The sequence below is a fragment of the Phymastichus coffea genome, unplaced genomic scaffold, assembly GCF_024137745.1.
Source record: "Phymastichus coffea isolate CEN01 unplaced genomic scaffold, Cenicafe_Pcof_1.1 PCOF00017, whole genome shotgun sequence".
NCBI lineage: Eukaryota > Metazoa > Arthropoda > Insecta > Hymenoptera > Eulophidae > Phymastichus > Phymastichus coffea.
The window spans coordinates 4,017,520-4,161,698 of record NW_026706828.1 but is presented as its reverse complement, the minus strand read 5'-3'; the positions used below and the strand labels follow the sequence as shown (position 1 = coordinate 4,161,698).

Genomic DNA, 144,179 nt, shown 5'->3' with positions numbered 1-144,179 from the left:
ACGTTAAAATTAGAGATGAGTTAACTTATAAAAATATAGATAAAAATCACGAGTTGTATAAAAATGTAAATGTAGAGGAAAATTTAAACGAAAAAAATGTAGTAGACTTGTATGATGACGGTAATGGTGTCAATAATGAGATAGAAAACGTAAGATAAGCAAGTGAAATTATTAAAGAAATAATAGTAAAGTTAGAAATAAAAGTAAGAAAAAAAAATTAGATAATAGGTTAGAGCAGGGTAATGTAGAGACTCAAGTTAGGAAACAGCCTAAGAGAAATGTCAAGAGGCCTAAGGACAATAAAGCCATGTCATCAGATAAAGTTAACGTCGTACATACAAGTTTTACATATTTAGCTAATTTAGTTGACATCGATGAAATTAATGAAGATGAACAAATTTTTATTTCATTAGCAGTATTTAATTTAGATCCTAAAAATTATTTAGAAATGATAAATACAAAAGAAAAATTAGAATAGCAAAAAGCTGTTGGAGAAAAATTAAATGCAATTAGAGAAAATGAAGTTTGGAGTCTGATAGATAGATTCACCATAATGCCTAATGGCAAAAGGGCCGATATAATAGATAGAAGATAAGTTTTTAAACGAAGACCAGTTCTGACGATAATCAAATATTTAAAGCTAGACTAGTAGTTAGAGGCTTCAAAGATAAAAACGATTATTAACTTCGAGAGATTTAATCACCTGTTTCTAGACTTCCGGTGATTAAAGCAGATATTTCTATAATAAATAAATTAGACCTTGAAGTTTCACAGCTAGATATTAAGACCGTTTTCTTATATGGTATATTAGAGGAAAAAGTCTCTTTAGAAATTCCAGGTAGATTAGAGATAGATAAAATTATTAGAAAAACTAAAATATGTGAACTACACAAATCTCTATATGGGTAATTCTAGACTATTTCGATTGACTTGTAACCCTTAGGTTACGGATTTTTTTTAATTTGGCACAATTATTGTACACATAAAACTGAGATTTTTCCCAAATTTTGGAGACGATACATTAATTATATCAAAAGTTATTAACAATTAAAGAAAAATGATAAAAAATTTTCAAACAACTATATTTTAAAAACTAATAAAGATATCGAAGTCGGATTATTTTCAAAATACTTATAATGCCTTAAAATTTCGAAATAATTACAACAATAAACAATAAAAATTTTTTTTCGAAAGTTATTAACTTTTTGTTTAAACAATTGCTAATATCTCAAAAAGTATATTTTTTTTTTGAAAAATTCTTGCTCCTACGTATTCCTAAGGATTTTTGCTATCGAAATCAATCATAAAATTCAAGGGCCCGACATATCGGAAAGCGTAGCCCTAATCAAAAGAAGACGCCTCGGCGTAAGGCTGCGGTAGCGCTCCAGCGGACTCACGATCGAAAGGTACTTTAGCTTTAATCTAAAAAACTAATAAAGATACCGAATCGGATTTTTTCCAAATTACTTATAATACCTTGAACTTTCGAAATAATTACAACAATAAACAATAAAAATTTTTTTTCGAAAGTTATTAACTTTTTGTTTAAACAATTGCTAATATCTCGAAAAGTATTTTTTTTTTTGAAAAATTCTTGCTTCTACGTATTCCTGAGGATTTTTGCTATCGAAATCAATCATAAAATTCAAGGGCCCGATATATCGGAAAGCGTAGCCCTAATTAAAAGAAGATGCCTCGGTGTCCGGACATGACTCGCTTTGACAGATGACTCGCTTTCCGATATGTCGGGCCCTTGAATTTTATGATTGATTTCGATAGCAAAAATCCTCAGGAATACGTAGGAGCAAGAATTTTTCAAAAAAAAAAATACTTTTCGAGATATTAGCAATTGTTTAAACAAAAAGTTAATAACTTTCGAAAAAAAATTTTTATTGTTTATTGTTGTAATTATTTCGAAAGTTCAAGGTATTATAAGTAATTTGGAAAAAATCCGATTCGGTATCTTTATTAGTTTTTTAGATTAAAGCTAAAGTACCTTTCGACCGTGAGCCGCTGGAGCGCTACCGCAGCCTTACGCCGAGGCGTCTTCTTTTGATTAGGGCTACGCTTTCCGATATGTCGGGCCCATGAATTTTATGATTGATTTCGATAGCAAAAATCCTCAGGAATACGTAGGAGCAAGAATTTTTCAAAAAAAAAATACTTTTCGAGATATTAGCAATTGTTTAAACAAAAAGTTAATGACTTTCGAAAAAAAATTTTTATTGTTTATTGTTGTAATTATTTCGAAAGTTCAAGGTATTATAAGTAATTTGGAAAAAATCTGATTCGGTATCTTTATTAGTTTTTTAGATTAAAGCTAAAGTACCTTTCGACCGTGAGTCCGCTGGAGCGCTACCTCAGCGACCGGACACCGAGGCATCTTCTTTTGATTAGGGCTACGCTTTCCGATATGTCGGGTCCTTGAATTTTATGATTCATTTCGATAGCAAAAATCCTCAGGAATACGTAGGAGCAAGAATTTTTCAAAAAAAAAAAATACTTTTTGAGATATTAGCAATTGTTTAAACAAAAAGTTAATAACTATCGAAAAAAAATTTTTATTGTTTATTGTTGTAATTATTTCGAAATTTTAAGGCATTATAAGTATTTTGAAAAAAATCCGACTTTGATATCTTTATTAGTTTTTAAAATATAGCTGTTTGAAAATTTTTTATCATTTTTCTTTAATTGTTAATAACTTTTGATATAATTAATGTATCGTCTCCAAAATTTGGGAAAAATCTCAGTTTTATGTGTACAACAATTGTGCCAAATTAAAAAAAAATTCGTAACCTAAGGGTTACAAGTCAATCGAAATAGCCTAGAATTACCCATATGGTCTAAAAGTCAGCCCTAAAAGATAAAATTTAAGATTCTCTGGGGAAGTAGAAAAGCTCGGTTTGCAAAGAAATATAAATGAGCCGTGCTTATTTACTTATAGAAAGAAAGGAGTTGTGATTGGTCTCATATTGTGTGTAGATGATATTCTCTTGGCTGGCAATAATTTGCAAAAATTAGATAAAATTAAAATACATTTAAGCTCAGTTTTTTAAATAAAACATATATGAGAACCTAAAGAATATTCAGATATTAGAATAAATAAAGGTAGAGTAAATAAAATCATGACTTTAAGTCAAGCTCACTACACAGAAAAAGTTTTGGAAAAATTCAATATGAAAGAAAATAAACCTCAAGATCTCAAGATACACCTATGGTCACAAGACAAGTTGAAAATCGAATAACATTAACAGTAAGCAAAATAGATTAGAAGGTCGTGACAGGGCGAATTCGCAGGCCCTATGTGTGGCACTCTCCTCTCGCGAGCGCAGTGACCGAGTGCGTTTGGTGACAAGGCTTACATGCTCATGCTGTTGCACGGCCGAAGGAGGGGAGAGTAGCAGTCGACTGTGAGCGAGAGAGAGATGGCGACGAAGAAGTTATGGTCTAGGAAGAGTAGCGACAGGAACGACGTGCATGGCGACAAAAAGAAAAGGCCATAAATCAGACAGTTAGGCGCAAGCTGAAAGAGAGAGAAAGGCGCCTAAAAATGATCATGGGATATAGCTGACGAGCCTATACCATCTTTGGGGCACTGACAAGCTAACCACCTTTGGTAGGAAAATGAACGTCAGAGATTGATCCATTGCCTAATCACAAAGCAGTCCAACTTTTCGCCAAGGCCAAGGAATTCCGGCACCAGAATTCCGCGCTCAAGGAGTATGGGCCACCTAGTGGCTGCATCGAAGCCAGTACCAACCACCACCAGGACTCCACTGCCGGACGGTCTCCGCTTCCGTCGACGCCGTCTCTCCGATGACGGACTATTGATGCCTCTTTTAAGCATCTAATTTCTGTCTCGTGCCAGTTCTCGTTCGATACAACTATCGCAGACTGTCGTGTGATAAACGCGTACACTGAGCAAACTTGTAAAAATAAGTTTTTACAAGTGTCTGCATCGCGAGACGTAGAAACTTAGATATAAGTATAATATGTAAGTTAAGTAGATAAACAATGTATGTTCTGGGACACAAAGGAGCCGCCCGATGAAGGTGTCGCGGTAGTGATACCTTTTAATTTATGGTCAGATCCCATGCTGAGTGTCTAAAAGGTATTTGATGTACCTTTGACACCACCCGCGTACCAGTGGGCCCCATGCTGAGTGTTTAAAGGGCATTTGATGTTCGTTTGACATCTCCCGCGTGCCGCCAATGTATAAGGGATATGTGTATGTTCTGTGACACAAAGAGGCCGCCCGATGAAGGTGTCGCTGTAGTGATACTTTTTAATTTTGTGACGAGAGCAGGCCGTGTGCCGGTCTCTCGTCTGCGTTCTCGATTATGCGCCTAACACTTGGTCTTTTTGTTTCAGCGCCAAGGACGGGCCAGAGCAGTTGAGCGCAAGAAAAAGTTGAAGAGCGCGGAGAGAGAGTGAGAAAGAGAGAGAGAAAGAGAGAGTATTAGGCCCATGCAGGGATTGGCAGGCGCGCAACGCGTGACCGATAAGCGGCGCGTCGCGTGCCGCCCAACTAATAGGTCAAGGTAGGGAGAGGAGCGAGCGCCGCTGAGCGGCTGCAAGACGAGCGCTAGAATTAGTGCGTGAGAGAGTCGAAGCCTAGTCCTATTAGAGAGGAGAGTCGAAGCCCAGTCCTGCTAGAGTGCAGTAGTCCTACAGAGAGTGCAGTTTGGGATAGCTGGAAGATCAACCCTACCGGTAACGGCTTTGTCCGCGACTGCAGCCAACCCACCTGCTAGGAGAGTCAACGTCGCCTACGGATATCTGGTCAGCGATAGCAGCCAGCAGCTACCAGCGATCTGACCAGCGACGACGCCCGGTACTTCCTGCGGCAGCGCATCGCTCAGGATTCTCGACGTTGCGAGGAACAGGAGATAAAAGGTCAAGCCTTCCTTTTCTTCTTTCTCCCTACACTCTCTCTCTGTTGATGCGACGGCCGGTGCGCGTTGAAAAAGATAGCCTGGCACTCACGTGCCGGCTATCTGAAGGTTCGCGCTAAGTTTAATTTAAAGTGATGTAAGTTGCGACCGGTGAATTGTCCAGGCGCCCACGTGCCGGGCAATTTACCCGGTATTAGTTCGCGTAGTTTTTAAGTAAGTTTGTAATAGGTTAAGTACGCGATTAGGTATTAGGATGAAATGCGAAATGTTCACTTGTGACTATCTTAAGTAGTTTATTGTTCTATTTGTAGTTTTTTGGTCGGTAATTTAGATTATGTTATGCGCGCGTATGTTTAGTGTGAATAATTATTAATAATAATAGGTTGTAAGTGAGATTTGATTCCTGTCTTTCTATAATTCATTTATCAGCCTCTCCTCGTTTTCTCCCTCAATTGCCTTGAGCGAAAGTGCCTCACTTACCCCGCAAAGAATTGGTAACAAAGGAACGAGTTTTGTTCCATAGCATCCCTTGTGAGTTTGGTAATTGAGAGATAAATGAGAGAAATGGTTTGATAATGAAATTTAGACATAACGATTAACTGATTTTCTTTGTGAACTAAGGGCAAAAGAGTGCGCGTAAAAGAATTTCGAGTTTTCGGTATTTTGAATTCTTTGTTAGTGCTTGCCAGTGACCTTTCTTAGTAGCGGTGTAGAATGACAACGGTGCGTCATTGAGTCGCTTTGACGCTAGACGACTGCGTTCTTTCCTCGCTTTAGTTTTTCTTTGTTTTAAGAATTTTACTAAACTGCCTATTCAAAAATTACGGTAAGTAAATTTTGATAAATTATATTTTCTTTCGATAGACGTAAGCAAGGCGATTTCTTGCCGGCTTATAGTTCGGAAAGAAATTAGTCAGTAAGGTATCAGGTTACACGGACCGGTCGAGACTTGCATAGCCCCATAAACTCGCGTCCTAGTCAAGTTACGGATTTTCACTTTTAGAAATAACAACGTCGCTAGCGTGTAGAGATAAAATAGTCTTGCGCAGAATATTACGCGATGCGCATGCGAAAAAATTAAAACGCAAAATTGATTCCACAGAACCGGCTGTTCTGTTGGAATTAATGCGCTATCGCGAACTTAGCTTACACGGCGACCTTGAAGAGTTACAAACCCGGTATTTTCGATATATGCTGTTAAGAGAGCGGCCAGATTTGCAGCCACCGTTGCGCTCGAGCGATTTTGCGTCAGGCCGAATCCCGGAAAAGCTGTACGACGAACAGCAAGAAACAACGGTAAGCAGTGCGCGGAACGTGAACCTGGGCGATGAATTCGCGGTAGCTGCAGCACCTTTGGCGGCCGAATTATCATGTGAACAAGAGCAGGCGAAACAGGCTAAAGCAAGTGTTGCCGCTTCTTGTGAAGACTGGGAGCGCGAGGTACGGGTAGCTACTAGAGAGGAAGTGGAAATACCAGCTCCATTAGGTGAAGGTTCGATTATTAGCGAGAAAAGCGTAATGAGCATAAGGCGACCTAAACAAAAGCAGGTGAAACAGGTAGAAAATATCAGTGGAAGCGACAGTAGCTCGAGTCTATCGGATACTGATAGCTGCAACACCTATAAAGTTAAATCGCCACGGAAAACTAAGCAAGCAAGAGCGGAAAGACCAAGCAAAAAGAGTGCTCCTCCAAGAATCAAGTATATAAATGGTATACCTGCGGATGGAGTAAGCGCGCTCAATGCCTGGTCTCTCCGTTTTTCCGGTAAGGATAGTACAAACGCACTAAGTTTTCTATCAGGTTTGAGTGATTGCCAGCGCTATTATGGCATCTCGGATGAAGAGAAGCTGATAGCAATAGGCACTGCATTCCGCGATAAGGCGCGTCCGTGGTGCGAGGTTAATCGCGGTATGTGAAGGACGCTGAAAGACTTTAAAAAGAGTTTTTCTAGCGAATTTGTCGACGACTGAACAGAGAACAACTTTACGGTGAATTGCGTCAAAGAACACAGGGCGAGAATGAGAACATTACGGACTATATCGCGGCTTTTCAGACGATTTTACGCAGTTTTGTTCCGCCCGTTTCCGTGAGACGCCAGTTAGCTATAATTATAAAGGGTCTACATCCAAGTTATAAGCGATATCTTGAAACCAAGACCTTCTCGGATCTAAATAATTTTAAAGAAGCGGGTATGGCACTCGAAGATCGCATGGCCGGTTGGAAAAGGTGGCAAAAGCCGCCCACGGCTGACGTAACGCTAATTCCGGAATCCGCGTACACAGAGACGAAGAAGTCACCCGGTAAGCAAAAATCGGTCGAAACTATTGACGGTTTAAACGACGCGATTGACGAGGTCTTAATAGTCGAATCTCCTAAAAAGAAAGCGCAGCAGCAGAACAAAAAACTAGGTAAAAAGGGCAAGAAGCAGAACGGTGAAATTGCCGTGGCTATTGCCGATAGGCAACAGCCACAGGCAAGAAATCAGCCTGCGAACGAAGCCGCGCCTGCTCGTCTGAGCGCGCAGGTTTCGTTGGCCCCGGCTGCAGGTGTAGCCCCTAGTCTGGTCCCGCAGCAGCGCAATCAGGGAGGTAGTAACTTAAATAGGCCATTCACGGGGGCTTGCCTCAATTGTTACGCGGTGGGACATAGGAGGGCGCAATGCCCGATAGCTCAGGTTAATCCGCGGATAGTTTGTTATAAATGCCGACAACCTGGGCATTACGCTAATAACTGTCCAACGCGAACTTCAGAGCCGACATTATATTGTCAGGTTTGTGGGACAATCGGCTACGTTTATAGAGATTGCCCCACTTGTAATTAAGTGAAGCAGGGAAACCTCAGGGCGGGAGCCGTCGACCGCTCGACGACTCCTGCCTAAGATGGATTGAGCGGGCCATTGAGGTAGAGAAAGTGCTTCGCGCAAAGAGCGAAGACATCGTAGAAGAAAGAAATAGAGTTGAGGCAAAATGGGAAGGCGAGAACAAGGCAGAAACTGCCAGTTCTGCGCCTCCTTTCGTGAATTTGGTAAAAGAGGAAGGCGAGAACAAGGCAGGAACTGCCAGTTCTGCGCCACCTCTCTTAGACGAGGTAATAGGAGAATATTTGAAAGTCAAGGCTAAGGTCAAGCGTGCAGTATTTGTAGAATATGAGGATCCGGAAAAAGGGAGTAAGGAAATCGTTGAGTTTAAAAACGTGTTTAAAGGCGAGTTTAGTCGTTCGACATTGAAAGAAGTTCAGGCGCAGAGTGACGAGGGCGTAAGTTTCCCTAGTAGGATCAGCAATGAACCCGAAGAGGCAAATAAACGTAACTCGTTACAGCAGGACGCGGAAAGTCTTCAAATAGGTCGACACACTATCACGCGAAAAACTTTGCCCGATAAGGATATGCATGATCCGATAGGGTTTAATAAATTTTGCGCGATAGTTAGCTCACCTGAGAAGTGCCCAGTGAGGCAAAATGAGTTGCCATCGTTGCGCACGAACACGAATGAGGCAGGTTCGAGTATTTCGCCCACGGTTGGGCAGGCTTCGGAAAAGGCCGTTGCTTTAGGAAATCAGGGTGAACCTGTGAAAAAATCTGTTTGTAAGGAAACGAGCTCAGGCGCTGCGCTCCCGTCGGAGCGGGCTGCGACAAAGGTCATGGTCACGCGCGATAGAAGTGGGCTTGTTGATAGCAGGGTTTTGTTGTTTGGACGTTCGGTCGTCGGTGCCGACGCACCTTCCGTTTTAGTGATGGGAGGGTCTGAGTGGAACTCAGAAATCCCGAAGAAAACGGATGAATTAGATGCAGCGTTAGTCGCAGTAGTAGAGAATAGGTTCTTTATTAAGGTCGACATAGGCGAGCAAGTCTATACAGCGCTACTAGATTCAGGTGCTCAGGTATCGGTAGTAGGACCGAATCTTGGTTTACGTTTCAAGGACCGGTTAAAGCCGCCTACGATTTTTGTACAGGGCATCTCAGGCGAGAAGCCGCAAACGTGGGGCGACTTGAGGTTAAGTGTTGAAATTGGCGGTAGGACGAATTGATTAATTGCGACGGTAGTATCTACGCTTAAGCACGACTTGATTTTAGGAGCCGACTTTTGGATAGCGTGGAATATAAATATTAGCTACGGTAATCGCGCTTGGCGGGCAGGTGACCAAGGCGATTGGTATCCGTTAGCAGAGCAGAATAGTAACGAGATAGTTGTTTTTGCGGAATGCGCAGGTTTAAGCAGCTACGAGGAGGCTCAACGAGAGACAATCTTGACGCTCGTTCGACGGATTGTCCCGGAGCCTGGTGAATCTCCGGCGGTTACAAAAGTTATCGAGCACGTCATAGATGTAGGCGATGCGCGCCCGATAAAAACGCCGTTGCGCCGAATGTCACCTCCTATATTAGCATTCACGCAGGAAGAAACCATGCGGCTATGGAAGGCGAAAATAATTAGGCCATCGAACAGTCAGTGGAGTAGTGCGCCGGTAATCGTACGTAAACAGGACGGCGGCTATAGGTTCTGTCTCGATTTTAGACCAGTAAATAAGGTGACGAAAGTAGACGTGTATCCGATGCCTAGCATTGACGCTATTTTAAATAGGTTGCGCGGAGCAGTCTACCTGTCAAAAATAGATCTGCGAGCGGCGTTTTGGCAAATTCCGCTTTCAGAGAAAAGCAAACAATATACGGCGTTCGCGGTCCCAGGTCTTGGTTTATGGGAGTTTGAGCGAATGCCGTTTGGTTTGGTAAATGCGCCGGCTACTTTCACGCGCCTCATGGACGCACTCTTCGGTCCAGAGTATGAGCCGCACGTTTTCTGATATCTTGACGATCTGCTAGTAGTTAGCGCAGATTTTAACAGCCATGTGATCTGGCTAGAGAAAGATTTGAAGCGTTTAGTAAGCGTTGGCTTAGAAATCAACTTAGAAAAGTCCGATTTCTTCTGTACCGAGGTAACTTACTTAGGGTACAGGTTAGATAGTGAGGGTCTGCGTCCAGACGACGACAAGGTGAAGCCGATAGTAGATTATCCTGCGCCGAATAACGTAGCTCAATTACGCCGATTCCTAGGTATGGTAGGGTGGTATGCGCGTTTTATCGAACACGAGAGTGAGATAAAGGTCCCGTTGACCAAACTCATCCGAAAGGACCAGCCATGGGAATGGAAGGAAGAACAGCAAGTTGCATTTGAGAGGCTAAAGCGCGCATTAACGGAGGTGCCGGTACTCGCGAGCCCTGATTTTACGCGCCCCTTTCACTTGCACTGCGATGGCTCTTCCTTCGCGGTTGGCGCGTGTTTGGTCCAGGTATTCGACGACGGCGAGCATCCCATATGCTACGCCAGTCGGATGCTGAACGCGTACGAGCGAAATTATACGGTGAGCGAAATCGAGTTTTTGGCAGTACTTTTTGCGGTAAAAAAGTTTAGGCCTTATATAGAAGGCTCACACTGTGTCATCGTTACGGATCATAGTGCGCTCACTAGGATTCTTAATAAACGCGAACTTACGGGTCGATTGGAAAGATGGGTACTAGAATTTCAGCAGTTAGATTGTGAAATAGTACATAGAAAGGGAGCGCTGCACCATGTGCCGGACGCACTTTCGCGAGAATTTGAGGACGAACTAGAGATTTGCGCATTTGATAAGATATAGGATACTTGGTATCTACAACGCGTGAAAGACGTTCTTCAAAGACCGAAGAAATTCGAGAATTGGAGAGTAGAGAATAACGTCCTGTATCGGTTCATGCGCGATCACCTGCTCGATCCGATAACTAATCGCGAGGAATGTTGGCGCATGGTGGTGCTGCTGGAGTACCGAGAAAGGGTGTTGAGAGACGCTCATTGCGAGCCATTCTCTGGACATTTCGGGCGTGAAAAGACTTACGATCGAATTGCTCGTGAGTATTACTGGCCAGGAGTATGGTATGATGTGAGGACGTTCGTAAGTGAGTGCTCTCAATGTCAGAAGTACAAGGTAGTCCAGCAGGCACCCCAAGGTCTAATGGGTAAACGCGTGGTAGAAAGACCATGGGCCGTAGTAGCGACTGACGTCGTAGAGCTGCCCCGTAGCAAAAATAGGTTTAAATACCTGGTGGTTTTTCAAGACTTATTTACCAAGTGGGTCGAGCTAAAACCACTACGATCGGCGGACGGCCCTGCTCTTGTTGCCGCGCTTGAGGAGTTAATCCTGTTCAGGTGGGAAACTCCGGAATATATCATTAGTGATAATGCGAAGGCATATAGGAGCAAAGTATTTCAAGACAGGTTGCGAGAATATGGTATCGAACATATATTTTGTCCTGCGTATCATCAGCAAAGTGACCCGGTTGAGCGCGTAAATCGTACGCTAAATACGATGATAGCGATGTTTGTAGATGCCGATCACAGGAGCTGGGATAGGTACTTGCATGAACTTCGTCGTGCTATCAATACGGCGACTCAGGCGTCTACAAAAGTATCGCCGGCGTTTCTAAACTTTGGTAGGGATCCGCGTCCGGTAAAGAGTTTAAGGCGCGAGATCGAGGCAAAGGCCCCTATTGTTAAGATAGATGCGAAGGCGTGGGAAAATAGGCTATCACGTTTAAATGCATTACGCGACTTGGTAGCTAGGCAATTGACGAAGCTCAGGAAAAGCAAAAGAAACACTACGATAAGGGTAGGCGTCAGGTACTTTTTCAGGTAGGTGATTTGGTTTTGCGCAAAGTGCATACGCTTTCGAGCGCAGCGGATGGTAAAAACGCGAAACTTGATCCGAAATTTGACGGACCGTTTGAAATTATTTCAGTAATTTCACCCGAGATCTATGAGCTAACGACGAACAATAAGCATCGTACAGCTAGGGTACACGTCTCGGAAATTAAGCGATATATACGACCGCGTAAGGTAAATAAATAGTTTGGGAAGTAGGACAGATGTAATAACTGAATTGTTCTGTTTTAAGGTACAAGAGGGTCATAGACGTCAGGTAATGATGGCTGAAACCGAGAAGTCGGGCCGCATCGCTCAAGTCGCCGAGGCCCAAACACCTATAGGCGACGTGACTGTATCGGTGAACTCGGCGGGAATTACTGGGGCGATGGAGGTAGACCGAGCGTCGGAGTCTGCCGCCCTGTTCTCGGGCCTTGGGCAGGCGACCTCCTTTGACGTCGAGGTCGCCTCCTGTGTTTCACAGTTGGCACAGGCGTCGGTTGGCGGGGACAGTGACGGGCAGGCGAAGGGGTTCCCTTTGCCGCCGCCCTTGCCTTCGACCCCGACGCCGTTCGTGAGGGGTCCGTCTATTAACGGGAAACCGCCGTGCGGGTTCGATAATTCGTCTGGCTGCGCCCACGCGTACCTGGGACGAGGCAGTGCATCGTAGCGCAGCGTTTCGGCTCACAACGCTTTGTATACGCGAAGCGTCGGAGAAGTCGAGAGTGATCGCCGCAAAAGAGGGAATTCTCTTCTCGCAGGCGGGCACGAGTTGCCAAGGCGAGAAATCGCCGGGTTCTCGAGCTGCCGCGGGAGGATATCTCGCGGGTAGGGCGGCAAATCGGAGCCGTACCGCGAGGGCTTCTATTGGAAGGGGAAGCTGGAGTCTCACAAAGCGAGGCGCCACCAACGGTATACTGGAGGTGGTGCTAAGCTCGAGCGACTCCGAGGATGAGGCGATGCCGGTGCAGGTGCTGCCTCGGGTGGCTCCACAACCACACGTCCATCCTAATCTCCCTTTCAAACCGCTCGCGTTACAGAGGCTAGACCCCGCGTACCAATTCGTTCGTAGGGGCGGGCCCGCGCAATTCTACCCAGCGGGGTATTTGGAGGACGAGAGAAGGAAGGAGGCTGAGGCTCGCCAGAATTTGGGTAGGAGGAAGCGCACAATGCGTTTCAACCTATCCGCGTGTAATTTTAAGAGGCCATCCTCCAGTTCGACACCAACTCTACCCAAGATGGCGGATGGAGCCGTTGCTGAGGCAACAGTCGCCCTCCAGCTACCGGTTTCGTTGGCTGTTGGCAAAGGGAGAGCCTCGGGAGTTAGTGCGAGCACAGTCACCAAGAAGACGGGAGAGATAGGCACAAGGATGGGAGTGGTGGTGCCGCCGTCCCCACGAAAAGTGGAGCCGGTTGTGCCGGAGCGACCAACCCTTAGGCCGGTACGACCTGTCCCGACTCCTCAGGTGGCGAGCCCGGCCTCGTCCTCTGCGTCGCCGTGTTGGATCGACGAAACAGGGTTTCGGTTGTTAAGAGGTAACTTCCTACAAAACCTGGCTCCGGTCCCTTGGGATGAGGAATTGGACGTGCCCTCCTTCCGCTGTTTTAATTGCAGAACGGGGTCACATCCCAGGTCAACCTGCAGGAATCCGCCTCTCTCGCGTTCGGTCTGTAGAAACTGTGGGCGACTTGATGTCTGTGTGCAAGACTGTCCGCGACGCCTTCATGGCAGACCAGGCGAGCGCTCGATCGGTGGAAGAGGTAAGGGTTCGGGCTCGCCCGGGCGAACCAGTAGAGCTCCCGGCGACGCAGGCAAAGACTGTAGAGCCGGAGCTCGAAGTTTCTAGGTCAATGCCCGAAGTAGCCAGCCCTGAATCCTCCGTCGGGGAGCCCAAGGCGAAAAAGCCCAGGCACCGATGTGGCAAGCGTTTTCGCGCTAAGCTCGCGCGTAGGTTACAGGCGCTTGCGGCAGAGGGAGCCGGGATTGAAGTCGGTTCGGCTGAAAATACGGGGATGGAAGTCGCGCCGCGGACGGAGCAGGCGTCGGTCCCCGCGAGTGAGCCGAGCGATCGGAGCGCCGAGGTGATTGGGTCCGAGGCGACTGATGATGCCGGCCAAAGACTATCCGGGGCAAGTGCCTCGTTTCCTTCGGCGGAGGAGCTTCGAACGCTCAGGCTCCGGTATTTGGAGTCGTTGGAGCGGCAGTAAATGGTAAGATTCTTGGTTTAATTGAGTACTGAGATAGTCGCGATCTTGGCGCAGTGGATTAGTCGGCTTGCTATGACGAAAGGTTAGGCATATCACTCGGATTAGACTATTGGGTTTGTTAGATTTTGCTCTTAGTTGATATGGTTGTTACCAACTTAGAATTAATTATGATTTAAGCTAAGTCTAAGATATTATTATATAATTTATCGTCTTTCGTTGGTTGCCACTGCCGGTCGACAGGGAAAGAGAGAGGGAGAAACGGAGTCAGGCCGTTCGCGGGTGCGAACTTTGGCCTTGGAAGGGGGTGTGACGAGAGCAGGCCGTGTGCCGGTCTCTCGTCTGCGTGCTCCCTCCTCCACTCGGCAAGGCATGTTGGCCAACGTTAGGCGCATACTTTAATGCGCCTAACACTTGGTCTTTTTGTTTCAGCGCCAAGGACGGGCCAGCGCAGTTGAGCGCAAGAAAAAGTTGAAGAGCGCGGAGAGAGAGTGAGAAAGAGAGAGAGAGAAAGAGAGTATTAGGCCCATGCAGGGATTGGCAGGCGCGCAACACGTGACCGATAAGCGGCGCGTCGCGTGCCGCCTAACTAATAGGTCAAGGTAGGGAGAGGAGCGAGCGCCGCTGAGCGGCTGCAAGACGAGCGCTAGAATTAGTGCGTGAGAGAGTCGAAGCCTAGTCCTATTAGAGAGGAGAGTCGAAGCCCAGTCCTGCTAGAGTGCAGTAGTCCTACAGAGAGTGCAGTTTGGGATAGCTGGAAGATCAACCCTACCGGCAACGGCTTTGTCCGCGACTGCAGCTAACCCACCTGCTAGGAGAGTCAACATCGCCTGCGGATACCTGGTCAGCGATAGCAGCCAGCAGCTACCAGCGATCTGACCAGCGACGACGCCCGGTACTTCCTGCGGCAGCGTATCGCTCAGGATTCTCGACGTTGCGAGGAACAGGAGATAAAAGGTCAAGCCTTCCTTTTCTTCTTTCTCTCTACACTCTCTCTCTCTGTTGATGCGACGGCCGGTGCGCGTTGAAAAAGATAGCCTGGCACTCACGTGCCGGCTATCTGAAGGTTTGCGCTAAGTTTAATTTATAGTGATGTAAGTTGCGACCGGTGAATTGTCCAGATGCCCACGTGCCGGGCAATTTACCCGGTATTAGTTCGCGTAGTTTTTAAGTAAGTTTGTAATAGGTTAAGTACGCGATTAGGTATTAGGATGAAATGCGAAATGTTCACTTGTAACTATCTTAAGTAGTTTATTGTTCTATTTGTAGTTTGTTGGTCGGTAATTTAGATTATGTTATGCGCGCGTATGTTTAGTGTGAATAATTATTAATAATAATAGGTTGTAAGTGAGATTTGATTCCTGTCTTTCTATAATTCATTTATCAGCCTCTCCTCGTTTTCTCCCTCAATTGCCTTGAGCGAAAGTGCCTCACTTACCCCGCAAAGAATTGGTAACAAAGGAACGAGTTTTGTTCCAATTTAAGGCGAGACTCCATGCTGAGTGTTTAAAAGGCATTTGTTTTTCGTTTGACACCTCCCGAGTGCCAGTGGGCCCCTTCGACAGAGTGCCCCCCGCACCCACCTACAGAGGTTGTTAAGGTGGGATGCTGTAGGAGTCAGTAGGGTGTTTGGTAATCTATATGATGGTTTCACTCTCTCTCTCTCTCTCTATCCCTCTCTCTCGCTCTCCTTCGATAGTAGGGCGCTTATGCTGGCCGAGTGTGGGCCCTCGGAGAGGAGGTAGCGACTCTAGCTTACCAGGCGCGTACGCCGTATAGTGTGGATGCTATTCTCTCTCTCTCTCTCTCTCTCTCTCTCTCGCTCTCCTTAGTAAGCTTATGCTGGTTGAGTCTAGGATCTCGGAAAGAGGGTAGCGTCTTTAGCTTGCTAGGTGCGTAGGCCGTATAGTGCGGATGCTGTTCTCTCTCTCTCTCGCTCTCCTTCGATAGTAGGGCGCTTAGTAAGCTTATGCTAGCTAAGTGTGGGTGCTCGGCGAGGGGGTAGCGTCTCTAGCTTGCTAGGCGCAGCCACCACCCACCCACCCACCTCCCACCTTTCGTCTGACTACCCCCTCTTCAACCTACAGCGCCGAAACCGCTGCTTTCAGCGCCACCATAGTGCTTAAAAGCCGTGCTCGATTGGAAAAGTCCGCAGTCTTTCGAGACAGCCCGCTTCACTAGCTTTCTTAGCAGCGACCAACAGTAGTAGTAGTACTAGTAGTAGTAGTACTAGTAGTAGTAGTAGTAGTAGTAGTAGTAGTAGTAGTAGTAGTAGTAGTAGTAGTACTAGTAGTAGTAGTACTAGTAGTAGTAGTAGTAGTAGTACTAGTAGTAGTAGTAGTAGTAGTAGTAGTACTAGTAGTAGTAGTAGTAGTAGTAGTACTAGTAGTAGTAGTAGTAGTAGTAGTAGTAGTACTAGTAGTAGTACTAGTAGTAGTAGTAGTAGTAGTAGTATTACTAGTTATCCTACGCGCATTTTCATTACAATGGCTTCTATTTCTTATTTTGAAAACACAGTACGCGATTTATGGAAAGCCTATAACAACTCAGACGCTAATAAGGATGATTTTATTAGATGGAAAAATATAATAATTACCGCTTTGAATTCTCTTGAAGAATATATGTTACAGCTATAACTTAAGTAAAGCAATAGGACAGAGATGTCAAATATGCGCTACTCATTTGAATTCCATCGAAATTAATTTTAATAATTCCATAAAAGTCGGAAGAAATGATAATTCATTAAGAGTCATTCCAAACCAAATTGAAGGGGACGGAGTTATTTGGCGTGAAATAAATTCAGCATTTGAAAAACGTATCATTACTGCATTCATAACCAACCAAGAACATATAGATATAAAGTCATTCTTAAAAGCAGCAAATAAACTATTACAATTACAAATACCAAAATATTGTAACGGTCCTATTTATGAGCTATTTATTAAATCACTGAATGACTGCAACTAGTCTAACGTAATCTATCTGTTTATTCAAAACAATACATTAAGCGGCGCTACCTCACTGTTTACTCAGTTGTATTCATATAAGAGTCGAATCAAAATAAACAGCGTGACGTCACAAAGTAATATATATAGAAATAATGATTTTGGATATTAAGAAAAATATGTTAATTAGAGATAATTTTAACATAACAAAATATTGATTATATAGATTTAGAATATAATAATAAAAATTGCATTTAATTATGAAATAATAATAAATATTAATATGCAATGTGGATTTATTTATTACGTTAACAATATGAAATATTATAAAAATATAAATAATCTATATGCAAAATGAATAAGTATAAAACATGAGTAAGAATTAGTTTTATTAATAACAGATGAATAATAACTGTTATTAGTAAATAAACAATTAATAATTTATTTAAACAATAAGTTATATATAGAACGAAAATATTAAGTTTATACTTGATAATGATAACTTATGATTTAGAAATCTTATATAATTAATCTAATAATTGCATATTAAGATTAAAAAAAACCGTTACAAATATGAAAAATTAGTCATAATTCAAATGTTATTAATTAATTTAAATAATTAATTTTGGAGAATACTTCCAAAATTAATCAACTATAAAGTTATATGAAAATTTAATAATTTCCTATTGTAAATATTGTAATATCACGTTAATTAACTTTATTAGTTAATAACTTTTGACGACACTATTGGCGATAATTGTATATTGTATAAAATCAACAAATAACAAATTCTGTAAAGTTTACATGTGTTAAAAACTTAATATTAATGGTTATTTAATTGTAAATTAAGAAAACTCATTTCTCAAAATTCGCGAATGTCTCTCGAATTTTCGATGAAATCTCTCCTGCAAAAATAAGCGGGAAAATCTGTGTATAAATAGGCCCACCTTTGCACAGGCTAGCATTCACTTCTAGGCTTGCAAGGTGAGCGCATGAGTCTGAATAAACTTGGATTAAATCTAAGTTCTTTCTCTCATTGTGATTAACTAAACAAGACTGTCCTTTCCTTATAATTTGAGCTCGACTTATAGAACATCTCGCGCTATAAGAAACTTGGGCCGAATTATATCCTATCAAAGAAAGACTTTAGCTCTGCTTATGGGACAATTCGCACCATAAGAAACTAGGGCATTGTCTGACTTTCCTCGAAACATTATACCTATTTATGTATATTCGAATTACTTACATTTGATTTACTTATTTATTTGATTAACAATTAGAGTAAAATCATTGGAAACAAATTCTTACTCATTAGCTATATTACGAGAGTTCGAATTATTTTATTTATAAGTGATACGAACATCACAATATCTTTCAATTTATAATGCTCTAAAAATAAATATAGAAATGTCAGCTTAATTTACCGTAATAAAAGATAATGTAGAGGACATTCAAGTAAAGTATTTCAACACCGAAAATGTTTCTATTTATAGAACGGTAGATCTTGTGACGAGAGCAAGCAGTACGCTTGCTCCTCGTCTGCCCTACTTCTCTCTCTCCCTCTTATCGCTCGGCATGGCGACGTGGTCAGCGTTCGGCGCATATATTTATTGCGCCTAACCACTGGCCTTTATGTTTTTCCAGCCGCCGAAGATTGCCGAGCAAGATTGAGAGCGCCCGAAGAAGCAAGAGCGCAGCGACTATGAGGTAGAGAGAGATAAAGAGAGACAGAGAGAGAGAGAGAGAGAGTTAGCGAGCATGCTAGAGTGCGCGTCTATGCACGCACTATGCAGGTTTGGGCCGGCGTGTGACGCGCGACCAATTAGCGCTTCTGTCGCACGCCTAATGAGTGGGCTTGGTGGGAGAGCCCGGCCAGAGCGCGAATGCTGACCATGCGTCAAGTCGCGTGAGGCAGTCCCCGAAAGAAAGTTAAGGAAAGAAGTTGGAAGTAGCAGCGCAAAGAGAGAAGAAGAAGTACACGTGCAGGAGTGACCAGACCAGGGCGAGCCGAGGCAACGTGTGGCGGCAACACCTGCAGCAGGGCATTCAGTGTCGCCCTCGCCGCCATGCACGGCATGACTTCCAGTGGGTTCACCACGGGCTACGCCGAGGAAGACGTCCAGCCAGCGGCCAGGTCAACTCCCCGTTGCCGGCTCATCGCCAAGGACAAAGGTCAGGTTATCTCTCTCTCCCGGTATTTCTCTCTCTCATGGTGATGCGCGGCCGCGTAGGAACGATAGGTAGCCAGGCGATCACTTGCCGGCTACGCTCATCGTAATGCGTTAGAGAGGTTTCGACGTATTCTTTCCTTTGTGAGGAGGCAAATGGCCAACGCGATTTAGTCGCCGGGCCATTCGTCCTCCCGCGTTAGTTTAAGTTGTTCTGTATATGTGCGCGTGATGTAAACTTTATTGTAACCGATTTTGTATTTGTTTGTCTGAATAGATTTAAGTTGTATGTTCCAAGTAAGGAAAATTATTTATTCGTTCGACCTATCCTCTCGTTCCCCGATTGTTAAAGAGCGAAAGTGACTCTCTTACTCTCCCCTTAATAAATTAGTGACGTCAGTGCCGAATAAGGCGCTGTCCCCGTTACAATCTTAAATTATGGTTTATAGAAAATATTGAAGATGTTATACTTAAAAATTTAGAAGAATTTCAAGAAAAAGATTACGGTTGGACATTAAAAACTATCATCGGTATTACTGTTAATATAAATGAATTTAATCCTTTCAAACCTGGCTCATATATTCAACTACCAAAACAAATATCAGATAAAAAAGCAATTATCAACGTTCAAAATATAGATAATGAATGTTTTAGATGGGCTGTGCTTGCCTGTCTTCATCTAGCTAGATTTCATAGCGAAAGAGTTCAACATTATATGCCCTGTGACGGTAAACGTCGAATTAGCGCTAATAATATGACCTAATTGCTGCCTGTGGGGGCAGCACCGACAGGGGAGACGAAAAATGAAACGAAGGAATTCGGCGCGCGAACAGACGGAACGCGCGCGATTGAAAACGAACCAGTGAGGGTTCATCCATCATCACGCTCGTCCGCTTATTCGCTAACAACTACCGATTCGCGAGCCGCTAAGACTGAAAAACAAGAAAAGATCGTCTGTGCCAGGGATAACCAGGAGTGATCGCTGTTGCCAAGGTGCCGTACAGCTGCCGAACGGACAGACCTGAGCCGACGAAGAAGCGTCGCCCTCTACGAGATCGACAGAGTGTGTGTAAGGTTTTGCCATCGAGGGCGAAACCACGTGTGCGCGAATTCGCGATCCGCGACACAAACACAAACAGTTTTCTCGCAGTGCGACTCGCTATCGTCCACTTCGAACGTCTGCAATATAAAGGTAAGCTGGCCAGCTTAATTTCGCGGTCGCGATACGATCATTGCTCGGTTAATTATTCGTCCGAAGCGTGCATGCAGTAGCTCTACGAACAAAGAGCAGCGAGCGTCCCGACATTGCATGTTGTCGTTGAGCGAGCGTCGATGTCAACATAAACACGCGGGCCGGTCTAATGTAGCATTTGATAGAAAATAAAAGGTTCTGTTCGTGATATTAACAAATGCTCTCAGAGTGTTTAATCCGTAATAACTCCACTCCTCATAGATTCATAGATTTATTGGTTGACTGACACCCGTTTCCTTTTGCTCTACGATTTTCTTATTTGATACAGGTGATAGCGAACGCGTTTACGCGATCACCGTAATTAAGATAATTAATCGGTAAGCAACCCCGTTACAGCCCTTTGCGAATAAATTGAAATTCGATGATATAAACTTTCCTGTTGAGGTAAAGAATATTCCTAAATTTGAAAAATTAAATAGTATTTCAATAAATCTATACATACTAACAAAATACGGTTTTAAATTCGAAGTCTCACCATATTATACATCAACTTTAAAACAAGATAAGCATGAAAATCTTTTGTTACTACAAAGCGATTATATTGATGAAAATGAAACAGAAAAATCTAATAGATCAAATAACAATGATAATTTTAAATTAAAATTCCACTATGTATGGATTTAAAATTTATCTGCTCTTGTTAGAAGTCAAGTAACGAAACATACTGCACAAATTTATCTATGTGAATGCTGTCCTCACTATTTTAATCATAAAGAAAAATTGAATATTCAAAATTAAATAAATATAGTGTTAATCTACCTAATTTTTCTCTTCTGAAATTTAATCATTTGCAAGAGTGGTCAGCCTCCGTGCGCCATGGGCTGGTCTCTGCTAATTTTTCTGGGTTCTATCTCGGTAAAGAAAGCCGGCGCTGACTTTCACAGGCCGAAGTTCGAGCTGGCTGGGAAAGGTTGATACAAAGAAACGGACACTCTACTTCAATGACATTACATATGGCGATCTCATTTATTGACGCCTATTCAGAAATATCGCTACAAAATTAACTTCGCCGCGGCGAGCGCGCTCGCTCAGCCTTTCCGCGACAAGAGTTCGCGAGATCACGCGAGCGAGATCGCTCAGCGTGCGCGATAAAATCAAAACACGCTAATGTCCGAAATCGAGCGAGAGCTGGCGCGAGAGAGATAAACAGGCTTTCGACCCACCGGATGCCGACGGTCCGTCGGCAGAGAGACGACGCCGGCGAAAGCGCAGGCCCGCTGGAAGCGGCGCCCTGGCGATGGCTGGGACTGCTGCAGAAGAGGCCGCAGCACGGCCTTTGCCCCGGGGACGGCGAATGGTCGCTGCGTGTCCGGGCTCGGCTTGGACCTTCTGGCTCTCATGCCAAATGGCAGTCGCACTTCTGGCAGTCGTTCCTCTCTGGCCGAAATGTCCTCTCGTTCAGACTCTTCTTAGGCGGCCCTAATTACTCGAGAGCTCGCGCCTAACTGCCCTTCTTCTCTCTTAATTTTCCAAGCCTCGCGCCGCCGCGCTCCCACTTCTCTCGCCGTCAAAAATCAGTCAAAATCGCTCTCCCTCTCTCTCGCTCTTCTCGCTCTCACTCGCACTCACGGCGACACCTCGCCGATCGTCGCGCTCCTCCCTCCAGATCCTGCAACGACACAAGTATGTAGTCGCTATATAGCGTACACTTGGTCGCTGCGTTCATGCGAGGAGAGTGCCGAACACAGGGCTAGCGAGCATCGCTATAGCCCTGTCACAACCCCCGCTAAGCCGCGGAAGCCGCAGGCACCCGTGGGTTACCCAACGCAACCCTCCTCGCTCGAACACAGGACCAGCGAGAAAACGACTTAAAACTATATTACAAAATCAAAATCATAAAAACTTCAATAAGTCAGCTCGCCAAAACCTTCAAAATCAATAAAAATAAAATAAATAAACAAACAGAAATAAACATGCCATACACAGACAAAATAAAAATAAAATAAAACAAATCAAAACAACATAAAACCCTTTTAAAGTGAACAGATTTGGTACCTCAGCCTTCTCATGCTTTATCTGGGGCTGCGCCCTTGCCAATCGCCCTGGCAGCGAGTTCACATGCCTGGCGTTGGATCCTGGTCACTTCTTCCCGTTGTTCTGGCGTTAAACGTGCTAACTCTAACAATATTGCTGCTACCGGATCGCGGCTCATACCTTCCCCCGCTACAATCTGCTGCTGCGAATGCGCTACCCCGAGCTGACTCTGGTCTGCGATTTGAGGCTGTGGCTGCGATCTCGCTACCTCGGCCTCCGCAACTCTCGCCTGCTGGTTTTCTCTACGGCGACGAACCTTCACCCCCGCTCTTGGTGCTGGAATGCGTATCCCATCGGGGAACACACGATACCTATCCCTTCCACTACCTACGTTATACGGTTTAGCTGGTCTATCAGCAGCTTGATGCGATACCGTCACATCAGCCCCGCTTTCTCCTAACTGTCGCGTCGGTTCCGATTCGTCAGCCCCAGTCAAAACAGCCATCCGAGCATCCACGCTTTCCGCCTCAACATCCATAGCTACCGGTGCTTCCTGCGTCGCAAGCGCCGAATCTAGCGAACTCGCCATGATCGGTGGCTCTGCGGCAGGTAGAGCACGCTGCGTTTCTCGCTGCGGCTCCTCTCGCGCCTCCTCAAGTCCGACCTGAACCGTTCTATTGTCTTGTGCTGTCAGCGCAGCACCCGCAAACGACGGCTCGTAGTCATTGAAGTTCGGCGTTTTCCGGTTCTTACGGCGTCTTCTCGACGTTCCATATCTAGCCGCGTCTTCCTCTTCTCGAAGTTCTCTTAGGTATTCCGGTGGAACTCCATCCGTACTCGCGCGCCACGTCGCGCTTACCGGCAGTAACCTACGAGGTCGCGGACGCTCCGATGCAGCTGATGGATCCGGTGCGCTAAAGCGCAAAGGACACTCCGGCAGCAGGTCCTCCGGCCTAATTAATTCATCCACGATCGGGCTAAACCTCCCAATCAATTCCTGCCTTCGCTCCGGAGTCCGCACGCCTCGACGAAGCTCAGCTATCAACAACGGTGAGACAGCCCTGCTGTTGTCCCATTCGTCCGACAAGCTTGCCCACGAAGTGGATGGTTGTACCTCCACTGGCAGCCAACTCCCAGTAGGCTCAGCCATCGCCACCTGATTCTTGAATCCTCGTCTCGGTGACGGTTTCACGGCGCCCACCGGCAGATCGTGTGGCCATTCGGCGACCCTCGCCCTCGCTTCAGCAGCCGCAGCAGCAGCGGCAACCACCGCGCTCCGACCAGATGGGCGAGTAGCAACACGAAGCGTACCTCGCTCCGTGTGCCTCTCAAATGGTCTCGCTACCGCTACCTCTAAGACCCTGCCCGCGATTACCTCACCTTCGGCGCCCCCCTCGAAAACAGAACCAGTGTTTTCGCCTTGGCTCTGCCCCGTAGCTGCGCCCACATCAACAAGGTCACACGCGCCCCGCGGTACGATAGGCAGCTCTAACGCCGAATGCCCCTGCTGGCTTTCCTCCACCACTCCTGGCATCTCGGCGTACTCGCCAGAGAAGCCTGGCGTTTCTTCCAGCATAACTACTTCTCCTGTAATAAACCATGCATGTATTAGCCTTGCTACCTCATCTGACATCCAGTCCGCTGACCAGATAATCACGGTTCTGTGCTCTCCTAACTCGTCCGAAAAAAATAAAAGAAATAAAATAGACAATACAAACATCACACTCACACAAACATCACACAACAAACAAATCACTCTCGGCTGTTACCTTTCCTCGTACCTCGAGGAGGCACGTATCTTTTAAGCTCAGATACATGAGCCATTGGTACCTGCTTGTTGTTATTCGTGGTTAGCACATAAATTCCCGGAGAAACTACTCGCAAAATCTTATACGGACCGGTATATCGCGGATCCAGTTTTGCGTTTTTCCCCGCACTCGCGCTTGACAGAGTGTGTGCTCGCCTCAGGACTAGATCACCAACCGAAAACTCTACGTCTCGACGTTTTCTATCATAATGTTTCTTCTGACGGTTCTGTGCTTCTTCGATATGTCTAATCACAAGGTCGCGTAACGCATCAAGTCTCGCCATACGCTCGCTCCAATCCTCGATCGACGAGCAGATGATCGGCGTTCGCGCTTCTACCTCACGACGCAGGCTTTTAGCCTGCTGCGGTTCGCGGCCAAAATTCAAGAATGCCGGCGAGACCTTTGTGCTCGCCTGTATCGTCGTATTCAGCGCCTGCCTGAATTCATGCAAATACTTATCCCAATTCCTGTGATCCTGATCGACGAACATCGCCACCATCAGCTTCAGCGTCTTAATCGCTCGCTCGGCGAAATTCGCCTACTGATGGTACGGCGGACAAAGTACGTGCTCAATCTTGTACTCGTCTAGCGTCGCTCGAAACTCATTCCCACAGAAATTCTTACCATTGTCCGTGACAATATACCCAGGTATCTCCCATCGATACAAAATAAGCTCTTCAAGAGCCTGCGCGAGAGCCTTCCCCGTAGCTGACACCAGAGGTTTAAACTCCACGTATTTCGTGAACAAGTCCTGAAACACGACTAAGTATCTAAACCTATTCTTACTCCGCGGAAGTTCAATCACGTCTGCCGCTATCACCAACCACGGTTGCTCAACTACGCGCTTGCTCATGAGGCCCATCGGAAATTGTTGTTCTATTTTATACCGTTGGCATTTCTCGCACGATTGCACGAATTCCGTGATGTCATAATACATTCCAGGCCAAGAATACTCCCTCGCGACTCTATCGTAGGTCTTATCCCTTCCGAAATGTCCTGCCGAGGGCTCGCAGTGTGCGTCTCGCATCACTCGAGCTCGGTGTTCTATCGGTACCACCAAGCGCCAACACTGCTCACGGTTTGTAACCGGATCGAGTAACCTATCAGACGAGAATCTATACAGCATTCCGTCTTCCACTCGCCAATTCCGAAATTTATCCGGTCTCGCAAGCACGTCCTTCATGCGCTGCAGGTATTCAGGGTCCTTGATCGTCGCGAAAGCTGCTACTTCCTCGCCGTCCTCATACGCGCGCGATAACGCGTCCGGCGTATGATGCAGGCGACCTTTCCTGTACACGATTTCAAAATCGTACTGTTGGAGTTCTAGAACCTATCGCGCCAACCGACCCGTAGGTTCCTTCTTATTGCGTAGCCAAGTAAGTGCCGTATGATCCGTGACTACCACGAAATGCACTCCCTCGATGTAAGGACGGAACTTTTTAATCCCCATTATCACAGCCGCGCATTCCAACTCCGACACAGTATATTTACGCTCGTGCACATTCAACATTCTACTCGCGTAGCATATAGGATGTTCAAACCCATCCTCATCCTTCTGAATTAGACACGCACCTAACGCATACGACGATGCGTCGCAATGAATAAAGAAAGTCCTCGCAAAATCGGGTCTCGCCAAAACCGGCGCCTCCGTCAGCGCTTTCTTTAGTTTTTCGAAAGCTTCGGCTTGCTCCTGCTCCCAGTGCCAACGTTCGCTCTTGCGCGTAAGCTTCGTGAGCGGTACTTTCATCTCGCTCTCATGCTCAATAAATCGCGCATACCAACCGCACATACCGAGGAAACGTCGCAACTGCTTAACGTTTCGGGGCTGCGGAAAGTCAATCACCGGTTTAATCCGGTCCGGATCAGGTCGCAGTCCTTGACTATCCAATCGGTATCCCAAGAACGTCACCTCGGAGCACCCGAATTCACACTTCGTCACGTTTACTTCGAGTCCCGCATTTACTAGCTTCTGCAAAGCCCGCTCAAGCCAAGTCAAATGCTCGTCGAAAGTTCCGGTTACCACGATTACATCGTCTAAATATTTGAAAACATATGGCTCAAATTCCGGTCCGAAAAGCGTATCCATCAGTCGCATGAACGTCGCCGGAGCATTTACTAATCCGAAGATCATGTAATTACATTCGAATAACCCTAATCCCGGCACCGCGAATGCCGTATATCTCTTGCTCTCCTCGCTCAGCGGTACTTGTAAGTACGCATTTTTCAAGTCGATCTTAGAAATATAACGCGCCCCACGCAGTCGATCCAGAACTGAGTCAATGCTCGGCATCGGATATGCATCTGTTTTCGTTGCCTTGTTCACTGACCTTAAATCTATACACATTCGATTTGTGCCATCCTGTTTTCTGACTATAACCGGCGCGCTACTCCAATCGCTTGTCGATTTTCTGATTAGCCCCGATTCCAGCCATTTCCTTGTTTCGCTTCGCATGAACTCCATCACCTGTGGCGAATATCGCCTTAAGGGAGTTTTTACTGGTCGTGCACCCTGCACGTCGATCTCATGCTTAATTAAATGCGTACGCGCAGGCGACTTCTCGGGTACCACCCGACGCACCAGACGTTCCACTAATTCGCGCTGCGAAGATCGCAACTCGGAGAGCCCCGCGACCTCAGCTCTAACGCGAACACGCGCGAGTCCAGGCTCACTCGGGAACTCCACTCTTTCGCGCTTCAGCTCCGCGAACCAGTGCCAAGGGCCATCCTCTATATGCCATTTCCCATTCGCATGATTCGTGCCAATGCCGAACTCCTGAATGAAGTCCATCCCGATTATCATGTCGTATTGCACTGGCACATCCACGACTCGCGCTTCGATTATTCGTGATACTCCGTCGATCTCAACCCTGAGCCGAAGTTTTCCCACGATCTCGGTTCCCACGCTCCTGAAAATCCGAACAACGCGAAGTCGCATGGCTCAATCTTGTCCGCAAAGTCGCCGCGTATCCGTGGACCCACAATAGTCACCATCGCACCCGAGTTGTACAGCGCACTGTAAGGCTTCCCCGCGATATAGACTACTAGCAACTCGCGATTTTCCACCGCGTCCACTTTTAGTTCGCCCACGCAAAACCGAACACAGAGGCGCGAGAGACCTACACCGGTTCTCGATGACTCGCCTCGCTTCTCGTTCGCCCGACTATCCGTCAAATTTTAGCGTGTCGACTCGCATCCTGCGCCATCCGACGCTTCCAAACCCGATGCGATCGGTGTCGCCCAAACTGCTACCTCTCCACTCAGAACCATAAACTCCCTGAACGAGGTGACGGATCGCGACGACGTCTCGTCTACACCGTCAAGGTCGTCAGTTTTCGAGTTTCTAGCCTGCTGAGGCGATCTCTCAGTCCGAGTTTGTTCCGGAACCGGCCGCACACGCGCCGTTTTCCCCTCTGGACCTCTCGAAGACTGCGCGATCTCTGCAGTTTCCATCGAGTTCATGCCCGGCTGATCCACCCCGGGCGTTCTCGTCGATTTACCTCTCGACCCACGCCCGAGCATCGGACTCCCTTGGCCACCTACTCGATTTCGCTCTGGTTCGCGTGCATCCAGCATTTCTCCCGACTCCAACGCTCGCTTTCCTCGCTCGCGCTCGGGCCCTGCTTCACGCATTCTTTTCCATCGTTCGTTGAATTCGATCCAGTCGAACTCTTTCCTCGAACTCTCCTTGATTCTATCTTTCGCGCCCTCGCGTTGCATAGAAGCCTCTGTTTTCGCGTTATTCGCGCCCAAACTAGCTTCATTTCGCTCCACCTGCTGTTGAAACTCTGCGAACTTGCTATAAAACAGCCTCATGAACGCGACTTTTGCTCCGTTGGGTGCCCTATTACGCACAACTACGCGGAATCCGTCGGGCAACTGGGTCCTGCTTTTAAGTTTTCCAGGGCTTTGAGCCACACCTGGCATTGCGGACATGTTTCCAACGTCTTATTTTCCTTACCGCAGCCTTGGCACGCTAGCCCCGTTCTACTTCCTTGTGAACACCGGTTCGCGTAATGTCCCAGCTGTTGGCATTTGTAGCAGCGCACTGGGCTCTTTCCCCGATGGCGACTCGCACTTCAGTCAGAAACCCCTCTGCCACTCGTTCCTTCAGCTCCCAACGGTTCCGAATTTGATCGCGTCGATTTCAAGTTCTCTGGGCTTGGGCACTCGGCCTTCCGATGTCCCAGCCCCCTGCATTTGTGGCATACGCCCTCAAAGGTCACGCGCCCTGCCGCGTTCCTCGCAGCAGGCCTCGCATTTCCCCTGGACGGGCCCCTCTGCGAATGAGCTAACTGGGATAACACGGCCACTACATCTCTCGGCAACTCTTTTGACAAATCCGCATCCTTCCGTTGAGCTACACCTTCACTATCCGAATTGCAGCTTCTGCCTACGGGTTTTGTTGCCGACTTATTTTTCTTTCCTTGGTGGTCCTTACTATTCTCGTTCCCGACCGCATAAACTCGTTCGCCCAACGCAAAGTTCGCACCACTGCCAGTCTTCGCGGTTCTTTTTGACGAATCTCCGCGGTAAGCGACTTCTGGCATCAACGACTCCTGCGGCGCTGGCGGCGGGCGATAGCGATTCTCGATGTCCTGTCTGCGTTCAAATCTCTCCCCGTACACGCGAAGATCTCTGAGCGTTTGAACCTTCTTCGCCCTGATATAATTGCGAAGTTTCGGGTATAAGTTGTTTTTAATCAACTCAAGCTGTCTACGTTCCGAAAGCTTCGGTTCTAACCTACTCGCAATATACAGGAAGGCCGTGAGAAATTCACCTAATGGCTCATCTTCGCCTTGGGTTCGGCGGCGTAGCGCGTCGTAAACATCCTCGCGCGATCGCCGCGGACAAAACTGGCGCTGGAATTCATCTTTAAAATCCTGCAATGTTTCCCAGCCCGGGCGATTCGTTTCCCACCATAAAGCCATTTCCGCGCTCGTAAACGACAACATTAACGCCGGCAATATCTCCGCGTCCTTGAATCTGTAAAATGATTGCATTTCATGCAATCGCCTCAGAAATTGCTCCGCTGACAGTCCGCCCTTCTTTGAGAATGCTAAAGACGAACTTCTCACCGCCGTGACCGCGTCTGCTTGTTGCCCATAAAGAAATCGGCCCCTCGGTTTGCTCGCGCGCTCTTTCTCTGACGCGCTCTCTAGCCACGTTTCGTCGTCATCGAGCGCCGAATCGTAGTCCGTGTCCTCTGTTTCATCAGGCTCTCTACCGGCCTCATGCTTGCCTAACCGCGCACCCGCGGTGTCATTCACGCGCTTCTGATCGTAATTCGTCTCACAAGGTCGGTACCTAGCCCCCTGCTGCGCGCCATCACGCACCGGCGTGCTCGTACTTCCCGGGCCACGCGTTTCTACCTGCGATATGCCCTCGCGTTCTCCCCGGCTCTCAGCATTATTTACTCTAGATGCTGCCGAAGTCAACCACGCCATCCAAAACGTTTTTACTGCGCGCTGCCACATCGATGGCTCCCGACCATGGAAACTCTCCGGTCGCCGCTCCGCGCGCGCTCGCACAATCTCTGTTTGCGTGTTCGCAATACCCAGAGCTGGCGCGAAATCCGTCGGCACCGAACGATGCAAGCCCGCTCTTTCTTTCCTTCCGCGCACTTCCTCACGTGCAATCGCACCATCTGTGGCGCGAACTCGCGTCTCCGATGGCAACGCACGTGTCTCCCGCGTGACGTCACTCCGCTCTTGTCGAGCGCTTACCGCTGCATTCACCTCCGCCTTTAAAATTTCCAGCAGTCCGACCCGCGCCGATGATGCGCTTCTCGCATCAACGACAGTCGGTATCTCGCCTGATAGAAAATCGTCGGCGCTCACAGGCGGTGCCGGTTCATGACGCACGCTATATAAAAATGCGCGAAATGCCCTGTCTTGCACGATCGCGGTCGTGCCGTCCGTAACTAATCCGTTCAACGTCATCCATGTCAGCAATTCCTGAATTTGCATTGCCTGAATGTGCTCCCATATTGACTTTACTACAGGCATTCTCATGACCCGCCTTCTAACGCTTCTGGCCGCGGCCGCGATTCCGCAGCTCTCCGATGCTTGGGCGATCTCGTCACCGGCATCGTATTTCACGCGACCTCGCGCGGTAAACAAACAGGCACCAAAACAGACTCAAGCTTTCCTAGGCTTATCTCGCCTTCACTAGGCCTAAGCGCGTTTGTCCTCTTTGTTTTCGAGAACAGCTCAACGTGCACAAGCCGGCATGCCTATGATGCGAGTACGCAACACAAAGACTTTACTCAGCCTGTAAACACGTCTAACCTTGAGCTCGCGCTCAGCAACAATCCAAACAGCCGAGAGTGATCGTTGCGATTTTCGCAACTTTCAAATTCAGAAACACACATTCAAACGTACAAATTTTACTAGCCAAAACACCCGGCTCGAGCAATCGCAATCTGCGCAATAACAGCACACAAATTTACAGCGTAATCACTTAATCACAACAACGCGATACTCGCCTCAGCCCGTTTCACTAGCTCCGGGCTTCCGCGTAACTCGTGCCAAATGTGTTGACGACACAATGATGACGAAACTCAAATATGTCCCATGCAACTAAAATTTTCCCTTTTTCAGCTTTTTCCACGGCTCTCGCTCGCTACTCCGCGAATTCGCCGAAAAGCGCTGATCGGCCGAGACACCACACTGTTCAAAACTTAACACAAAGGGAATTATCGCGATCACCTCTTTCCAACCAGAACAAAGCGATGCGAACAACGAAAACCTGCCGAGATTAAACAAGGGATGCCATGCAAGAGTAGTCAGCCTCCGTGCGCCATGGGCTGGTCTCTGCTAATTTTTCTAGGTTCTATCTCGGTAAAGAAAGCCGGCGCTGACTTTCACAGGCCGAAGTTCGCGCTGGCTGGGAAAGGTTGATACGAAGAAACGGACACTCTACTTCAATGACATTACATATGGCGATCTCATTTATTGACGCCTTTTCAGAAATATCGCTACAAAATTAACTTCGCCGCGGCGAGCGCGCTCGCTCAGCCTTTCCGCGACAAGAGTTCGCGAGATCACGCGAGCGAGATCGCTCAGCGTGCGCGATAAAATCAAAACACGCTAATGTCCGAAATCGAGCGAGAGCTGGCGCGAGAGAGATAAACAGGCTTTCGACCCACCGGATGCCGACGGTCCGTCGGCAGAGAGACGACGCCGGCGAAAGCGCAGGCCCGCTGGAAGCGGCGCCCTGGCGATGGCTGGGACTGCTGCAGAAGAGGCCGCAGCACGGCCTTTGCCCCGGGGACGGCGAATGGTCGCTGCGTGTCCGGGCTCGGCTTGGACCTTCTGGCTCTCATGCCAAATGGCAGTCGCACTTCTGGCAGTCGTTCCTCTCTGGCCGAAATGTCCTCTCGTTCAGACTCTCCTTAGGCGGCCCTAATTACTCGAGAGCTCGCGCCTAACTGCCCTTCTTCTCTCTTAATTTTCCAAGCCTCGCGCCGCCGCGCTCCCACTTCTCTCGCCGTCAAAAATCAGTCAAAATCACTCTCCCTCTCTCTCGCTCTTCTCGCTCTCACTCGCACTCACGGCGACACCTCGCCGATCGTCGCGCTCCTCCCTCCAGATCCTGCAACGACACAAGTATGTAGTCGCTATATAGCGTACACTTGGTCGCTGCGTTCATGCGAGGAGAGTGCCGCACACAGGGCCAGCGAGCATCGCTATAGCCCTGTCACACATTATGATCGAAAAGAAATGGTTCCGTTTATTATATATGCTGATTTAGAGTGCTTATTGAAACCAGTAAATAATGGACGATCCTTCCAAGATCATAAAGCCTTTAGTATAGGGCTTTATATAAAATGTAGTTATGATGATTCCAAATCAGTCTTTAAGATGTATAGAAAAAAACTGAATGAAGAACAATCACCCGCACAATAGATTATCAAACAATTTTAGATTTTGTTAGATGAAATGCATCAAATATATAAGAATGCTGTAGAAATGAATCTTTTATGGCGTAATCAAATGGATTTCAAGATGAGCAAAGTGTATCATATTTGTAGAAAATATTTTCAAAGTGATGAAACAAGAGTTAGAGATCATTGTCATTTGACGGGCCGATTTAGAGGTGCTGCTCAGGCATCCTGTAATTTAAATTATAAGAATCCTTATTTTATACCAGTCGTCTTCCATAACCTTACTGGATATGTTTCTCATTTTATAATAAAAGAAATAACTACTAGCTCTGATCTTAAGAAAATGTGACTGTTTTAGATGAAAACAAGGAAAGATATATAGCTTTCACAAAACACGTGGACGGTAGTACTATAAATTTTTGATTTATTGATTCGTTTCGTTTTATGCCATCATCTCTCGAAAAACTGGCTTCATACTTAACCAAACTAAATATCGTAGAGCATGAATTCAAGATAGATAAATATACAAAAACATAAATAGAATTATTGAAGAGAAAAGGCGTTTTTCCATATGAGTATGTTAAAAGTTTTGAAAGATTAAATTACCACCTATCGAACATTTTCATAGTTAATTGATAGATAGCAACATCTCTGAACTTGTATGGATACGTATCAACTCGACCCAGCACACTAATATACTACTCCTGGATTAACATGGGATGCTATGTTAAAGTGTACAAAAATTGAGCTAGAACTTCTAACCGATATAGACATGGTTTTATTCATCCAAAAAGGTGTTCGAGGAGGTATTAGTCAATGCTGTAATAGATATTCAAAAGCTAATAATCGATATATGAGCTCAGAATATAATGGAAAAGAACCTAGCAAGACTTTGATGTACTTTGATGTTAACAATTTATATGGATGGGCGATGACGCAATCATTACCATATAAAAATTTTAAATGGGTCTCTAACATCGATGAGCCTCATTTTTTCAATGTTTCCGATAATAATGAGGTTGGATATATTTTAGAAGTTGATCTAGAGTATCCAACAGAACTACACGAAGAACATAAGGACCTTCCACTTTGTCCTGAAAATAACACACCACCCGGATCAAGACAAAAAAAACTTTTAACAACACTGTATATTAAAGAACGGTATGTCATTCATTATAGAGCGCTAACGCAGGCTATTTAATACGGACTCAAAATAAAACAAATACACAGAGCACTTCAGTTTAATCAAAAGCCTTGGCTTAAAACTTATGTAGATTTGAATACGGAAAAAAGAAAACAAGCTAAAAATGAATTTGAAAAGTTATTCTTTAAACTCATGAGTAATGCAGTATACGGAAATACTATGGAGGATGAAAGGAAACGAAAAGACGTAAAATTAATTAGTGCATGAAGAGCGAGGTATGGAGCAGAAGCACGGATCGCCCAACCCAACTTTCATAGTAGTTCAATCTTTGATGAAAATTTAGTAGCAATACAGTTATCATGGACGTCTATTAGTATTAAAAAACCAATATATATTGGACTTTGTGTGCTAAATATCTCAAAAACATTAGTATATGACTTCCACTATGGCTACATAAAAGAAAGATTACCTCATAAAGCAAAATTACTTTATACTGATACGGATAGCCTCGTATATGAATTTCAAGATGTTGATATATATGAAATAATGAAAGAAGATTTCAATAAATTTAATACATCAGATTACTCAGAAAATAATCAGTTTAATATGCCGTTAGTTAATAAAAAAGTTCTCGGTATTATGAAAGATGAATGCAATGGTATTTAATATTATGAGAGAATTCATTGGGTTTCGAAGTAAAATGTATAGTATACTAACAGAAAACCATCAAGCAATAAAGAAAGCAAAAGGCGTAGAAACACATACTGTCATAAAAACAATAGATCATGAAGATTTTCGAAACTGTTTATTGGATTTAGAAATTATTAGGCGTGAGCAATGCAATATACGAAGTGTATTGCACCAAGTAAGAACAGAAAGAGTGCAGAAAGTAGCACTAAGTCCATATGATGATAAACGATGTATATTCGATAAAGATCCTGATACACTTCCGTGGGGTCATTACAAAACTATTGAAACGTCATAGCTTAAAATCAAGAGTGCGGAACAACGAAGGAAAAGAAAGATCATAGAAATGGAAGAAAATCCTCAAGAAAGTTGTAAGCTTCTGCCTATGCTCTCATGTTGTCCTGTTTTTCAGTGGCTATATCGTCAAAAATCATGATGGAATTTGGATTAGCTTTATCCGGTGAAACAACTACCTCATGCTCGCTGAATGCATAATACTGTATACCATCAATCGGTTCAAATAAATCTTTTAAAATCTTATACTTTGGTTGATTGAGGGACTTTGAATAAACATAAACGTTTTCGAATCTAAGTCCATTAGGATGTATGATTAGTGTTAGCAAACAGTTAGTTTTCCCACAGTTACTAGGACCACAGAAAACTGCTCGTATACTGTCAGGCAGGAGTTCACCATGTCTTTTTTCTCGTTTTTCCGTCTCAACCACATTATCAAAATTTATGACTTGCAACTTAAGTGGTTGCTCTTTGAAGTCCATATTGTTTTCTAGTCACCGATCGAACGACGAATGAGACTACTAACTACAAAGACTATTTATATATTTTTTAGTTTCATTAAGACTGTCTTCTGATGAGGTATGATCATTTGTCACAAAAGAAAGACTGATGGTGCTGGCTTAGTGAATAAGATCATTAATAACTTACCATTCGAAGCTAATTTGCCTGGTTATCAGTATTGCGGGCCGGGAACTAAATTGAAAAAACGACTTGCTCGTGGTGATCCTGGAAAAAGTCCGCTAGACGCTGCTTGTAGAGAACACGATATTGCTTATTCTCAGAATCGAGAGAACATTGAGGCGAGAAACGAAGCCGACAAAATTCTAGCTAAACAGGCCTGGGATAGAGTGCAAGCGAAAGAAAGTAGTTTTGGTGAGAAAGTTTCTCTGTTTGCTGTAGCCAACATAATGAAAGTTAAAAGTAAACTTGGTATGTGTGTTAAAATTTTAAAACGAGGAAAGAAACGAGGTAAGGGATTAAAAAATCGTCAACAACAACGACATCGACGAAAGACACATGTAAAAAGTAAAAATCTATCAATTACATTGAAAAAAATTATTAACGCTGCCTCGTGAAATGTTGTACCTAGTAATAAAGCACTCTTTGTCATTCGTTTGGCTATAAAAGGCGCTAAAGAAGCTGTGAAGAAGACTAGAGAAAGAAGAAAAATAAATATGCCTCGTATTCTACCAATTCCCAGTAAAGTGGGTGGAGCTCGTCCTTTTTTAATTCCATTATTTGCCACTTTGAACGCCACTGGAACTTTAGCTGGAGGAGCTGCTTCAATAGCAAAAGCCGTTAACATTGCTAAGGCCGCTCAAAATTAATTGAAAGAAGCTCATAGACACAATAAAACTATGGAAGCTATTGTTATTGGTAAATGACTTTATTTGAAACCACTTCGTAAAGGTTGTGGTCATCATCTGAAACTATATTCAAGTGGAAAAGGTTTAAAAAAAAAGCTCGAAGTAACTTTACCTAATCGAGCATTGACAGATCATGATATAAGAAAATATGCTAAAATACTGAAAAATTGCAAATTTTCGAGGTGTTTTCATGCGTGATGCTCTACCGACCGATGGACCTCGATATTAAGAGACAGCTATTGTAAATTTAGATAATAAACGTGACCAGGTACTCATTGGGTAGCATATAAAAAGAAAGGTGATGAGGTTATGTATTTTGATAGTTTTGGTAATCTACAGCCGCCTATAGATCTATTGCTTTATCTCAAAGTTAATAGAATCATGTATAATTATATTAGATAGCAAGATTTTAATACATATAATTGCGGCCATCTTTGTCTCAAATTTCTTTTAAACAAACTATGGAAAAGACAACTAGTATAAAAAATACTCATTCGACGAATAACTATCATTTGATAGGAATCTGTCATGGAGAATACACTGACATTGAGTCTCTTGAGAACATCATCGGTACTCGAATTATATTATTTTTCAGCGATCGAATTGATACCAAACAAAAAATACGTTCTTGGTCTAGTTGAACTATTAACAATTAATTCAATACCAAACATTGACGTTGGTTATAATAACTTTTACATTGAAGGTCAAGAAGCAATCACTTTACCGACTGGTAGCTACGAAATAGAAGATATTGAAAGCTTTCTCAAAGAAGCATTAGCACCAACAGGTATATCGTTTAGTCTGAAACCAAATAATAATACTTTACGTAGTGTCATTCAGTGCAGTCAAAAAATACATTTTTAACCAGAAGATTCTATTGGATCAATTGTAGGCTTCACTAAACGCACGCTCGTTGAAAAACATAGTTAGACTTACCCGTCACTATACTCAAAGTCAACGCTTTACGTGTATAGTGTAATATTACTACAGGCTCTTACATAAACGATCGCAAAGTACATACTATACATAAATTTTTCCCAGCAGTCTCACCTAGATATAAGATTATAGAAGTTCCCTCTCACGTCATTTACCTTCCAGTCGCTGTGAGGAGCATTGATCATTTTCAAATTCGTATAGTTCATCAAGACGGAAACCTAGTTAACTTTCGAGGAGAAGTCATCACAGTGCGAGTACATATAAAGACCATATCTTACTAATGGGTATCATTTACAATATAAAGAGCGGCCGAGGCTATATTAAAAGACAAAAATGTCAAACAGCAGCCAGTCGACAGCGAGCTATCAGACCGCTCACACCTCAGAACATTCAATTCCTGAAAAGCTTGAGACTAAAAGTCGTCGAAAATCGTGGAAGAAAATATTGTGCATATAAGTGTGTTGTATAAAACAACAACAACAACAACAACAATATGGAGGGAATTCTAGACATTCATTCAGCTGTCGCTTTCGATGAGTCTATAGCTCATTGTGAAGTTCATGCGCATCAGCCTTATTCATTATCATATTTCAATAATAATGATGAAATCCATATAGCAATTCAACATCAAGATTTATCTCTGTTTCCATCACGCAGTATGATTCATGTTTGTGGTAGGTTGACCAAGCCAGACGGTACTACGTCAGTGGAGAACACTTTATTAGTCAACAACGCCATCTGTCATTTGTTCGAGGAAACACGATACGCAATAAATGCTATTGAAATTGATAAAGTGAAAAATGTAGGCTTAACAACCCTCATGAAAAATTGGCTTTCAATCAATCCATGTCAGAGCTCTATCGCTGAAAATGCCGGATGGAATGGTTATAACAATGAAGTTTTAATATGTAATGCTCTAGGTTTTTTTTATGTGACTATCCCTCTCAGTATGTTGATGGGCTTTGCTGAAGATTATCGGAAAATTGTAGTCAATGTCAAGCATGAACTTATTCTCACAAGATCAAGAGATGATTTGAATGCTATTTTAAGTATTCTAGTAAGGAATCCTGATGCTTCAGAAAAATCAAAAATTACTTTAACTAAGGTTGAATGGTTGATGCCATATGTGATGGTTGCAGACAAAGAAAAAATCAAATTACTCAATCAGATTGGACGAGATTGTGCAATTACAATGAGTTATCGTACTTGGAAAATGTATGAGTATCCAAAATTACCACGTACATCAAATCATATTTGTAGCGTTAAAACTTTCAATCAATTGGAGAAGCCTCGCTTTGTTATTGTTTTTTTAGCTTTTCAAACTAAACGTAAAAGTTCAGCGAGTGTTAATTCAAGTAATTTTGATCATTGTAATATTAGTAATGTGAAGCTATTCCTCAATTCACAATGCTATCCGTATGAAGATTTCAATTTAATTATCAATCAAAATCAGTACGCTGTTATCTGCGATATGTATACTAATTTTCAAAACGCTTATTATGGTAAAGAAAACGAGCCGTTACTCAATAAAAAAGATTTAATTAATAAAATGCCGCTATTAGTTATAGACTGCTCCAAACAAAATGAAACATTAAAAAGCACGCCAGTCGTTGTTCGCCTAGAATTTAAAACTCAGACTGATTTTCCTGAAGATACTGCAGCCTACTGCTTAATATTACACGATCGTATTGTACATTATATCCAATTAGTAGTGATGTTAAAAAATTAGTTTGAAATTAACAAGACATGTAATCAATTTATACAATGCTTTTCAATAAAAAAGAAAATAAAATATATATATTGTTGGAATTTAATAAAAACTACCTATAATCATACTATATAGTGACTATGACGCCCTATACTTTCGAATGGTGAGGTATGGTGACTATGACGCCCTCTACTTTCGAATAGTGAGGTATAGGCTTTATATAGAACAAACACGTGCCGCTACTCTCATAACTGTTTTAGGAACTAGTAGAGTTCACGTTAACTTCAACATCTTTTCAAATGGATTTCGTAATAGATTTTCAAGGCTTTCAAAGTTTTAAGGAGACTTTTGTCTGTAAAGAACTCGCATATCTACCATTAGATATAGATACTGTTCCAATTGTGTTTTTCTTCGAACCACCATATCATTGGTTTCAACTTCCTTTCAAGTGTCGAAAAGTGAATCATTTCTTAGAAACGTGTCATCATGGTTTATTATGGAGATCCGGTCTTATTCCATATAAAAATTTAGCACGTGTACTAAACAATCATTTAAATAATTCTAGAAATATTTATGTAAAAGGACTAAAAAAGAAACAATGGTTACAAAAAATTTTACTTGAAAAATAAGTATTTTTGTTTTTTTTTGTTAGAAATTAAAATCATTATTAATTAAAAATTTTTTTCCTTTTTTAGAAAAATTTTAGAACTTGAAAGCGAGATGAGATGTCCACCAATGAGCGCACTACCTTACCCATTAGAAACAATATGTACATATCATTACAATAAACCAGCTAACTTTGTATGTGCCGTTACAGATGCACAAGATTGTTTTTATGGATAAAAGCTAGACGGAAGCAATCTCAAATGGAAGGTATGGATGAAGTTGATAATATTACATATAAATATTCAACTCAATATTTCAATATAGCGATGTCAACTACTGAAAATAAAGATTATAGACATACTGTATTATATTTAATGTATAGTTGAATGAACAATAAATTAATAATTAAACGAAAATTCTATAAGTTTTATTAATTAATATTCAAATAAAATCAACTGTGAGGTTGAAAGGTTCCCGAAATCTAATGAAACTACTATAGCGCTTGCTTAGAGAAAGAGAGAGAGAGAGAGAGAGCAGCATATAGCTTACCAAGCTATATGCTATCCTCTCTCCAAGGGCCCACATGCCCTCCTATCGAAGGAGAGCGAGAGAGAGATAGAGAGAGCGAGAGAGAGATAGAGAGAGAGAGAGAGAGAGAGAGAGAGAGAGAGAGAGAGCAGCATCCTCACTAAACAGCGTATGCGCCTAGCAAGCTAGAGACGCTACCCCCTCTCCAAGGGCTATACTGTGCACGCTCCTAGTAAGCAGCTAAAGACGGTACCCTCTCTCCAAGGTCTATACGGCGTACGCACCTAGCAAGCTAGAGACGCTACCCCCTCTCCGAGGGCCCACACTCAGCCAGCTTAAGCGCCCTACTATCGAAGGAGAGCGAGAGAGAGGGATAGAGAGAGAGAGAGAGAGAGAGACAATCATATAGTTTACCAAACACTCTACCGACTTCTACAGTATCGTACCTTAACAACCTCTGTAGGTGGGTGGGTGGGTGAGTGGGAGGAGGGGGGACACTGTGGAAGGAGCCCACTGGCACGCAGGAGGTGTCAAACGAAAAACAAATGCCTTTTAAACACTCAGCATGGGGTCTGACCATATATTAAAAGGTGTCACTACCGTGACACCTTCATAGGGCGGCTCCTTTGTGTCCCAGAACATACACATATCCCTTATACATTAGCGGCATCTTTTGTCGGCTCCTTTGTGTCCCAGAACATACACATATCCCTTTTATACATTAGCGGCATCTTTTGTCGGCTCCTTTGTGTCCCAGAACATACATTGCTTATCTACTAAGTTAACATAGAATAAAATTATAATGATGCGCAATAAAGAGTTCTAATTAATGCGTACTGTGGTGGCCGTGTTCTGGTTAAGACATCAGATTTATAGTTTTGAGGCCGCAAATTCGAGTACCGTTTAAGAGCGAGGTCACATAATTGGGCGGATCTCGCGCGATATGAAATATTTTGATTGAAACAAATAATAAATTCTGTACTCACCGTTTTTCATTTTTATAACCGATTGATTTAAAAAATTTTCCAGCTCTTTCATGTGCGATTATGCTGGGACCGCGATTGGGTAGATATGACCATGGAACAGACCCATTACCACTTGGTTGCCCAGTTAACGCTATAATGGGCTTATTTGTGTTATGGTAATAGTTTACATTTCTTTCTTTTCTTACGGTAATTAACTAATAATCACTCTTATATTTTTTATCAGGTGGGGTTGGTTAGCATTTAATAGCGGCAGCACATACGGGGTAAGTGGCATGCGATGGAAGTATGCAGCTAGAGCGGCTCTCACCACAATGCTTGGTAGTATAGGAGGGGGTTTGGTAGGTTTAGCATTCAGCTTGAGTAATCCCAAAGGCATTGATATTCTCAGTCAAATAAATGGTATTTTGGGTGCTTTGGTTGCCATTACTGGTACGTATAATGTGCTAATACTAATTTGAATTTTGAATGCAACTATTATTTTGGAAAATTAGAATTTATTAAATTATAAATTCATTATTTTCATATACACTATATGTTAACCTTCAAATACGATCAGTAATAACACAGACCGACAATTTTCAGGTTGAAAAACTAAACCTCGTGTATCCGAAGAAATTTGAAGTGCTTAATCTAAATCTGGCTTCTGAAATACTTTATAATCCTATGTTTTCGTGATATTCTTACATAAAAGTGCAAAAATAATGTTTTCTGCTTTTTCTGAGCTTTTCTTATATCATGAATTTTTATTTTTTTGAAAATCTAAACAAAGCATTGGAAAGAAGAAGTTGTCTATTTTTAAAAGCACTACCAATTTTTTGAAACAGATTTTTGAAAGCTGAAATACCGTAGTTCAAATAGCAAAACTTTAAGTTTTCAATGGTATCGTAATACTCATGATAAATGTTCCACGATGTGTAATGATAGATTATGTTGCTTCATTTTCGATTAGCGATTATATTTCCTAAGTGCTTTATTTCTGATTAAACCGATCTTTACATTAGGGAAGTCGTTCGGCACGATGTAAAATTCTAAATGAAATATATAAAATTGTAGTGACACTTTCCTTAAAGTATATACACTCTTGGGCGATATATTTCAGTTCAAACAGTTATAGGTTACAATAATTGCATTTTTTGGTTTCTTTGCTGGTTTTAATAACGAAACGTATGTACCTGTATTTATAAAGAAACCAAGTGTTTTCTTATAATTGGATATCACCAAGATAGCTAGGAATCGATTGTTGACCACTAAAAGTATAGTTCTTAGTATTGGATTATTTATTACTTGCCCTTGATTTTATTGTGATTTTCGGGTAGCGCCATTAACCTAAAAACCTATCTCTTTCCCTGACTGCTGTAGGTTTTCGTTTCTTGCAAGGACTTGACATTCTTTGTGAGGAATGGGGGTCGCGCTCGCGTAGAGAATAGGCGTTTTCTTTGTTCTTTCTTGTGAAGGAATTTGGTAATTTGTCGTGATCGGTGAGAGAGGTTTCGAAAATAAGTTTGACTGTTAAAAGTCGAGTGAAGCTGACTCGACTCAGAGTAGAGAATAGGTAGCGGAAAAGCAAGTGTTTGTTATTATTTTGGGTCATTAGGCATCGGCTCGTAGGGCGTACATCGGTGTTTATACAGACTGTCTAGCTTGCCATTTTCTTTTTTCTTTCTGGAAAATTTTGTTGCTGACGCGTCGGATATTTGTGTGCATCTAAAGTGATGAGTGTTAAGAGTCGTACAGACGTGGGATCAATGCGTGCTTGCTTAAGGTTTGTTTTGTTTTGGGTAATGTACGCGAGCTGTAACTGTGCGTTCGTGCATGAGGCTATAAGAAAGAATTTTTATTTCTCTTCTATATCTTAATCTGTCTCTCGTGATCATCGCTGCACGGTGTTGCCGGCACGAGTCTCGCACTGAAAGCTTTGTTTTGAGTTGAGTCGTCACAAATGGACTCGAGCTCATTGCAGCACGAATTTCGCATCGGGGGCCATGTGGGGCGGTGGAAGAGAAAGCGTGGATGGGGTTTCGTGGGACGAACGGTGTGAAAAAATATTTTTTTTAGTTATCTATTACGATTTAAAAGTGATTTTCACAATAAAGCTTAGTGCACTGTCAGAAATCTTTTTTAAATTTATAATAAGAGAAGCGTGCTCACAATCGATCATAAGCGATTATACCTACTCAAATTTTCAAAGCATAGAAATAAGAAGTCAAATGAAAAGAACATAAATCGGTTAAGTATGACGATGTATATGTTTTAGTCATTGAAAAATAACTTTCTTCATTTTAAATGAAATTGAAATAATATAAATTAAACAGAAAGAATGGATGCAAAATATAGATATATATGTGAATGACTTACATAGTTTTGATTATTAGATTTTTCATATGGATTTTTCATATTTTAAAAAATGGGAAATTTATTTAGAAACAAACTCCCACGGTGAAGAGCTAACCGCCACTCCGTTAAACACGTATGATTGTACGTATATTCGCCTTTACGTCAGATGATTTCGCTTAATTATCTTCTATCGAACGGAGTTGAACTCACCTTAAGTCGCGTGCCTTATGACCCTCGATGAATCTTAGGTGTGGGCGACTTTACGCCTAATCCACTTAATCCCCTAGATGTAATCGGATTAAAACCTAAGTCTTTTAAAAATCGCTTAAGCTACTGGGAAAATTAAATGACGTAATCGGCGAATAAATTTGACTAACTTTAATTAATAAAAATAACTACAGTCTTTATTGGGCCGAAAGACTAACGCTCGCGAACAGGATTTTACAATGAATACTATTCGGTGAGAGAGAGACAGAGAGATAAGATTCGAATTTTACCGCAAACTAACGCTCGGAGCGAATACAAAAAAAATCGCTATCACGATTGACAAAATACTGAATGTATTTTGTCACGCAATAATGACGGGAGGTGCACCTACCCTGCGGTGCAATTACGGCGATCAGCCGTAATTGTTGATGAAATATATCAACTGCCGCTACCCTCCTGTTTATCAGCTGCACTGCCTCACTCTGCCTTTACTCTGCTGCAATACTGCTTCTGGACTGCTGCTACTTGCTACTGCAATACTGTCGTTGCACTCACGCACGTAATTGTCCCAGAAAATCTTTAATAACGGCGAAACACGGTGCAAAACAATATCGGCAGTAAATTCGCGTAAACAGCTGAGGCGTAACTGTTTATTCATATGATCGCGCGCCCCCTTTCTCTTAATTATTCGTACTAACGCGCGAGAAGCAGAATCGCGAACGGATCGATTAATTGAATCGACTACCGTTGCAGTTGAAATAAAGTATGTGTAAAAGGGATTATTAATTCTTATAGGTATTTAATATGTTTGACGAATGGCATTACAGACACTTATTTATTTTATTTATTTATTTATTACTAGAGTATACATTCATTAATTACATAGCCAAAATAAACATACATTATACAATTAATAAATTGTGTAATCCAGCAGAGGAAATAGTATTTCTGTTTGCCGGTCTGGATATACTTAAACTTAAAACTAATAAAACAAAATAGAAGTAATGAAACAAGAAATATATATTTGTACAGTCCGCTTAAAATTTTATAATCAAAAACTATCAAGTCATGCAAACTATTATAATTCAGTTAATATTATACATTTATCACCAAAATTGAATGAGCATTGTTCTGGCTGTAGTTCTATTGCTGTAAGTTGATTTTCTGTCACTTGCGTAGCAGATTTTCTCTATGTGATTAAATCTGGCCGGGCATGTAAGTCTTACTGTATATGTGACCTTATAATGGGGAAACATGCTTTGATGTTGTTGAGAAGAGTAGCATTTACAGTTTGATGTGAAGACTATGTCATCAACAACTATCGTATCTTTATGCTTAGATTGGAATTTTAGTCCTTAAACGGAATTGGTATAAATTTGAGTACCTTGTATTCCTCTACAGAAGTAAAGAGTAGCTTTATTATTGCTTAGATAACACAGGTCTGCAAAATCAGAATTTTGATTGTTATAGAAAAGCCATAGGTCATTTCTGAAGTAATTTTTGGCGTAGAAAACGAATCCGGAGTCCAAATTGCTCCATCACGTCAGGATTTTGAGATATCCTAACCTAAAAATGCGAAAATAGTGGTTTTTTGCTATTTTTGAGGCTATGTAGCACCGCGGCATTCTCATTAATCAGAAAAAGACCAACGACACTTTAAAGTATAAGTCTGACACTTTCAAATACCGTTGAGTTTGCTCAAATAGCTCATTTCTGCATCAAAATATTCCATCTTGAATTTTTCAAGTTTCATGAATTTAGTTGTTTACTTCGTTGGTAAACTCACATAGTTCTGGAGAAAAAGTGTTTGACTAATCGCCTTTCTTTTAAAAAATAAACAACTTAACCTCAGATAGGCTAACATGACTTAACCCTCAAGTATTTTATCCAAATACATCTTATGAACCCTCATAAACCACCCCTACAAACCCCCAAGCAAGCTAACCCACCTAACCCTGGGTAGAGCGAGTTTTATCGACTGGTTTCCTTGAAAAAGTTGATACCACAATCGCAAATAAAATGAGCAGACTCAATTCTGATGGATCGTATCTCCACATACCTTCACACACCCTCACTACCCCTATAAACCACCCCTACCAACCCCCAAGCAGACTAACCCACCTAACCCTGGGTAGAGCGAGTTCAATCAACATTTTCCATTTAAGCAAACTAAAATATTAATCATATGTAGACTAACACTGTTTAACGTCTTCATAAAGGGATGCAGGATTAACGTGAGTCCCCTCGTCTCTCACGAATCGGGGTGCTGGATTTACGTGAGTCTGGATTTACGGGGCGCTGGATTTACGTGAGAACTGGTATCTTAGATTTTTGTTTGCTTTTTTGTTGCTTACGAATCGGAATCTTTGATATTTGTGTGGCCTTTTGCTGATCGCTGTCGTCATCTTTGTGAAACCGTTTTTTCTTTTCTTCTAGTGTTCTTGTATTGGATCGTCTTTTGTGTTTGGCATTTGGCTCATCACGTTGAAGACACCAGCAATAGTCTGCCAACATAGATGGAGACCATTTTCCCTGATAGCGACGTTTCATTTCTTTTATATCTTGATGAAAACGTTCTCCTTGTTCTTCACTTTCATCACCTAAATTCTTTGGGAACCAGTTCAAATGAGAATGCAAAAAGTGTAATTTAATACTCATGTTGCAACCTAGTTTATTATAGTTAACTAGCATGTCTTTTACTAAATTTTCATAATCATTTTCTTTGTTATTTCCTAAAAATCCTTTAACAACTTTTTTGAAGCTGGTCCAAGCATTTTTTTCAACGGAGGTCATCACATTTTCAAATTCAATTGTTTTCATCAGTTGACGTATTTGGGGCCCAACAAAAATACCTTCTTTTATTTTTGCATCACTTAAACCGGGAAATGTGTGTACAAGATACTTAAAACAAGCACCATCTTTATCAAGAGCCTTCACGAATTGCTTCATGAGTCCTAGTTTAATATGAAGGGGGGGGGGTTAGTAAAATTTGTTTGCTATCAACTAAAGGGTTTTCAAGAACGTTTGGATCTCCAGCTTTAAGAGAGTTACGTCTAGGCCAACTGTTTTGGATATAATGCTGATCCTTATCTCTGCTATCCCATAAACAAATAAAGCACGGATATTTTGTATATCCTGATTGAAGTCCAAGTATCATCGATATGATTTTCAAATCCCCACAGATCTTCCATTTATGCTGTTTGTAATCAATTGCATTCAGGATAGTTTTTACATTATCATAAGATTCTTTCAAATATACGGAATGAGCAATAGGTATAGAAGCATATTTATTTGTGTTATGCAACAAAACTGCTTTTAAACTCCTCTTAGATGAGTCAATAAATAATCTCCAATCTTCAGGATTATAAGTTAGTTTAAAGTTTTGCATTAAGCCTTTAATATTACTGCAATAGACGTAGTTATCGCCTTGAGAAAAAAATTCTATTAAAGATTTTTCTCGATGTCTATACCACGCAAAAGTTGTTCCAGAAGTTAAAAGATTTCTTTCCTTCAGTCGTGAACCAAGTAGCTCGGACTTATCTTTAGGTAAATCCAAATCTCTAACTAAATCATTTAGTGCAGCTTGATCAAAGAGAATAGGATCAGAGTCACAAAAATCTGCATCATATAAATCACTTTTATCGAGGATTTCATCATCTTTAACTTTTTGCTGTAAGAGAGGAGGAATCGGAGGTTTATCATGAGAATCATAAGAAATGGTTTTTGTTACACTCAAGACATTGGGGTATTCTATTTTATGTACATTTTTACTGTTAAATCCAATAGTTTTAGTCAAGCAGAAATAACATTCATCATGATTAGATTGTTCTCGCCAAATCATAGGTGTTTTGAAAGGCATTGGTGTCGTCGTGCTCGTAGCATTATTCCAACGATTTAAAGATGCAACGCATGACTTACATGCAACATGTGGAGCCCACGGCTTATCTTGATGAGAAATTGGCATATTAAAGTAAGTTTCATATTGAGTTTTAATAGATTCATTGATACCTACTTTTTTGTTCTCAAACGTAAAACGGCCACAAATATAGCAAAATTGATCAGGGTCATTAGAACACTTACGAGATCCCATTGTGTAAATAAAGTAGCCGTTATAACGGCTGATTTGTGGACAAGCAACCAAATTATTATCAAAATTTATTAAATTACGATAGAAGTATATAGCTTCACAAGTTGTTAGCACCAGGTTAAGGTGACTCTATCAATAAAAATAAAAAAATAACAATATTGATTACTGCATAAATTTTTTTTACTCATTTAAGAATTTAAGCTTGATAGGTATTATCAAAAAAGTTAGTTATAGCAGTTCACGTTGTAGTTTTTATAAAGGTTAAAATAAAGTACTTAACACTCGTCATTTACATTAATCATAAATTGTATGAACTTGAATACGAATTTTGTTTAATAATCCCATGAAAATACGGTTACGAAAGAATTTGGAAACGAAGATTTAGTAATGAAAATACAAAAGTTTACAGAAATACACAGACACATAAACTGAATAACAATATATCACTAATTTCACTAATTTAGGATACTCAAAGGTATTTTAGGATGTTGAACTTTGAGTCATTTTGGCTTTTAAAAACTTTTGAATAAAAAAAAAAGTCGATTCAAGATTTAAAACTAGAATCACATCTTAAGTATAAATCTACAACTAGATAAACTGCAAAATATCGGATTTGCTAAATAACAAAATTAGGTTTTTTTTTGAAAAAAAAAAATTTACCAACTTGTTTTACCTAGGGTAGGTGGGTTCACCTATTTGAGTATAGAAGTATAAGTATAGCAGTTACAAGGGTTTTAAGGGTATGTGATAATGAAGTCTATAAAGCTTAAAATAGGGTAGTCCATCAGTGATGGAGAATTCGGTTTGCTTAAAGAAAAGTAGTTGGTGTACCCAGGGTTAGGTGGGCTAGTCTGTTTGATGTGCTAGGGTGGTTTATGAGGGTTCATAAGATGTATTTGGATAAAATACTTGAGGGTTAAGTCATGTTAGCCTATCTGAGGTTAAGTTGTTTATTTTTTAAAAGAAAGGCGATTAGTCAAACACTTTTTCTCCAGAACTATGTGAGTTTACCAACGAAGTAAACAACTAAATTCATGAAACTTGAAAAATTCAAGATGGAATATTTTGATGCAGAAATGAGCTATTTGAGCAAACTCAACGGTATTTGAAAGTGTCAGACTTATACTTTAAGGTGTCGTTGGTCTTTTTCTGATTAATGAGAATGCCGCGGTGCTACATAGCCTCAAAAATAGCAAAAAACCTGATATCTCAAAATCCTGACGTGATCGAGCAATTTGGACTCCGGATTCGTTTTCTACGCCAAAAATTACTTCGAAAATGACCTATGGCTTTTCTATAACAAAATCTTGCAGACCTGTGTAATTGATGTCACCATAGGTCATTCTAATACAATTTGGTTGTTCTATTGCCTTTTCTGGGACTGACTCAACTTTGTTTGTTATTGCTCTAATGTTGTTAACTTCAGCCATTTGGTCTGAAACCGTTATATCAAAAACCGTTATAACGGGGATTTAATCTGGTTTACCCCGTGCATATAAAAAGTAATGAATGGGAAATGGTCGAGTAAACGAAATCTGAAATTTCTGGACGTGGTAGTCCTCCCAGGTTCGATGTTCATTGCGTCGGTGACAGGACGACTGAATCAGCAGATTCGTCGTGTTGGCTAAGGAGCGCGAAAGTCGGTGATTCGAAAGCGGCTGCCAGCGTGAGAAGGTAGGGTGTTCAAATAAAGTAGTAGGATATACTCGTAAATATGTTAGAACGTTTACAAAAATCTTTAATTGTAAATAATTAACAAAAACAGCCGGAGAGAGAGAGAGAGAGCACGCTGAGCGAATGAATAGAGAGAGAGCAAACCATCAAGCCAATACTTACAAGATAGATGCCTAAACTCTAAGTTAGTCGACGGTTTCTATGCAGGTTTGCGTTGACGCGCGCACACAATAGATGAATCGCCACGTGCACCACACAGCTCTAGCTCCTTCGACAGAAACAGTCCCTCGTGCTCCGGCAGACTTATCCTTTACACCAGCGGCCGCAGCTCATGTGTCCAATCTGTCCGAGGAGTTAGGCAACGTCGCAATCTGCTCCCCTAGTAGAGATACTCACAACGAGAGAAAGCTCTTGCTAGGTTGAACACCAAACGTCTTTTACGTAACTCCAGAGGCGAAGAAAAAGGGCAGAAGGACAAAGCTAAAGTTCGTCAGAAGAAAACTGTCGATGGGACTCCATCCGCTCACTAGTGTGTCGAAACAGCTACTCCTTGCGCCACGGGCTCAACTACGCGATTCAGTATCAGTAAGCCAATCAGTGCGCGCGGTCACTCGCTAAGGCGTGAGTATATCTGTCTCTCTCTCTCTCTCTCCGCGCCTTGCTGTCGCGCACGGAAGTGTCCTTGCGTATTCGCATCTCTCTCCCACCTCACTTACCTTGTATTAGAACAGGAGTGCACTTACATATGTAAATATACAATAAATAAACATAAATACAATTCGTGAATACATAGGATAGGTTCGGAGAAATAGGTTACATTTTCTTATCGCTACTAGGGAGAGAGAGACATAACAAGTCACAATTTCACTCGTTATACCGTTTCTATAGGATTATATTTTGTAATGTTATCATAAGTCCTTACTATTATTGTATCATCAATAGAAGGTCGGGTTATGGAGTTGTATCCTCGGCAGTAACCGTTTTCTAATAAGTTGTAGAAATTCTTGGTCTAGTAATTCTTGACTTAGTATGTCACAAATGACATCTCCAACTAATATACAATTCTTCTTATTTTTATGTATTAGCAAAAGGTTTTTTATGCTTGTTAGAAATTCTGTTTTGCGTATGTCGTGTAATCTGTAGATAGCTAATAATACTAGTTCTTTTTTATTTCCAAGCTTAATTGTATTATTTACAATTTTTAGCTTATTGATTTGGATGGTTTCAGTGGTTTCTGTAATTTCATTGTTTATATAGACTACAACACCATCTGATTTATTAAGTTTACTATTATTATAGTGCATAACATAACCATTTATATTGAAAAACTGATGATAATCAAGATTCCATGATTCTGTACTACTATAATATTCGGTTTTTTTTCTAAGCTATTAATGAAAGTTAATAGTTTATTGTAATTAGCATTTAAGCTAGGTATATTTTCACAAAGTATTACATCATTTTCTTTTTTTAACAATTTATTTAAAGTGACTGCGCTGTTAGCATTTATTTCATTCGTGATAAATACATTGTCGGACTCAATTATTTTGTTTTGACTATTTTATTGTAACCTGTTGAGTTTGGTGTAGATAAAGAGGCGATGGTCGCTCTGCTGTTAATTCTGAATCGCATATTCGTTACCTCGCATTATGAATTATTGCGTTCTACTTTGTGACGGGGCCCTGGCTAGAATAATCGGCCATGTTTGGCTCGCTTTCTCTCTCGCAGCCTCGCTCTTTCGCTGTTGCCCTGGCGAGCGTTGGAAAATTACGAACCGATACCGATGCTCGCACCGCTTTATTTCAGGACCAATATCTGAGCCGAGCATCGTCATTAGGAGCCAATTGGGAGCGAGAGCGGCTGCGGCAAGAAGAAGAAAGAGAGACTGACGCGTCGCGAGTAGAGAGTAAGCGAGCGCGAGTGACCCGCGGCGATCCGCTTGCGAGAGCGAAACCGCCGGCGTTGCTCAAGCCGACGCGCGAACGATTAGAAGAGGGAGTTCGAGCCGAGATTCAGAGTTAGACGGATCGTTTGACGGCCGAGCGTGCGCACGTGAAAAAGAGCTAAATTAGATAAAGAAGTAGAGGACGACGAGCAGATTGTAGCAAGGAAAGAGGACTTCCAACGACTTTAGCATCGAGGAATCCACATCCGAGCCTGCCACGAGCCTGCCAGCAGTCCCGCAGTATTTCCGGCCTGTAGCGGAATTATCAACAACAGTTCCTGCCCGCAGCATCAACAGCGATTCCTGCCAGTAGCCTTCGCCAGGTCAGGTCGTCTCTCTTTCTCTCTCTTTCTCTCTATATTAGCGAGTGCACGACGCGTCGGCGAAGTGATCGCGATCTTCTGCGAACAGGGCGAATTCCACAATTATAACGAGTCCCTCCTTTGTACTCTCTCAAATCTTTGTACTGTACCCCCGTGCGATTGTTCGCACGAGCGCAGGCACGCGGCGTTGAGGACGACGCGTGAACTCGCGTCGTCGCACTTTATTGGTAAATGTCGAGAATAAATATTGTTAACGGTTATCGTGAGTAATCATTGTGTGCGCCTGTCATTCCTTTCCTCTCAAACCGAAGCCCAAAATGCTAATTTAGTGACGAGGCCCATCGTCATCGTTCAGAGGAGCGAAAGAGCCTTCCTTACCTTCCCCTTTAAAAATAATTTGTGATACAACGCTTGGGCAAGGGCTCTTGCATGGCTCGTGGAAATTTCTATTCCCCATAACGCGTTAGATTTTTAATCATCAGTGTCACATAGCATTCCTTGTGGGGAAAGCTAAAAAAATTGGCAATTTATGGGCTAAGAGGAAGGGAGTGCGGATGGAAACGCACTTGTAAATTTTAAAATCGTGGAATTTGAGAGGACAAAAGCTGGGTAGAAAGCGCGCGTCGAACTCGCGCGAAGGTCGAACAGCGTGAGTCGTCGCTTGTTGTTGTCGGCCGCGAGCGGTCTAATAGTGCCGGTTAGTAATCCGAGCGATCTGTTTACATTCACGCATGCCGGCTGCACCTTCGAAGCGAGACAAGTTAGGAGCTGTGCGGGCCGTCGAAATACCGAGTTTGAATGTGAACGATTTTTGTCTTTCATTTTACTTTGATAGCAAACATCACCGCTTACTGTCGTCGCTGCGCTTGGACCTGGACGGGTGTGCTTTCGGACTAGTTTTCCAAAGGTCACCAATTGTCGTTAATTGTTTTTGTTGTGAGGCACAAAGTCGAGTCGAGTAGTATTGTTGTTAAGCGGATTATCGCTGAACAGTTGACACGTCTTTGCCCGAGAGCCCGGTTAATGTGCATGTTACGAAATTTGACTTTGTCGTGTAGTGTTTGTTGCAAGAAAGAGGGAACTGTAGGACGCAGGGTAAATATTTGGCGTAAATTCGCTGAGTGTACCTAGTGTGAGAAGGAATTGCGTTAATCCGCAACCTTCTCGAATAGAGTTTTACATAGCCCGACAAAAGGTGCGTAAAGTCGCACCTGAGTAATTGTAGAAAGCGTTTTGTTATGTAGGGTCAGCGTATCTGTACCGAGAGGTTTTAGTCGCATTATTGCAGGTGTAGGTCACGGATCTTGCCGGTGACTGGCATCAGGGACGGATCATTTGCGCCGAGAGGTGTCGTAGCACGGTGACGTCACGATGCCGCCCCCACGACCGATACATTCTCTATACTGACGGCAGTATAGAGGTGTTAGAAAGAGAGAGAGAGAGAGAGAGATAGGTGGGGGCGTGCGTGCCCTATGCAAGATTAGGTAGGCGTGCGTCGCGAACCAATTAGCCCATTGGTCGCGCGCCGCCTAATAAGTAGGTCAAGTGGGGAGAGAAAAAGAACGACGAAGAAGCTGTAGATTGCGGAAGAAAAAACGAGCGACATAGATGGTAGTAAGTCGAGAGCAGAGTCAGAAGGTTTTCTAGCCGATCGGAAGACAGACGACGGTAGACGGTCAGCGGTGCGAAGTTAAAGTGCAGCTGAGGACAAAGGGGCCAGCCAAACGCACACACCGCCAAGGGCCGAAGAGAACCGAGAGGACAGAGGACGACTGCCTTGTTCCGGCATCTGCTCGGAACACTACTGGGAGAAGCCGGCAGGAGTTGTCCAGCGACGACCAGCAACATCGTGCGCAGGGCGCAGCCAGGCCTCCCGTTCCAGTATCAAGGTCAAGTACGCAAATTAATTTCTCTCTCTCTCTCTCTCTCTCTCTCTATCTTTCTTCGAGGATGGCACAGAGCGTAATTGTAAACGTTAGGTTACGTCCCTAATTACGATCGGTGTCATAAATCGCTCAAATAAAATCGTCCAGGCGATAACTAGCCAGGCGACTTTCTCTTTTAGCTAAGTAGCCTAAGTCGGTTTGTCGTCAAGGCGGTATCTGCCGGGCGACACGCGTTGTGTTTCGTATAGATTTGTAAGTGCGATTAGTTAGTTAACTTGTTCTCCATTGTTCTTTAGTTTTAAGACGTGTTTGCAACACCGTTGTGTTTATTAGATTAAAAGTTTGTAAAAGCTGATTTTAAGAGTTTATTTTGTAATGCGGTTGTTTGTACAGTTTTGAAATATAAGTATAAATTGATTTTGAGTTGATTAGAATTAGATTTGTTTAAATGCGAATTTATGTTTTGCATATAATTCCCTAACCACTTTCATTTCTTTGCCTTCTCCCCTTGCCGCCTCAATTGCTATAAGCGAATGCACTTCACTTGCCCACCTTAAAACAATGGTTAACGAACGAGCTTTCGTTACAAAGTTTAGGCCGTATATCGAGGGGTTTCATTTTGTGGTGGTAACGGATCACAACGTATTGACTAGATTGTTGAGTAGACGAGACTTCGTGGGGTGACTCGAGCAGTGGGCGCTGGAGTTCCAACAGCTCGATTGCGAGATCGTGCGCAGGAAAGGTGCTTGTCCCAGATGCACTCTCGCGCGAGTTGGAGGACGCGTCGGAGGTTTGCGAGTTCTCGGCTATCGAGGATACTTGGTATCTTCAAAGGCGCCAGGAGGTTCTCGAACGGCCTGAGAATTACAGAAATTGGAAAGTAGAGGATAATTTACTGTACAGGTACATGACAAACCATCTGCTCGACCCAGTTACTAATCGCGAAGAGTGTTAGCGACTCGTAGTTCCGTTGAAGTATAGGGAAAGGGTGTTGCGAGATGCTCACTGTGCGCCGTCCTCAGGACATTTTGGGCAGGAAAGGACTTACGATTGCGTAGTTCGCGAGTACTACTGGCGAGGTGTCTGGTATGATGTGAAGCGAGGAAGTAGCTAATCGAAAGACTGAAGAGGAGCGGACTGCTGCGCGCAACACTGAACTGGAGCTTGCGCTGCGTGGAGGACACTGGGTGCGTCCCACTGATGAAGCAAAGCCAACACTGGGAATTTTTCTATTTCACACCCAGCTTGAATGGAACCAGCCACGCACGATTACTCCGCCCCAAGAGTCTGTCCGACGTTCAAGTAAACTAGCTTCGGAACCAGCCCCGGCGAAAATCCCGGAGATTGAAAGACCTATGTAGTAAACCCCGGCGAGAAATCGAGAGCAGACCGTGTGCATCTGTGCGTGCCAGGCGAGCGGGATTTCGCGGGCTTCCATGCCCAATCCTCACTTCGTACTGTAGCACCGCAGGGGCCGCAGCCGTGGATAAATGCGAAGGGTAACAGGCTCTCAGGCACCTTTCTGCGTGGTTTGGCCTCGGTACCGTTTGACGCAAAGAGGGATGTGGTGCCGTATCTCTACGGTCACGGTGTCTAAAAGTGGCCAACCCGCGGATATTTTGCCGCAATTGTGGACGATATGATGTATCCGTGAACAATTGCAAGCGATGTGCAATTGCATTCCGAGCGCATATTATGACTCGAGTGTAGGCGGCCCGTAGTTCAGGCATTCCGCCAGTACATTTGCCTGGTATACCCAACGCTCTCCCACCTCGAGCGATTTTAGAATCGCTGGCGAATGCGGAACCGGCGAACTTAACTTAAGGGACGGCCGTAACCGACGCGGCGCCTGAATGGCGAAAGAAGGTACGTCGGGGAGGTAAAAAGAAGCTGCTCGAGCGTTAGCCGCTCGGCATAAAGAAGAGGCTGAAGGCGACCCTCTTGTGGAGCGGATGAGGAACGATGCTCGACAAGAGTATCGAGCCTCTAGTTCTAACCGCAGGGATGAGGAGGTGGCTCGCCGCCGTACTTCTCCCGTGTTGGAATCACAGGAGATGGTGGTCGATCCGCCTTCCGCCGAGTTGGCCCCGAGCTCTGGTGTAGCAGGGCCCTCCCAGGATCAGGTGTAGTTTGACGTTTGTGAGTAGAGTGTTGTTTGTTAGACTTTTATTTATGTTATTGTTTTGATTATTCTCGTGTTGTATGCATGTAATATGCATGTAAGGGTTGAATGGGGACCGAGGTGCACGTAACTTCGACGCGTACATATGATATGTAGAACCCTTTCGCTCCTATTATCTTGTCCTTTTTATGAGCGAACGTCGCTTTGGGCACTCGCGGAGAGGAGCGAAATGATCGTCAGTCGATCGTAGGAGAGAGATCGATGACTTGGGGGGGGGGGGGGGGGGGGGGGCTGTGACGGGGCCCTGGCTAGAATAGCCGGCCCTGTCTGGCTCGCTCCCTCTCTCTCTCTCTCTCTCTCTAGTAGGCATCACAGCATCTTTTCAACGACTCTTCAATAAATATAGTTTATCTAACCATTTGGCATCACACTTTCGAGCAAACTCTTCCAGGTAGTACATCTTCCACGGGGCTAACAAGTGTAAGCTGTTTCATGCATAATTATTTGCATTTTGCCCTGGAATTTGCATTACTTGTGCAACCAGCATCTTAACCTCCTTCACCTGAATCAACACCACATACGTCACTCTACTAACTGGATCAATTGCTGTACCACAACTGCACCAGGACATCTCATCATCAACCTGGCCGTCTTACCTCTACCAACGACGAATATCATCGCTAGAACAACTATTTTTTCTTGTCGGTTGAGTGAGGAATATTTTGTCTTGTCTACATCTTGTCACTACTCTGTATTGTTCATTTTCTCTATTATTTGTTATTACTGTTGCGAACCTGTAATCGATGATCTTTAATTTTAAGACTACATCTCACTACGATTCATTTAGCATAATCCACATTTTCATCTTTATTATCATTTTCATAATTATTCATTTTAATCTTAAGTTGTAACGTAAATTTAAGTCGAGTTACGTCATCTTGTGAATTTTCAGTGCCAAATTTCCCCTTAATCTCTATTTCGCATTCCTAATTATTGCGAGCATCACTTTCGTGCGCATTTTGATTTTCCCGCCACACCCTCTATGATAATTCGCTTTTTCTCGGTAGAGGTCACTTTACCGAGTTTATCATAGTAGGTTAGTTGCGCGCGCCACTGTGTCATTTGAATTTGCGCGCGTTCCTGGTTCACTTGAATTTGCGCGCGAACATTCAAATTATTATAGGCATTTCTATTCTTTTCTAAACTTAGCTTGCCTATTTATGTTAAGCCGCGTGTGTGTCAAGTGCGGATTGATCGTGCGACGACCTGATCAACTCCTCCTCTGCAACTTCTGTAATTCCCTTTACTATAACCTCTGTATATCACCCGATTCAAACCAGCAAATCATAATTCTGCCGAATTTAACTGCTGCCTCAACCGCTCGCCGAACGACGATACAACTCTAGCCAATACTGCCTTGGATATCTTCGCTACGCCCACAGGACACTCCCCCTCTATTATTGCACTCACCAAGAAACGTCCTGCCTCACCAACTCAGCCATCACTGCTGCCGATCACCAATGCTTATAGATCTGAGCTGTCTCCGACTACAGGTCGGAACACCGATTACTCGGCAATGTCTAAGGCACCTGAGTGGTTCCGCAGGGAGTCGCAGCTTAACGCGAAGCGGCATGCGAAGGAAGCGCAACTCAATTCTGAGCGCTTTGAGAAGCTTTGCAGACTCTGGACTAAAACGCAGGAGGAATTTCGCGAGTGTGACGTCCACTTTGCAATAGTTGATGAGTCTGAAATTTTGATCCATGGGTTGCCTGCTGAATTTCAAGGTTCCCTCTTTCAAGCCGCTACTCTGTCCTCATTGCGCTGGGTTTTGGTGGAGAGCACAACCTGCCTGCGATTATTGCGACGAAGGAGTGGAATCCCACTGCCACTGCTCACTCTACTGCGCCCACAAATCAGCCGCAATCATCCTCTCACGTGAGCCAAGGTGCTCGACGGAAGTCGTTCACCTTCCTGCTGGATTCACCCTCCTCTCGTGATAGAATCATCAAGTATTCGTTGATTCATTCAAGTATTCAAGTATGTTCTGAGACACAAAGGAGCCGCCCGATGAATGTGTCACGGTGGTGACACCTTTTAATTTATGGTCAGACCCCATGCTGAGTGTCTAAAAGTCATTTGATGTACCTTTGACATCACCCGCGTGCCAGTTGGCCCCATGCTGAGTGTTTAAAGGGCATTTGATGTTCGTTTGACACCTCCTGCGTGCCGCCAATGTATAAGGGATATGTGTATGTTCTGGGACACAAGCCAATGTATAAGGGATATGCGTATGTTCTGGGACACAAAGAGGCCGCCCGATGAAGGTGTCGCGGTAGTGATACCTTTTAATTTAAGGTGAGACCCCATGCGGGGTGTTTAAAAGACATTTCTTTTTCGTTTGACACCTCCCGCGTGCCAGTGGGCCCCTTCGACAGAGTGCCCCCCCCCCCTCACCTTTTTCTTTTTGTTTTTTGTTTTTCAGAGTCGCATGCTTATGTGTTTTCTCAGAATGCACTCTATGACGACGTTTTACCTCATGCTGAGGGTTTAAGACATAATCGTTATACCTTTTTCTTTTGAAGTTACCTTGTATCTTAATTACGAATCGCATACTGAGCAACTAAAACTAAATTTATTACCTCTTCCATTAAAAAACAATACTTTCGCTATTTTTGAATGGAGTTTCGAGAGTAGGAAACTTTTGGGAGGAACGAAATAAAAACGTCTTCATTTTCAGAAAATCTTTGATTAGTAGACTAGGTCTCCAAGAGAAGACTTCATAAAAAGTGTGTAAAGTGATTAAAAAAAAAAGTGTATCATGAATCCAATCAAAATTATAAGAACAATAAATGCCATGATCGTATTCATGGCGAATGTAAGTAAAAAAAAGCAATCTTTTTATTAATATTATAATTTAATTTATATATCTTTTTTTTTTGACTCCTCCAAACCTGCTGGCGGGCATTCCAACAACATCATTTTATCATTTACTACTAGCAATTTTATCAGTCGTAAGTAATTTTATTATACATTTATTTTTAATTATTATAATCTTATATATTTTTTTTCAGCTTCATTCAATCATGGTCGATCCTGCTCAAAAACTGAGGATTGGCCAGCTGCTGCAGGGGGTGATCGAGGTAAGAAATTTTACTTTTTTATAATTTGCTTCATATAAATATATAAATATTTGTTTGTTTTTTAGTTGCAGCAGATATTGAAGTTTGTTGAGCGCTCAGCAAGACAGTGGGCTGATGCCCAAAGAGCCGCTGTTCAAAGGGCTGCAGTCGAAAGGGCTGTAGCCGAAAAAGCTGTAGCTGAAAGGGCTGCAACCAAAAAAGCTGCGGCTGAAAGGGCTGCAGTCAAGAAAGCTGCAGCCGAAAAGCCTGCAGCCGAAAAGCCTGCAGCTGAAAAGCCTATAGCTGAAAAGACTGCATCCGAAAAGGTGTTGATGGAAACAGCGAGGAAGAGGAGAAATCGTTACCACCAAAAAAAAATTTTTTAAGATATATTTTTTTAATAATCATATCATTAATTATAAAATTAAAATTTAAAAAATAATTTTTTTTTTTCAGATAAACGATGTTGCTCGAGAGCCCTTATGCAGTATTGAAAATGCCCTTCTAAGGGAAAAGTCTACTGCCGCTGACACCACCACAACCACTACTACCACCACTACTACCACTGATGCCATCGCTACCACTAACATCACCATAACCACCACCACTACTGCCACCGCCACCGCCACCACCACCACCACCACTACCACCGTCACTAACAAGCGGAAAATAAAACTTAAGAAAATAGAAACCGTGAATATGATGTATCCAGGAATGGTTCGAAGGCCAACACAACCTTCCAAACCATACGGTAAAAAAAATTAAAAAAACATTATATATGTTACGTCTTACGACGCATCCTTTTTGTAACAACTGCACACTCGTGAAATTCAAAGCTTCTAAAACTATTCGCACGTCAGCAGAAAGCTGACGAAACGCGAGGTAAATGACACTCCGAAATAAAGTTGTTACACCTTGCGACACATCCTCTTTTGTAACAAATGCATATTCAGGAAATTCAAAACTGCTAAAATATTCACACGTCAGCAGAAAGCTGACAAAACGCAAAACAAATAGCACTCCGAAATAAAGCCACCGAGTACAAGAATGTATATTCAGCAAAAAACAAAATGTCACAATTCAATACTGACCTGAAAATTAACATATAAAAAGCAATGAACATCATTACGAGTCAGTTGATCAGTAGTCAGTCAGTCAATAAGTACCTGTAAGACTCAACTCCGTACACACTGGTCCGACAATTGGTGATCATTTTACTTAATAAACTCACGACTGTTACAAAGTAATATCGTGCAAGTATTATTCAACAACCTATCCTATTCAATTCAACAAGCAGTTAGAGCCTGCTACACTCATACAATCCAACAAGCAGTTAGAGCCTGCTACATTTTATCCACAATTAAAAGCTACAATTATCAAGGTAGTACAATCATCAGACATAAATTTCTACATATATTTATTATAAGTGAGACATATCCGACCACTAGTCAACATATTGGAACGTCTCATTCATTAGCTATTCGTAGTTGATGCACGAGACGTAACAAATGGTTTCGGTACGAAAAATACATTCGATTGAGATAAAGGAAATTATTTTTATACATATTAAAACTTAGTTCTTATTAATGAATTAACGCATCAAACATAAAAGAAAGAGTTCGAAAACCGCGGATATACGAGTAGGCGTCGTATTACAGAAGTAAGCAGCACACGTCACTTTCTTTCATAGTAACCGAATTTCAAAATTGCAATTTTGCAAAATTATGAAACTAAGACAACAGCAGAAACAAGTGACCGAAAAATAATTTTCAGACAGTAGGTCAAATACCATACGTAGATAGAATTTCCTTTTTTCTTTTTCCCCTTTTATTTTTGTCATCTCAATAAGAAATTGTGTTTCCATATACTTCTACCATAATTTTTTGCTAACAATAATTTACCTTATTTTATATATTTTTCCTACTTCATCTATTTTGATTTTGTCGAATTCCCTTTGTTTATCCCGTTTATTACGAAAGTGCAATAAATGAGCAAGAAGTCCAGCACAACGAAGGACACATCATCCATAATTAGGAAACTTACGCGATCACAAATCGACAAGAATCCAAAATTAGAAGACCTTTTAGAAAAAGGACTGGATGAGATAGCTTTCAAAAAGAGTAACAAGCTGCAAAGATCGCCTATTAAGACCAAGACCCAAGAAGAAATCGTAAGAAAAGAGAAAAACACAGGAGCAATAAAGAAAATCATACCAACAGTTGACCAATTAGTTGATTTAACAGAAAAACAAACAAATAAAACCGACTACACTGATTCAGACAAATATTCACTATTAAACCAGACGTTTGACACATTTGACTCAGAAAAACACGATAGATATTCAGACATTGGAGGATTTTTAGGTGAACAAAGCCTAATATTAGGGACACCAAAAGATATATTATTCAGCATAAACACAAACGAAGAATCTGTCTACACAAAATACTCATTACCAAAAAACTCTGACGAACCTATTAACCAACAACAGAACATCGAAAATTCAAAAAAAGACATTAGAAAAACAAACAAAACACAATACATAAACGAAAAGGAGAGTGAAAGAAACACTCAGCAAATTCAAAGACAAATTCAAGAAAACCAACGTATCACAAGTCCAGCAACAAACCCAATAAACATGGCAAATTCACACCCAATCAAATTATCACTTAAAGAATTGGTAAATTATGTTCCGGACTTCGATGGCAAAAATATGCCACCCGCAAAGTACATCAGAAGATTACGACGAGTAAAAAATTTAGTAGAAGACCAAGATGAACATAATGTAGTAGAACTATTGAAAGTGAGAATGAAGGGAGAGGCAGAAGAAGCTTTAGGAAACAGCTGTGTAGAAACAATAGACGAATTAATTACAGCAATACGAAGTCTATACCCAATTCAAGAAGACATACACGAACTGCGTGCTAGGATACGCAAAATAACACAAGGAACTACAGAATCAATTATCCAATACACAAATAGATTATGTCAATTGGTATTAGAAATAAAAGAAATATATAAAATACAAGAAACAAATGAAATAGCCAGGAAGAATTTCTACGAAGAATTAGATGCGGACGCAGCAAAATGTTTCAAAAAAGGAATGCGAACGGAAATAAAATACGAACTGGGTAATGAGACAACATTACAAGAAATGTCCAAAAAAGCCATAGAAATTGAAAATGACATAAATATTAGAAAAACAACAGATAGTATAACAATTAATAACACATATGCAGAATACAATGATTATTATAGACCTGAATTACCAAAAAAAATTATGATATGTCAAATTTGCCATGACCCCCAACACGAAGCACTATTTTGCCATTCTGCAGCATGCGTCTATTGTAAGGGATCAGATCACTTTTCTAATAATTGTAAAAATTCATTAGACAAAAACTTTGATATGCAAATACTGCAGCCAAAAAGGACACTCAATAAGCGCTTGCCCACTGAATAAACGAAGAAATATCCATTGCCAATACTGTCAAGAATTAGGACATGAGGTAGGTCAATGCCCCTACATTGCCGACTACATAAAATGCTGGAAATGTGGAGAAACAGGACATGAAGCCATTAAGTGTAAAAATAAGATCACACAAAAGGTAAATAAATGCGATATTTGTGACGAAGGAAGTCATTCAACGCAAGAATGCCCTGAGGTCTTTTGTAAAAAATGCAATAAAAAAGGTCACTCTATCAAATTTTGCACAACAGGTAAAAATAGATCACCTTATAGAATATGCACCCTATGCCAAGAACAGGGACACAAAGAACAAGATTGTGAAGAAGCGCGAATATATTTCACAGAACAAAGAAATAAATCAAGTTACAAATGCCAATTATGTGATCAATTAGGTCACACAGCAAAGTACTGCAGACAAATCGCGAATACACAACAATCTGCAAACCCTCAGCAAAATCAGCAAAACTATAACACTTACATAGAAACCACAACAACGGATACAGAAACAATTTTAACAATGATCAAAGAAAAAAATTCTGCGCTTATTACAAAAATATAGGTCACATAGCAAGTGAATGTAGGAAATTACAAGCACTAAAAAATTATCCAACTCAAAATATTTCAATCACATGCGAAGGTTGCAACGAAACTGGACATAACATAGATAACTGTGAAAAAATTAAAAGATTACAAGAAGAAAGAATATTTTGCAGAATCTGTAAAGGTGTCGGTCATACAACAGAACAATGTCGCAAACATGGAACAAACTCGGAAAACTCTGGAGCTCCTTTGGGAAGGAACGCCTAAAGAATGAGCAGACAATAAAAACGTTCCAGGACAAAACACTCACTCTCCCAACACAAACAAAACATCACATAGATACATACAGCAAATTCAAAGAAAATATAAAGGAAATAGAGAGTACCATGCTACAGACAGATATAGCTAAAAATAGCACTGATATTAACCAACAAATTACAAATGACTGTACCAAAATATACATTATTAAACTAAAAAACCTGCTCAAGTACATAGAAATAGCCGAACCAAATTCGAATAATAAACTGCAACTACTAGTAAACAGTGGAGCACAACTAAATATTATCAAAAATAGCAGCATTCCACAAAAGCAGTTAAACAGAAATGAACAAATATCTATATCAGGAATCACAGAAAACGCAATAAGAACAATAGGTTCAACACAAATGTATATTGCAGATGAACCATTTGATTTCCATGTAGCACCGGATAACTTCTCTATTCCTTACGATGGAATAATAGGAATAAATGCCTTATCCAAACACAAATTAAGATTAGACAGAGGATACTTAGAAATAAATAATCAAAAAGTGCCATTAAAAGAAATCACTAGCAGAAATCAAACAAACACATTTACAGTACAAACCTCAAAAGAAATTAATGAACATCATGACACATGGAAACCCATAGCATTTGATAAAAGATACATAGTAAGCAAAAATGATATTGAAATAAATACGATTACACACAGCAAAGAAGTATCAATACATAAAGATGTAATTCAAATCCTAAATATAATAAGCGACATACAAGAAGAAACGAAAAATAGTACGAATGATCAAATATATGGGAACCCAGAAACAAAAATATCTCAACCTAACTATAACTCAAGCGTAACACAATTTATTGGAAACATTAATAAAGCCCTAGAAGACGAATCCAATGAAACCAAGGAGAACTATACTATTAATGATTATTGAAATTTTTGCGACACATTGAGAGATAACGTTACAGGAGAGATCGATAGAAAATATGACAAAATGACGAACCTTCACATTATAAATGATATAGAAAATAACTTCAAAAACATCAATGAAAAATTCACACCTAAAGAAACTAATTTAAAACCAGCACATATATTTACAACTACGCACAACGAAATTACACAAAAAGAGACACAAGAACATGAAATAACAATACGACGAAAGCAACTGATAGATACAATAAATTTAGAACACCTGACTCAACGAAAAAAAGAAAACATAAAAAATTTAATACTGTCATTTGAAGACATATGCTGGTTAGAAGGAGATAAACTTGGCCAATGCAACATAGAAGAACACGAAATTAATTTAACTGATGATAAACCAGTATATGTTAAACAATTTCCTCTGCCATATACACTCAAGCAAATCGCATGTGATGAGACAAAAAAACTAATTACAAATAACTTAATTAGACCTTCAACAAGTGCATTTAACGCGCCAGTATGGATTGTGCCAAAAAAGGGATTAACAAAAGACGGAAAGAAAAAATGGAGAATGGTGATAGATTATCGAAAATTGAATGCAAAAACTATTCCAGATCCATATCTTATACCCAATATATTGGAAATTTTCGACTGCATAGGAAAAAACAAAGTTTTTACCACTATCGATATGGTTTCCGGATTTCATCAACTAAAAATGAAAGAGTCAGATATACATAAAACGGCATTTAGTATCCCTGGCATGGAACGTTTTGAATTCAAAGTATTACCTTTCGGACTAATAAATTCACCTAGAGTCTTCCAAAGAGCACTAACAAAAGTACTCGGAGACCTATTGGAAAAAGGGTTCTGCTACCTATACATCGATGATATAATTATCGTTGCAAATACGGTTGAAGAACATAATGAAAGATTCAAACTCATAGCAGAAAAATTAAGAATAGCAGGATTAAAAATTGAAACGAGTAAATGCAAATTTTTCCAAAAGGAAGTAGAATTCTTAGGCCACATTATAAGTGAAGAAGGTATCAAAACAGACCCAAAGAAAATAGAAGCAATAAAGAAATTTCCTATCCCGAAAACTATCAAAAATATCAGAGAATTTTTAGGCCTAACAAGCTATTATAGACGCTTTATTGGACAATTTTCACAAATAGCAAAACCTATCATAGATTTACTACAAAAAGAACAACCATTTATTTGGACCGAAGAAAGACAAGAAGCTTTTGAAAAATTAAAAAACGCCCTATGCACAACTCCAGTTCTTCAATACCCAGATATGGAAAAACCATTCATCATTACAACAGACGCTTCAAACTACGCGCTGGGTTGTGTACTCTCTCAAGGAGAGATCGGTGACGACAAACCAATAGCATTCGCATCAAGAATCTTAAAATCAGCAGAGAAAAAATACCATACATACGAAAAAGAAGCACTTGGCATAGTATTCGCAATAAAAACATTTAAGAATTACATATATGGAAACAAATTTACCGTCGTTAGTGATCATAAACCATTGTTATCCTTTAAATCAGCAGACAACAATTCAAGAGTACAAAAATGGAGACTAAAACTGGCAGATTATGATTATGACATTATCTACAAACCTGGCAAAATAAATACAAATGCCGATGCACTCTCACGAAATCCGATAGAAAATATAAAAATAAACGCAGTTACCAGAGCACAAAAAGCAAAACAAGAATCAAAAGAAATAGTAACAAATAAACAAGAAAAGCAAGAGGAACAAATCAAAATAATAAGAAAACAAGACAAAGAAAAAAGAAATAGAAATAAAAATATTACACAAACACAAGTACATATAGATGACGAAAATACAACACGGAAACAACATAACATAAGATTTACGAAAAAACCCATCGAATCAAGAAAAGACAACATCATACATTTTATCGATTACAAACATCAATCATTAGATAACACAACAGAAAGTCTAATGAAAATCAAACATATACAACCAGACAAAAATCTACAGCCCCAAGAAATTGAAATAAAACAGTCAAGAACAAAAAACATCTTCATAGCCTGTCTTGACACAAGACAGTCGGCTATGAGAATAAAGGAAACTCTCAAAAGTCTCTTCAAATTATTAAGAACATTAATAATTCGCAAGAGAATAAAGACATTCAGCATCTCAAAAGACCTACAATTAAAAAACATACACTGGACTGAAATAGAAAACATTCTAGCGACAACATTCGAAAACTCTAAAACTAAAATTATCATTTGCCTAAATTACATCGACTACGTAAAACTCACAGACCGAGACAATATATTCGACCAATATCACTCAAGCGCACTAGGAGGACATTCGGGAATCAACAGAACATGGAATAGAATAAAGAACAAATACTATTGGGAAAATCTGAAAACTGATATAGAGAACCGTATTAAAAATTGTGAAATTTGTCAAAGAAACAAACTAAAAAGAATAAAAACTAGACAACCAATGATAATAACGGATACTCCCATGAAAACATTCGACAAAATCGCAATGGACATAGTAGGACCTCTAAACGTTACTAATAATCAAAATAAATACATTCTTTCTATCCAAGACCTCCTCTCAAAATTCATAATAGTTGTTCCACTCAGTGATCAAACGGCAGAAACAATTGCAGATGCCCTAATTAAAAGATTTATATGTATTTTCAGTTCACCAAAAGTAGTCCTCACCGACAGAGGAGCAAACTTTACAAGTAAAATTTTAAAAGCCATTGCTCGTAGATTTAAATTTGCAAAAATAGAAACCACCGCATTTTCACCACAATCAAACGGCTCCCTAGAAAGAGCACATCACCCCCTTTGTGAATATTTAAAAAATTTTTCTAGTAAAAAAATTGAATGGGATAATTTATTAGAATTAGCCCAATTTCATTACAATACAAGCATTCACAACGCACATAGATTTACTCTGCATGAACTGGTCTTCGCTTATTCACCACGATTACCATCTAGTGAACCATTAAAAACTTCAGAACAATGGCCAACATTTAATAATTATCTATCCACACTTATACAAAACATGCAGGATATTGCATGCTTAGCGCGGGAAAACCTCATAATAGCTAAAGAAAGATCAAAAAAATATTATGATTGCCACATAAACCCTTGCAATTTCAAAATAGGAGATCAAGTGTGGCTCATTAAAGAACCTAAACCGGGAAAATTAGAAAAGAATCAAAACCTGGGTCCTTTTGAAATATTAAATATCACAGACAAACATAATGTAACAATAAATAAGGGTGGAAAACCGAATACAGTTCATGCAAATAAATTAATATTACACAAAAGTATATAAAATGATAAACCTTTCTCTGTTTTAGGACAAACAAATCATGTATTCAAAAATAACGTTATTCATTACATTTTTTCAAATTACTTATGCATACATTGGATATCACTGCGGCACCACAAACACAAACATCACAACATTCTCTCTACTGGACGCTGACGAATGCGACTTTAAAACCGAAACAATAAACTCAACAATAGCAAATATAGAACTTATCCAAGCAGCCGAATTTAGAAATATTCCAGTACATCAATGCAAAATTGAAATCCATCGGACAGTATACCAATGCGGACTATTCGGACGCCTCGAACCTGAACAAAATGGAGAACAGGAATACTTGTATGAATTGAGCCATGAACAATGCCAAACTATCCATGAAACGAGAATTTTTAAGTATGACAATTTTCATACGATTGCTGATTTAAAAATAAACGCCACAACAACCAAAGGCATAGACTTCGCTGGCGATGCAGAAAGCTGCAGCGGCGTAGCCTACGCAGATAGGTTCGGATCATGGAGTAAGGTACTTGTTCAAGGCACAATTAAAATCACATTAATACAAGCCTATGCGAAAATTAGTCTGAATAATGATAAATTACATTTAAGCTCAGGAACGATATGTAAATTTTCAGACACAACTTGTGCAGTTATTTTCTAATTGCAACATTGTTTTTCTAGGTAAGAATGCCGATTTGGCTATTTTGTTGATTGATGAAAAATCCATTCTACAATAAAAAATAATCAATCAATAATTAATACTACTAAGACATAGTTAGAGAGCTACTCATATATAAGAAACTTACTTTTAAGAGAAAATCTAGAAGTCGAATAGGAGAACTAGGAAGAGAGACTACTGCTGTTGTTTCAACCTACTGCTGAATAACTGCAACGGACTGAGGTGCGTTCTCAGTTTTGTACCATGCGTCCCCTCTCTGAGAACTCGAGCAGCCGTAATTTTCCTCTCTTTTCGCTTTATCCTCACTTGAGTAATTTCTCATATGATTCCATTGCCCATACTCCTCCGACTTCAGTCGCCATGTCTGCCGTTGTCCCCCACTCTACCGTTATCTCTCATAATATTACCATTGCATTAATCTTTCATAATATCGAGAAATTTTTTATTAACTAACGGTATATTAAACTGATTATTTTCTGAGTAATCTGATGTATTAAATTTATTGAAATCTTCTTTCATTATTTCATATATATCAACATCTTGAAATTCATATACGAGGCTATCCGTATCAGTATAAAGTAATTTTGCTTTATGAGGTAATCTTTCTTTTATGTAGCCATAGTGGAAGTCATATACTAATGTTTTTGAGATATTTAGCTCACAAAGTCCAATATATATTGGTTTTTTAATACTAATAAACGTCCATGATAACTGTATTGCTACTAAATTTTCATCAAAGATTGAACTATTATGAAAGTTGGGTTGGGCGATCCGTTCTTCTGCTTCATACCTCGCTCTCCATGCACTAATTAATTTAACGTCTTTTCGTTTCCTTTCATCCTCCATAGTCTTTCCGTATACTGCATTAATCATGAGTTTAAAGAATAACTTTTCAAATTCATTTTTAGCTTGTTTTCTTTTTTCCGTATTCAAATCTACATATGTTTTAAGCCAAGGCTTTTGATTAAACTGAAGTGCTCTATGTATTTGTTTTATTTTGAGTCCGTATTTAATAGCCCTCTTTAGCGCACTATAATGAATGACATACCGTTCTTTATTATACAGTGTTGTTAAAAGTTTTTTTTGTCTTGATCCATGTGGTGTGTTATGTTCAGAACAAAGTGGAAGGTCCTTATGTTCGTCGTGTAGTTCTTTTGGATACTCTAGATCAACTTCTAAAATATATTCAACCTCATTATTATCGGAAACATTGAAAAAATAAGGCTAATCGATGTTAGAGACCCATTTAAAATTTTTATATGGTAATGATTGCGTCATCGCCCATCCATATAAATTGTTAACATCAAAGTACATCAAAGTCTTGCTAGGTTCTTTTCCATTATATTCTGAGCTCATATATCGATTATTAGCTTTTGAATATCTATTACAGCATTGACTAATACCTCCTCGAACACCTTTTTGGATGAATAAAACCATGTCTATATCGGTTAGAAGTTCTAGCTCAATTTTTGTACACTTTAACATAGCATCCCATGTTAATCCAGGAGTAGTATATTAGTGTGCTGGGTCGAGTTGATACGCATCCATACAAGTTCAGAGATGTTGCTATCTATCAATTAACTATGAAAATGTTCGATAGGTGGTAATTTAATCTTTCAAAACTTTTAACATACTCATATGGAAAAACGCCTTTTCTCTTCAATAATTCTATTTATGTTTTTGTATATTTATCTATCTTGAATTCATGCTCTACGATATTTAGTTTGGTTAAGTATGAAGCCAGTTTTTCGAGAGATGATGGCATAAAACGAAACGAATCAATAAATCAAAAATTTATAGTACTACCGTCCACGTGTTTTGTGAAAGCTATATATCTTTCCTTGTTTTCATCTAAAACAGTCACATTTTCTTAAGATCAGAGCTAGTAGCTATTTCTTTTATTATAAAATGAGAAACATATCCAGTAAGGTTATGGAAGACGACTGGTATAAAATAAGGATTCTTATAATTTAAATTACAGGATGCCTGAGCAGCACCTCTAAATCGGCCTGTCAAATGACAATGATCTCTAACTCTTGTTTCATCACTTTGAAAATATTTTGTACAAATATGATACACTTTGCTCATCTTGAAATCCATTTGATTACGCCATAAAAGATTCATTTCTACAGCATTCTTATATATTTGATGCATTTCATCTAACAAAATCTAAAATTGTTTGATAATCCATTGTGCGGGTGATTGTTCTTCATTCAGTTTTTTTCTATACATCTTAAAGACTGATTTGGAATCATCATAACTACATTTTATATAAAGCCCCATACTAAAGGCTTTATGATCTTGGAAGGATCGTCCATTATTTACTGGTTTCAATAAGCACTCAAAATCAGCATATATAATAAACGGAACCATTTCTTTTCGATCATAATGATTAAATTTCAGAAGAGAAAAATTAGATAGATTAACACTATATTTATTTAATTTTGAATATTCAATTTTTCTTTATGATTAAAATAGTGAGGACAGCATTCACATAGATAAATTTGTGCAGTATGTTTCGTTACTTGACTTCTAACAAGAGCAGATAAATTTTAAACCCATACATAGTGGAATTTTCATTTGAAATTATCATTGTTATTTGATCTATTAGATTTTTCTGTTTCATTCTCATCAATATAATCGCTTTGTAGTAACAAAAGATATTCATGCTTATCTTGTTTTAAAGTTGATGTATAATATGGTGAGACTTCGAATTTAAAACCGTATTTTATTAGTATGTATAGATTTATTGAAATACTATTTAATTTTTCAAATTTAGGAATATTCTTTACCTCAACAGGAAAGTTTATATCATCGAATTTCAATTCATTTGCAAAGGGCATATAATTTTGAAATCTTTCGCTATGAAATCTAGCTGGATGAAGATAGGCAAGCACAGCCCATTTCAAACATTCATTATCTGTATTTTTAACGTTGATAATTACTTTTTTATCTGATATTTGTTTTGGTACTTGAATATATGAGCCAGGTTTGAAAGGATTAAATTTATTTGTATTAACAGTAATACCGATGATAGTTTTTAATGTCCAACTGGAATCTTTTTCTTGAAATTCTTCTAAATTTTTATGTATAACATCTTCAATATTTTCTATAAACCATAATTTAAGATCTGTCATTCTATAAATAGAAACATTTTCGGTGTTAAAATACTTTACTTGAATGTCCTCTACATTATCTTTTATTATGGTAAATTAAGCTGACATTTCTATATTTATTTAGTGGGTAGTGGCTGCGCCTAGCAAGTTAGAGACGCTACCCCCTCTCCGAGGGCCCACACTCAACTAGCATAAGCTTACTAAGCACTCTACTATCGTAGGAGAGTGAGATAGACCATCATATAGCTTATCAAACCCCCGGATCACCGGGGTGATTTTCTTCGTCGAGACACTACCTTAGTCGACCAACTCGAGCAAGCTTTCACCCTGGCGGTTTGTGGTGCTTTTGACGAGCTTGCTCCTTCTCGTCTGGTTACCATCCTCGCGAAAAAAAAGCAGTGAGTAACTGATAAGCTGCATGCCCAAATGCGAATCCGTGACGCAGCCTACAAACGCTTTCGAGCCTCCAACTTATCCTTGGCCCTTCAACAATATCGTTCCCTAAGAACTGCGATTTCAAACGAGCTTGATACAGAGAAAAATACTCATATCTGTAATAACATTGAGCATACCAATAGCTCAAAATCCAAGTGGAGGACTCTCCATGATATCGGCTTAACCAATCGGCTTTTGCCTTCACCACTGCTCTTTTTCTCAGCTGACGAACTCAATAAACACTTTGCCACAGTTGTCAACAGATCTCCAGCCCTAACCCTTACTACATTTGACAATATCTACAGTTTTCCTTGCATATCACCTTTACTTTTCCTCCTTTTGTCATTTCGAAAATTATACAATCTAATGTTGAGAGCGAGATCAGGGTGTTGCGTTCTAGAGGCAAAGGTTGTGATGGACTTACGGAAGGGATGCTTCTCCTTGGACTCAACACCGTAGCCTGCAACCTTACCGAAATATATAACAAGTCCATTGAAAAATCCACTTTCCCAGCCACGTGGAAGCGCACCCTTATTCATCCTCTTTCCAAGGTCAGTTCACTCCAGTCTCCTTCTGATACTAGGCCCATTGCACATTTGTCTGAGCCCTCAAAAATCTTCGAACGAATATTGCACCGGCAATTCTCTGATCATTTAGAAGCTAATGATCTTCTGGATCCTAGACAGGCTGGTTTCCGTAGGGGTCACTCTACTGAGACCGCCTTGGTGGATGTCCTTGATGACATGAGGCTTGCCATTGATAGGAGATAAATTACCATCCTTGTCCTTTTTGATTTTTCAAAGGCCTTCGATGGAATTCCTCATGACTTGCTTATTGATAAGATCAGAGCTTGTCACGTTGGTGACTCCGTCCTACGATGGTTCTTCAGCTACCTAGTTGACAGGGTGCAGGTTGTCATTGACCTTGAGGACTCTGTTTCTCAGTGGGAGCGTGCTCGGACGGTTGTCCTGCAAGGAAGCGTCCTTGGTCCGCTACTGTTTGCCATCTTCATTAATGACCTCCCACGAGTGCTTTTTTTCTGCAAGCACCTACTTTATGCCGATGATACCCAGATTTACCATCACTGCGTTCCTTCCCAGATTGTTGAGGGGCTTGCGAAGGTCCAATTGGATGCACAGACGGTGGCGGATTGGGCGCGAGCAAACGGTCTCCAACTCAACGTCGCCAAAATAAAGGTCATGATCGTTGGTAGCGAACTTTACGTCCTCGCTTGGACTTACTATCACCTCAACTCTTCAATGGAAACCTCACATCTCCGACATTGTTAAGAGAGTTCACCTTAGCCTAAATTCCCTGAAATTTTATAGAAGGTCACTCACCATTGAGACAAAAAAATACCTGGTACAAACGTTGATCTTTCCCCATTTTACTTATGCCTCCATAGCCTTCATGCAAATCTATAAATCCAGAACCCTAGCCCTTCAAACAATTTTCAATGCTTGTGTCCGATTCATCACAGGCTTTATACCATTCTTTCCCACACCAAGCATTGACTCCCATGTCTCCTTCCATAGATTGTGTCTGGGCTGACTATCTCTTGAGAGTCAGCGCAACATCTCTCTCACCCTTCGTACATACAAAACTGTATGCTGTCAATACCCCAGCTACCTTACAACATATATCAAAATCCCAAATCCTTTCAATCTTAAGCACTCCTCCCGTAATCCCCCGATGGTCTTCTCCTATCCCGCTCCAAGAACTAAGGCTTGGAGGTTCTCGGCGGCGGCCTACGGCATGTATCTCCTCAACCAGCTGGCCATCACCGAGTTTGACATTTCTCGCTATGCTGAGCTCAAGCGCTGGCTATATGGCTACTTTATAGTGATCGAACAGCTCCTTTTTCGCCACAGGGTGGACGCCGAACACCTCACAAATCTTCCCTTGCTCCTGAAACTCCCTTCTATCCCTCTTCCCTTCAACGTCTCCACCTTCACTTCATCATCAGAGTACCTCCTATCACCTGGTTGTTACCTGGTCTGCAATTTTCCCCTATTCAATTCCTCGATGTAACACCCACCCTTACTTCCACTTTTGATCCACAATCTACTTTTACTGTCACTTTTTCATTTTTCTAGGCTTTACGAATTAATTCTTAATTTGAATTTACTTGACCACGTTCTATATTAATTTGATCGCTGGCTCCAGTTACCCTCTTTGGCCGGTGATCTTATTTAGCGCTTATTCTGGCCTCTTGAGCATAATGTATTGTATTATGTTTGCCTGTTCACAACTAGTCACTTAAACTCATCGTATTCCATCTTGTACGCCTCGACTTGTGATCTCACCTATCTAGCCTCTTAACCTGTTCTAAATCAATTTATCTCTATCCTTTCCACCTCATGCGAATATTGTATCATTTTTATTTCTATGTATGCGTCATAATCTCACACTCATACTCTAATTATTATGTTTAACCTATGTTCATCTTAAATTAATATTTAGTTGTATAATCTTATCACCTATTACTGCGCTCTAACTTATTGTATCTGCTTTGTATTTTGCTCATAGCCTACGCAGTTATACCCCACGGCTCAATAAAGCTTATCTATCTATCTATCTATCTCTCTCTCGCTCTCTCTGGTAGGTGTCGCACGTACTTCACATCGACTCTCGTTCTTTGTGTTGTTATTAATACCATTGTTTCGCTCTCGAGCAAAATTTGTTCTCAGACAGTGCAGTTTCACCGGACCGACAAGCTTCAGCTATCAACTTGCACTTTGAGCTGCAATTAGTGCCCGAAAACTGCATTGCTTCTTACACCAACATAACCTCGTACTCTCACCGGCCAATCTTTCAACTCTGCACTACCAATAACACAGCGACATCTCCAACGCCTGCTACACGTACACAAGCGTCAACAACAAACAACAACAACATCTCTAAACAACAACCACCTTCAGCGATTTTTATCATTTGCCAACTCGCAGATTAATCTCCGCTGCAACGCGAAGCCCAAGAAACTCATAGCATCGCAGCTCTACTATTTATTCCTGATTGCGTGTCCGTTATGCGTCTTGATCTCACCGCAAGATTGTTTCTTAGTACATTTCGTCTCGTCTATCACTGCGCTCAACATTGTTGCAGCTTAATAGTGTAGTGTCTTTGTCGCATTGTTTATCATTACACTTTTCATGTGTTGACTGTGCATTTTAGTATAACCTCGGGGCAGTGCATTTATAATATTTGCGATGACTTGCACATTCATGTTTTCTGCGTATATTGTTATTTTTGCGTTGGCTATACTTTTGCGCTGTCATATTTCGCACTCGTAGGCTGGCACTTCTTAGGCGCTCAGATTCGAATTTTTTTTTTCTCGTCTCTCGATATTACCTTACCACTTGTGTTCTCCGTCGGTATCGACGCGGCGCGCCACCTCTACGCACTTGGAGGTAACAACGTTACTTACTCTCTAATGGTTATTTGTGCTTATTGCGATCGTATCTTATCGAGAAAATCTGATACTGTCGTTCAGTGCATTAAATGCTTTAAACTTTCGCACGCGGCCTGCGTTGATACCAGATCGCTCTCTCACGGCAAAGATTTTTATTGTGGTTGCGCCGAATCTGCCAAACCCACTGCACACACCGACAATACTGCCTTAGACAGCTCCTCCCAAGCCACGCCCCTTCACACTGTATCGGCTAATAGGAAGCGTAAGGCCCAACCACTCGATCGCATTGCTAAGCAACTTCGTCCAATAGACGCAATTACCACTCAGTTTCTACTGCCCGTCCACCAGCGTTCTCCACCGACGTCAACTACTATTAACATAAGCTCGCCGGCTACACCACGTGTTTTTCGTACCCTCTCCAGTCCAACAAAGTCTACCTCTCAGTCAGACTCTATTCTATAGTATTACCACTCTTAACTGCCGAACAGTCCTACACCATGTCAACCACTAACGACTCGACTCCCTCTTGGTTTCTACATTACCAAGACAATCTTTTTACACCTTTTACAGAGGAGGTTCGTACGGATTTGTGTCAAAACCATCATGATGTTAGGGCTACTATACACGAGGTTCGTAGCCTCAAGCGTGTGGTGGGACTGAAGGACAAGGCAGAACTTCTGGTACTCGGTATACCAAATCACTTTACTCGGAATCTCGATGATTCACTGCTGCTACTCCTTCAGGCCATGGGCTGTCCTGCGGTCAGATCTCACATCATCTCTACAAGTAATTGGCTACCACAAAGAAATTCGTTCCCTACAAATGCTACAAACGAGCCTACCACTTGCGCCTTGGTCTTTCGAGTTGATTCTACAGTGATTCGAGACTTTATTCTTGAATCGGCTAGCAGGTTGAGGGGCAAATCAGCCTACAGTATCTTTGGGGCTGGCGGGGGAAACCCAGTTTCCATTCGTCAACTACTACCCAAGCCTCTTCATGACCTCCTAGTCAGAGCTACCGAACGTAGCAGAGTGTTGGGTTATGCTCGTCCATTTGTCTCCTCTATGATTATTCATATGCGCCAAACCTTACGTTCTGAGCCGATACCAATCTGCTCTCTCGAAGAGCTAGCTGATCTCCAGCCTACTCCAACGAGCTCGGACCAAAATTCTCACGACCAAATGCAGCTTGACTCCTCACATCAGTCGCAAAGTTCTCACCTATCACAGCAATCATAGCATTCACAGCCGACTCATTTCAGTCGAAATGAACCACCGTACGACAAACAACCAAATTCTCATCAGCCTCATCGGCAAATCCAGCCTCAAAAATCTCTTCAGGAATCAATGCCCACTGATCACTCACTGTTTCCGCCGTCATCTATTCCGGATCCACACGCAAATGGTTTGGGTTACGGTATTGTAAAGCAAGCCACTGCTTCTATACCGGCTCATCAGCCTCCACTTGGCTTTGCTCACAGCACTGCCCACTCTGCTACTACCCAACCGAGATCTAGCTCTCTAGGATCTGACTCTCAACAAGTCAACTCTTCGTCAACAGGTTATCATCTTACTCAATCCAAAAATCAGCAGCTACCTCCTAGACCAAACTCTAACCTCATTAAGCCGCAATCCTTCAACAAAAAGGTTGCCAATAGTAATTCCTCTACTAAACCTGTGGCATGACTCCTTCTGTCACCGAAGAATCGCCCTTCTATATCGTCGCTTTCTATAGGTCACATTAACGTCGACCGTTTCAATTCGGCATCGCATTTCGCTCTCTTGGAGTCCCACATCTCAACTATTCATTATGACATTATAGCTGTTTCTGAAACATTTCTAAAGCCTGATATACCTGACTCCCATTTGCGATTGCCGGATTTTAACTTCTTCAGACTTGATAGATTAGGTAAGCATGGTGGGAGTGTCGGCCTCTATATCCGCGCACACTTAAGATTTGATCTACTGGCCAACTCCGATCCCATCTACGACAACTCACCCGAGTTTATTATTGGTGAAGTCAACACAGGTAAAATGAAACTCGTTATGGCAGTAGTGTATCGTCGTCCTGCTGCCTGCTTTCCCACACACTTCTTCAACTGCTTGTCCACTTATCTGCCTTTGTATAATGATGTTATAGTTGCTGGCGATTTTAACTCAAACTTGATGCTACCAACTCTCTCCGAAACTATCGCGCAGCGAGAACTACTTGACACCCACTTTCTCCACGTCGTATCAACTGAACCTACTCATCACCGTTTTAGCGTTCACCCTCCATCACACACAACTCTTGATCTGATCATTGTTAAGAACACTAATGCAGTGTCGAGGTTCTTTAAATCACCTGCACCTTTTATCTATGATCACGACTTCATTTCTATTACTTATGCTACTGAATCGCTTAAGCCAACTACCAAGGAGATCAAGTCCAGACAGCTCACTCGTCTCTGCTCAACCAGTCTGTGTAACTCCCTCTCTATCAATCTTGCTGAGCTCAATGCATGTCTCCAATCGCCACCTTCTAACACGGTCTCCTCACCTGCTTCTGGTTTAACCGCATCACTGGCCGTTATCGACAGTCTCGAGCAGCTACTCGCTGGCGCATTGGTCTCTTCCTTCGACGCCGTTGCACCGGTCAAGACCATCGTAATTCGGGGGAAGTATAAACCCTGGGTCACTCACGATATCCTAAACTGCATGAAGCGTCGAGATTTTGCCTACAAAACCTCACTCATTACTGGTTCTTGCGATGATCACCAGGTATACAAGTCCCTTAGGAATAAGGTGAATTCACTCCTTTGTGCGTCTAAAAATAGTTACGTTGCCGAAAAACTCCGTCCAGGTTCTGACCCGTTAGTATCAAGTCGTGAACTCCAAAATCTTGGATTAACTAAGAAGCAACTTCCATCCCCTTTCGATTACTCCACACCAGGTGTCCTAAACTCGCACTACGCTAATATTGTGAACGCCTCTCCTCCCCTCGCTCGCAGTGCCTTCGATTCTATCTTGGTATCTCCTGTCAATATCCCTGGTAATATACCTAAATTCGATTTTCGGCGTGCCAACACCAAAGAGGTTCTCGACGTCATCAATGTCTCATCATCTAAGAGTGTTGGCTACGATGGTATTTCTAGTAGGATGATTAAACTTTCTTCCACTACATGTCTTCCACAAATCACTCATCTTGTTAACTACTCTCTGACCAACGGTGTTTTTCCATCAGCATGGCGTCGAACACTCATCACTCCTCTTTCCAAAAACTCTTCACCCAAGGTAGTTTCCGATACTCTACCCATCGCCAGGCTATCTGAGCTTTCTAAGGTGCTGGAGCGTATAGTTCACACGCAACTCTGTGAGCATCTCGACTTACATGGGTTACGAGATCCTCATCAATCCGGCTTCACTAGGAATCACAGCACACAAACGGCTCTTCTCAAAGTTCTCGACGACATCAGACGAGCCTCCGACAATTATAAAATCACCATACTTCTACTATTTGATTTTTTAAAGGCCTTCGATGTTATTCCTCACGACAAATTGATATTCAAGCTCAGGAAACTTCATCTCTCTGACTCTGTTCTTAACTGGTTTTTTGGTTATCTCGCGGATCGTCTACAGGCTGTGATTGATAGTGGTGGCAGGATCGCCGACTGGCTTCACGTTGGTACCGGCGTCCCTCAAGTCAGTATCCTTGGTCCTCTCCTCTTTAGTATCTATATCAGTGACTTGTCCTCTCTTACCCTTGACCTTAGCTATATGTGCTTCGCTGATGACATTCAGGCCTACTTACATTGTGCTCCAAGTGATTTATTGGACAATATCCGGCGTGCTCAAGGGGGGGGGTCAAGCTATTGCCGATTGGGCCCTGGCAAATGGTATGCCCCTGAACCTCTTAAAAACCAAGGTCATGATCCTTGGCACTGATAAGTATCTACGCAATATCGACCTTGATCTGCTTCCAAAAATTTTCATTAATGGCACACCTATCAAGTACACCACGTCAACAAGGAATCTAGGAGCAATTATCACTCCTACACTTAACTAGCAGGATCACGTTAAATCCATCACTAGAAAATCCTATGGAATTCTCGCCTCCTTAAGGTTTTACAAACACTCTCTTTCACGCAACCTTAAGAAGAATCTTGTTGAGCAGTTAGTCTTCCCACACGTAGCATATATTCCAGTGGTCTATATGCACTTCGATAAAGAGAGAATTTCAAAGCTACAAATACTACAAAACTCCTGTGTTCGCTTCGTTGCTGGTTTCATTCCTTATGTCCCAAATAACCTTATCTCTTCTCATGTCATACACCACAGGCTTATGCTTGGCTGGATCTCTTTTATTTCTATGCGACACCGGGCCCTCGCTATCCTCATGTATTCCACCATCGCCAGGAGATCACCGTCTTATTTGCTTGAACCTATTTCTCTTCTCTCAGATGAAGTGATTGTTCGACGTTCTCGTCGTCTACCAGCAATGGCCTTCGAGTATAGAGCGCCACGCACTGAAACTTACAATAATTCCTTCACAATTCTTGGCCAGCGTCTCCTTAATGCCCTCAGTGTAACATCCTTCGATCCTGATCGCATCGACGACTTTAAGACCTGGATCCGCTCAGTATTTCTTCATCTGGAGACTATAAACTGGCTTGGTGTCGCCTCAGTCGAGGGATTCCTACCGCTACCTGATCTTTCTTCGTATTCTCTTGTCCCTCAAACACTTGACAGAGCCCGTTTCAGCGGTCATGACTTCCCTGCCGGATCTGTTCTACAACTACGACTTTGGTTCATTGGCTGAGTGTCCCAGTGTTTCTTCCCCTACTATTCTCCCTTGCGATTCCCTATTACGTTGTACTATTGTAAGTCTAATTTACCTTGTTATCACAGCATTTCTTTGTATAGTTTTAAGTTAGTTATAAGTTGGCACTTGCTAGTATAGCACGGCACGTATCGTTCATATATAAGTTTTAAGCTTTTACCTTTGTTATACCGTGTTATTTGTTACTATTCGTTATCTATCTATTTTATCATAATTTTACATCTCTTGTTATCTACCTGTGTATCTTTACTACTACTACTTAGATACTGTTTAACTATCATTTGTTTATATCTCCACAAGTACATATCAAGTTTTCACCGTGTATTCACTTTGCCAGACAGGGTTTCTACCCTAAGGCGCAATAAAGAAATAATCTAATCTAATCTAATCTCTCTCTCTCTCTCGCAGCCTCGCTTCTTCGCTGTTGCCCTGGCGAGCGTTGGAAAATTACGAACCGATACCGATGCTTGCACCGCTTTATTTCAGGACCAATACTTGAGCCGGGCATCGTCATTAGGAGCCAATTGGGAGCGAGAGCGGCTGCGACAAAAAGAAGAAAGAGAGAATGACGCGTCGCGAGTAGAGAGTAAGCGAACGCGAGTGACCCGCGGCGAGAGCGATGCAGCCGACGTTGCTCGAGCCGACGCGCGAACGATTAGAGGAGGGAATTCGAGCCGAGATTCAGAGTTAGACGGATCGTTTCACGGCCCAGTATGCGCATGTGAAAGAGAACTAAATCAGACAAAGAAGTAGTGGACGACGAGTAGATTGTAGCAAGAAAAGAGGACTTCCAACGACTTTAGCATCGAGGAATCCACATCCGAGCCTGCCACGAGCCTGCCAGCAGTCTCGCAGTATTTCCGGCCTGTAGCGGAATTACCAGCAACAGTTTCTGCCAGCAGCATCAACAGCGATTCCTGCCAGCAGCCTTCGCCAGGTCAGGTTGTCTCACTCTCTCTCTCTCTCTCTTTCTCTCTATATTTGCGAGTGCGCGACGCGTCGGCAAAGTGATCGCGATCTTCCACGAACACGGCGAATTCCGCCATTGTAACAAGTCCCTCCTTTGTACTCTCTCAAATCTTTGTACCGTGCCCCCGTGCGATTGTCTGCACGAGCGTAGGCACGCGGCGTTGAGGACGACGCGTGAACTCGCGTCGTCGCTATTTATTGTTAAATGTCGAGAATAAATATTGTTAACGGTTATCGTGAGTGATCATTGTGTGCGCCTGTCATTCCTTTCCTCTCAAACCGAAGCCCAAAACGCTAATTTAGTGACGAGGCCCATCGTCATCGTTCAGAGGAGCGAAAGAGCCTCCCTTACCTTCCCCTTTAAAAATAATTTGTGATACGACGCTTGGGCACGGGCTCTTGCATGGCTCGTGAGAATTACCATTCTCCATAACGCGTGAGATTTTTAATCATCAGTGTCACAATTTTACCAAAAAATCTTTGATAACCAAGTTGCATTGGGTAGTCTGTTATTTCTATAAATTTTATAATTTTGTTTTTAAGAATCTCACAGTTTTGGCTATCATTCGTACAGAGACTAACATCATAATTACTTTTAAATTTGATATTGTTAAAAGTGCAATTCGGACACTGGGATGTGTCACAACTGCACTTATCTGTTGAGTGTTTGCCAGCGCATTTCATATAAATGGCATTGGTTCTGCATTTATTTGCACTATGTCAAAATCTGGAGCATTAGTGACATGGTTTGTGTTAATAATGTCAAAACCCTGCAATTCTGATAGCCTATGAAAATTCTATTTTTGTTTTCTCTTATGTGTGTAAACTGTATAAATTGGTATATTATTTGTGTAAATTGGTTGGTGTTTCAAGTATTGCTATACTAGTTTTTGTTCTTTCGTTTGTGTAAATATGTAAAACTTTACATTTCTCCTTATAATTAGCAAAATTTCTTTGGTTTACATCTATTTCACCATCTTTCTCATTAGTTATGAATGATTTACATATACCTGTGACTTTGACTATTGTTTTTTTGATTTGTTCTTTTTCTAGTTTACATGATTTGGAGAGTTTTTTAGTTAAAGTATCTTCTAACTTGTTAACATTTTGTTCATTCATACAGTTAATACTCGTAATTATAGTATCTTTGTTTTTAGAAATTACTTTTTTTGTTTGTATTATTTTGTCTTTGATCAGATAATGAGTTACTGTATTTTCTAAATTCGAATTATTATCATTATTTATTATTTTTTATAACTAGTCGAGGTACTCTTTTATTTATAGGTTTGTTTTTTGAAATAATCTCTGCATATGTGTTTTTTAAATTGTTACTCGTTTTATTTTGTCTTTCTTTAGTGAGCAATTCTTGCAGTAATTCGTTCTTTTCTTTAGTTTCTTTGTAAAGTTCTTTTAATAAGTTATTTTCTAGTTTTAATGAATGTAATTCATCATAATATTCGAAAGTAGTTGTTTCCATAATTTGACCATCTGAATCTTGTTTTTCATGCCCTATTTCGTTTAGTATTTCTTGTCTAATTTGTTCTCTACTTATAGTTTTTATTTGTGCTATGAATTTTTCTGCTTCTTCTATTAGTGTGCTATATGGTACCTGGGAGGTTAGCACCAGGTATGTATGGTCTTGACATATCACAAGAGAGTTGATTATTATTTTAATTAAGCTGCCAGCATTTATTTTTGCCATTATTCCTGATGTGTGATAGAAATTTCCACAAACTATGCCAACTACCGAACCCACTTTTATATTAGGATGATATTTGTAGTGCTTAAGGAGTGACCCGTTGGGCGGCTCCGTTCCGCTCGGCGTCATGACTGTGACTGACATACATACTAAAATGAGACGCTTGACTTCGGAGCTTTTATATCCGATAATTGCTGAGTTGTAATTACACAACTCAGCATTGACCAAAATTTCAAAGAGTGCATTGTACTGCTAAGCAATGCCTTCTATGCAGTACATTGTACTGCTCAGTCCAACATAAATTTGTTTCATATTCTAACACACCTCCTTAAATTTATATTATATGGTCATCACAAAATTCGTAATTCTTTTCTAAATTTTTCAAATTTGCATCGTCCGAGAAGTTTTGTCATTGTTTGCATTATTGTTTTCAGAATCGATTTTTATAATATTAATGATTTTTTGTTCATAGTATTCATTTACAAAATGGTAATGTATTTCTATATATTTTAAGTTTTTGGTCAAGTTTCCAAATTTAGCTATAGTATAGCACCAGAGTTGTCTTCAAAAATATTTATCAGTTTTTTTATATTCTCTCTGAAATCTTTCAATAAATTTTTAATAAGTTTTACTTCACTAACTAATTCTGATAAAGCTACATATTCTGAGCTGTTGATGATTTAGTAATGCTACTTTGTTTTCTAGATTTTCAATATACAACATTTCTAAATATTCTAATTACATATCCAGTCCGCTGATTTTCTGTCGTTCCTATCTCCAGGCCAGTCAGCATCAATAAAATAATCTATTACGTCTGCTCTTAAGTTTCTTATACAAGTCAGTTTAAATTTTTTTTCTTTTTTTTATCATAACAGTTTTGGAATCTATTCAAATAATTTACACTATAACACACGTCCAATCTTATTCTTGTACTTATGTATAATAATGCCCTAATTATATTTCTATAATTAAGATTATTTGATGCTACCTGTGCAGGTTCTAAATTTAAATTTTCTTCCATGGGTATATGGTGTAATTTTGTTTCTAAAATATTATATTTCTTTGCCAATGAATTTATATAATCGATCTGATCTAGGGTAATTTTATCCTTTTTAATATTATATTTAATATTGATGCCTAAATCAGTATTCACTTGCCCTGATTCTTTCATGGCGAATTTATTTGATAATTCAATTTTGACCCTTTCTAGTCCTTTTCTATTCTTTCCGCAGATCAACAAATCATCTACGAACAAGATCAAATAGATTTCATCAACTTTTTCATTTTTTGTATACAAACAATAATCACTCTTACTTTTTTCGAAATTCAATTTTTGAAAATGATCGTCAAAACATTCGTACCAAGCTCTTGGGCTTTCTTGCAAACCATACAGGGCTTTTTGAAAGCTTATATACTTTATTTGTTCTATCATCATAATCTAATGGTCGTTTCACAAATACTTCTGATTTAACGTAACTGATTAAAAAAGCTGTTTCTACATCCATTTGCATAATCATTAATCTGTTTTGACAACAGTAAGACAATAATAATTTTAAGGTTTGTACTCTAGCTACTGGTGAGTATAAATCTTCTAATACTTTTCTATGCTATTTCATATTTCGTTGAATTTCTGGCACTCTGACAAATACTTTATTTCCATTTATTTCGCAAATTGCTGATATCAGGTTGCCTTTGAATACGATTTTGAAAAGTATCTTATTCTCGATTGTGTTTGCAATCGTTCTATTTTTCAAGTATGCGGCGGCTTTTACTACCTCTGGCTAATATGTTCGACTTACTTTGGCTCCAAATAATAAACATCAAAACAAATTCATAATTGTTCAATCGTATCTTTCAGCCGTTTCATTTAATTCGTGTACATATGGAGGACATGGTTCTAAATAAATTCCTTTCTCTCTTACGAACTTGTATACATCATTATTCAAGTATTTTTTCCTATTATCGCATCTCAATTTCTTAATTCTCTTTATCGTGATATTTTCAACTTTATTAACGTAATCAACAAAACAATCGTGTATCTCTGTTTTTGATTTTAATGTATATATTAGTGCATACTTATAATAATAATCATCAATAAAAGTTATAAAATATTGTGAACCATCAAAACCCACTGTCTTGTGCGGCCCGTTTAAATCAGTATGTACTATTTCTAAAATTTCATTTGCTGGATGTCTATTATTTTTAAATAGTAAATTATGCATTTTATTTTGAATACACGTGCCACTTTTCAAAAATACTGACTCTAAAATTTTCGGCATTCCATCTACTAGTTTATCTTTCCACATTTTTTCTAAATATTTAAAATTCACGTGACCAAAAATCTTGTGATATCTTTACTTTTGTGTTATATTATTTTCATTTTTCTTGATATTGTAACATTCTTTTCCGCTAAAATAACTAATTATTTTATACAATCCGCGCTCTTTGTTAGCTACTACAATTATCTTATTTTGCTTATTATAAATTTTGGAAGAATTTTTAACAGAAATAATTTTGTACTTGTTTGTTATTTTTGTAACGCTTAGCAAATTTTTATCCATTTCCTTAACATAAAATACATGGGATATTTTTATTTTATTGGTAGTTCCATTTACGTCAAAATAAGTTACAATACTACCGATTTTTGTTCCTCTAAAAATTCTCTAACTTTTACATTTATTGTGTGATGTTAATATCACCTATTATTTATAATATTGTTCGTACTCTCGTGGTCTGTCGCGTTAATGAGTAAGAATTCGTTTTAACTTTGAAAATGCTTATGAATATTAAGTTTGAAATAAAATTATAAATGAATATTTATGATTATTTGAATTTGCCTTAAGGAAAGATAGACTTTACCCTAGTTTCTTATGGTGTGAAGTGTCCCATAAGCAGAACTTAAGTCATCTAGTTTCAAGTCGCTATAAACTTCAACTTCATTATATTTTTTCAAAATTTCAATTAATCTCGCTTTCGGTACTATTTTAATTTTTCTTTTTCTCTGGTGTTTTTGCACGCTAAGATCATCAATTTTAACAAAGTTTAACACTGTTTCTATTCTGAATTTGCATACGTAGTCAATTAATTCTTCTTCTGAAACTGTATAAGCCTATCCAGGACTTTTCCCTTGTACATACCAGTATTTATCTTCAATATTCATCAAGTAGCTTTCCTCAATGCTTGCTTGAACTTATTACTTATCCTTTGGCACTTTTTAACTACAGAAACTTCCTTTGTAATCACGCTCTGTTACCATGTTGAAATAAGGTATGAGTAAAAGGGATTATTAATTCTTATCGGTATTTAATATATTTGACGAGTGGCATTACAGACATACATATTAAAATTAGACGCTTGAGTTCAGAGCTTTTATATCCGATAATTGCTGAGTTGTAATTACATAACTCAGCATTGATCAAAATTTCAAAGAGTGCATTGTACTGCTAAGCAATGCCTTCTATGCAGTGCATTGTACTGCTCAGTCCAACATAAATTTATTTCATATTTTAACATCGTTAATTTTTCTAATTGAATTATTAACTGTTTTTCTAGAGAAGATGTTCGTATTGTATCATTTTGTTAAAGATTTATTAAAAATTCTTCATTACCATTCACTTGCATGATTTCTATTTTATCTTCATGGTCATGTACCATCGGCGGGCTGAAATCAAGTGAATTGCGCAATTATTATAATTTAAAATATAATTCGGTGTAATGGAGAATCTCTGCTAGGCCGATTTCGTTCGTTTGGCTCCCGCCAATGTCCGCGTTTCGCGCCAGGCTGAGAGTGTGTGCGTACGATACACACACTCATACTTGGCTTTTGTGTTCGAAGTGCGGTATACGGACTGAGCAAACAGATGGAGTGATCGAGATGGTGCGGAAGATAGAAGAGGAGAGAAAGAGTGAGAGAGAGAGAGCGTGCGAGTTGTGTGAGTCCCCGCGCCAATAAAGAGCAGAGAGTATCTGCTAAATAATAGCAGGAACGCGCGGATTATACCGAGTTTTAAACGGTTTTTCCGAAGTCGTCCCCGCAATCTCGTGAACCACGTTTCGTTTTCTGCTATCCCGTCGGCCAAATTAACGGCGGAATTGTTATCAATATTGATGGTAATAAGTAGATTTAAAAGGGAGTCGGCAGACGACCAGCCACCGATTCACCTTCACGCTCGCGATTTGTTGTTGTGCCGCTTGTAGAGCCTTTGTCGTAGTATTTCTCTTGCTTTTTCTGTGCCTCGTCGATATGTCTAGCTACTAAGTCACGCAATGTACATTCAAACGAAGTAACTTATCTTCCCATGCTTTGGTATCTACCTTAACAATTAGTGTTTTTATTTCAATATCGCGCTTTAACATCTTTGCTGGAAGCAGATCCCTACCAAAATTTAAAGACGCCTCGAATATAACGTACTTGTGCTAACATTTTTTCCAATCCTCGAAGCACTTGAAAAAATTATTTTTTGTGATCTTGTTCAACTCCTCCTTCGATGTCATCTTTATCTTCTCAATCTTGGCGTAGCGTCGTCCTTTCATGAGCCTCTTCAGTTTTGGGAACAGGAAAAAGTCACAGGGGATTAGGTTTGGGAAATACGGTGGCTGCGGCACCATTACTATGTTATTGTTGGCCAAATCATGGTAAACTTATCTAACAGGACAGGTGATATATGCTACTTCAGTTTTAATTAGTTTTTTTTAACTTTTTTAAACGTTTTAACTTATATTATGCACAGTCGCCTCAAATGAATTTTTGACTTTATTGCCAATAACTTAACGAGAAATAACGGCCATCTACATCAAGCATAGATCCCGCAACTCGTAAGACAGAATATCTGATCTAACTTCAAATTCTACCAGTGCTGCTTAATCGACCGAGCTAAATTTAAATTTTGGCATTGTGCTTTTCGATGGCCGCGAATTAAGGTTCGGGCAGATTTCAGAGTGCTAATATTTTACTGATCTTAAGATCTCAACCATGGAGAGGTTAACCCACCGTAACATTGACATACCTCATCCCCATAAGCCCTTACAACCCCTTATGAACCACCTCTACGAACCACTAAGCAGGCTAACCCACCTAACCCTGGGTAGAGCGAGTTCAATCGACTGTTTTTTGAAAGAATTTAAGATCTTAATCATAAATAGGCGAATCCATCTTAACCCTGATATACTTTACCTCAACAAACCCTCACAACCGTAATAAACCATCTCTACGAACCCCTAAGCAGGCTAACCCACTTAACTCTAGGTGGAGTAAGTTTAATCAATTATTTTTGTATTAGAAAATGAGTTCGTTGGCTCTAAATAGCTTAATCTGCTTGCACCATCATCTTATAATTACTTTATCTCCCAAAGCTATATGCAATCCTCAAAACCCATCTTTTTCAAGCTATTGTTAGTGTTATCCAGGACAACGACGAGGACGTAATAGATTTTTGTTCACATATTGAGTTCGTTTGTGAGAGTTATCATATAAGGCTAAATATTTTTGATTTCCTTGTAACCGTTGAATCATAAAGAAAAATTATTTAATGATTTGCCAATTATTATGAAATTTATATTTTTCATAATTTTGTCAGTAGAGCAATCAGTATTATAATTAGCGTTCTTGAACAACTTAAGATTTCGTTGTCGGAGTAATATGTAACATTATTCTTTGTAAGTAATATGAAAGTGACGCATTACATAGAAAACTAACAGTGTCTAAAATAATATTTTGCTTTAGTGTGCCCTATAATTTTTTTTCTTTTAAACGATGTAATATATACGGAAATATTAAAATTTTTTTTTTAAATTTGTATTCTATTCATTAATTTTGTGATAATATCTAAGCGTTTATGAAATTATTTACACCTATTGTTTTTTTAACCCATTAAGGCCCAAATGTCCTAAATTTTCAACGAATCTTCATGCAGTTATTTTTCATATTATCTGCACCAAAAAAATTTTCCAACACATCATATCCGACGTAAAATTTGATGTTCTTTCAGAATATGGCTTCAGAATTTGTCTAAAGTCACTGCTAAAAAAGTTATAATTAAATATTTGCAAAAGAAAGCGATTTTTTCAACTTAAAAAGATTTTTTATTCAAAATTTTTTTAAGAAATTGATAAAGATGCACATCTTTTTAAAGCTAGAAACGTGTCCTCGAGTCCTAAATTTTAAGACATATGGGGTACAAAATCGAAAATCCAACATGGCGGTTCTCAAAATGGCGTCCGAAGTGATAATTTTTTTGAAAAATTTCAGGATGCTATAACTTGAAAACTATGAGCTTTTCTGAAAAAATGCTTAGAATGAAAAGTTCTTAGAATTTATCAAAAAATACACTGGAATTTTTTCAGATTTTTTTTCATGAAATTTTGAAAATTTTTTTTTTGGATTTTTGAAAATTTTTAAAAATTTATAAAAAATTCTGGAAAAATTTCAGTGTATTTTTTGATGAATTCTAAGTATTTTTTGTTCTTTCTAATTTTTTCCAAAAGTTGATAGTTTTCGAGAAAAAAAATCATAAACATGTTATATATATGTATATACATGCATATGTTAATCGGCTTCCGCTGGGTCGCCGTCCATTAGCAGAACAGAGAAGCTTACTCTGTAAGTAAAAGCGAGTTACCCAATAAGATTATGAGTTTGACTAAAGGGTACAGTTTGTAATACAGTAGACTCATTCTTTTAAAGTCACTTGACCGTTAATCGTTAAATAGTGATTTTTACTACATTTTTCTTTGAGAGAATAGAATTGCGAAATCATTATCGTTTTTTCTATGTTCTTTGAAAAATTTTCATTTCATTATTTCCGAAAATAATAAGAGTACGCATAAGTCGATTCCATTTTTTATCTTCTTGAACAGTGCTGCTCATAGGAGTTGAAAGAGATTTTCCTTTTTATCGTAATTTTTTGAACATTGCCGTGTACAAAATATGTCGAGTACGGCAAAAAAAAGGAAATCGTCTCGAATAAAATCAAATGTATGTGTTGAGGAAGATGAAAATTCTCGAATAATCATTCTTCCTTCTGCCGATTATTCCGGCGAGTCAGATTCGGATGTTGAATCTGAAGAAGTAGGTGTCGCAGATCATGCTGCTATTACAGATTTTCAGGATGAAAATGTATTACACGAGTACTCAGAATTATCGGGTGATGTTCCTGGTATATCTTATCGTAAAGTTTTGGACGCTTATGGTGAGAACCAAGAAAAATTAGAACCAGACCATGAGTATGAATGGGTGGATGGTGAATGTGTTATCAATGATACTCCTGATAATGCTTTATTGCTCCCAACAAATGTTCAAAATAAAATTCGCGATTCTTCTTTGGTAGATCTATTTCAACTAATTTTTTCTTTAGAGTTGAAGGAAGTTATTGTTGATGCTACTCGTGAAAATGGATATGATCTTACGATTGAAGAGCTAGATGTTTTCGTTGGGATATTAATTACATCTATGTTCAATGGCAGAAAATCCCAAAAGGATTATTGGTCCAGACTGCCACTTTTACGTTGTGAACCTGTAGCTGCTGCTATGTCAAGAAATAAATATTCTACTATCAAAGAAAAAATTAAAATGTCTAAAGATAGCGATGGTAACTCAAATGACAGAGCTTGGCGTGTCCGAAAGCCATTAGAGATTTTTAGAAAGAATATAAAATGCTTTGGTTACTTTTCAACAGCTCTATCCGTTGATGAGATGATGATTAAGTTCTATGGTCGAACGGTCTTGAAGCAGTACATACAAAATAAACCCGATCGTTTTAGGATAAAAATGTGGGCTTTATGTACGGTCAATGGGTTTCTCATAAACTGCGATATTTATTGCGGAAATGGGACGAATATTTATGCTTCAGAGACGAACCCAAAACTTAGTAAATGCGCTTTAGGTAGCCGAGTAGTTCTTCTGTCTCGCAAAAAAAAAAGTAAACATTCAAACTGGCTGAAACTCTGAGCATATGTGAGGGACATGTATACCAACATAATAAAAAAATATCGATGATCGAATCTACGTAGCCCGACCAATTTAAAAATTCACCTTACTTTTTGAACACACCTCGCATTACTGAGTTCAAATTCTCTTTAAATGCAGGTTAAAAACAAATATATTAGAAAATTTGTACGCGTTTGAACAGTAATATAATTTGAAGTATTACAAAGTTATAAATAATTGATCTCTTTTTTGAAAGTAGACGGTGTGAATGAAAGTAAACAAAACAGCCCGAATATGTGGCTTTTCGATATCAATTTGTGATTATTTTGTTATTTTTTCTGATCAGAGTTATTTCTAAAAACCTAATCGTACCATGAACTTCTTTTTCCATCCTAAATTATAAGAATTTATTAAAACCATTTAATATATCAAAACAATTTTTTACTTCGTTTTTCTTCTGAAAAGGAAGATAAATTAAATCCTGGACTCGTTAGCCGATAAATTTCTGTGAAATATGATATTATGCTCAAAAGGATCCAAGTACTGTATAAAAATCATTTATTTTCAATAAATCTTATCCATATGACGTAAGTTACAATAATTCTAAAATATTGTCGAAAGATTTCGCTGAAAAATATTTTGTCAACATTAGAACACATTTAAAAAGTTTACAGCAACCTTACAGAAACATTACAAAAAATATTTTATGAAAGATAATTGTAATGTTTATAGAAATTGCCGTAATGTTTAGGAAAAATTTTTTGTAATATTTTTTGAAAATGTTTTGAAAATATTGGCAAATTATTTAAAAAATATATTAGTAAAATATTTCTAAAATAATTTAAGAAACAAATCGCAGAAATATCCCAGAAATTTATCAAAAATATTTCATTCAAACATTTTTTTGAAACTTCGAAATATCTTATAACGAGTGGCTAGACCCTCGTTATGTCTCTCTCTCTATACATAATTATAATTATCCTCATATGTATATGTATACTTATCATGTAAATACATGATAAGTATATATATACATATGAGGATATGTATATGTATGGCAGCCAAAGGTAAGTAAGTCAGAGAGAGCGCTAATAGAGGGCGAGCTAGAGAGAGAGAATTCGGGAAGCCGGCGCGACGCGCGCGAGAAGGAGAGGGGGGCAGGAGGAAGCCCCACGATAAGGACTCTCACTCTTGTACCGGCGACTTCGAAGCACGTGGACGTGTAACGAGCGGCTATACACGTGCTTGCGATCTTTTGCTATCCGACTTTTCGTGACTAACTTTTTGTGACTGACATTTCGGTTGCCTGCGAATACGCGAGTATCCACTCGGTATGAGGTTTCGGTGCCGAGATTGCCCCTAGTGCCTTGGGTGGGCTAATTCCTGCGACCACGCGTGCGAGCCTTTAAGGCCGCCCACCTCTTGACTGCACCCGAGCTGCACACTGCGCGTCCTCGCGAGCCACGTGCGAGGCTGAGGATATCGCCTGCAGGGCTAACGCCGAGACATTATTGTAAGTACCATCTCGAATGCGTGTCTCTCTCGCTAGCTTTTCGCCGCTCTCTCTCCCGCTTACGCTGCGTCCTAATTCTGTACCTTTCTCTGTAGTAAACTCTATGCTTTTGTATATCTGTTCTCTTTCTCTGTGCTTTCTTTACCTATCGTAATCAATCCCGCTCCGTCCGGCTCTCACCCCTGAATTTCGTGATCGCTCAAAAGCGCCCATAGGACCACACGACGCTCTCTGCGGGCTAAGGCGACAGACGCTGTACCACGCCGTTCCTGTTGCTGCCGGGTTAGGCTTTGCGCAGCCTATTACGAGGCCCACTCCGAGCTGTTTCTAATTCCCTCGTAAATTACATAACGAGTAACCCGCGCTGGGCCAAAACCCCGTTATATTATAGCGCCCAACAACACATGGGTTTGATATCTTTTACGAAAACTACGAAATTCGAATTATAATTGTATAGCGAAAGCGCGTGTTCGTGGAATCCACCGAGGAATGCGACGCGCGCGACGAGAAAAGAATTGTTTACGCTTAGAAGCTAGCCGTAGCGCACGACTTAAACAAGGCTCTCGGTTTTCAGCACCTTAAAATTTTAACATAGCGTGCGAGCGAGAGTTGTAATTCTTCGTATTTAGAAACGTACGTGTACAAGCATAACAACATTCATTTTCCGTTGTGCGTGCTGGTAACAATCAGGCGTATTTGCTTAAAAATTGTTATGCGGCCTACAATTCATATCCACTATTTCAGGATATTCCAAAACTATTGTTTTTCGTTATCAGTTTTGTAGAAAAAAAAAATTAAAAATGGCCGAAAAAGATATAACCGACCTAACAATTATAAAAGAAAAAATCGACAACCACATTAAAGAATGGATTAAGAGTTTGCCAAGTGATAGAATAGATAACGTTTTGGAAAATCTTGAACTCGTGGCAGACGGCACGATGTACGAACGCGCGAATCGCTTATATAGACGACTGCAAGGTGACTACGAAGAAAAAGACTTCATACAAACTTTAGACGCGTGGGACCACGAAACGATAACACGGCGCAATAATCTTTGTCTCACTTTTAAAAAATCAGACGCGTTACCGCGAGAATTGCGCGAAGACCTCGTTAACGCCGTTAATCAAGACACAGAAGAAGATATGATAAATAATCAAGAAATAGAAGAAACGAACAACGGCGACATGTCGCTCACGACAGCTAATACACACGAGACACTTACGCGAGACGCGGTACGCACATATACACCGACGTTCGCGGTAATTACGAGCGCCCACGTGCCGACATCGCAGTCAACACCGCCGTGCACAGTATCAGTAGCAAACGTAGGCTCAAGTGAACCACGTCATGCCAACACGAACACAACATGCGCGCACGAAGCACCGATACCTACAACAGGCACCCCAAGTACGATAAATTATCGTGAAGACCTCGTATGGGTTAACCTGCCTTGCGGTGAACCAAAACAAATGCCACGTTTAGCAGCCGAGGAGCTAAAACAAGCAGTGATAGCGGAACGGACACAGGCTCAACAAATTCTTGTTCTTCAAAATTGTTTAAAAACTATGTCGAACGAACACGACAAGCTGATAAGATAAAATAAAGATCTGAAGACCGCGAACAATAACCTCCTCGCCAGACTACAAGCAGCAGAAGTAACAGTTCAACAACAAAACGAGTGCACACGGTTTAACGCGACTCGCGCAGATAAAACTGTCAACTTTCGCGACACGTATAGCCACATCGATCCGGACTTTGACCTGACTGTAGCCAGTCCGAATCTAAATTCCCACGCACGAATCTTCTGCTCGACAACGAAGCAGCAGATGACACAATACGCGACAGGGCCAACAGTATATTCAGCCGCACCAGTGAGACCGGCCGACAGGATGCAAGCGGCCACGCGATTACCGAAAGCGGAGTTCGCGATCCCCCACATCCCCGCAAGCTCGAGCTGGGGAAGAGGGTCACACCTTCAAGTCGTCCGCTCTCGCAAGCGAATGGCGCGCAGCAAACGGCTGTCGCGCAAGCCCAAATGCCTTCAAGCTTCGGTGTCCCCAATTGGCGATCGAGTCCACTTCTCGCTACCTCCCGCTCGATGAGCTCAACTAGGAATCTAGGGAAAACCATCAGGGAATGGAAGATTTCTTTTGCGAGAGACGGCAACATCAGCATCGAGGAATTTTTGGAGCGTGTGGAGGAAAACTGCTGCCTAGACCGAATAGCGGAAGACGAGCTTTTAGACTCGTTATCCACCCTGTTTCACGGATCCGTGCTTCGATGGTACCGCTTGCTGCGGCCCACGTGGGCGTCATATGAGCAGTTCAGGGATGCCTCGCTATCCACCTATAGTAAATCTAGGAAGTATAACCACATATCGGTTGAAGCGCATCTGCGGACACAGGGCCCCGATGAACCGGTCCGTGATTACCTCGCAGCGCTGAATACTATTTTTAGCCGCTTCGAAAGACCGTGGAGCATCGCAGACCAGATCAATTTGGCAATCGATAATATGTTGCCTAAATTGAAGAAAGAGTTGAAAAAGACTCAGAACTATTTCACGTCGTTGCCGTAGTTGTTAGCTAAAGCAATGGAAGTAGAGATCGCGGAGTCCGACGAGCATTGGAAAGCTCCCCCCTCCGCGGAACAGAGCATGCTGCCCGACGCGGCATACCAGCCTAGGGTTAAAGCACCGGCGAAGGCCAAAGCGAGCATCGCGTCTGTGGTAGAAAAGTCCCCTTTCTCCGAGGCCGACTTCGAGAAATCTTTCCAAAAGTTTTTCGATAAAAAGTGGCAGCAACTGGCAGCGGCTAAGAAAGGGCTTCCAGCCCCCCCATAAGAGTGCACTACAGGAGTCTGTCTCTGCCAGCTCCTCGAAGGATGACAAACCTCCGGCTCAGCCGCGTCAACGCGAGGGAAGACGGGGAAGGGTAAACGGCCGTGGCCGTCCGGCAAGAACCGGTCGGGCCCAAGTCATCACTCCCAAGTCATCACTCCCAAGTCGGACAAAAACAAGAGCAAGCCTCCCGGCCCTAATGCTGAGAGATTACTCTGTTGGGACTGCAGCTGGCCTAGGTACACCAAAGCCACCTGTCCCGAGTGCTCAAAAATCGAGGCGCCAAAAAACGTGGAGAGGAACGCGTAGATGGGGTCCCTACCGTTCCGATGGCGACCCGGACCTTCGCTGCGAAGGTCCGGGTATGCCCCCGTAGGAGAAGCGCCAACGCGTTCCGATAGTTTTGCGGCGAGTGCGTTGGTAGAGAAGTACCCCAGATGGTGGCTGACGCTTAGCATCGGTCCATTTACCTGCAGGGCTCTGTACGACACTGGAGCCTCGCGCACCGTTTTGAGCCCCATTGCCCTTCAGATTGCTGCCGCGATGAACAAGTGCGTCAACATGTATGTGGGGCCCGGGGCGAAATCAGTCGATGGTCATTATGTCCCTATCATTGGTAATGTACAGTTACCCTTTACGATAGGTGGTGTTACCCATTCGATCGACGTACTCATCTTGAGCGAGGTTGATGCTGATTGCACCCTCGGAAGCGACTTCGTTTGAGCCTTTTCCGCGTGTTTGGATCCCGAAACCAACACGATAAGTATTAAAGGTTGCGATCAGGAAGTCCCGACCAATGTCTCCTCACTTCATGCGGAGGAGGCGATGTCGCTGGCGGCCTTGGGTATCGAAGAGATCTCGAAGGAGCAACGACAAGAAATCGATCGAGTGATGGATGACCTCCTGCCCGAACCTTCCTGCGAGCAGCTCGGCTGCACTTATATATTTATAAGCCTGACTCTATCGTCGACGACCTCATCGGAACCGACGACGACGCTTGGAAGCTCGTTATTCCGAAGGAAGACCGAGCACGGGTCTTATCTGAATGCCACGAAGAGCCGACGGCTGGACATCTTGGCCGCTACAAAACCCACAAGCGCGCGAGCCTCCGCTATTATTAGCCGAAAATCCATCACGATGTAGGACATTATGTCAAGAACTGCCAAATCTGCCAGCAGGTCAAAGCCTTACAAGTCACCCCAGCAGGGCTGATGGGACGACACATCGTTACGCGACCATGGGAAATCGTGTCCGGCGACGCCATGGGCCCTTTCCTGCGATCCACGCAGGGCTACGAGCATTTGCTTATCTTTCTCGATCTCTTCACTCGTTGGATTGAATGTGTCCCTCTCCGTAAGATTACTGGGAAAATCATCGAGCGCCAGCTGAAGGAACGTGTGTTTCTGCGTTTCGGAATCCCCAAAAAGTTCTTGTCTGACAACGGTACGCCGTTCAAGAACAAAGTTGTCGACGACTTTTTGGACTCGTTCGGCGTGGTACACGCGACATGCGCCCCGTACTCGCCTAAGAGTAATCCGACCGAACGCGTAAATCGCACGATCGAAACCATGATCCGTGCGTTTATCGAAGAAAAACACACGACGTGGGACGCGCATGTCGCAGAGTTCGCGTTTGCCTACATTGACATTTCGGTTGCCTGCGAATACGCGAGTGTTCACTCGGTGTGAGGTTTTAGTGCAGAGATTGTCTTGGGTGGGCTAGTTCCTGCGACCACGCGTGCGAGTCTTTAAGGCCGCTCACCTTTTGACTGCACCCGAGCTGCACACTGCGCGTCCTCACGAGCCACGTACGAGGCTGAGGATATCGCCTGCAGGGCTAACGCCGAGACATTGTTGTAAGTACCATCTCGAATGCGTGTCTCTCTCGCTAGCTTTTCGTCGCTCTCTCTCCCGCTTACGCTACGTCCTAATTCTGTACCATTCTCTGTAGTGAACTCTATGCTTTTGTATATCTGCTCTCTTTTTCTGTGCTTTCTTTACCTATCGTAATCAATCCCGCTCCGTCCGGCTCTCGCCCCTGAATTTCGTGATCGCTCAAAAGCGCCCATAGGACCACATGACGCTCTCTGCGGGCTAAGGTGACAGACGCTGTACCACGCCGTTCCTGTTGCTGCCGGATTAGGCTTTGCGCAGCCTATTACGAGGCCCACTCCGAGCTGTTTCTAATTCCCTCGTAAATTATATAACGAGTGACCTGCGCTGGGTCAAAACCCCGTTATAATCTAAAATTCTATTCCCAAAACGGTTTTACTGTAACATTTCAGAAACTTTTCGTGAACTTTTAAGTGAAGTGTGACTTTTGATAACAAAATTTAAAAAAACTTTATATAGAAACTTTGCAGAATCCTTACAAAAAAAATTCTAAATGTATTTCATAAAAATGCATTAACAATTTTTATATCAAGATTCATCGAATATTGGCCAGACATTGTACAAATGCCAATTGTACAAATATATATATATATATATATATATATATATATATATATAGCATTACTGAAATTTCAGGAGGATGTTTCCTTTACAAGGCTTGGGAATCAATACTGATTGGAATGATAGGAGGATTTATAACGTGCTTTACAATGCCGTTATTGGATAAAATAGGCATTGACGATCCAGTTGGGGCATCAGCTACACATGGTTAGTATCTTATAACAATTACTATTCTAAAAGTGAAATAAAAAATTTTCCATTAAAAATGTTCGTATTACTAGGTGCAAGTGGTTTTTGGGGCGTCATTGCTATAGGCTTATTCGCTGATGATCCACATCCTCTTGACACAACCAACGGACGCAAAGGTTTGTTTAAAGGTATTGAATGAAATTTTATCATAGTAGAATATTTTATACATTTTTCATTAAAAAATTATTTGATAAAAAATAAAAAATATTATATTATTTCATAAGCGCATATTATATTTTTATTAAATTATACGCATGGGTATATAATCGAAAAAAAATGTTTTAAGGTGGTGGTTGGTATTTATTAGTTATTCAAACTGCAACAGCATTATGTTTGACACTTTGGAGCTTCATTTCATCGTTCTTTCTATTATGGGTAATGATGGAGCAATCAAATAATTTGTAATTACCTCAAATAGGATTAGTTAAAATTTAATGATTGACTTGATTTTAATTATATAGGTAATAAATAAAATTCTCCCTATCAGAATGAGCGCAAACGAAGAATTACTTGGCGCTGATTTAGTTGAGCACCGGATCCGACATACACAAGTAATTATTAATTATTTTTACTTATATATGTAAATTTTCACACTTTGTCATATCATTATTGTGATATACTCGTATTATCGTTTTCCTCTTAGGTATAGAATCTCAAGCAACAAAAATTGTTTCGAAAATGTTGATACATTTTGTAACATTTCCAACATTTCCAGCAACCAACAAAAATGTTGCAGAAATGTTGACAAGCTTGCAAAATATCTGTATTTGTTTCCCAAATAATGTTAACATAATATTTCTCGAATGCTAGTTATAATTTTTCATTTTGTAAGGCAAGCTTCATGCAATATTGCTACAACTTTTTCTTAATGTTAAACGATGTGTTTTTTACTAGAAACCAATATTCACGTAATATTTCTGCAATATTTTACAACTAAATATAAAATGTTAACTTAATATCATTGTAACGATCCTTAAAACAAATTATTTTTGTTCATTATAAAAATGTTGACTACTGACCTAAACTTCATTTGTCAGCATTTTACACCTAACTACAAAAATGTTACGTTATTGTCGGTTTCTATAAATAATGACCTCGAAAATTGTAAAAAAGGTTGTAGGAAAATGAGTCTCTGTTTTATGAATTTGTTATAAAAATGCTGTATAAATGTTCGCAAAGGTTGCCTTAAAAAATGAATAATCATAACTGAAATTCCAAAAAAATTCTGATAACATTATTTTAGAAATAAACATGGACATTTGAAACCTTGTGGCAACTTCTCCATAACAATTTGTTTGTTTGCCAGAAAAAAAATGTTACAAAACGTATATTTGTTGGATTGAAATTTGTCCACCTTTTAATGTTATTTCATGAAATTTTCTATAAATAGTTGTATTAATATTTCTGCTGTACACTTCTTGCATTGATCTTGACATATTTAGTTGTCACTATTACAGTTTGTATATATATTTTTATATAAATACATAAAAAAAGTCTATATAACGTGGATTCCGAGGCCAACGCTTTTTTATCCGTGAGGTTGGTTGAATCATCAACCCTTAAATATTTGCAGGCTAAATGTCTCAAAAACTTATATAAATGTCTGTATAAATATACCTAAAGTCCTCATAAGTGTCATTTGATGGCGACTAGGGTGTACATAAGTGTACAAGTATATCTATGTGTATGTGTATGTGTGGGATCACGTGGCTCAGTGGATAAGAGCCCAGGCTTCTGTGTAAGAGGTTATGAATTCGAGCCTCGGGCATGTGAAGATTTTCAAAAATGAAATTTTCATATGTCTGTTACCATGATTCCGGTGGTTCAGATTCCATTTTAAACTACAGGTTCAGTCATGATGCGTGTCAACCTTTATCTTCCTACAGTATTTAAAAAAATGATGTACTGACTATAGAGAACCAAGCCTAATGCGTACAGATACGTAGTTTACCTCTGAAGCGTTCAACGTGAACGTAGTTCTTGGAATTATAATAACAATAACATAATAATATATCTTGTTATCTTTTATCTTCATAGATAAAAATCAAACACTTTCATCTGTAAAAAATTGTTAAAGAACATAAGTTTTCGATGATTCTAATACATTCGCTTGTAACGGTTGGTGATTTCTTCAGAAGTGAATCGTCGTCCGTTAGCAAAATCTATATGTCACCGCTGTTTTCCTCTTTTGGCTAGCTCTGTGCTGGTCGCGCAACCTGAAAACGAGCGCGAAAGCACGAAGCAACAAAGAAAAGCGATGGTCGTAGGTTCCTAGAAAACGGTGCGAGGGAAAAGGGAACGTCGAGAATGTTCAGGATTGTCGAATAAATATGTCGGCTTAATAATATATCTTTGCCAGGTTTATTCGCTTTTTATAACTACATAGGCGCGACAACTCACGTTGGCCGAGAGATTCACGGTATACGACCTAGCCGTACGTACGCGTGAGAGAGAGACAGAAAATACAAACTTGGTCAACACGCAGCCGACGCTGTTTACAAACGCTCGCTTGTCGGAACTCCCGCTCGCAATCCGGGAAACAAAGGAGGAGACTTACACGAACGAACACTGCTGCAGACAGTTTTCTACAGTTACAGACTACTGCTTCGCTTTATATCTCGAGCCTGGTTACGCAAAGGTCGTCGCCCAGGGTTGTCGAGGCTGGGAGGTCTGTGAGTCGATCCTCGTGGATTGTGGGCGACGAGTCGGCGCTCCCTATTCTGATGGCGGCCTCCGATTCTCTCGTCCTCACACGTCGATCTTTTCTCTATTCCTTCCGCAGTCACCGTGCTCACACTTCACAAATTCTCAACCCGCGCGATCGATACGTCGCTCGATTTTTCCACACAAAATAATATAAAAGGATTCCGAGCGCGTGTTATCCGCTTGCCGGCCTCACGTGTTCTGCTGCAGCCCGCGCGTTCCAGCTATCTCTCTCTCTCTTTCTCGCTGCGCGGGTCTTTTGCGCATGGCGCGCTATTTCGAAAATCGCTCATCCGCTTCTTAACGAGCCCGCTCGTTACACGCTATATAAAAGAAGTAAATTTTTTATATTTCTTCTATTTTATTTACAATCTATTTAACATATTGAGATAGTAATTAAATGACATTACAATATGTTTATATATACATTATAACGGGGTTTTGGCTAACCCGCCGTTACAATCGAGAGGATGGATTAGTTGACAGCTCGGCTTAATAAACAGCTAATGCCACGAGGCTGGTGCACTGGCACCTGTGTGGCCAAGCCTTTTTAACCAACCATGACATCAAGCAGCCTCGTGGCCCGCGTAGAGCGTCGTAGGTAGCAGTGGCTGAAAAGCGCGAAAAGTAGTGACGAGCGCAGAGAATTCGCCAAGGATTGGGAGTGAGAGTCGGGCGCAAAGTCAAAGAACGCAGAGAATAAGAAGGATAAGAATAATTTATATAAGGTGTCATATAGAAAGCGTACAGAGTAGTAAATCGGCAAAGAGAGAGAGAGAAGCAGGCAAGCACGCAAGAGAGAGCTAAACGAGTCGGTACTTACAATGAGGCGACAATGGCCAGGCCCTCCGTACAATAAGCGTTCGCTCGCTGAACGGCGTTCCCGGACGCCGGTTGCAGTGGTGACGAAGCGTAGGACTACCTAGCGCTAGGTTCTTGCACACGCACACTGTCCTGTCAAAACGCCGCACCACTGCACGCACTCGCGAATAATTTAAGACAACGCCAGACGGAAAGTCCGAATACGCCAAAAAGAAAAGAGAAGTCAAGGAACGCTAAACCACGGCAACTGCCCAAGCAAAGACCGGATCTTCAATGCGCGCTCAAACACGTGTCGCCCGCGTTACGTCCGCCAGTCAATTACCGCGGGAGGCATCCCCACTCTTTCATCGCGCTTTTCGGCAGCGCGACCACACGCATACACGCATACACGCGGACGCGACTCTCCCTGCTTATAGGCTCGTTAATAGACATGCCGCGCTCTCTCTCTTACCTTATACTTCGACGTTGTCGGCTGCTGCAGGCTGCTGTATAATATAATGTGAATCCAAATATAGTATAAGTATATGAATTATGTATATGCATGCGTGGGAAGAAAGACATAACGAATGAATTAAATTCGTTATATGCCCCTCCCCCAGACGTTTGTAACGGGAGCGGTACCAACTCGAAAAGTAGTCTCTCTCTTGAGGAAGAAAAGGAAGGGGAAACTCCAGTTATGAAGCAAAATAGCATTTTATTTTGTAAAGTCTATACGGAAAAAAAATAAAAAAAATATTAGTACTTAAATATGTTGCTTTTTCTCTCTCTTTTTACAAGAACAATTTTAAACTAAGGTACAGTTTATACGCGCAACGGCGCGGGGAAAAACATAAGAGTGCAAAACACAAAAGAAAACTAAATAGGCACGGCCATAAACAAAAGCGAGCGCAGAAGGCGCAATCTTCTTCTTCTTCCTTTGATTAAGGCGGGGCCGTGTCGGGGTCTAGGCGCCGAAAACGCAATCTTCTCTCTTCCTTCTTGACGACAGAGAGGAGGCGGCGGTGAAATGGCCTTAGCGAGGAGCGCCTCGAGGCCCTAGCTCGGCGGAGTAATCGTACTTCGGCTCTAGGCCCTGCTCGAATTTCCATTGTTGGAAGAAATTCGGGCAGTTGTCTGACCTTGACACCGAAGTCAGATTACATCCGGAGCAGAAGCGTACTCCGTATTTTGTGGGTGTAGGGCCTTCGAATTTGCCGCAAGGCTGTTCCTTAAAACGGTTCAGCATGGCGAAATACTGCGGGAGCAGGTTTCCATTGGCCGCGCAGTACGTCCGGCGTTCGTCTTGGGCCGCCCTGGCCGCTTCAAGGCGCTGCTCCTTGGTCCATGGCCCGTTGCTCTGAGCAGCTGATCCTGCTGCATTTGGGGCAATGCCAGAAGGGCGGGCGATCCTCTGTGAGGCCGAGCCGAAAGAGGATCGTCGGTCGCTAGAGGCAGTGCCAGAAGAACCGGGAGCACCTAGTAAGGTCAAGGCCCGAAGGTTGAGGGCCTCGATCCTCTCTTGAAGGACTAAAAGCTCTTGACGCTTTTGCTCCTGTTCAGCCGCGAGGCGGGCGCTCTCATCTCGGGCCCTTCTTGCCTCTGCCCACCGAGTGGCTGCCTCTGCCAGGAAGGCCTTCTTCTCTAATTCTCGTTCGATCTTCCTGATAAAATCCGAGGAGGCGCAGGCTCTGACGCGTGCGTCAGGATGTTCTGTAAAGTTCAGAACGTCCTGAAATGCCAGGCACTCGGCCTGTTCGGCAGCCAGCCTCGCTCGGCGGGCGCTGCGTGCAGCAGCCTCCACGGTGGCCCAGCGCTCCGGCCAGCTGATGTCTTCTTCGTCCTGGACTCCCTGGGCCAGTGCCTCTGGAGTCGAGGAGGAGGCAGTGCCACCCATCAGCATACACCCTTCGACTGGGGCTGCTGCGGGAGTATCGTTGTCCGCAGGTTGGCCTTGCCTTTGTGTCCAGCACTGCAGAAGGTCGCTGATGCTGGGGACTCCGGGTGCGGGAGCGTCTTGGGGATCGCCCAATGACAAGAGCTGCTGGGCGACCCAGTTCTGGAGCCTCAGCATCGCTTCCATCGGTCTCTCCAAGGTGAGGGTGACTCTCTCCTGATTCTTCTTAGCAGGCCACATTCTCTGCAAAGCGTTGGAATGATACATCGATATAGGGCATAGTAGTAAAAAAATAGCGGCAAGCTCAAGCGGGCAGAAGCAGCAGGAAGCACAGGCTGTGAGAAGGGTTAAAAGCAGAAGCAAGAGTAGCCGGGAGTGGCTTGAAAAAAAAACAAAACTTAAGCGTCGCGCTTGTTTCTCGCACGTAAGCGTCGGAGCGAAGCCGCGACAGGTGGCGGAACCGCCTTTTTCGAGCCAAGTGGCCGTCCCCGCTTGCGCGGAACGGCTACTATCGGGTCTGGCAGGGCCTGGCTCTTACTAGGCTGAATTGAGGTGTCAGCCGATGGAGAAGGTGAAGGGGCCACTACTGATTCATTGGCCTTAGACTGCTCAGCAGCCTGGTCATCCAAGAGCTTTTCGGTTTCACTCTCAGAGGCGTCTCCGCCGTCAAATGTCTCATTTGTAGGGAACTGCTCGTCATTGAAGCAAGGCTTTAAGTCGCATACGGCCACCTTTCCGATATCAACCCCATTTTCCGTTTGTAGTTGGTACGAGTTCATGCCTAGACGGGTCGTTACAACAAAAGGCCTGCGTATTTAGGACAAAGCTTAGCGTCTATGGCCTTGGCAGCCGAGGAGAGCACGCGATTTCTCGCCCATACTTTATCGCCCACACCATAATCGATGTCGCGGTGTCTCTGGTTATAGTACTTCTCCTGCCTGGCTTGAGCAGTCCTAGAGTTTTCGAGCGCGTTTGCTCGAAAATCGTCGAGTTTGCTCATGCGGGAGTGCCAGTCGGCTCGAGCGACAGCCTCGAGCTGTTCGACAGCCGCGCGCTCCTCCGCGCGTCGAGCATTACTTGGCGGCTCTGGGTGCCGCCCGTAGTTAAGAAAAGCCGGGCTAGAGCGTGTAGCTTCATGGATGGCCGTGTTATAAGCAAACGCGTGCTCGTCGATCAGCTCATCCCATCGAGTGTGATTCTCGATGAATGCAGCAATCATGGTTTTGACCGTGCGATTAACCCGCTCTATCGGGTTTGATTTTGGTGAATACGGGGCGCAGGTCCCATGGACAACTCCATGAGCCTCCAAAAACGAATCAACCATCGTGTTTTTAAAAGGCGTGCCATTGTCAGACAAGAATCGTTCCGAAATCCCGAAACGTAAAAAAATACGATGGTTAATTTCCTTTTTAATTGTCTTGGCATTGGCCTTACGCACTGGGATGCATTCTATCCACCTAGTGAAAACATCCATGAAAATCAATAGATGTTCATGGCCTTGAGGCGAACGAGGGAAAGGGCCCATCAGATCGCCGCAGACAACCTCCCATGGACGGGTAACAATATGTTTGCCCATAAGTCTAGCGGGCGGCTTTTGCTCAACTTTTATTTGCTGGCAAACTTGACAGTTGCGTACGAAATGTGCAACGTCTTTGTAAAGAGCCGGCCAATAATAGCGGAGCACTGCCCTTTGGTGAGTCTTATAGCGGCCGAGATGTCCGGCCGTAGGCTCATCATGGCATTCCGCGAGAACTTGCTCGCGCTGTTCCCGCGGAAGCACTAACTTCCACGCTTCCTCGTCGTGGCCCATCAAGTCGTCGACGATAGGGTCCGGCCGGTAAACGAACAAGCGGCTGCCGACAATTATCCAATAGGGATGAGCCCGCGGCTCGTCGGATATTTGCTTGAACTTGCGCAAATACCACTTATCTTTAGTGGGCTCGTCGGCATTGACGGAGGCGAGGGAAGTTTCGACGTCCTCGTCGGTCTCGTACATACGAGACAGAGCATCAGGGATGACATTGTCTTTGCCCTTTCGATGCACGATGTCAAAGTCGTAGGCCTGCAGGCGCCACGACCATCGGCCTAGCTTGCCGTTTGGGCTTCTCAAATTTTGCAGCCAGACGAGGCTATGGTGATCGGTCACGACGGTGAAGTGATAGCCTTCAATATATGGTCGAAATTTTTCTATCGCCCAAATAACTACGAGGCATTCACGTTCCGTCACCGATAGCCTTCGTTCAGTGGCTGTGAGGACACGACTAGCAAAGCAAAGAGGACGTTCTTCTCCGCCAATTTTCTGAAGAAGGACACTGCCAAGGCCGGTATCACTGGCGTCGCACTCCACGATGAATGGCGCGTTGAAATCGGGCCTGGCCAAAACGGGTGCCGACGCAAGTAAGGCTTTTACTTGTTCGAAAGCCGCCCAGTGCTCGTCAGTCCACACATAAGTAGAATCTTTTCGGGTAAGTGAAGTAAGGGGCTCGGCCAAGGTCGCAAAATCTCCTAAGAATTTGCGATACCAAGAGGCCATGCCAAGAAAACGACGTAATTGTCGCAAATTCCTCGGCGCAGGGTAGTCTAAAACGGGCTGTACCCTTTCAGGATCAGGGCGGCAGCCGTCACGATTAACTAGTACGCCGAGATAGCGAATCTCGGACATGCAAATCTTTGACTTCTTACGATTTATCGTAAGGCCTACCTCGTTGAGTCTTTTTAAAATCAACGTGAGCCACTTCACATGGTCGGCAAATGTCTCAGTGGCGATGATCAGGTCGTCTAAATATGCAAAAGCGAAAGGTTCCATTTCTGGCGTGATAATTTTATCTGCCAGCATTTGAAAAGTGGCAGGGCCTCCGGCCAAGCCATATGGCATTCGCACGAACTCAAACAGACCCATGCCAGGAACCGTGAAGGCCGTAATCGGTACCGACCTCTCCGTGAGAGGTATTTGCCAGAAGGCTCCAGAGCAGTCTAGAGCGCTGATGTACTTTGCGTGTTGGATTTTTCGCAAAATAACGTCCATAAAGGGCAAGGGGTAGGCCGAAATTTTCGACACTGCATTGACTTTTCTGTAGTCAATGCAGAATCGATACGAGCCATTGGGCTTTAGAGTCATAACGACTGGACTTGACCACTCGCTCGTGAATTTCCGGATAATTCCCATCCTTAACATTTTGTGCACTTGAGCGTGCATCTCGTCCTCTATCTTCTTAGATACTGGGTAGTACTTTTGTTTTATAGGGCGCGTGCTAGTGAGGTCTATGTCATGCGCGATCCATCCTGTGCAGCCTAACTGTTCACCGGAGGGCTCCGGGAGCAACTCGTGCATGACTTTTTCTATCTCTGCTCTCTGCTCGTCTGTGAGATCTTCGATCCCCAGCGAGGCTAAGGCCGTTGCCTCCTCAGATTTCTCCGACGAGAGAACTGCGGGCACGCCTTCTTCGCAGCCATCAAATATCAGCTTATTTGTTTTTGGACACAAATAAGCCGAAAAGGCGCGTTTGAAGTCGGCGCCAAGGGTGCACTCTGTGTCGACTTCTTTTAGAATGAGAGCATCGATAATATGAGTCACCCCTCCGATCGTGAAGGGTAACTTTACGCCACCAACAATGGGCACGTAATGACCATCTACCGCTCTTGCCCCAGGGTCCACGTACCGATGTACACGCCTATTTAAGGCTGCACCCATCGAAATGGCACTCGACCAAGGACAGTACGGGAAGCTCCGGTATCCTAGAGACCTCTAAACTTATATCGCCAACATTTACTGTTAGCCACCACCTAGGTGACTGATCGATTAGGGCGCTTGAGACAGTATCTCCATCGCTGGCTGGCTGCACGTCGGAAGGGCTAACCGGGGCTAGCATTGGGTCGCCCACCGTGTTGCACAGCGCCTGCGCTACTCCTGTCACGCCACTGACTTCAAAGGTCCGGGTGATAGGGGGAGCCGTCTGGACCTCACTAACTGGCTCCCGCTGGCGTTTTTTGGTTCTCTTTGGTTTGTCTGCTTGGGCGAGCATTCGGGACAGGTAAACTTGGTGTAGCCTGGCCAACTGCACTCCCAGCAGAAAACCTTGTCAGCGTCAGGACCAGATGCCTTATCTTTGTTTTTATCTGATTTGGGGGCGACCTTCAGAGCACGACTGCCCGATGGCCATCCCTCGCCTCCCCGGCCGCCTCGGCCGCGGCCACGGTAGCTACCTCGAGACGGGTTACCACTTGGACCGTTCCGTGATTTCTTTGTCGCCGCCTCTGATTTTTCACCAGAGTTCTCGGCATTTGCCGAGGAGGTCGGAGGCCTGTTGAGGCCAAATTCCTTGGCCTTCTTATAAAAAAATTTTGACATTAGCTTCTCCAGCTCGGCTTCGTGGGCTGGTGAAGCCTTGTCGTTCAAAGACGACAGATTCACTGGCTTAGCCTTAGCAGATTTGGTCCGTGGCCTATAAGCCGCTTCGGGCCACATACTTTGGTCTGCCGCAGGCGGTGGCTTCCACTGCCCCTGTTCATCGTCTTCGGCCTCTTGGGCCCGGGTCAGTAGCAGCTGCACGTCAGTGAGATTGTCCCTGAAGTATTTTAACTTCTTCTTGAGTGGAGGGAGCATACTATTATATATATTATTATATATATTATTATAGTATTATTATATTATTATAGTATTGTCAATATAGCATATTATTATAGTATTGTCAATAATGAGGTTGATTTGATCCCGAATGTCCCAAGGCGGATCCATGTATGGTGAGTAGCGAGACTGCGTATTCCAGTATAGGCTCATCGGCGCCTTGGGTGCGCAAGTGAGCCACCACTGTCATAGTCCTTTTATTTCTCTTGGACTTGCTGTAAGCGGTGAGAGCCACTCCCTTGAAATCGGCAAATGTGGACCACGCAGGCCTCATGGCACGGTACCAAAAGAGAGCTGACTTCTCAAATAAAGGGGTCATAGAATCGAGTAACTCCTCGTCCGCTACTTTATCTAATCGCTTATTGACCTCAATCCTCTCTAAGAACTCCTCGATACTAAGGCCTTCGCCTCCGGAAAATTTAATCTTCCATTCTCTGACTGTTTTTCCTAGATGTTTGCTAGGAAGAAAGCGAGACGAAGAGTTAAATGTCGTGACCTCTGTGCCATTAGCAGGCGTGCCTCTTGGCCCTTGCTGTGTCGGCGGCACTGGTGTAGCGCTGGGCAAGTCCCCCCTCCCCCAGCACGAGCTTACGGGGGTGAACGAGCTTGCGTAAGAGAGCCCAGGGACGCTAGAACGGGCCGACGAAAAGTTTGGCGACGACTGTGATGCAGTCGCCGATGAAGGTTTAGTCGTCGAATGAAACATCGGCGCTTGAGGATCGAGGGACAACGGCATGTTATATCTCTCCGAGCCGTCAAGCTGGTTTGGTACATCATAATAATTTAATTCGAATATATCCGCGAACTGAACATTTTTATTTTGGTTAGCGTCTAATCTAGCCTGCTCTGCAGCTTGTTGTCGGGTTGTGGCCACTACTTGTCTTAACAGCTCTTGCAGCTCTTTATTGAGTGCAACTTCACTCTCTTTTTCTTTTTGTAGCGTGACCAGGTTAGCTTGTAACCCGGTGGCTAAATTTTTGTAGTAAGTGGTCAGCGCCTTTAAATTCTCTCTTTCTATATCCTGAGCTTCTATATGCCTCTTGGCCTCAGCTTCTTTCCGCCAAGTTCTGTTTAGCTCGCGCGCAATGGCCGGGGAGGCATATTCTACTGCACCGTTTGGCAAGCCTATTCGTACTGTCTTGCTGTGTTCGGTTGTTGCTGTCGTCGTTGTATGTAAGTCGACACATATGTCGAAGCCGGCGCGCCTGTCATAAAAATCACTTTTTGCGCGCCGTGTGATGTTGCGATTGCCGGGTCGGCTGTTGCATTGCGCTCATACAAGCCGATAGTCTGTGTTATCGTTGATTCTTGTTGCTGGATCATATCTGTTACGTTGCGCGTAGCGTTCGCGCCTAACGTAAGTGACATATCGTCTTGTGTACTTGTCGGCGAACTCGTCTGAATATTCTCTCGAGCGCTATTGGCCGTCTCGAGCTTTGAATTTTCAAAAGACTCGAGAAGTTCATTTGCCTCCATGGATGCGCGCAAGTCCGCACGGACTTCCTTTGGCAGGGCCTCTGACTCGAAGAATATACGGGTGAGGTCTTCGCGTCTTTCGTACGCCATATTTTCATCCTGGTTTTCAATCGCTACAAAATCTTCTGCGGTATAATCGCCGTTCAATCTACGATACAAGCGGTTCGCGCGTTCGAATAGTTACCGTTCGTGTGTAGTTTCAGTTGAGTTAGCATACAATCCACGTCTGTACTAGAAAGGTCTTTTATCCACTTGCAAATCTTTTCGACAATTTGTTCTTTAAATATTGTTAATTCGCTCAGCGACCAATTGGACGCCATTATTATAGAATATAGTTATGCTATTTGCAACAATAAAACAAAACAGAAGAAAAGAAAAAAAAAAAGAAACGAAAGAGGCAATGCCAAAATAACGTGGATTTTATAAGACAACTAGACTACACGGTACAGTCAGTGTAACAAAAAAAACTAACGCGCAGGAAGTTTTATACTTGAACGCACTCGTAACAACAACAACAGTAGAGAACGAAGGAGAGGAAAAAAAAAGAAAATGACAACAAGTTACTTTTAGAAAGAAAAAAAAAATTCTAACTTTTGTAAAAGCTGAGCGCTGCAACTTACAAACTATACCCGTTATGTGTGTATACGCATATATATACAGGGTGTATCAGACTACCCGTCCACCCCCAAAGTATGCCGAAAAAGTTTTTTTTTTTCAAAAATTGATAACGCAATTATATATAAATCGAGTACGCTCTATCGATTGGACGTATCATCAACTTTCGGTTCCAACCGGAAATGGCCTATTCAGACCGGAAGTGCATGAAAATCCATTTTTTTAAATGGAACATGCATACTTTTTTTCAGATTCAGATTCTACGGTAAAAAATACGAAAATTTCATAAGAAGAATTTTTTGAAAAAAATTGATATTTGACCTCTAATTGACGTCTGAAGTCTGTAATCCACCATTTCGTACTCAAGCTGCGAATATGCCCGTTTTAACAGTGGAATAGGATAATGTGGCTCCTCTAAGAGGTTTTCGGGGTCGCTGAGTCCGAATCCAAGGTGAGTTTGATCTTATCAGGTCATTTTGAGGTCAATTCAAGTTCATTTAGAGGTAAAACAAAAAAAATATTAGATTTATCAAGAATAAAGTACATTTAAAATTTTAGTCTTAATATTACAAAAATATGAATCTCGTCGTTTTTTCATTTATGCTTGTTATTATTAATCTATGTATTTACATAGCGTACTTTTATGAAATTAGGGGAAATGAAATTCTAAAATAAATTAGTTTAGCGAGATAAAAATCTTTATTCTTAAAACATAATAGATTTCGTTGCAGTTGTGACGGTGTAGGCCCGTCATGGCCTGCACCGTGTGCTTGCCTCCCTCTCCTTCTTAGGCAAAGGCGCACGGCCGGCATCAAGCGCACGTTATTATCACGTGCCTGATGCCTGCCCTTTTATTTTTCAGCTACGCACGAGAGCGGTGGAAGGAGAAGCCGTGGACGCGACGACGCGTTCGAGTATTGAGTGCGAGAGAGAGAGAAAGAGAGAGAAAAACTATAGTTTAAGTTGGGCTTGGCGCGCGGCACTTGTCGCGACCGGCATTGCCGCGTGCCGCCGATTAGGAGGCGAGTGGTGGGAGAAGGCGTGAGAAGCCGGCTCTCATGCACTCGCGACAGAGAGTTACGCGACGCACGCGAGAGAGAGTCGTACAAGTTCGTTGGTGACCATCGCTGCCTGCCCTTTGTTCGGGAAGAAGTCAGCATTCCTCAGCAGATTGGCCGGACGGGACTTCCTCTGCCAGCGATGCAGCAGTTGCCCTGCAAGAAGCCGTCATCGGGGCAGCACCCGACAGCCTTTTCCTGCCAGGTTGCCGGCCACGCAGCAGCCACGGGTTTTCCAGCCTAGCCGCCGGTGGTACACCCTCAAGGCTGCCAGCAACAGCGACGTCCACCAAAATTGGTCAGGTCACCGATTCCTCTCTCTCTTTGTATCTCTTCCTTTCCTCGGCGATTCTCACGGTTCGCGTTGCTATGCCAGGCTTTTCCGAGCCGGCGTAGTTTTCGGCAGTGTGTAGTTTAAGTAATTGTTTGAGCCGGTTAACGAGGTGACATGGCGCTAACGTGCCGGTCATCTCGTTTAGACTAAGTTTGCGCGTTATTGTTAATAAGTGTTTGTACTTTCGCCGGCACTCTAGGTAGTGCATTTGTAATAAACGGTTTGTCAACGAGTTGTGTGTGTGAAATCATTTGCCCGCTGTTCTCCTTCCTGCTTTGCTTGGAGCGACACACCGCCTCCCTTGCCTTCCCCCTTTATAAATAATTGGTAATAGTAGTGAATATATCGGCGTTGCACGCCGACGCTATTACACAGTAGCAACATTTGTTTATAATAACATAAATAATGATAATTTGTTTTATTAGAACCTAATGAAAATTTTTATAACATAATTAGATTTTATCTTCTATTGTTCTGTAAATAAAATTTTTTTATGAATAACGCTGAAATAACTGTGCGAAAATAGACGGTGAAGATTTGACAAAAACTTTAATGTTCAAAATGCGCTTCGCCTTGAAAAATACATGCTTGAACTCTTCTTTGGAAATTATCAACAGCTCTTCTAATTTCTGCTGCCTGCAGCGACCGAATTGCATCCGTGATTCTGCCAATCATATTGGCTCTCGTTGTCGGACGTTCTTGGTAAATTATGTCCTTTACTCTTCACCACAAATAGTAATCCAGGACAGTCAGATACGTGAATCTCATTGAAAATGAGTTACCTGTTCTCTTGGAAAACCTCCCGCTGCAGTTACGGCATGACATGTGGTTTCAGCAAGATGCATGTCCTGCACATACGGCACATATCTGCCGAAATAGTTTGAATCGTATGTTTCCCAATAGGTGGATTGGAAGGTTTGGTCCTGTCAATTATCCACCTCGAACCTCAGATCTGACTGTCCTGGATTACTATTTGTGGGGAAGAGTAAAGGACATAATTTACCAAGAACGTCCGACAACGAGAGCCAATATGATTGGCAGAATCACGAATGCAATTCGGTCGCTGCAGGCAGCAGAAATTAGAAGAGCTGTTGATAATTTCCAAAGAAGGGTTCAAGCGTGTATTTTTCAAGGCGGAGCGCATTTCGAACATTAAAGTTTTTGTCAAATCTTCACCGTCTATTTTCGCACAGTTATTTCAGCGTTATTCATAAAAAAATTTTATTTACAGAACAATAGAAGATAAAATCTAATTATGTTATAAAAATTTTCATTAGGTTCTAATAAAACAAATTATCATTATGTTATTATAAACAAATTTTGCTACTGCAACGAAATCTATTATGTTTTAAGAATAAAGATTTTTATCTCGCTAAACTAATTTATTTTAGAATTTCATTTCCCCTAATTTCATAAAAGTACGCTATGTAAATACATAGATTAATAATAACAAGCATAAATGAAAAAACGACGAGATTCATATTTTTGTAATATTAAGACTAAAATTTTAAAAGTACTTTATTCTTGATAAATCTAATATTTTTTTTGTTTTACCTCTAAATGAACTTGAATTGACCTCAAAATGACCTGATAAGATCAAACTCACCTTGGATTCGGACTCAGCGACCCCGAAAACCTCTTAGAGGAGCCACATTATCCTATTCCACTGTTAAAACGTGCATATTCGCAGCTTGAGTACGAACTGGTGGATTACAGACTTCAGACGTCAATTAGAGGTCAAATATCAACTTTTTTCAAAAAATTCTTCTTATGAAATTTTCGTATTTTTTACCGTAGAATCTGAATCTGAAAAAAAGTATTCATGTTCCATTTAAAAAAATGGATTTTCATGCACTTCCGGTCTGAATAGGCCATTTCCGGTTGGAACCGGAAGTTGATGATACGTTCAATCGATAGAGCGTACTCGATTTATATATAATTGCGTTATCAATTTTTGAAAAAAAAACTTTTTCGGCACACTTTGGGGGGTGGACGGGTGATCTGAGATACCCTGTATATACACACATAACCGTGCGCACGCCGCATGAATTGACTGGCCGGCGAACGAAATTCGGTAGAGTCGATTATCGTACTCTACTCGTAATTCGGCTAAGCCTTGAGGACGTACAACTGAAATTTTCAGTATATAAAATTTTGTTTCTAAATGCCTCAAGACCAAGCTCGGAGCTTATAAGTATAGCGCGGCTTATACTTCTTTGCGCGGCCTGACTCTCGCGCGTAAACAAAAGGGGGAAGGCGCGCACGTTGTTGTTGTCCGCGCCGAGTTTCGAATTCCATAGGCGCTGGAATTCTCGAAAAACGTCCGCGCTCTCGAAGATTTCCTCTCGTCGCACTATCTGCCACACAAAGAAAAATTGACAAATCAGAGGTTGGGCGCCAATATAACGGGGTTTTGCAACAAAGAAAAGCGATTGTCGTAGGTTCCTAGAAAACGGTGCGAGGGAAAAGGGAACGTCGAGAATGTTCAGGATTGTCGAATAAAAATATGTCGGCTTAATAATATATCTTTGCCGGGTTTATTCGCTTTTTATAACTACATAGGCGCGACAACTCACGTTGGCCGAGAGATTCACGGTATACGACCTAGCCGTACGTACGCGTGAGAGAGAGACAGAAAATACAAACTTGGTCAACACGCAGCCGACGCTGTTTACAAACGCTCGCTTGTCGGAACTCCCGCTCGCAATCCGGGAAACAAAGGAGGAGACTTACACGAACGAACACTGCTGCAGACAGTTTTCTACAGTTACAGACTACTGCTTCGCTTTATATCTCGAGCCTGGTTACGCAAAGGTCGTCGCCCAGGGTTGTCGAGGCTGGGAGGTCTGTGAGTCGATCCTCGTGGATTGTGGGCGACGAGTCGGCGCTCCCTATTCCGATGGCGGCCTTCGATTCGCTCGTCCTCACACGTCGATCTTTTCTCTATTCCTTCCGCAGTCACCGTGCTCACACTTCACAAATTCTCAACCCGCGCGATCGATACGTCGCTCGATTTTTCCACACAAAATAATATAAAAGGATTCCGAGCGCGTGTTATCCGCTTGCCGGCCTCACGTGTTCTGCTGCAGCCCGCGCGTTCCAGCTATCTCTCTCTCTTTCTCGCTGCGCGGGTCTTTTGCGCATGGCGCGCTATTTCGAAAATCGCTCATCCGCTTCTTAACGAGCCCGCTCGTTACACGCTATATAAAAGAAGTAAATTTTTTATATTTCTTCTATTTTATTTACAATCTATTTAACATATTGAGATAGTAATTAAATGACATTACAATATGTTTATATATACATTATAACGGGGTTTTGGCTAACCCGCCGTTACAATCGAGAGGATGGATTAGTTGACAGCTCGGCTTAATAAACAGCTAATGCCACGAGGCTGGTACACTGGCACCTGTGTGGCCAAGCTTTTTTAACCAACCATGACATCAAGCAGCCTCCTGGCCCGCGTAGAGCGTCGCAGGTAGCAGTGGCTGAAAAGCGCGAAAAGTAGTGACGAGCGCAGAGAATTCGCCAAGGATTGGGAGTGAGAGTCGGGCGCAAAGTCAAAGAACGCAGAGAATAAGAAGGATAAGAATAATTTATATAAGGTGTCATATAGAAAGCGTACAGAGTAGTAAATCGGCAAAGAGAGAGAGAGAGAAGCAGGCAAGCACGCAAGAGAGAGCTAAACGAGTCGGTACTTACAATGAGGCGACAATGGCCAGGCCCTCCGTACAATAAGCGTTCGCTCGCTGAACGGCGTTCCCGGACGCCGGTTGCAGTGGTGACGAAGCGTAGGACTACCTAGCGCTAGGTTCTTGCACACGCACACTGTCCTGTCAAAACGCCGCACCACTGCACGCACTCGCGAATAATTTAAGACAACGCCAGACCGAAAGTCCGAATACGCCAAAAAGAAAAGAGAAGTCAAGCAACGCTAAACCACGGCAACTGCCCAAGCAAAGACCGGCGCTCAACAACCGGCTTCAACGCGCGCTCAAACACGTGTCGCCCGCGTTACCTCCGCCAGTCAATTATCGCGGTAGGCGTCCCCACTCTTTCATCGCGCTTTTCGGCAGCGCGACCACACGCATAAACGCATACACGCGGACGCGACTCTCCCTGCTTATAGGCTCGTTAATAGACATGCCGCGCTCTCTCTCTTACCTTATACTTCGACGTTGTCGGCTGCTGCGGGCTGCTGTATAATATAATGTGAATCCAAATATAGTATAAGTATATGAATTATGTATATGCATGCGTGGGAAGAGAGACATAACGAATGAATTAAATTCGTTATAACATGAAGTTCAAAAAAATACTCGAGTGAGTATTCTATTTTTATTTTTAATTTTAAAGCGCGCATGTATTATTAAATTGATAAGGATTGATTTATGTATTTATGAGTTTATGTTTCTTGAGTCTGGTGTTAGCGATGAATGTCTTGAGAAGTTTGCTAATAAGTTTATTTGGGTTATTTTGGAGTCTGGGGTTATGTTTTGCGTAGAACTTTACAATTTCTTCTTTTAATGTTCGCAACTGTACATCGCTTCTTTTCATTTGGGATAAACCATGAGGCCCGTACGGTACTACGTAAGACTTTCGATTGTAAATCTTTCTAAAATTTCAATATTTGAGCTAGAAGCAACACCCCATAGTTATATACCATGAGTCCAGACTGGTTTAAGTATAGTTTTGTATAGCATTAATCTGTTTTCAATCAACACAGCTCCGATTTCCCACCGATAAGCCAGTACATTTTTCTCCATTTTATTCTTAGTTGTTTCCGCTTTGTGAACTTGTGTTCTTTCCATGTGAGCCTTCGGTCTAGATGTATAGCCTAATATTTTATATGGTTGCTTTGCGGAATGTATTTATCATTGAGTTTAATGAGTGAACGGGTGTTTTTTGAAGTGAAAACGTTGTGTATATTGATATATTTTTATTTATTATAATTCTCCATGAGTTTGGAAAATAATTATTATAATTTTTCACTAGTTTACAAATAATTATTTATGTAATTTTATAATGTTTTGGATACTATTGTTCCCTCTGTGAGTGTGATGTTAAAACAGTTGTATCATCTGCATATATTGCTGTCATGATGTTAAGGGATAAAGATAAGTCCGATATATATGACAGGTATAATGTTGGGCCTAGAGCATTACTCTAAGGTACTTATGCATTTATAATACGTTTTGAAAAATATTTATTTACTTTTACTTAGGAATATCTATTTTGTAGATATGACTAAAGTAGCTGGTATTGATACCTTGGAAAACATCTCTAGAGCAATACTGTTTATCTTGAATGGCTTTTCTGGCCGTAAACACAATTTTGTTTACTTATTTAATCGTGTAGTGATTGAACCTTTGATGGTCTGGGATAAATTTGGTATTTAGAACTATTGGATTGATATTAGCTAAAATTAATTTTCGCAGATTTTTGAAAATACTAGGAAGAGACTAATCTGTCTGTATGAAGTTATCAGTTCAGATTCTTTACCAAGTTTAGGTATTAAAGTATTTTCTGTTACTTTCTACTGAGAAGAAAAAGAGCATAGACCCAAGAAAGCATTTAAAATAGTTGTAATGTATCTTATTGCTATTGTAGGTAACTATTTGATCATTATTCCTGTAATATTACCAAATCCGGGGTTTTTTGTAATTAATATTATTAATTCTTTGAAATACTTATTTTATTTTAATAGATTTTATAAGTGTGCTGTCTTTTTGAGTGGTGGCGTTTAAATCGTGTATTTTCTCTTCTTTTTCAGTGATTATTCTTTTGTGAGATTTCAATACTGTACATAGATGATTGACAAATGTTACTGTTTCTTTCTTATCAGATCTGGTCCATTTACCGCATAGTGTTTTTATAGGTGGTATAATCTTCGTTGGTCGTTTTAATCTTATAGTGGCTTTCTGTAGTGAATAGTTCGTTGCTTTTATTGAGCATAGTGCTCTAAGATAGTTCTGCATTTTTTTGTCTTTTTTTCGTATAATATTTTCTTTAATTCTTTAAAATTTTCTAAATTTTGTAAGAAGTCTGCCCAGTCTTCTTTTGTCATTATTTTATTTGCAGGAGAGTATACATTTGATACTGTTATCGGGCGATTATTATCATTTATGATTAACCCGTTAAAGCCGAGAACGCCCCTCCCGGTACACCGCTCTTTCGACTATCATAACTTATAACGAGCGGCCAGACCCTCGTTATGTCTCTCTCTCCCTATACATAATTATAATTATTCTTATATATATAATTGTCTCATATTTATCCCACATGTATGGCAGCCAAAGGTAAGTCAGAGAGAGCGCTAATAGAGGGCGAGCTAGAGAGAGAATTCGGGAGGCCGGCGTGACGCGCGCGAGTAGAAGAGTTCGGAGAGGCGCGCGATAAGGACTCGCTCTTGTACCGGCGACGACGAAGCACGTGCTCGTGTGACGAGCGGCTATACTTGTGCTTGCGACCTTTTGTTACTCGACTTTTCGCGACTAACTCTTGTGACTGACATTTTTCTGACATTCGGTTGCCTGCGAATACGCGAGTGTCCACTCGGTGTGAGATATCGGTGCCGAGATTGCCCCTAGTGCCTTTGGCGGGCTAGTTCCTGCGACCGCGCGTGCGAGCCCTTAAGGCCGCCCGCTTCTTGACTGCACCCGAGCTGTACACTGCGCGTCATCGCGAGCCACGTGCGAGGCTGAGGATATCGCCTGCAGGGCTAACGCCGAGACGTTATTGTAAGTACCTTCTCGAATACATGTTTCTCTCGCTAGCTTTTCGCCGCTCTCTCTCCCGCTTACGCTGCGTATTAATTTTGTATTACTCTCCGTAGTAAACTCGATGTTATTTGTATATCTGTTTCCTTCTTTTGCGCTTCCTTTTACCTATCGTAATCAATCCCGTTCCGTCCGGCTTTCGCACCTAAATTTCGTGATTATTCCAAAGCGCCCATAGGACTACACGACGCTCTCCGAGGGCCAAGGTAACAGACGCTGCACCACGACGTTCCTGTTGCCGCTGGGCTAGGCTTTGCGCAGCCTATTACGAGGCCCACACCGAGCTGTTTATTCCCCTCGTAATTTATATAACGAGTGACCCGCGCTGGGTCAAAACCCTGTTATATTACGGCGCCCAACAACACATGGGTTTAATAGCTTTGTGAAAATTCCGAAATCCGAATTATAATTGTATAGCGAAAGCGCGTGTTCGTGGAATCCACTGAGGAATGCGACGCGCGCGACGAGAGAAGAATTGTTTACGTTTAGAAGCTAGCCACAGCGCACAACCAAAACAAGGCGCTCGATTTTCAGCACCTTAAAATTTTATCATAGCGTGCGAGCGAGAATCGTAAATCTTCGTATTTAGAAACGTATGCGTACAAGCGTAACAACATTTATTTTCCACTGTGCGTGCTGGCAACGATCGGGCGTATTTGCTTAAAAATTGTTACGCGACCTACAATTAAAATCCATTAATTCAGGATATTCCAAAATCATTGTTTTTCGTTATCAGTTTTATAAAAATTAAAAATGGCCGAAAAAGATATAACCGACTTAACAATTATAAAAGAAAAAATTGACAATCACATTAAAGATTGGATTAAAAGTTTGCCAAGTGATAGAATAGATAACGTTTTGGAAAATCTTGAACTCGTGGTAGACGGCACAATGTATGAACGCGCGAACCGCTTATACAGACGACTGCAAGGTGACTATGAAGAAAAAGACTTCATACAAACCATAGACGCGTGGGACCACGAAACGATAACGCGGCGTAATAACCTTTGTCTCACTTTTATAAAATCAGACGCGCTACCGCGAGAATTGCGTGAAGATCTCGTTAACGCCGTTAATCAAGACATAGAAGAAGACATGATAAATAGCCAAGAAACAGAAGAAACGAATAACGGCGACATGTCTCTCACAACAACAGCTAATACACACGAGACACTCATGCGAGACGCGGTACGCACATATACACCGATGTTCGCGGTAATTACGAGCGCCCACGTGCCGACATCGCAGTCAACACCGCCGTGCACAGTATCAGCAGCAAACGTAGGCTCAAGCGAACAACGTCATGCCAACACGAACACAACATGCGCGCACGAGGCATCGATACCTACAATAGGCACCCCAAGTACGATAAATTATCGGGAAGACCTCATATGGGTTAATCTGCCTTGCGGTGAACCTAAACAAATGCCACGCTTAGCAGCCGAGGAGCTAAAACGAGCAGTGATAGCGGAACGTTCACAGACTCAACAAATTCTCGATCTCCAAAATTGTTTAGAAGCTATGTCGAACGAACACGACAAGCTTATAAGACAAAATGAAGATCTGAAGACCACGAACAATAACCTCCTCGCCAGACTACAAGCAGCTGAAGCAAGAGTTCAACAACAAAACGAGCGCACACGGTTTAACGCGACGCGCGCAGATAAAGCTGTCAACTTTCGCGACACATACAGCCTCATCGATCTGGACTTCGATCTAACTATAACCAGCCCGAACGTAAATCCCCATGCACGAATCTTCTGCTCGACAACGAAACAGCAGACAACACAATACGCGACAGGGCCAACAGTATATTCAGCCGCACCAGTTAGACCGGCCGACAGGATGCAAGCGGCCACGCGATTAAGGGAAGCTGAGTTTCCCAACGCGATCCCTCACATCCCCGCAAGCTCGAGCTGGGGAAGGGGGGTCATATCTTCAAGTCGTCCGCTCTCGCAAGCGACGGGCACGCAACAAACGTTCGCAACCTCCCGTTCGATGAGTTCAACCAGGAATTTAGGGAAAACCATCAGGGAATGGAAGATTTCCTTTGCGGGAGACGGCACCATCAGCATTGAGGAATTTTTAGAGCGTGTTGAAGAAAACTGCTGCCTAGACCGAATAGCGGAAGACGAGCTTTTAGACTCGTTGTCCACCCTGTTTCGCGGATCTGCGCTTCAATGGTACCGCTTGCTACGGCCCACATGGTCGTCGTATGAACAGTTCAGAAACGCCGCGCTATCCGCTTATAGTAAATCCAGGAAGTACAACCGTAACCTATCGGTTGAAGCACACCTGAGGACACAGGGCCCCGATGAACCGGTCCGCGATTACTCTGCAGCGCTGAATACTATTTTTAGCCGCTTCGAAAGGCCGTGGAGTGTCGCAGACCAGGTCAACTTGGCAATCGATAATATGTTGCCTAAACTGAAGAAAGAGTTGAAAAAGACTCAGAACTACTTCGCGTCGTTACCGCAGTTGTTAGCCAAAGCCATGGAAGTGGAGATCGCGGAGTCCGACGAACACTGGAAAGCTCCCCCCTCCGCAGAACAGAGCATGCTACCCGACGCGGCATACCAGCCTAGAGCCAAAGCGCCGGCGAGCGCTAAAGCGAGCATCGCGTCTGTTGCAGAAAAGTCTTCCTTCTCTGAGGCCGACTTCAAAAAATCTTTCCAAAAGTTTTTCGATTTTAAAGTGGCAGCAACTTGCGGGGGCTAAGAAAGGGCTTCCCGTTCCCCTTAAGGACGTAGCACAGGAACCGACCACCGTCGGCCCCCCGAAAGATGGCAAACCTCCGGCCTACCCGCGTCAACGCGAGGGAAGACGGAGTGGGGCAAGCGGCCGTGGCCGCCCGGCAAGAAACGGTCGGGCCCAAGTCATCACTCCCAAGTCGGATAAAAACAAGGGCAAGCCTCCCGGCCCCGATGCTGAGAGATTACTCTGTTGGGACTGCAGCTGGCCTGGGTACACCAAAGCCACCTGTCCTGAGTGCTCAAAAATCGAGGCACCAAAAAACGTGGAGAGGAACGTGTAGATGAGGTCCCTACCGTTCCGATGGAGGCCCGGACCTTCGCTGCAGATGCCCCCGCGGGAGAAGCGCCAACGCGTTCCGATAGTTTTGCGACGAGCGCGTTGGTAGAGAAGTACCCCAGATGGTGGCTGACGCTTAGCATCGGTCCATTTACCTGCAGGGCTCTGTACGACACTGGAGCCTCGCGCACCGTTCTGAGTCCCATCCCCTTCAGATTGCTGCCGCGATGAACAAGCGCGTCAACATGTATGTCGGGCCCGGCCCGAAAGCAGTCGATGGTCACTATGTCCCTATCATCGGTAACGTACAGTTACCCTTTACGATAGGTGGTGTTACCCACTCGATCGACGTACTCATTTTGAGCGAGGCTGATGCTGATTGCACCCTCGGAAGTGACTTCGTTCGAGCCTTTTCCGCGTGTTTGGATCCCGAGACCAACACGATAAGGATTAAAGGTTGCGATCAGGAAGTCCCAACCACCGTCTCCTCACTTCGTGCGGAGGAGGCGATGTCGCTGGCGGCCTTGGGTATCGAAGAGATCTCGAAGGAGCAGCGACAAGAAATCGATCGAGTGATGGATGACCTCCTGCCCGAACCTTCCTGCGAGCAGCTTGGCTGTACCGGATGGATCGAGCACGACATCGACATCGGCAGCGCGCGCCCAATTAAACAGAAATATTACCCGGTGTCACATAAGATCGAAGAAGAGATGCACGTGCAAGTGCATAAAATGCTGCAGATGGGAATTATTCGTAAGTCCCGCAGCGAGTGGTCTAGCCCGGTGGTGATGATTCGGAAGCCCGACGGCGAATACCGATTTTGTGTGGACTATCGGAAGGTGAATAGCGTTACTCGCGTGAGCGCATATCCGCTGCCTTTCATGGACGCGATATTGCGAAAGCTCCAGCACGCCAGATTCGTGAGCGCAATTGACCTCGCGAGCGGATTTTGGCAGGTCCCCCTTTCGGAGAGGGCCATCCCGATAACTGCTTTCACCGTCCCAGGACTCGGGCTATTCGAATTCGTTCGGATGCCCTTCGGATTGGCTGGCGCCCCGGCAACATTTCAGATGTTGGCCGACAGGCTCATCTCGCCCGAGATGGAGCCTTATGCCTTCGCGTATCTTGACGACGTGATCATCGCTACTGAAACGTTCTCAGAGCACGTCCGCTGGCTCACGCATATTCTAAAAAGAATACGTGATGCTAGCCTTACGATCAATCGCAAGAAATCCAGGATTTGCATGACCGAGGTGCGTTATCTCGGCGTGTTAGTAAATCGCGATGGCACGCGCCCCGATCCAGAACGAGTCGCACCGATACTCGAGTACCCAGCCCCGAAAAATCTTCGTGCTTTGCGCAGGTTCTTAGGCATGGCCTTGTGGTATCGAAAATTTCTAAGCGATTACGCCACGATTTGTGAGCCGCTTAACGCGCTCACCCGCAAGGACGCCAAATTTGAATGGCAGGAGGCGCAACGACAAGCTTTCGAGCAAGTCAAAGCCCTTTTGGCAACGGCCCCTGTCCTAGCCAGGCCCAATTTCACTGCGCCGTTCATCATCGAATGTGACGCGAGCGATACTGGCCTTGGAAGCGTTCTGCTGCAGCGTATCGACGGCGAAGATCGAGTTCTGTGCTTCGCGAGCCGCGCCTTGACGGCTTGCGAACGTCGCTTGTCGGTTACCGAGCGTGAGTGCCTCGCTGTCGTATGGTCGACCGAAAAGTTCCGACCCTACGTGGAGGGGTATCGCTTTACAGTTGTAACCGACCACCAGAGCCTTAAATGGCTCACTAATCTGAAACACCCAAACGGCAAGCTTGGTCGCTGGTCCCTCGCGTTGCAATCGTATGATTTCGATATCATACATCGCAGGGGTAAGGACAACGTCGTGCCTGACGCGCTTTCACGCATGTTTGAGGCCGACGAAGACGAGCTCGCGGCTACCGCTTCGTTGACACTCGACGAGAGCATCAACGACCCGTGGTACCGCAAGAGGATGCAGGAGGTCCTCGAGCGGCCTACGGAGAACCCCTATTGGAAAGTTTTGGGCGACCGGTTATATATTTATAAGCCTGACCCCATCGTCGACGACCTCTTCGGAACCGATGACGACGCTTGGAAGCTCGTTATCCCAAAGGAAGACCGGGCACGAGTCTTATCTGAATGCCACGAGGAGCCGACGGCAGGACATCTTGGCCGCTACAAAACCCACAAGCGCGCGAGTCTCCGCTATTATTGGCCGAAGATCCATCATGACGTAGGATATTACGTCAAGAATTGCCAAATCTGCCAGCAGGTCAAAGCCGTACAAGTCACACCAGCAGGATTGATGGGACGACACCTCGTCACGCGACCGTGGGAAATTGTGTCCGGCGATACCATGGGCCCTTTCCCGCGATCCGCGCAGGGCTACGAGCACTTGCTTGTCTTTCTCGATCTCTTCACCCGTTGGATCGAATGTGTCCCTCTCCGTAAGATTACTGGGAAAATCATCCGATACCAGCTGAAAGAACGTGTGTTTCTGCGTTTCGGGATCCCTAAAAAGTTCTTGTCTGACAACGGTACTCCGTTCAAGAATAAAGTTATCGACGACTTTCTGGACTCGTTCGGCGTGATACATGCGACATGCGCCCCGTACTCGCCCAAGAGCAACCCGACCGAACGCGTAAATCGCACGCTCAAAACAATGATTCGAGCGTTTATCGAGGAAAAGCACTCGACGTGGGATGCGCACATAGCAGAGTTCGCGTTTGCCTACAACACGGCAATACACGAAGCGGTGGGCACGAGCCCCGCTTTTCTAAATTACGGACGCCATCCTGAGCTGCCAAACTCGAAGAAACGAGAGGAAGAACGCGCCGTGTCTCGGAACCTCGAGACGGCCGCGGTCACCGACTGGCACGCTCGAATTAACAAGCTCAACGACTTCCGAGCCATAGCACTGCAACACTCGCGAGGAGCCCAAGATAGACAGGAGATGTACTACAACGCTAAGCATCGCGACGTCAGGTATAACGTCGGTGATAGAGTCTGGGCGAAGAATCGTGTGCTGTCCTCCGCCGCTAACCAGACGACCGCGAAACTCAGCCCGAAATACGCGGGTCCGTTCATCGTTACCGCACGCCTCGGTCCCAACTCATACCAACTCCAGAACGAAGAAGGTTGTGACGTTGGTAAAGTCGCCGTTTGCGACTTGCGCCCGTGTTTCGACAGAGCCCAGTGCCCCGATGATGCAGCTGACAGTCCTCTCCTTGAAGGAAACGAAAACGACGAAACGATGTCGTTGAAAGGAATTTTCTCGCCCGATCGCACGCAAGAAAGCGACGAGCGCGATACCTCGAACAACGACGTTTCGGTCACGAAGGTTATAGAGCCAGGGGCCTCAGCAAGCCCGCGACAGGACCTTGCGCAAGGCGAAGTACCGACCGCCCCAAGGAGAAGAGGTCGTCCTCGCAAGCAGAAAATGCATGCTCCCGTCGACGTATCCCCTCGGCGCTTGCGTTCCAGGAACTAACACCCTACGTCTTTGCTTGCTTCCTTATTTTCTTTCTGCTTATCTCACCTTCTATGCTAATAAAACTCTGTTACTGCTTCAAAGCTTCTCGCTTCCCTAGCAGACGCTATCGCTCGATGCAGCCAATTGAGTTCGTTTTCTTGCCTAACATTACGTATGCTTCGCCCTGTAGAGGATGCTGACCAACGCCGAAATAGCTCCCCTCGCCCAATGGATAGAAGACGTGCTGCATGAAGCACTCACGGCGGCCATAGCGATCGCATCACGCCGAAACGCTGCGCCGTCGACGCGCAGGGACGCCACTCCGGCTCCAGCCCTGGCCTACTCCAATGTGGTAGAGGATATCCCAGCCAACAAGTCGCGGGCCTCGTCAGATGATGACAGCGACGCCAGTTCCGCGGAAACTACCCTGGACTTCCCCCAGAGGATGCTACGCAGGCCGAGACAGCCAGAGGGCAATGCAGGCCGTAAAGGTGAGGATTCACCGGACCGCAAACCGAAGCACGCCAACGAGTCTCCTTGTTCCGCCATGGCGGCCGCCGAACGCTTGGAGGCCATCCTGCGGCAGCGCGGCTACGGCCCCAGGAATGCGACGTCGCTACGAACCTCAAGGCCAAGGTAGATCAGGCCCCTGCGGCGGAAGAGCCACCCACCCTCGAGGATGAATGGAAAGCCCTCCAGGCTCACTTCACCGCCTGCAGAAAAGCGCGGCTCGCCGCGGAAAAAGAGGAGGAAAAGGCCTACCGAGATGGACTCGCCTTCATCGACCATCATGGGTCCCGCGGTCTCGCTATCGCGGGAACCTACGCGACCAGACTGCAGGAGGCCATAGAGCTCAAGGCCTACCTCCAGGAGGCGATCCCCGAATGGCGGAAGGAACGCGAGGCTCGCAAACAGCGCGAGGAGACGCGACAACGCTTACGACAGGAGCAACGTCGAGCCCAGGAGCACCTCGAGACGGTGAAACGGCAGCTCGCAGCCTTGGGCGACCCACCGACGTCCCACTCCCGTCGAGCTTCCAACCAGACCATCCCGAACGACCGGACGCGCCGCACGCCAGGCTACTTTGCCCTGCAAGGAACCGCGGGAGACGAGCCGTGCAACCGCTGGGCCGGTCCCCGTCCCGACCTCTTCGGCAAGCGGGCTTGCTCCACTTGCGGCTTCACAGAAGTACCTCGAACCTCCGACTGCCCGAACTGGTCGAGGCACGAGCTTTGGAGGAGCGGCGGACAGCAGCCGTACTCCTATAGCACGGTCGAAATGCGCCAACGCAGGGAAGCCTTCTTTCGAGATCGAGAAGAGTCATCGGTCACCCACGCGGACGACGGCGACAGACGAGGTGTATCCGAGCACTAGGTCTAAACCTAAGCGCTACGGCCATCCTCGCGACCTCGCCCTCGAGTTTTCCCCTCAAGAATCAGGCATTGACGCCCATGTTTTCTTTTCTTTTCTCTTCTCGTTTTCTTTTGTCACGCGTTACTATTAGATTTGCGATCCGCGCGAGTAGAGAGAGTCGCGGTAAGCTACGTTCCACCTAGAGTTTCTAGTGTATAGATAAATAAAACATATTTTTTTACCACTACGATGTCTTGATTTTTCTTTATCAATTAATTTTCCTTGCTTGGTGGAGAGAGACAGGTTTTTCGACCTGGTACGCCCTGCTACCCAGTCTGGGGAAGGGGCATATAACGAGCGGCCAGACCCTCGTTATGTCTCTCTCTCCCTATACATAATTATAATTATTCTTATGTATATAATTGTCTTATATTTATCCCACATGTATGGCAGCCAAAGGTAAGTCAGAGAGAGCGCTAATAGAGGGCGAGCTAGAGAGAGAGAATTCGGGAGGCTGACGCGACGCGCGCGAGAGAAGAGTTCGGAGAGGCGCGCGATAAAGACTTCGCTCTTGTACCGGCGACTACGAAGCACGTGGACGTGTGACGAGCGGCTATACTTGTGCTTGCGACCTTTGTTATTCGACTTTTCGCGACTAACTCTTGTGACTGACATTTTGGTTGTCTGCGAATACGCGAGTGTCCACTCGGTGTGAGATATCGGTGCCGAGATTGCCCCTAGTGCCTTTGGCGGGCCAGTTCCTGCGACCGCGCGTGCGAGCCTTTAAGGTCGCCCGCTTCTTGACTGCACTCGAGCTGTACACTGCGCGTCATCGCGAGCCACGTGCGAGGCTGAGGATATCGCCTGCAGGGCTAACGCCGAGACGTTATTGTAAGTACCTTCTCGAATACATGTTTCTCTCGCTAGCTTTTCGCCACTCTCTCTCCCGCTTACGCTGCATATTAATTTTGTATTACTCTCCGTAGTAAACTCGATGTTATTTGTATATCTGTTTCCTTCTTTTGCGCTTCCTTTTACCTATCGTAATCAATCCCGTTCCGTCCGGCTTTCGCACCTAAATTTCGTGATTATTCCAAAGCGCCCATAGGACTACACGACGCTCTCCGCGGGCCAAGGTAACAGACGCTGCACCACGACGTTCCTGTTGCCGCTGGGCTAGGCTTTGCGCAGCCTATTACGAGGCCCACACCGAGCTGTTTATTCCCCTCGTAATTTATATAACGAGTGACCCGCGCTGGGTCAAAACCCCGTTATAAACTCATGCAATTCCACGTATAAAAAATTGAAAGATACACTATTTCAAAGCTTAAGATCTCCCCTTTCCAACGGTGTGCCGAAAAATGCGATAAAAAAATGTTAACTACGTGAAAATATTGTTTAAATAAAAAAAAACACGATTTTTTCATAATTTTTTTTATAAAATCAAGTTTTCAGAATGGATCTCGGTTTGCAATCCACATGGAATCGCAATAACTGGTGGCATAAATGTCTTAGCTTTCATAATATATATTTCCGAGATCGTTTTTTTATCTCAGTATCATCAAAATGGCGCTTCAATGACGGAATTTTCGTTCAGACATTCATGAATTTTTTCCTTGAAAAGTATGGACTTTTCGAAAAAGTCAAAGAGAAAAGAAAATTCTTATAATCACTCGTATAATACATCAGAATTTTTTCGAAAAGTATGGAGCAATTTTTTGCATTTTGCAAATTGTCAAATTTTGAACATTTTCAAAATTGACCGTAATTTTTTGAAAAAATTCGAGTGCATTCTTTGCTCAGTTTTGAAAACTTTTTATTCCTGGTAAATTTTCATATGAGTTCATTGCTTTTAAGAAAAAAATTCACAAGTGTTAAAATAATTGCACAGTATGTATAGTCCGAGGTATCCACGCTGCAATTAGTGTGTGAGCTTGTACTGATGAAAAAAGATATGAAAAGGAATATGTTTTTAGAAAAACCTAATTTGGTGATGAAAATAACAAAATAAACTATCTACTTATAACTGCAATCTATATCGGAGCGAAATCCTGAATAGCCGATCGTGTCGCAGAAGCCCATCATTCGTTCATAGGTGGCCTGAAAATCCAATTTTAGCGAAATTCATCGCATTGGAATGATTCATGAAATACATTGAATTTGGAATCTTGCAAGTCATTGAGTATTATTGGCTATCATCAATTGAAGCAAAAATCCGTAAATCGGCCCGAATAATACAGCTGGTAGCTACAGGCTTCCTACCAACAGGACGTTCCACTGAAGTTATTTCAGTAGGTTGAGAAAAATGTCGAAAAGGAGAGCCGCGAAAAGGAGTTACTGTGAATTGACTGATGAAGAGTCAGATTCGAATGAAAATAAACAGAATATTTTTATACCTAATCCAGATAACTCTGGCACTGATGGAGATAGTTCGTCAGATACTGACAATTCTGAATCAGAACTATCTGATGAAGACAATTCTGAATCGGAAATTCATGTACCAAATGTCTCATATCGATCTGTTTTTGAAAGTTATACAGAAAAACAAAAACTGTTAGAGCCAAATCATACTTTTTCGTGGTGTGAAGGAGAAAAAGTTTACTCTGTAGATTTGAAAGATCAATTGTTATTGCCTGATTCCGTGAAGCAGAAAATATCTTCAATGTCACACGTGGAACTGTTCGAAATCTTTTTCTCTGAAGAAATAAAAAATTATATTATTCAAGCCAGTGAAGAAAATGATTTGAAATTATCTACAAAAGAACTCAACACATTCATAGGAATATTATTATTATCATCTTACAATATTCGAAAGAATCAAAGTGTGATGTTCGTATCACTTATAAATAAAAATAATTCGAACTCTCGTAATCTAGCTAATGAGTAAGAAATTGTTTCCGATGATTTTACTCTAATTGTCAAGAGAATAGATAAATGAAACAAATATAATAAATAAGTAAATCAAATATACATAAGTAATTGCAAAATATTGAGGAAAGTCAGACGATGCCCTAGTTTCTTATGGTGCGAATTGTCCCATAAGCAGAGCTAAAGTCTTTCTTTGATAGGATATAATTCGGCCCAAGTTTCTTATAGCGCGAGGTGTTCTATAAGTCGAGCTCAAATTATAAGGAAAGGTTAGTCTTGCTTAGTAAATCACAATGAGAGAAAGAACTTAGGTGTTAATCCAAGTTTATTCAGACTCATGCGCTCACTTTGCAAGGCTAGAAGTGAATGAATCTAGCCTGTGCAAAGGTGGGCCTATTTATACACAGATTTTCCCGCTTATTATTGCAGGAGAGATTTCATCGAAAATTCGAGAGACATTCGCGAATTTTGAGAAATGATTTTTCTTAATTTACAGGTAAATAACCATTAATATTAAGTTTTTAACACATGTAAATTTTACAGAATTAGTTATTTGTTGATTTTATACAATATACAATTATCGCCAATAATGTCGTCAAAAGTTATTAACTAATAAAGTTAATTAACGTGATATTACATTATTTACAATAGAAAATTATTAAAATTTCATATAACTTTATAATTAATTAATTTTGGAAGTATTTTCCAAAATTAATTATTTGAATTAATTAATAACATTTTAATTATGACTAATTTTTCATATTTGTAACGGTTTTCTTCTAATCTTAACATGCGATTATTTGATTAATTATCTAAGATTTCTAAATCCTAACATTGTCATTATCAAGTATTAACTTAATATTATCGTTCTATATATAGTTTATTGTTTAAATAAATTATTAATTGTTTATTTATTAATAACAGTTGTTATTTAGCTGTTATTAATGAAACCAATTCTTACTCATGTTCTATGCTTATTCATTTTACATATAAATTATTTATATTCTTCTAATATTTCATATGTTAATAAATAAATTAACTTTACATATTGATATTCATTGTTAATTTATAATTGAATGAAATATTGTGAATCTGTATGTTAAAATCTATATAATTGATACTTTGTTATATTCAAATTATCTATAATTAACATATTTTTCTCAATATTATAGTTCATTATATCTATGTCTATTATTTGTGACGTCACGCTATTTGTTTTGACTCGACTCTTATTTGTATACAGTCGCGTAAACAGTGAGGTAGCGCCGCTTAATGTATTGTTTTGACTAACAGATAAATACGTTAGACTAGTTGCAGTCATTTAATAAACAGCTCATAAGTAGGACCGTTACAAAAGAGAGTATTGGGAAACCGACCCTCTCGAAAACTGCTCTGCTGTTTCATCAGCGATGACGCGTGATCGGTTTAGTGAAATAAAATCTAAAATAAAATATTCAAAACCTACTGACAAAAATGATAATGATAAAGCTTGGAAAGTCCGTCATATTTTGGAATTGTTTAGGACCAATATTAAACAATTTGGATATTTTTCAACTGCTCTTTACATTGACGAAATGATGGTTAGATTTTTAGATCGCACGTGTCTGAGGCAATATTTGCCTTCTAAACCTGACCGATACGGGATCAAACTCTGGGCCTTGTGCGGAGCAAATGGATATATATTCAACGTTGATATTTATTGTGGTAAGAACGATACAAGCATTGGGATAAATTTATCCGCATGTCCACTTGGCTCCAGAGTTGTATTACAAATGGTTAATCCACTTCTACATAGCTTTTCAAAAAGAAAATTGTCTGACTATCATGTCTATTTTGATAACTATTTCACTAGTCCTGATTTAGTCGTTCACTTGAACAAATGTGGCTTACAATCTACAGGAACTGTTCGTAAAGATAGAGTGAAACAAAAACATGATTTTGAAAAAAAAGCACCACGAGGAACGAACAAAGCGAGTTATGATCGTAACAGTGGAATGAATCTCATCAGTGTAATTGACTCAAAAGAAGTTTCTATTCTTTCTACGGCAGCTGGCGTCACTCCCTTCGAGCCAATGGAAAGATATTCAAGAACTGCTAAGAAAAGATCAAAATTGGAATTCCCTTGTGCTTTTTCTTCGTATAACAAGTACATGGGAGGAGTGGATTTGCACGATTTTCGATGCAAGAAAGCTTCTCCAAGTGTCAGTTCAAAGAAGTGGCCATTCAAAATTTTCTCACGAATTATTGAAATGTCAATAACGAATGCTGTAACAATAAGCAATCTTTGCAGAAAGGATAGAAAAATAATGAATACGCAAGAAATGTGTAAAGAAGTGAGTAGAAAGTATTTGGCGCAATCGAAAATATGTGATCTCAAATCTCACAGGCACGATACTAGAACAAGAAACAAATGTAATAGCGAAGGATGTTGTGTAAGGACTACCAGATACTGCATTGATTGCAAAGAATATTACTGTATCGAATGTTTTTCAAAATTACACGCAGGAAAGGTAGCGAAATGAATTATCGATTCCAGAAAAATTCATCAATAAAAAAAAATTAAAAATAAAAAAAAAAAATTACTAAAATATGCAAAAAAAAAAAAAAAAAAAAACTATCTATATTCGTCGACCTCCTCGTTGGTGATAGTTGGGCAACGCAAACTCTGTTTGCGGCGGACAGGCGATCAAAGAGTGGATGTTAATGACTTGCGTATTGGGCAATTTCTTTGACACTTGTGAATTTTTTTCTTAAAAGTAATGAACTCATATGAAAATTTACCAGGAATAAAAAGTTTTCAAAACTGAGCAAAGAATGCACTCGAATTTTTTCAAAAAATTACGGTCAATTTTAAAAATATTCAAAATTTGACAATTTGCAAAATTCAAAAAATTGCTCCAAACTTTTCGAAAAAATTCTGATGTATTATACGAGTGATTTTAAGAACTTTTTCTTCTCTTTGACTTTTTCGAAAAGTTCATATTTTTCAAGGAAAAATTTCATAAATGTCTGAACGAAAATTCCGTCATTGAAGCGCCATTTTGATGATACTGATTGTGAGATAAAAAAACAATCTCGGAAATATATATTATGAAAGCTTAGACAATTATGCCACCAGTTATTGAGGTTCCAAGTGGATTGCAAACCGAGATCCATTCTGAAAACTTGATTTTATAAAAAAAAATTATGAAAAAATCTTGTTTTTTTTTATTTAAACAATATTTTCACATAGTTAACATTTTTTTATCGTATTTTTCGGCACACCGTTGGAAAGGGGAGATCTTAAGCTTTGAAATAGTGTATCTTTCAATTTTTTATACGTGGAATTGCACGAGTTATGATAGTCGAAAGAGCGGTGTACCAGGAGGGGCGTTCTCGGCCTTAACGGGTTAAACTAGTTGCTTGTAAATAAATTTTACTAGTGTGTGTGGACGTCGCGGGTTTATTTTTGTTTTGATTACAATTGCAATAACTTTGTGTGCTTTACTGTGCGGGTCATCTGTTTTATGTACAGTATAGTTCCATATGTTGAGATAGCTCTTGATTGTAAAGTGTATTTATGATATTAACATGATGTCGATATTTTCGTTGATTAAAAATGTTCTCAATTTGAGGTATCTCTGCATAAACCTATTTGTGTTCCAGATAGTTAGTTTCCAACTATTTATTGTAGCATTTTCTTTATTATCTGATAGGTGCTAATTCGCGTGCAGCGAATTCGCCCTGAAAAATATAGGCCCTTTTTAACAGCCGAGCGGCATCGGACTTGGGTGGTTGCCAAGCTTTACGGGCACCCTGGCCCGCCCGCGCTTTGATTGTAGAATATTTAGTTATAAGGGGACCATTACTTTTACAACATTTTATAAATGTTCTAACATTTAGACAATATAACGATCCAAACATTTCGACATTATTATTCACTATTATCTAAACAGTGAACATCGAAATACACTAGTCATGAGAGAGAATTCGAGTATAGGCTCGGTGAATATATTTGAATTTGTCGTTTTATTACTCGACATTAATAGTAGATAGGCAATGTATGTTCTGGGACACAAAAGAGCCGACAAAGGATGCCGCCAATGTATAAGGGATATGTGTATGTTCTGGGACACAAAGAGGCCGCCTGATGAAGGTGTCGCGGTATCACACTACCGCGACACTTTTTTATCACGATAAGGTGAGACCCCATGCTGAGTGTCTAAAACGCATTTGATGTACCTTTGGCACCTCCCGCTGAGTATCTAAAAGGTAATCTTACTTTATGCATTGAAGAGGCGTAGCCGATGCATAAGGCATATGTGTTTGTCCTGAGACAGAAGCCAATGGGCCCTTCGACAGAGTGCCCCCCCCCCCACCTACAGAGGTATATCTATATATACCCCTACCCCCATCCACCATATAGTATATATATATATATACCACCGCCACCCATCCACCTACAGAGCTTGTTAAGGTAGGATGCTGTAGAAGTTGGTAGGGTGTTTGGTAAGCTATATGATGGTCTATCTCACTCTCCTACGATAGTAGAGTGCTTAGTAAGCTTATGCTGGCTGAGTATGGGCCCTCGGAGAGGAGGTAGCGTCTCTAGCTTGCTAGGCGCGTACGCCGTATAGTGTGGATGCTGTTCTCTCTCTCTCTCTCTCTCTCGCTCTCCTTCGATAATAGGATCCTTACTAAGCTTACGCTGGCTGAGTGTGGACCCTGGAAGAGAGGGTAGCGTCTCTAGCTTGCTTGGCGCAACTACCACCTCCCACCCCCACCCACCCCCCACCTTTCGTCTGACTACCCTTTGCTCAACCTACAGCGACGAAACCGCTACTTATAGCGCCACCATAGTTCTTAAAAGCCGTGCTCAATTGGAAAAGAGCGCAGTCTTTCGAGACAGCCCGCTTCACTAGCTTTCTTAGATTAGAGGTGCTGCACACGCATCCTGTAATTTAAATTATAAGAATCCTTATTTTATGCCAGTCGTCTTCCATAACCTTACTGGATATGATTCTCATTTTATAATAAAACAAAGAGATACTAGTTCTGATCTTCAGGGAAATCTGACTGTTCTAGCTGAAAACAAAGAAAGATTTCACAAAACACGTGGACGATAGTACTATAAATTTTCGATTTATTGATTCGTTTCGTTTTATGCCATCATCTCTCGAAACACTGGCTTCACACTTAATCAAAATAAATATGGTAAAGCATGAATTCAAGATAGATAAATATACAAAAACACAAATAGAATTTTTGAAGAAAAAAGTCGTTTTTCCATATGAGTATGTTAACAGTTTTGAAAGATTAAAACAGATTTAATTACCACCTATCGAAGATTTTCATAGACAATTGATAGATAGCAACACCTCTGAAGCTGACTATGACCATGCGCAAAAAGTGTGGAATGCATTTGACATCATTGATTTAGGACAGTATTCTGATTTATACTTAAAAACTGACGTATTACTCTTGGCCGATATTTTTGAAAATTTTCGTAATACTTGTATGGAAACGTATCAACTCGACCCTGCACACTATTATACTACTCCTGGATTAACATGGGATGATAAGTTACAGTGCACAAAAATTGAGCTAGAACTTTTAACCGATATAGACATGGTTTTATTCATCCAAAAAGGTATTCGAGAAGGTATTAGTCGATATTGTAATAGATATTTAAAAGCTAGCAATCGACATATGGGCTCAGAATACAATGAAAAAGAACCAAGCAAGACTTTGATGTACTTCGATGTTAACAATTTATATGGATGGGCGATGACGCAATCATTACCGTATAAAAATTTTAAGTGGGTCTCTAACATCGATGAGCCTAATTTTTTCAATGTTTCCGATAATAATGAGGTTGGATATATTTTAGAAGTTGATCTAGAGTATCCAAAAGAGCTACATGACGAACATAAGAATCTTCCACTTTGTTCTGAACATAACACACCACCCGGATCAAGATAAAAAAAACTTTTAACAACACTGTATAATAAAGAACGGTATGTCATTCACTACAGAGCGCTAAAGTAGGCTATTAAATACGGACTCAAAATAAAACAAATACACAAAGCACTTCAGTTTAATCAAAAGCCTTGGCTTAAAACTTATGTAGATTTGAATACGGAAAAAAGAAAATAAGCTAAAGATGAATTTGAAAAGTTATTCTACAGGATGTCCCATTTTAACGGAACCACCCCGAAATTTTCGACGGTTGGCGTTGTACAAAGTAATTGTTCAGACAACAGTTGTTTGGGACAATGGGGGCAACCTTTCTGTGAAATCCGGATCGACCTTGAAATTCATTTTCAAGGTCATTTGAAGGTCAAATTCATTTTTTGAATAGGAACCTATATTTTTGATCCCGGATTCGGAAAGAGCGGAAAATTCTACGTTTAGATAACGTATTATGTGTGGGGTGCGGTTACCCCTCCCACCTCGCTTAAGGTCATGTAGGGATCAAATTTATGATTTCCTTCATCTATGCACAAGGATGATCGGGCAAGAGTAATGTTAATTGTAATAACCCAATAACTCGATAACCCAAATAACCCAATAACCCAATAACCCGATAACCCCAATAATTCAATAACCCCAATATCCCAAAAAAATTTTAGGTTCAAATAACAGTGACCTTGAGCTTAATTTCAAAGTCGACTTCATGTATTCTAAGCCTAAATATTAAGCCTGTATTAACCTCATCCTTGCTCCGGTGGGATGGGAGGGTGAACCGCTCCCCCAACATAATACTTTATCTAAACGTAGAATTTTCCGCTCTTTTCGAATCCGGGATAAAAAATGGGGGTCTGTATTCAAAATATCCCTAGGTTATTGGGTTATTGGGGTTATTGAAGTTATCGAGTTATTGGGTACTGCAGTTATTGGGTTATTACAATTAACCTTACCCTTGCCCGATCATCCCTGTGCATAGATGAAGAAAATCATAAATTTGTTCCCTACATGACCTTAGGCGAGGGGGGGGGTTAACCGTACCCCACACATAATACGTTATCTGAACGTAGAATTTTCCGCTCTTTCCGAATCCGGGATCAAAAATATAGGTTCCTATTCAAAAAATAACTTTGACCTTCAAATGACCTTGAAAATAAATCTCAAGGTCAAAAGGGATTTTACAGAAAGGTTGCCCCCATTGTCCCAAACAACTGTTATCTGAACAATTTTTTTGTACAACGCCAACCGTCGAAAATTTCGGGGTGGTTCCTTTAAAATGGGACACCCTGTATAAACTATCAATGCTGTATACGGAAAGACTATGGACGATGAAAGGAAGCGAAAAGACGTTAAATTAACTAGTGCATGGAGTGGTAGATATGGAGCAGAAGCCCGGATCGCCCAACCCAACATTCATAGTAATTCAATCTTTGATGAATATTTAGTAGCAATACAGTTATCATGGACGTCTATTAGTATTAAAAAACCAATATATATATTGGACTTTGTGTGCTCGATCTCTCAAAAACATTAGTATATGATTCCCACTATCGCTACATAAAAGAAAGACTAGCTCATAAAGCAAAATTACTTTAAACTGATACAGATAGCCTCGTATATGAATTTCAAGATGTTGATATATATGTAATAATGAAAGAAGATATCAATAAATTTAATACATCAGATTACTCAGAAAATAATCAGTTTAATATGCCGTTAGTTAATAAAAAAGTTCTCGGTATTATGAAAGATGAATGCAATGGTATTTAATATTATGAGAGAATTCATTGGGTTTCGAAGTAAAATGTATAGTATACTAACAGAAAACCATCAAGCAATAAAGAAAGCAAAAGGCGTAGAAACACATACTGTCATAAAAACAATAGATCATGAAGATTTTCGAAACTGTTTATTGGATTTAGAAATTATTAGGCGTGAGCAATGCAATATACGAAGTGTATTGCACCAAGTAAGAACAGAAAGAGTGCAGAAAGTAGCACTAAGTCCATATGATGATAAACGATGTATATTCGATAAAAATCCTGATACACTTCCATGGGGTCATTATAAAACTATTGAAACGTCAAAGCTTAAAATCACCAGTGCGGAACAACGAAAGAAGAGAAAGATCATAGAAATGGAAGAAAATCCTCAAGAAAGTTGTAAGCTTCCTCCAACCTCCGATAGAAGTCGCTCAGGATAGAGTAGTAATAGTGGGGAGGAAGAAGGGTTAGTTAGGAAAAGACTAAGGATAGAATAGTGACAGAGTGGGAACAACGGTAGTGTGGAGGACAACGACAGACATGGTCACTGAAGTCGGAGGAGTAGGGCAATGGAATCATATTGAGAAATTACTGAAGTGGGAATAAGATAATAGATTTTCTCTTAAAAGTAAGTTTCTTATATGCGAGTAGCTCTCTAACTATATCCTAGTAGTATTAATTATTGATTGATTTTCTTTTTACTGTAGAATGGATTTTTCAACAATTAATAAAATAACAAAATCAGCTTTCTTACCTAGAAAGACAATGTCGCAGTTAGAAAATAACTGTACCTATATGATAACGAAATTAAGATGGTTAAATACTAGCTATGGATTTGGTGTAGTAGTAACCGTAGACGACGAATATGAGATATTTCTACCAAAACGAGTAAGCTTAGCGTTAGAAAAAGATGAAGATATGTTACGGCAATTGTACGAGACCATGAAGAAAAAAGAATTATTTATTCATCATCGAGAAGGCTCGAATTTTGAATTTAAAAATTAAATTAGTATAATGTTTAAATGTATATATAGTAAATAAATTTATATTTAAAATTTTAATTACGTCTTTAATCCTAATTTAATTATTTCTTTAAATCCTTTTATTTTTTGGAGAGGTTGAAGTAATTACTTATGCGTTCTTTCCGCTGAGTTTGGACTTAGTGTAAAGGTCTCATAAGCAATGTTAGTAGTGGAAGTACCTCACAGGTGAAAGCGATGGTTGGGGCTCTCACCATTCTCTAACAAAAAAAATAAGAAAGAGAAGAAAATAATAAGAGAATGGGGCGATGTCGACGGCTCGAAAAGCGTAGTAGTGGGGTTATATTCTAAAATAGTGATAAGATGTTAATAGGAAACCCATTCTGTTCGAAGTAGTGGTAAGAAGAAGAAGTACTAGAAGCTTAGCCATTCCAGCTATAAGAGACAACAGGAGATCTCACTCCTCTTCTAGGCATGTATGGTTTGCGAAGAAGGTTAAAATACATCATCTTCCATACGAAGAAAAAGACTCTAGAAAAGGTATTTGGGAGCAGATAGCACGAGATCACGAACGTTTCCAAAAACGTATTGCCGAATTGAATGAAGTTATATCACGAGTATTCTTCAAGAAACGTATATTGATGATGAATCGAATGCTTGGTCTTATATTAGAAAATCATCACACTATATATATGTTAAATAAAATGGAAATCTAATTCAAAGTAGAGGGAAAGGGTTGTGGCGGCTCGAAAACTAAAGTAGTGGGGAGAGGGTTTAAAAGAGCTATGAGCCTCGAAGAGCTTCATTCTGTCTCAAGAATCGAGTAGTAGCTATTATAGTATCAGCAGCAGCAGTAGCAGCGGCACCAGCATCAGCAGCAGTGACAGCAATATTAGTAGAAATAGTAGTAGAAGTAGTAGTAGAAGTAGTATTAGAAGAAGAATACGTAGCATTCTAGATCTCTTTACCTACAGCAAGATGAATTTTGAAATGTTGAGTAACATTGGAATGAAGCTTTTCGATATACTTCCTGAAAAAAGTCATTATGAATTGCATGAAGATCAGATTATCTAATAACATTCATGAGACAAGATGAATCTCGAATTATTCTTGAACTCGATTGTGAGTTCGAAATTGTTCTACCGGACCGAATGTCAAGAGCGATAATTCATCATTTGAATCTTTTTATTTATCTTTCTGATAGAGTACAAAAATATGCATTATTTATTCAATATCATGGATGTGATCGATTTTAATTTAATTTTAAGTAAATGTATTTGTACGTATATCTTATTATATCTCAATAAAGATTGTATTATATAAATTTCTTTTCTGGAGAAGTAAATGAGTCATTAGTGTTTCTATTAAAGCAGGTTTCGACTTGTCTTAATGGACTCACTAATGTCGAATATAAAAAATGGAAGTACCTCACAAGTAAGAGCGAAGGTTGAGGCTCTTATCCTTAAAATAAAAAAAACAATGTAATATTTATAAATGAAAACAACACTATTTATTTAAATACAAGATAGATACAAATAAATTTATATTTGTAATTCATTGTTGTATAGTCTCCTTATTTATCCAAGAATTGTGAGTATTATCAAAGCCAAGCCATTTTACGAAGACTTCATTACCCCGTCTTCTGAGAATTTTTTCTACAAAATAGATATCAGGATACATAACTTTCTGTAGTTCTTGCTGATAAAAACCACCAACAATGGGATTTTCTTAATAATCTAGTAGGTGATATATTAGAGGTTTAGTTCTCGAAATACGATGAATAGTAAAAATTTCTTTTTTTTGAAAAGAATTTCGGTTTTTTGAAAAGACGACGATCGTAAGAGAATCGTGTCAAGACCTATATTTCATTTTCTTTAGTCACGTTTAGGCTTCATATTTATTGTGCGATGTTTTCGATTATTATAAGATTCTATTAAACTGGGGAGAAAGTCAATCCACTTATAATTTCCTATTAAACTGAATTTTTTCCACATAATATTTTTTAGTGTTCGATTAAAACGTTCGCAAATTGATGCTTTGAGATTTCTATAAGTAGAATAAAAGATTATTTTATATTTTTTCATTAGACATTAAAAATTTGTATTGCAGAACTCTTTGCCTCTATCCACTTGGAGATTTTTAGGAATGCGTCCCTTTTTTAATACAGACTCCATTGCGTTAGTAACATCTGTAGCCGTTTTCTCTTTTACTGGAACTCTCCAAGCATATTTAGAGAACGTATCTATAATAGTTAATAGATAGCGAAAACCTTTATTCTCTCTAGAATAGCTTTGTATCTCAACAAGATCAGCTTACCACCTCTCATCTATTCCACGTATATCGACTTTTCGACGAGGATAGTTTCGACGTGCTGGTTTGTGTAACTCATCCACCACTCTTTGATGTTTCATTTTTCAATCTATTTGTTAAAATTGACGTAAAAAGTCAAACGGCGTAATCTTTATTTCTTTCTCCTTATTATATTTATCATTATTATTATTATATATTATTATTATTATGTAATATATTATTATTATTATGTAACGGGGGAGGTTATCTGAAAAAATGGGCAATTTATTTAGGCACAAACTCCCACGATGTAGAACTAACCATCGCTCCGTTAAACACGTATAATCGTACATGTATTCGCCTTTACGTCAGATGATTTCGTTTAAGTGTCTTCTTTCAAACGAAGTTAAACTCACCTTGTCACTTGACTTGTGACACTCGATGTATTTTAGGTGTGAGTGGCTTTATGCCTAATCCGCTTAATCCCCTATATGGAATCGGATTAAAGCCTTTACAAATCGCTTAAGCTAATAGGAAATTAAATGACGTAATCAGCGAATGGAATTAATTAACTTTAATTAGTAAAAAACTATAGTCTTTTATGGGCCGAAAGAATAACGCACGCGAATAAGATTTACAATGAATTATTATTATTCGGTAAGAGCGAGAGAGAGAGAGAGAGAAGATTCGAAAATTACGGTGAAACTAACGCTTGGCGCGACTACAAAAAATTGATATCACGGTTGACAAAATACCGAATGTATTTTGTCACTCAATAATAACGGGAGGTGCACCTACCCTGCGGTGCAATCACGGTGATCAGCCGTAATTGTTGATGAGGAAAATCAACTGCCGCTGCTCCTCCACTTAATCAGTTGCGCTACCTCACTCTGCATTTCAGCTACAATTCGCTGCTCCTGAAATGTTGCTGCATTTTTGCCGCGGTAATACCGTTGCACTCTCGCACGTAAAATTGTCTCAACAAAACTTTATATTCGGCGAAGCACAGTGCAAACTAATTCGGCGGTATTGTCGCGTAAATAGCTGAGGCGTAACTGCTTAATTCAAATGCGCGCGCGCCCCCTCTCTCTCTTAATTATTCGAACTAACGCGCGAGCTACAGAATCGCGAACGGATCGATTAATTGAATCGATTACCGTTGCAATTATTATTATTTGTTTGTAAATATTGAATCGCTTCTCCATACGATCGTAATTGTATTCTTATTGTATTTAAAGATTTTCTAAGATTATTTATTGTAGTCGTAAGCGTAGTGACGTTAGCTTCACTAGTTCTTTGCAACGTTCGTAAGTTTACAGCATCGTTACTCTCCTGAGGATCAGCTATATTAGAAATTCTTTTGTTATCCACGTCGTATTGTCCGTCTTTAGAGATTTTATACCCTATACCAGGAGGACCTTGATTACCCTCCATTTTATTCAATATACGTCCAAACACATCAACACTTATTTTATTACTGAGGAATATTTAGGATTCTCTTAATATATATAGCCAGCTTCACGTAATTCTTCAATGATTGAATGAATTTCATTAATATGACTAGGATTACCGGCAGTTTGTTCGGCGATAAGCAATCTCAATCGATCAACGAGCTCGTTTGGATCATCCCAATATACATAATCAAATAATGTTCCTTTTCTTGCTATTTTATAGTTAGGAAAAAGACCTCTTCCAACAATAGTCAATTTTCGGTTCTTAGCACTACCGCTCAAAGATAAATTTGGACCAATATACTTTTTGAACTTATTTACATGCTTCTTGCGATATTTTCCATTTGTTTCATATCTCTTACGATGAGCGTTAGTGATTTCAAGAATATTTATATAATTTTCAATATCCGATGAACTGATTAATTTACAATTAGGTTCTTTACGAAAGAGAAGTTCCATTAATCCAGGCGTCTTGCTGAATGCTTTATCATTCACAGTCACATTATCGTTTTGGAAAGAAATTGGAGAATTGCCTTTGAGATATGTATTTTCATGCAAGCGAAAACCAAATGTCTTGTCTAAATTACTTTTCTGTTGGGGTTCATGCAATAGTCGAATATAGTTTCCTACAATCGAATAATCCAATAGCTATTTTTGTTGTTTTGTAGTTACATTTGAACTATCTTTGTCTAAATTTATTGCAGTTCTATCAAGTTTACTAGTCTTATAAAATTCGTCTTCATCAGCATTATCATCATCATCATTAGCATCAGCAGCAATAGACATAGCGAATTCTACGTCATTTACCTTCCAGTCGCTGTGAGGATCATTGATCATTTTCAAATTCGTATAGTTGATTAAGACGGAAACCTAGTTAATTTTCGAGGAGAAGTCATCACAGTGCGAGTACATATATAGACCATATCTTAGTAATGGGTATCATTGACAATATAAAGAGCGGTCGAGGCTATATTAAAAGACAAAAATATCAATCAGTAACCAGTCAACAGCGAGCTATCAGACCGCTCACACCTCAGAACATTCAATTCCTGAAAAGCTTAAAAATAAAAGTCGTCGAAAATCGTGGAAGAAAATATTGTGCATATTAGTGTGTTGTATAAAACAACAACAACAATATGGAGGGAATTCTAGACATTAATTCAGCTGTCGCTTTCGATGAGTCTACAACTCATTATGAAGTTCATACGCATGAGCCTTATTCATTATCATATTTCAATAATAGCGATGAAATCTATATAGCAATTCAACATCAAGATTTATCTCTGCTTCTATCACGCAGTATGATTCATATTTGTAGTCGGTTGACCAAGCCAGACGCCAGTGGAGAACACTTTATTAGTCAATAACGCCCTCTGTCCTTTGTTTGAGGAAATACAATATGAAATAAATGCTATTGAAATTGATAAAGTGAAAAATGTAGGCTTAACGAGTCTCATGAAAAATTGGCTTTCACTCAATCCATGTCTATCGCTGAAAATGCTGGATGGAATGGTGATAACAATGAAGTTTTAATATATAATGCTCTAGGTGATTTTGATGTTATTATCCCTATCAGTATGTTAATGGGCTTTGCTGAAGATTATCGGAAAATTGTAGTCAATGTCAAGCATTAACTTATTCTCGCAAGATCAAGAGATGATTTGAATGCTATTTTAAGTACTCCAATAGGGAATCCTGCTGCGTCAGAAAAATCAAAAATTAATTTAACTAAGATTGAATGGTTGATGCCATATGTGATGGTTGCAGACAAAGAAAAAATCAAATTACTTAATCAGATTGGACGAGATCGTGCAATTACAATGAGTTATCATACTTGGAAAATGTATGAGTATCCAAAATTACCTCGTACATCAAAACATGTTTGGAGTGTTAAGACTTCCAATCAATTGGAAAAGGATTAAAAAAGAAAGAATGGTTACAAAAAACATTACCCGAAAAGTAAGTATAAAAATTATTTTTATTTTTTGTTAGAAATTAAAATCATTATTAATTAGAAACTTTTTTCTTTCGATAGAAAAATTTTAGAACTTGAAAGCGAGATGAGATGTCCACCAATGAGCACATTACCTTACCCATTAGAAACAATATGCACATATTATTACAATAAACCAGCTAACTTTGTATGTACCGTTACAAATGTACAAAGATTATTTTTATGGATGAAAGCTAGACGGAAGCAATCTGAAGTGGAAGGTATTGATGAAGTTGACAATATTACGTATAAAAATTCAACTCAATATTTTGATATAGCGATGTCAACTACTGTAAATAAAGATTATAGACAGACTGTATTATATTCAATGTATAGTTGAATAATAAATTAATAATTAAACGAAAATTCTATAAGTTTTATTAATTAATATTCAAATAAAATTAACTGTGAGGTCGAAAGGTTCCCGAAATCTAATGAAACTACTATAGCGCTTGCTTAGCGAAAGAGAGAGAGAGAGAGAGAGATTTTTTTAATTTAAATCAATTTATTTAATTAATATTAATACATTTAATTAATATTAATACGTTTTATTAAATACACAATTTTATTAAATACAAAATTTTTTTTTAAATTTTTTTAATTGTTTTTCCTACCACATGGTTTGGTAGGTCGTGTAGGTTTCCTAACGAAACAAGAAAATACACTCAGGTCCGTGATGCTTTCAATCGATTTCACCTTCGGTACCACTTTCTGCGTGCTGATGGTATCAGTGGTAGTAAAAATCATGCTGCTCCTGCTGGTGCTGCTGCTGCTGGTAGCGATGATTGCCGCTTGAAGGGCATTTTCGATGCTACTCATTGGATATCTATCCACAGCATCAGTAGCATCATTCATCTAAAAAATAATATTCATTTTTTTAAATTTAGTTATAAAATGAAAAAAATTTATTTAACTATAATAATAAATAATCTTATTTTAATAAATTTATTCTTTGGTGGAAGAGATGTAAACGCTGCTAACGAAACAACGTTTACACATCTTTTTTTGGCTACTTTTACGGCTGTTGTTTCGGTCGCAGTCCTTTCAACCCTTTCAGCTATATATTTTGTGGCCTTTGCTGTCCTTTCAGCCGCGGCCCTTTCGAGAGCAGCGGCCCTTTCGCTCGCGGTCCTCTCGGCTGCAGCTCTTTCAGATGCAGCTCTTTCGGCCGCAGCTTTTTGGTCGAAGCACTTTCAATTCTCTTGACATCGCTCTGTAACTAAGAACAAAAAAATATATACTTATTTAAATATAATTTTATATATATATATATATATATATATAAAATACATACCTCGATAATTACTTCTAGTATATTCTGAATATGTCGCCTATGCAACGGATTCAGCACGATTATATTTAGCTGAAAAGAAAAAATAAAATGATTAAAAATAAATATATTTTATATTATATAAAAATGATTATTAAACTTACCACTCTTGAAATAGAAATCAATAAATAATAAAATATACTTGTCGGCAAACTTGCCAACAGGATCGGCGGAGTCTAAAAAATTATAAAAATTTATTATAAAAAACTCTATCATAAATAATTCGTAGAATATGTATATATATACATATAAAATACTTATATTAACCATGAAAATAATCATGGCATTTATTGTGTTTATTATTTGAATAGTATCTATTTCTTTTTTCTTTTTTTTATAAAAACAAAGAAGAGATACTAAAAAATTGAGAATGCTTCGTCGATGTAGTCATATTCTTCTTGAGCACTACCGAACGATTGACTCCGGAAAAGATTTTCGGAAAAATCAGGATGATTCCTACTCTCCAAAAGAAACTCTAGTCAAATTGTAAAAAAAATCTTTAAAGGAATAAGAACATTGATTTCGCTTTAGATGCTCAGCATGTGGGGGATGTTAATGCAACTAAACAAGGCTAACTTAAAAACCTTATCTCTAAGGCAAAAAGCATTGAAATAACTAAGAGACGATTCGTCATTCAGATCACACGCTTACCAATCACCCGCTGCGTAATATTTACTTTCGAACGCATCTTCATTGAAAAAGGAACATCGATTGCGTTTTTAACCCTCAGCATGAGGTAAAGCGTTATCGGAGAGAATGCAAGGTGGTGTGAGTGGTCAAAAGTTTCCTAAAATTAAATGTGACCCTGAAAAAGGATAGTACCCGCTGCTAGAATGCATCTTCATTTAAAAAGGAACATCGATTGTACTTTAGACTCTTAGCAAGAGATGTAGTGTTATCAAAGAGTGGTTGAAAGGTTCTCACAAATCAAAGCTTATTATGCTCCCTACTATCGAAGGAGAGCGAGAGAAAGCAGCATATAGCTTACCAAACTAGAGACGTTATCCCCTCT

General features: G+C 41.4%; 1 protein-coding gene across 1 annotated transcript; it reads left to right on the top strand.

Moving 5' to 3' along the window:
• Positions 1–35,284: 35,284 nt before the first annotated feature.
• LOC131675237 (putative ammonium transporter 3) lies at positions 35,285–97,032 on the top strand. Its single transcript, XM_058954143.1, has 8 exons — positions 35,285–35,303; positions 40,101–40,212; positions 40,281–40,486; positions 96,210–96,341; positions 96,416–96,511; positions 96,670–96,758; positions 96,845–96,934; positions 97,027–97,032. Exons 1-8 carry the CDS (start codon positions 35,285–35,287, stop codon positions 97,030–97,032), a joined length of 750 nt encoding a protein of 249 aa, XP_058810126.1.
• Positions 97,033–144,179: the final 47,147 nt, after the last annotated feature.

What these genes read in the sequence shown, in the direction of transcription:
- LOC131675237 (XM_058954143.1), top strand. An exon ending in TGCTTTGGTTGCCATTACTG is followed by an intron (nt 40,487 to 96,209) that starts GTACGTATAATG and finishes CTGAAATTTCAG; the next exon opens with GAGGATGTTTCCTTTACAAG. An exon ending in ACGCAAAGGTTTGTTTAAAG is followed by an intron (nt 96,512 to 96,669) that starts GTATTGAATGAA and finishes AAATGTTTTAAG; the next exon opens with GTGGTGGTTGGTATTTATTA.